We start from the raw sequence: 139960 nt of genomic DNA on the forward strand, positions 1-139960 counted from the left end.
ATCCCAGGGTCCTGGGACCGAGTCCCACTTTGCTTCGGGCTCCTTGCTGAGCGGGGAGTCTGCTTCTCCCTCTGCTTGCCACTCCTCTGGCTTGTATGTGCGTGTGTTCTCTCTCTCTCTCTCTCTGATAGATAAATAAATAAATGAAATCTTTAAAAAAAAAAGTTAACATCAAACTTTCATGTGGAAAATGTCAAGCTAAACCGTCAAACTTCATTAAGTTTCCCAGAGACCGTGAGCAAACAAAAGCGGCAGACATGCCCTGTCCAATCCCATCAACCCCTTTGTTGTCAATATCCTCGATTTCTTGGCCCCGCTGCTCTTCCAGACTGCTCGGCTAGAACACCAACCACGGAGCTGTCCACGCCCATCTTCTCCACACCTTTACCCGGAGCTAATCTGACTAAGCCCACTGGTGCCATGGTTGACTGATGGTCTCCAGCTTCAGTGTGGACCCTCAGGGCTGCCCAGGAAGCAGCTGGGTTTTTGAACAGTGTATTACCTTTGATTTCCCTTTTCACTGTCTTCAAACCTCCTGCCCTGTTAACTTCCCTTGTCATCTCAATATATGTGCTCATTGTCATGCTCATTCACAGAGAAAATGGAAGTCATCAGAAGGAATACCCCCACCTTCCTGCCGCCTCATCTGCCAGTCTTCTTCCACCCATATCCCTCCTTCCTTCTCCCCTACTCATCACAGAAGAAGAACTGATCCTTCCCCTTGTGGAAGTTCTCCCTCTACCAGCCATGGCTGCTATCCTAGAAAAAGAAACATTGAGAGGCAAGAAAGGACATTGGGAAATTTAAAACTGATGGCAGGGATGATTCAACGCACGGGTTGAAAGATAAAGTTGATAGTGCCCAGAAAGTAGAAGAAAAAGACAAGGCGGCGCCTGGGTGGCTCAGTTGGTTAAGCGACTGCCTTTGACTCAGGTCATGATCCTGGAGTCCCAGGATTGAGTTCCGCATCGGGCTGCCTGCTCGGTGGGGGGTCTGCTTCTCCCTCTGGTCCTCCCCCTTCTCATGCTCTCTCTCTCTCAAATAAATAAATAAAATCTTGGGGAAAAAAGAAGAAAAAGACAAGGAAAGAAAAAGGGGAAAGAACTTTAAAAATTAGAGGACTAGGGGCACCTGGATGGCTCAGTGGGTTAAAGCCTCTACCTTCAGCTCAGGCCATGGTCCCAGGGTCCTGGGATTGAGCCCCGCATCGGGCTCTCTGCTCAGTGGGGAGTCTGCTTCCTCCTCTCTCTCTCTGCCTGACTCTCTGCCTACTTGTAATCTGTCTGTCAAACAAATAAATAAAAATTCAAAAAAAAAATTAGAGGACTAGCTGGAGGTCCAATATACAACTAACAGAAATGCCAATAAGAGGAACAGAGAGGGGCTCCTGGGTGGCTCAGTGGGTTGAGCTTCTGTCTTCGGCTCAGGTTGTGATCTCTGGGTCCTGGGATCAAGCCCCACATGGGGCTCTCTGCTCGGCGGGGAGCCTGCTTTCCCCTCTCTTTCTGCCCGCTTGTGATCTCTCTCTCTGTGTGTCATATGAATAAATAAAACCTTTAAAAGAAAAAAGAGGAACAGAGAAATTACATATTTTTTTAAAACTTTTTTTTTTAAAGTAACGTTCACAGAGTTGAAAGGTAGTAGTGGCCAAACTAAAACGTTACACTGAATGCCCAACACAATGGATGTAAAAGGAATGACACTAAGCTACATTAGTGCAAAATATCAGAATAATGAGAACAAAGAGAAGATTTAAAAGCTTCCAGAGGGAATAAGACAGGTCTCATCCAAAGGAACATGAATCAATAACATCGAACCCAGTGGCAATGCTGGAAGCAAGGAAGTGGAGCAACATCTGCACAATTCCAAAGGAAAGTTATTTCCTCCCTAGAGTTCTGTACCTAGCCAAGTTGTCAGTTAAATCTGAAGGCATACAAAGTTTCAAACTTTTATCTCCTATAAACCTTTCCTCAGAAACCCCCTGGAGGATTGCTCCATCAAAGTGAGAGTATAACGGTCCTGGGATAGATTCTTCCTGGACTCCCTGCTTAAAGGGGAGTCTCCTTATCCCTCTCTCCTCTCTGCCATTCATGCTGGCTCGCTCACTCTCTCGCAAAATAAATACAGTCTTTTTTAAAAGACTGTTTTTATTTCTTTGACAGAGAGAGAACACAAGCAGGCAGAGCAGCAGGCAGAGGGAGAGGAAGAAGCAAGCTCCGCACTTAACAGACAGCCTGATGCGGGGCTCGATCCCAGGACTGTAGGATCATGACCTGAGCCGAAGGCAGACACTTAACTGGCTGAGCCACCCAGGTATCCCAAATGAAATCTTTTTTTAAAAATGTGAGAGTCGGGGCGCCTGGGTGGCTCAGTGGGTTAAGCCTCTGCCTTCGGCTCTGGTCATGATCCCAGGGTCCTGGGATCGAGCCCCGCGTCGGGCTCTCTGCTCAGTGGGGAGTCTGCTTCCTCCTCTCTCTCTCTGCCTGCCTCTCCGCCTACTTGTGATCTCTCTCTGTCAAATAAATAAATAAAGTCTTAAAAAAAAAAATGAGAGTAGGGTGCCTGGGTGGCTCAGTGGGTTGAGCCTCTGCCTTTGGCTCAGGTCATGATCTCAGGGTCCTGGTATCCAGCCCCGCATCAGGCTCTCTGCTCAGTGGGGAGCCTGCTTCCCCTTCTCTCTCTCTACCTACCTCTCTGCCTACTTGTGATCTCTCTCTCTCTCTCTGTCAAATACATAAATAAAATCTTTAAAAAATAAAAAATAAATAAAAATGAAAGAATAAGTCAAAAAAGAGATAGATTCCAAAAATGCAAGGGTAGTTCAAGTCTATATAATCACCAGTCTATGTAAAACACCACATAACTAGAATGAAAGGGGAAAAAAACATGATCATCTCAATTGATGCAGGAAAGGCATTAATGAAAACCCAACACCATTTCACAGTTAAAACAGAAAACTGGGGGATAGAAGGGAACTTTCTCAACATGATCAAAGGCATCTACAAAAAAACACCACAACTAATATCATACTCAATGGTAAAAGCCTTTTTTCCTAAGATTAGAACAAGACATGGAAACCCACTTTCACCACTGATTTTCCGTATTGTACTAGACGTTCTCACCAGAGCAATTAGATAAGGGAAATGAGGGGTGCCTGGTGGTCCAGTCAGTTAAAGCCTCTGCCTTCTGCTGAGGTCATGATCTCAGGGTCCTGGGATCGAGCCCCGCGTCGGGCTCTCTGCTCAGCAGGGAGCCTGCTTCCCTATCTCTCTCTACCTGCCTCTCTGCCTACTTGTGATCCCTGTCTGTCAAATAAATAAATAAAAATCTTTTTTTAAAAAGGGAAATAAATAAAGGGCACCTAAATTGGAATGGAATAAGTAAAATTATTTCTATTCATGGATGACATGATCTTATATACCAAAAAATCAACAAGCAATCCGCTAAAGCCAAAAATTTATGCAAAGGTGCAGGGTATAAGATTAACACAAAAAAATCAAGTCACTTGTGTTTCTATAACAAACAATCCAAAAAGGAAAGGAAGAAAGAAATTCCCCTTGCAACAGCATCTAAAGGAATAAAATACCTAGGAATAAATTTAAAGGAGGTGAAAGGCTTATATACTAAAAGCGACAAACCCTTGCTGAAAGAAATTGAAGAAGACCTGATTAAATGGAAAGACATCTGTGCTCATGTTTAGGAAGACTTAAGATTGTTAAAATGTCACCACTACCCGAAGTGACCAACAGGTTCAAACCCTATCAAAATGTCAATGGCCTTCATTGTAGGAACAGAAAAGCCAAACCTCATATCCATGTGGAAGAGCAAGAGGACCCTAAAAGCCAAAACAGTCTTGAAAAAGAACAAAGTAGGAGGACTCTGATTTTCTGATTTCAAAACTTGCTGCAAATATAATCAAGAGAGTGTGATACCGGCATAAGAACAGACATAGAGACCAACTGGAGAGAACTAAGAGTACAAAAATACCCCCAAACATCTACAGCCAATTGATTTTTTTAAAAAGATTATTTATTTGTTTATTTATTTATTTGACAGAGAGAGAGATCACAAGTAGACAGAGAGGCAGGCAGAGAGAGAGGAAGGGAAGCAGGCTCCCCGCCGAGCAGGGAGTCCAATGTGCGCTTCGATCCCAGGACCCTTGGATCATGACCCAAGACAAAAGCAGAGGCTTTAATCCACTGAGCCACCCAGGCACCCCTACGGCCAACTGATTTTTGAAAAGAGTGTTCGTTCATTCAATGGGGAAAGAACAGTCTCTCCATCAGAGGGTGTTGGGACAACTGGATCTCTGCACGTGAAAAACATGCAGTTAGATGCCTACCTATACCATATAAAAATGGAACTCAAATGGGCCAATGACCTAAATATAGGAGCTAAGACCATAAAATCCTTAGAACAAAACCCAGAGGTAAATCGTTATGATTTTTCAGAATTGACAGTGAGGTCTAGATGTGACACCAAAAGCACAAGCAACAAAAGAAGAAACAGTTGAAGTTCATCAAAATGAAAAACTTCTGTGCATCAAAGGACTTTGTCAAGAAAGTGAAAAGACAATCTATAGACCGGGAGGAAATACTCACAAATTGTCCATCTGTCAAGGGTTCAATATCCAGAATATATAGAGAACCCCTAACATTAAACAACAAAAAGACAAACAACCCGAATAAAAAATGAGCAGAGGTCTTGCCTAGACCTTTCTCCAAAGATGTGCAAATGCCAACAAACACATGAAGAGATGCTCCACCGCTTTGTCATTAGAGAAATGCCCATGAAAACCACCATGAGCTACCACTTCACACCCACCAGGATGGCTGTCATCACAAAATTGGAAAATAATAATTGTTGGCAAGGGTGTGGGGAAACCATTGGTTGGAGTGTACTAGGTTGGAAAACAGGCTGGCTGCTTGAGGAGGGGTTTGCCTTCTCAAAAAGCTAAACCTAGAATTATCACATTACTCAGAAATTCCACTCCTAAGTAGACACCTGAAAAATCTGAAAACAGATACTTGTTGCCAGTAATCACTTTAGCCTTACTCACAACAGCCTAGAGGTGGAAAGAACCCGAGTGTCTGTTCATAGATGAGTGGGTAGACAAAACGTAGTCTACCCGTACAACAGAATATTATTCAACCCTAAAGAAGGATTAAACAACATGGAAAAACCCTGAAGACATGATGCTACATGGAATAAGCCAGGCACAAAAGGACAAATATTCCGTGAGTCCCTTATAAGAAATATCTAGAATAGGCAGGTCCATAGAGACGGAAAGTAGATTGGAGGTTACCAGAGGCTGGGAGGAGGGGAAAGGGATGATTATTGCTTAATGGTTACAGAGTCTCTCTTCGAAGCAATGAAGTCTTGTAAATAGGTGATGGTGGTTGTACAACGTTGTGAATGTACCTAATGCTGCTGAATTGTTCACGTAAAGATGGTTGAAATGGGGGCGCCTGGGTGGCTCAGTTGGTTAAGTATCTGCCTTTGGTCATGATCTCAGGGTCCTGAGATAGAGCCTCGTGGAGCTCCTTGCTCAGCGGGAAGCCTGCTTCTGCCCCTGCCTCTGCCCTTCTTCCCTCTCTCCCGGCCCCACCGTGCTCACGCTCCTGTGCTCTCTCTCACTCTCTCGCTCTCTCAAATAAAATCTTTTTTAAAAAGATGGTTGAGGGGCGCCTGGGTGGCTCAGTGGGTTAAAGCCTCTGCTTTCGGCTCAGGCCATGATCCCAGGGTCCTGGGATCGAGCCCCACAGCGGGCTCTCTGCTCAGCGGGGAGCCTGCTTCCTCCTCTCTCTCTGCCTGCCTCTCTGCCTACTTGTGATCTCTGCCTGTCAAATAAATTTTTTAAAAAATTAATTGATTTAAAAAAAAAGATGGTTGAAATGGCAAACTTTGTTAAATAGATTTACCCACAATTTGAAATTAAGAAAAAAGAAAGAAGGAAGGAAGGAAGGGAAGGAAGAAAGAGACAGAGGATCCAAGAAACAGGACCTCCAACAAGGAGAGAGACTTGCAGGGAACTTGCAGAGGGATGAGAAGGGAGGGGCCAGGTTGACAACTGAGCAGCTGTCCAAGTGAGAAGAGAAGAATGTGAGAGGCTCCAGGAAGGATGAAATACAAAACAAACAAAGGAACCAAAACTATCTTATCATTGTATGAAGAGAATATGTCCTGCTCTGACAGAGTTTAAGAGAGAATTGTCGCGTGTGTGTGTGTTCAATGTTTCAAACCATCAAAGGAGGAAGTATTAACTTTAGGAAAAGCGGAGTGTGTATTTGGATGGGTGAGATCTGGAGTCCAACAGTAGAAAGGAACCCGCTTGATAACGCTCAAAACCAAAAGAGGAAGGAATAACAGGATGGTCATGCGATTTAGACAAATGGAAATAAATACTGAAGGAAGCAGCTTTTTTTTTTTTTTTTTAAGATTTTATTCATTTATTTGACAGGCAGAGATCACAAGTAGGCAGAGAGGCAGGCAGAGAGAGGGGGGGGGGGAAGCAGGCTTGCCGCCCAGCAGAGAGCCTAATGTGGGGCTCGACCCCAGGACCCTGGGATCACGACCCGAGCCGAAGGCAGAGGGGTCTGAGGCCTCCCAGGCGCCCCTCTCTATTTGATTTTTTAAATTCTTGTACATTGATACATTTGTAAAAAAAAAAAAAAAATTTCTGAAAGAAACCTGGGCCCATCAATGGCCTATGTGTGGACTCCATTGGCTCAAAGGTCCTGCTTCCAGCTTGTGTGGGTGTAGGGTCCTTACAGATCCTAGGCCCCTTATTCCCTCTGCCTGTGGCTGAACCTGCAGGCGTGAGAGGAGGAGGGTGTGTGCAGGTGGGGGGAAGCCCTGGGAGTGTGGGCGGGACACCCGACAAAGCACGGGAAGTGGGCTGAATGTCAAGGCGGAGGGAATATTCATGGAGGTGGGTGCACGTTGGTTGAGGTTCTGGCTCCCCTTCTCTTCCCTGAGAACATGTCTTTGGTCTTCGTGCCCACACCACAGAGTCCAGCAAGCCTCTGGGAGGAAGGGACAGGAAGGGTGGCCGGGGGTGGGGAGGCAGAGGAGGACAGGGAGGAGGTGCACCTCTGCCGGAGGGGCCTGTTTTCTGGGGCCTCGTGGAGGGGAAGGGCCAGTTTAAGCACCGCTGATAGCCATGTCATTTGGTCCCACTGTCTACAGTAATTTGGTAGATAGGTCAGAATTAACCCAGCCCTCCCCCCATAGGAGTTTATCAGACAGAAACAGGAGCGCCAGGCCACAAGCTATTAGCACCACGGGTTTCTCTAAAGCCTCGTTAGAATTCTTGTGAAATTGGTAGCAGCCTAAACGTCCAACAAAGAAACAGGAACCAGGGAACAGGGACAGGGAAATTAATCCCACATTATACAATGTGATGCAGATGATTAAAAAAAAAAGTTGACTCTGTGTTGACGGGGAAAGAAAGAGTGTGAGAGAAAATGAGCTCCTGAACCATGTGTGTGGTGTGGCCCGTTTTTTTTCTGGAAAAATCATTTGAGATACGGAGATTAGGTTGCAGACAAAGGTCTGGAAGGGTGGTCCCCGTTTAGTTCACAGCGGTTACTTCTGGAAATGAGAATGAAGATGGGGTCGAGGAGAAGCTTTCACTTTTTATTCCACATTCTTCTGTACACTGGACTTTTTCAATACAGTTTATGCAACTCCATCGGGGTGGGGGGGGTGTTTGAAAACTGGTTCTGGGAAGGCAGGGGAGGAGGAGCCCAGTGGAGCTGACACGGGAAGGCTCTGGAAAGGGCCAGGACCCAGGGCTTGGCTCCAATCTGCTCCGCGCAGTTGGGCCAGCCGTGGCCCCTCTCCAGGCAGAGGCCAAGTATTTGCTCCTGTGTGTGTTGGTGGAGGTGGGGGATAGGGCATGCCCGGCTTCTCCGGGGGCACACTAGAAAGATTAAGAAGTTGCTGAGGTCTTGGGGCGCCTGGGTGGCTCAGAGGATTAAAGCCTCTGCCTTCGGCTCAGGTCATGATTCCAGGGTCCTGGGATTGAACCCCGCATGGGGCTCTCTGCTCAACGGGGAGCCTGCTTCCCCCCCTCTCTCTACTTGTGATCTCTGTCTGTCAAATAAATAAATAAAATCTTAAAAAAAAAAAAAAAAAAGTTGCTGAGATCCTAATGAAAAGGCAGTGAGGAGGCAGCATGATAGCCAGACCCTGTGCAGCCGGCCAGTCCCAGCCCCTGCCCTGAGTTGGAACCCTCAGTCTGGGCAGCTTCAGATTGACCAGGAGCTAGCCTTCCTTCGGTGCAAGCTAGGGAGTGCTGAGCCCTGGTTCCTGAGCCCCAGGTCACTGAAGGGTGGAGCAGAGCATGGGGCGCCGCTCAGCCATGGTTCTCTTCCCGGGATGGTTCCCCAAGCGGTGCCCCAGCAGGTGAGCTCTGGGCGGCAGCCTCGGGCTTGGCAGTGTCCGGCAACAAGGCTGGCTCAGGATAAAATGAGCTTTCCATTCCCAGAGGTGTCGGGGAAGGGGTCATGTCAGAGGCTGTGGTCCCCGCTCAGGGGAGAACCGTGTGAGACCAGCCCTTTCAACGGTCAGTCCTCCAGGCACTAAGGGAAAGGGGACGTGATTCAGCTGTTGGAATCAGGGCAGACCATGCAAGGTCAGCATTTGGGCCGGACCTGGGAGGTGGGGCGGGAGGCATTTCAGAGAATGGAAACGTGACAGGGTTGAAAGGCAACTCAGAGACCCTTTCTGTGAGGGTCAGGACACACGCCATCCTCGGTAGTCAGTCCAAGGTCACACAACTCGAATGGTGCAGTAGCTCTTTAAAGTTCAGAGGGTCCCCAGGGCCAGGCCTGTCTAGAAGCTGTCTTCCATTCAGGTCCAAGGTTAATTAGTAACCAGAAGGCCCTGCAGCTAGCTCCTAGCTGGCTCGGGAGCCAAGTGAGTGGGTGACAGGTCGCTCCTGACCGGGAAGGTTGTCCAGCACCGCGGGGCTGGGTTTCAGGTCAGCGGGACCATGCAGAGAGACAGGAGGGCAGAGCTGTGCCCCGGGCTGCTCCCCAGGACCTGACGGAGACCCCGCATTTTCAGGTGAGAGGCTCAGGCGTGAGCAGGACCCCTGCCTGCCAGCCTGTCGGTCGGGCTGCCAAACGGAGAAATGGGTCGCCTGGCTGTCTTCGTTTCTGGCTGCCAATGTCCTCCCTTTCCTGCCTAGCACCCTCTTTCCTACTTCCTTTCCTGCCATTTTCCTTCGTAACTATTCCTGCCCTTCTCCCTTCCTTCCTCACCCCTTCCTAACTCCTTTCCTGCCCCTCCATCCCGTCCATCCCTCTCAACTACCTCCCTGCCTCCCTGTCCCTAATCTCCTCTCCTCCTGACGGCAGCCACACCCTCCCGCCCACCCCGCTCAATTCCTTCCTTCCTTTTCTACATTCCCAACTTCTCCCTGCAGTTCTAGGCCACGGGCTTCGAGTCAGACTGCCTGGGTTCAAATCCCAGTTAGAGCGTTAGCCAGCTTGGTGTCTTGGTCAAGCCACTTCACCTCTCTGTGCCTCAGTTTCCTCCTCCTTCAAACAGGGATCCTGGTGGTTTCTAACCCCTGGCGCTGTGGGAACAAAACAAGACCAAGCTGGCCCTTGGTGGCACTGTCATTGGTATGTCATTGGTATGCACTGGCCAGGCAGGCAAATAAATCACAGTAGTGTGAAGACAGATGTTACAGCAGCAGTGGACACAGAGGAGGGGGTAAGAGTTTAGGGGATCCGGGGGGGGCGGTGCAGGAGGAGGTCTGGCAAGGCTTCTGGGGACGGCAAATGAGGACAGAGGCGAACGGGCTGGCCAAGTAGACCAGAATGGTCAGGGCAGTGCTCCAAAGAGAGGGAACGGAGTGACCCCCACCCCCGCTGCAGCCAGCAGCCCTCGGGAGGTGTGAGCAGGTTGGTGCCATGATGGGCCAGAGGCGTATGCGTCTACGCTCCAGCAGTTAGGAGGGATCACACCGTGCAAGTTCACGGGCATCCCTGTGGGTTTGAATAGTCACGATGAGGTATTGATGCCCAGCCTTCGGCCAGAAAATCAGAAGACGATGGTGCAGGTAAGAAAGAAGCTACAGGAGCTGTGAGCTGCATCGATGTGGGAGTTCCAGTCGAGGTGATGGGAGTGTGGTGGTGGGCAATGCATGTGTCAAAATTCTCCCCAGGCCTTCCTACCAAAGAATTAAGGGAACAGCAACCTCTTGAGACATTTTACACCAAGGTACAAAGATAAAAATTAGCTTAACCCTCTGTCACCTTGGGTTGTAAGCGTCCAGCCTTTCTTGGTGCCTATGCACAAATGTATACGTGCATATGTGTCTCTATTATCTTACAAAGATGATCTCCCTGGCACACCTACCATTTTGAAATGTCCTTTTTCTGCTTGACGTTGTGTCACACATACATTCCCATTCTGATTTACAAATCTATCGTTTTCCGTTGGGCAATTTTCCATTTTATATATGTACTCTCCTTGATCTTATCAACTCATTCCTGTTTCATCACTCAAATACTGAGCACCGATCCTATACCAGATCCTTATCTAGGTGCTGGGGACTCAACCGTGAACAAGAAAAATCTTTGCCCTCGTGGAGCCGATGTTCTAGTGCAAGACAGAAAGAGTTGATGACGAGATGTCAGAGTAGAACGTGCTCAGCAGAGAAAGGGGACAGGGAGCAGGCAGGAGCGTGCTGTATAGTGACCAGCCATCCTGCTGTGCCCCGGGACTGCTCTAGCTTTAGCCCTGAGAGTCTCACATCCCTAGAAATCCTCGGTCTCAGACAAACGAGGAAAATCAGTCATGCACAACGAGAAGAGGCCTCTCTCAGTGGTGACAGTTGAGCAGAGACCTCTGTGATGTTCCTGGAAGCCAGCCATGCAGGAGTCAGGGGTGGGGGGAAGAACATTCTACGCAGAGGGGAAAGGAAGGGCCAGGGCCAGGAGGCCAGAGGGCACTCGGTGTGTTTGAGCGACAGAAAGAAAGTCAGAGAAGCTGGAGTGTAGAGAGCATGGGAATGAAAGTGGAGACGGTGACAGGAACCAGGTCACATGGAATCTCGCAGACCATGGCAGACTTTGGATTTTAATCCAAGGTGTGATGGGAAGCGACTGGAGTTTCTGAGCAGCCAGGTCACGTGGTCTGGCTTCCAGTGTAAAAGTGGTGCTCTGGGGGCGCCTGGGTGGCTCAGTGGTTTAAGCCGCTGCCTTTGGTTCAGGTCATGATCTCAGGGTCCTGGGATCGAGTCCCACATCGGGCTCTCTGCTCGGCAGGGAGCCTGCTTCCCTCTCACTCTCTCTGCCTGCCTCTCTGACTACCTGTGATCTCTGTCAAATAAATAAATAAAATCTTAAAAAAAAAAAAAAAGTGGTGCTCTGGCTTTGGGTGGAGAAACATGTAGAGGGTCAAGCTAAAAATCAGGAGACAGCAGGGAGGCAAATGACGAGTGTCAGTGGCTCAGGCAGGGACGGGGCAGATGCTCTGGTGGGTAGCAGTGCTCCCTAGGTTCTATGGGAAGGTAGAGTCTCCTGGGATTTCATGGTGGACTGGAGTTGGGGGAAGGTTCCGTGTCTCTAGACCGAATTCCAAGTTGCTGGCTTGATTCTTTGAGCAGGTAGGAGATGGAAGACAGAGGAGCAGGCCGGAGCGGAGGGGAAGGAATGGGCGTCCAGACTCTTGGACGTGTTACGAGTGAGGTGCTTCTAGGCACCCAACTAGTGAACGGCCAAGAGTGCAGTTAGATACATAAACCCAGACTTAGGGGGCACCTGGGTGGCTCAGTGGGTTAAAGCCTCTGCCTTTGGCTCAGGTCATGATCTCAGGGTCCTGGGATCGAGCCCCACATCGGGCTCTCTGCTCAGCAGGGAACCTGCTTCCCTTCCTCTCTCTCTCTGCCTGCCTCTCTGCCTGCTTGTGATCTCTGCCTATCAAATAAATAAATAAAAATCTTAAAAAAAAAAAAAAACAGACTTAGTGCAGGAGAGAGTTTGGGAGCAAGGGTAGCTAGAGGTCTGAAAACGGAACCCCAGGACAGGCCACCATTTAGTGGCAAAGGAGGAGGCAGATTCGGCAGAAATGGAGAAAGAGCAGCAGGTTGAGATGGAAAGAAAACCAGGAGCTCCGGAGGCCAAGTGGGAAGACCGGGTGTACCCAGTCCTCCACCTCCAGAGAAGCTGGGCGAGCTGGGGCCGAGGAGCCCATCACTGGCTCTGGAACGTGGGAGTCACTGGCCCAGGGTCTTGGTGGAGGGCTGGGGTTAAAGCCTCTTTGGAATGGGCTCAAGAGAGAAAAGGAGGAAGAGTGGAAACTGAGTCCAGACAACTCTTTCAAGGCGTTTAACTGAAAGGGAGGACACCGAAGTGGAACTGAACTTGGAGAGGAATGTCAGGTCAAGAGAGGGAAAGTCACAGCCAGCGGGGGCTCTGAGCAGGCCATTTCAGTTAGGATTACTTTCATGATTATTCTCCTGTTCTACACCTGGCTGCTGAATAAAGTCCCATCAGGGTCTTGTTATTCAAAAGAAATGTCCTTGTGGTGGGTATGTGTTTTGTCAACATGACATCCTGCCCATCGGTGTATTGGTTCAACATTTCGAGTTTGTTGAAAGATGGAAGGCTCTGATATTGTTCACTTGGGTTTGCTTTGCTGGGACAACCCCCCACTGGTCCCCTGCTTTTCAGAGCCCAGTGAGAACCCCCAAGGCTGCTGGGCTCAGGTCCCTCCCCGGCCAACCTTCTTAGCCCTGGCCCCGTGGGTCCCTCCACTGTGGTGAATTGCAGAGGTCCAACTAAATGTGGCATATGGTAGCCACACAGAAAGTTCCAGAAAGGCAGGGGCTTTCTGTCAGGCCCCTTGAACTCTTTCATTCCCCAGAACACCCCTCATGAGTGCCTGGGGAGAGGAGGGATCCCGTGAGTACTTAATTATTGCACCACATACCACTGACACAGCTGGAGAGCTGTAGGCCAACCTGTCCTTTCCTAGAGACAGTGGGCCAAGGTCCTGGAGCAGCCAGCAAGGAAGGGCCCAAAGGGCCAAGTGCTCAGCAGGCAAAGACCAAGGCTGGCTGGACTGGGCCAGACACCTGTGCCTGAAACACCTACAGATTCTTGGAAGGCAAAGTGCTCTCAGCTGCCTTGGATGAGGTCTCTAGAACCTTAAGGAGTCTGTCTATGCCCGGCCTCGGTAGGCCCCAGGGAGCGCGTCTTCTTACAGACAAGCCCCCTACACACACAGACACACACACACAGCCTGAGCCATATACTCTCACACATTCGAACAAGCCTCAGGCGTCAGCAGAGTGTTCCCGCAGCTGTTGCCCACCCCCCTCCCACACGCCCCCCAGGGGGAGGTGAGGTCCCTGGTCCCATCCTAAGCGCAGCTGGATCCCACGTGACATTAACAGCCCCCTTGCTGCTGTTGCTGCTGTTGCTGCGGCTGCGGGGAGTTCTGAGCTGGGTGCCGGGGCCGGGCCGGCGCCAGGCACAGACACTTCGGCCCTTGTTGGGAGAACAGAGAGAGGCTCTCTTGTCCACGGCCTGTCCTCCGGCTCCAACTGCCGGTTCTTCCAGTGGCCTCTCCTCAGGCTGCACAGGTACGTGGGGCTAGAGAGGCCTGGGCCCCGCAAAGGGGCCTATGGGATCAACCCAGGAGTGGGTGTGGCAGCATTATGGGCCCTCGGGGAGCACGGACCCCAGGGGGCTGGCTGAAGCCAGGCTACACTCCCTATCAGGCAGATCTGAAGCTCGTTCTCTCAGGATCCCACGGGCCTGGGCCTTTTGGAGCAGCCTGGGCTAGGGGATTCCCTCCTTTCTCCTGGGATGACTTTGTCAGCGCCCAAGGCCATCACAGGAGTGGTTGCTCCAGGATCCTCCCTTGTAAAGACGGGTGGTTTTTTTTACCCAGAGAGGCTAGGCTGTTGTCCAGGTCCCCCTGGTGGGTCAAGGCTGTGGTCCTGGGATGTACAGTACCTACATCCTCCATGAGCACCTGGGTTCTTAGGTGGAATCTCAGTTCTTCCCCTTGGCCTTCCAAGCAGGCATATGCCGTGAACATCCTGAGCCAGAGCCCGGACAGCCTCCTTCAGCCTGCAGCGTGGGAGCAGGAAAGACACTCCTAGCTGCAGAGACCAGCTGGTCACACTCTTCAAACAAACACTAGCCAGGCTTGGGTCATCTCTTCGTGGCTCTAGCCCAGGCCCCCAGGCCACTTGCCATTCCAGGGGCATTAAGTAGAAGTCCATGCGGCAGGGAGATAACAGTCAGCACAACACAGATCCCAGCTCAGGGATGTCCCCAGGAATTCAGGGTTGCAGTGTGCCTGTCTGGGAGCCTGGGGAGCCCAGCCTTCCAGCCCTGGCCATCCTAGCCTTCCAGGGCCGCCCTGGCTCACAGGGATCTTGCCACACTGGCTGTCCCCAATCCTTGAAAACATTAAGCCTGGGAGGGATACCCCTGGGCATTCTCCTTGGCTCCTTCTTGAGATGTTTGGTTAGAGAGGCTGGGTTCAGGGTGTATCGGTTCTTGTCCCTTGCAGGGGTCCTCAGCCTTGGGTTGGAGGTGTTCAGACTGGCAGGTGCATGGGGTTGGGGAGGGATGGAGAGTGCAGCAGTGCCTAAAGCCTTAGACAGGTGAGACTCCTTCCCCAACCACAGCTCTCTCATGCCCGGTCCCTCTTGTGTCCTCAGAGCCCACCTGATCGCTGCCATAGAATGGACTCTAGCCAGTCTGGGATGCCCAGTCCTCTGGTGAGTGAGTCTTGGTTCCCCTACACACCACCAGGGGGCTCACTTCCTCTTCCAGGGGAAATCCGGGGGATGCTCAGGCCAGCCTGGTGGGCCCACCTAGAGTAGGGGGTGGGGTGCTGTCAGGGGTCACTGTCAGCTCACGGAAGTGGGCCATTTACAGGGTAAACAGGGCACAGAGTTGGGCAAGAGCTTCAAGAAAATGGGGTGTTAGGAGAAACAGATGAGATGGTGGGTGGTTGGGTGGGTTGGGAGACCAGTGAAAAGAAGGAAGGAAGAAGCAGGCAGGCTAGTAGAGAAGGGAGCAGGGCCTAGGCCAGGGGAAAGCAAGAGGCTGAGGAACCTAACACTCAGTCCCTGCTGATCTTACTAACTTTTCTGTCGATGTCTACCAGCCCTCAAGGGCCAATGGGAACATCAACCTGGGACCTTCGGCCAACCCAAAGTGAGTTCTGGTCTTTCAAGCAACTTTCCCTTGGGCTTCCTTCATACCCGGCTCCCCTCTCTTTGGGAATCAGATCCAAGTTCTCTGGTCTACCGTCAGGACCTTCTGCCACCTGGGACCCAGCTTTATCTACCACTAATTCCCCAGGATTTGCCCATGCTGAGTCGCATGCCTGAAACGCACCCCAAACTCTGCATTGTTAGCAATTCCCCACCCTTCAGGCCCTTCTCAGGTTTGGGGGGGGGGAGCAGAGTTCTTGTCTTCTTTTCAGTTTTGTCAGTTTTCTCCCCAGCTTGTCTGTTGGTTGCTTGACTGTGGTTCCCCAGGGGTAGGGGTCTGTCCTCCAAGTCCTCTTGGCTGGGAGAACATGGCATGCTTCAGTGGCCAGGAGGCTTGACTCTTGGAAAGCTCCCTCTGTTCCCCAGCTTCCAAGTCAAAGAGAAGCCTGGATTTCCTATCAGGAGCCAGGTTTTCCAAGTCCACAAATGTGTTCTTCTCCCTCCCCTGCAGCGCCCGGCCCACCGACTTTGACTTCCTGAGAGTCATTGGCAAAGGGAGCTATGGGAAGGTGAGTGACACAGGGAGGTTGGGAGACCTGGGTCTTCCCTTCCCCGGCCTTCTCCACCCTCTGCCTGTCGCTTGCACGCACAAAGCAGGAGCTCACAACTGTAGAATCCCGGACGCAGGGCCAGAGCAAGCGGCTGATGGAGAAATCCGAAGCTCAGAGGAGTCATCCCTTGTGGGGCCTTACGTTTGTGCTTCTGCTCAGGTCCTGCTGGCCAAGCACAAGTCTGATGGGATGTTCTACGCAGTGAAGGTGCTGCAGAAAAAGTCCATCTTAAAGAAGAAAGAGGTACCAGAGCTCGTGCTCAGGCATTTGCCCTCCTGCTTCTCGACCCCAGCCTAAGATGTTTTCCCGAGATGGGTCCCAGTGCTGAAGGACCCACGGGGCTGGTGCAGCTGTGATCACAGCAGACAGAGGGCCGGGTGGTGCTGACGGTGGTGACCCTTTTCAGAGGACCCAGCCAACCAGCTCACCCATAGGGCTTTCGGGCGGACCCCATCCCAGCTCTCTGCTGTCCACTGGGAAACTCAGGGCTCCATGGCCGATGAGCCCTCTGCCTTGTCTAGCTGCCAGCCTTCCTGTATGTGCAGTGTTGGAGCCCCTCAAGCCACAGCCAACCCACAGTTCTAGCTTCTTCAGCTGACTTGAGTCTCTTTAATTCCAAGCTCTTGAGCGGTACAGAGCAGACCAGGAGAGAGGACCATCAATCAGAGGGCTGAGGCGAGGAAATTAATGTTAACAAGGACATCCTGAGGGCAGATAGCCGAGGTCTTTAGGGAGGCCTGGCAGTTGGCCTCCAAATGTGCGGTGTCCAGGCAGGAAAAACAGCATGAACAAAACCACAAGTGGGACTCCTTTTATGCGGTAATCACGTGTGCTTTCCTTATCGCCCCTGGAGAGAGGGTCAGAGATTTCTGACCCAGGAGCTGGAGCTGCACGCACAAAGCTGCGGATAAAGCTGACCATTCAGAATCCTGGCTACTGTGCAGGGAGCCTGGCTCTGAGGACACTAAGGAGCCACAGTGGGTATTTGAGCAGGGGCATGAGAAGGTCCTGGGCAGGGCAACCCCATGAATGAGTGAGGCCACGTGGGCTGTGCCAGGGCACTGGGGGCTGTGTGGGTGGTGACATGCGCCCCTAACTATGACCCCACAGCAGAGCCACATCATGGCGGAGCGCAGTGTGCTGCTGAAGAATGTACGGCACCCCTTCCTTGTGGGCCTGCGCTACTCCTTCCAGACGCCTGAGAAGCTCTACTTCGTGCTGGACTATGTCAACGGGGGAGAGGTGGGTGGACCCCTAGGGAGGATTCTTAAATGCCTGGTACGTGTACCAGATTCTGGAATGATAGCACCTCATCCTCACAACAGACCCATTTTGTAGCTGAAAAATCGAGGCTCAAGAGGTAACTCCCTTGCTCACGGCCACCCAGCCTGTCCCTGACAGAGCCAGGATTTGAATGCAAGTCTGTTTGGCTCCCAGCCCCCCATTTCTTTTTTTTAGCCCCCCATTTCTTGACTGCCCCCACACAAGGCTGCCCAGACTCACTTCAGCACACCTGGGCAAGGTCAGTGTTAGTGGAGTGCCGTGGTTAAGAATTCCGATGCCCTCTTTTTTATACCATAGGCCACTGCGGGGACGGGGCGGTGGGTAATGGGTCCCTGTGGTGAACAGAGACCCAAGGCCACCTGGTGACCCAGAAGCACAGCAGAGGGCGGCTAGGCCCCATCCTGGACTGTCTGTCTGGGCAGGTGATCCCAGACTGAACCTGTATGACCTCATGACTTTTGGCCTGATACCAAGAGGTGGGTTTTGCTCTGGATCCCTAAGTCCCCTGGTAGAGGAAAGGCCTTTCCCAGGCCAGCAAAACAGACCAAAGCAGTTGGCCCCCGGATAGACCTAGGCTGGGCTCAGTTTGACAGCTTACTGCCGGGGCAAGGAAAGATGCATCATCAAATGACCTGGGGTACCATGGCAGCTCTGCCAGTTGTGCGCTCCCTGGCCTTGGGCAAGTCACCTGACCCCTTCCAGTTGTCTCTTAGGTGAAACTGGCATCCTATTTGATACCCTAAAGGTAGTCAAGAGAATTAAATGAGGTAAGAGATGTGAAAGGGTCTGGCTTTGACCCTGGAATCTGGTAGCTGCTCAATCCATGTGAATTCATTTCTCCTGCTGACACTCTGGACACCCACGACTGTTCTGTAGTGTGGGGGCCAGCATTTTTTAAGTAGGCTCCATGCCAGCATAAAGCCCAATGTGGGGCTTGAACTCACAACTCTGAGATCAAGGCCTGAGCGGAGATCAAGAGTCGGATGCTTAACCGACGGAGCCCCCAAGGCGCCCCAAGCATGCCTCTGTCCGTCTGAGAACATTGCAGCTCTGCGAGCGGGTGACTTGCCCAGTTGCCCCCCACCCTGCTCTCTAGGAGCTGGAGCCCCCGCCCAGAGACCCTCTCTCACACACCTCCTCCCCTTCCAGCTCTTCTTCCACCTGCAGCGGGAACGCCGGTTCCTGGAGCCCCGGGCCCGGTTCTACGCCGCCGAGGTGGCCAGTGCCATTGGCTACCTGCACTCCCTCAACGTCATTTACAGGTGAGTCCCACCTGTGGCTCCGAGCCAGCTCTGGCCCTTCTGCCACAATTGCCAGGGGTCGTGTAGACCCCTAGGTCCTGGTGAACTTGGCCCTTTGTCCAAGGAGGACGGCTCAGCAGTGGGGGTAGAGTAGGAGCTTCCTTTCTGGCATCAAGTGCCCATTCTCCTTGGGCTCTCCCTCCACATCTCCGTGAGCCTCCAGGAGCAGTCTGCCTGCCAGGATCCTGGGTCTCCTGCTCTCCTCACTAAGGGAGACATCACAGTGCTCTTTTCTCTTGTTTTCTGCAGGGATCTGAAACCAGAGAACATTCTTTTGGACTGCCAGGTCGGTGTGTGTGTGTGTCTATATGTGTGTGCTTATGAACATGTGTGCAAGCATTGTGCCTTGTGCTTATGGATAGGGATGCATTCAGTTATGTGTGCTCGTGTATGTGTGTGTGTGTGTGTGTGTGTGTGTGTGTGTGTGTGTGTGTGGTTTGCGGGGGGCAAGTGGAGGCTCTTGGACTTTGTAGTTTCTCCGTGTCTTAGACTGGGTCCCCTGGAAACAGATGGAGTGTTGAGTGCAGATGGTTATTGGGGAATGCTTTTAAGAGATCCAGTTTTAAGGGGATGAGGAGGCAGGACTGGGCACAGGAGAAAGCCCACCTGCATTGTGGTTGCAAATGAGGTTGCCTTGGCTGATCTTACAGGGGTGGGGAGGGTCCAGGCTGGGGTGACTCTTCAGAACCGTTCCAAACTGAGGCAAGGAATCTGGGCTTTTGTGCCCTTGCATTGACTGGTCACTAGGTGTGGATTGCCCCTTGGGAGGAACATAACTTGGGATAAGAGGAATGTCCCAGAAGTGGGGTATGGGCGTGACAGCTCCTAAAGGGGAGAGCTGAGCAGAGTATCCACTCACTCCGAGACCTCCACCAGCCATCCAGCTGCCACACGATATGGTTGTTTTCTGAAACACCAGCTCTCTGTCAAGGGAGCTGCCACCGCCAGTCCCCTCCAGCGACGATATTCATGGAGCTGCCATGTTGTAGGGCATGGGTCTAAGTCTGTGATAAGCTGGGGGGAGGGGGCGGGCAGACAGTGGAATGATACCCCCCCACCTTGCCCCTTGTACCGCTCCTACATCCAGTCTAGGAGCTATGGGTCTCTAAGTGAAGCCTATAGCCTATGCCAGAGGCATGAGACTCCCCAGCTGCTGCCCTGGGGTAAAGCATCTGGGCTTTGGGGTTAGGCCTGACCATCCCTTTAGCTTAGACCACCTTCCAGCTTCTACTCACCCTCCTCTGCAGGGACACGTGGTGCTGACGGATTTTGGCCTCTGCAAGGAAGGGGTAGAGCCTGAGGATACCACATCCACATTCTGTGGCACCCCTGAGGTAAGCCAAACCTTGTAAGAGAGGTCAGAGGTCAGGCCATGAGCAGTTGAGCTTAGAGCCAACAGGTTCCACCGGGTTGGGGGAGGCCCAGTCCTGTCACCCAAGCCCTTGCCCTGAGCTGGCTTGTCCTCTGCCTTGATTTCCTCATCTGTCTAATGGGGGCACCAGCTCTGGGGCCTGCTGGGGAAGTTCTGCAGCAGTTCTTTCTCTTAGAAGAAGAGAAATAGCTATGCAGACTCTATACTCAAGGTAAAGTTTCCCAGCAGCCACATTTAAAAAGTACAAAGAAACAGGCAGAATTCATTTTTGTAATATATTTTAATTAACCCAGTATATACAAAACATTGTCATTTCAGCATACAATCAATATGAAGTTGTTGAGATAGGTTATTCTTGTAGCCACGGGCAACGAGTGGCTGTCATGTTGGACAGCCTGCCCTACAGGGTGAAGTCCATGTGTGGCAGGAGGGCTTGGCCTGACAAGTTAAGATCAGGGCTGGCGAATACAACATGCTGGTCTACTCCCCTCTTCCAGCTGCCAAGAGCCTGGGGGGCTAAAATCTGTGGGTCTCGGGCGCCTGGGTGGCTCAGTGGGTTGAGCCACTGCCTTCGGCTCGGGTCATGATCTCAGGGTCCTGGGATCGAGTCCCACATCGGGCTCTCTGCTCGGCAGGGAGCCTGCTTCCTCCTCTCTCTCTCTGCCTGCCTCTCTGCCTACTTGTGATCTCTCTCTGTCAAATAAATAAATAAAATTAAAAAAAAAAAAAAAAACTCTGTGGGTCTCCGCAGTAATCCATGCATGTCTGTGTGTCCTGCTGGGCTTCCCGGGAGCCTTGCAGGTGAAAACCTTTCCCTGGACTCCCAACAGGGTGTTGACCCTTGGACCTTGGACCCAACGGGGTTCCCAGTTGACCGATAATCTGGGTGGGGGCTGGGAGGCAGAGGCTGTAGGACTGGGAAGTGCCTCCTGATCTGGCATGGGACAGGACTTTTATCCGCTCTGTTGTTCTCGGTATGCTAGAAAACCTGGATCTCAGATCTCGGCTGGGCCTCCTCCATTTGGTTTTGGAGCAGCTGATGGAATTAGGTGATCTCTCTGAGCAGGAGCCATTGTCTGTGTTTGCATATATGGCAGGGTGTCCACTGGACAGAGCTGGTGTCCCCAAGCTTGACAGCCCAGCTATCTCTTCCTTGGACATTGCCAGGGGTGAGGAGCAGGGCAAAGGACATCCCGGATTGTGGAGGAGACATGGGGCTCCAACACATCACCTCTTCCATAAGTCAGCTACTGTTGTGATGCCGGGAAGCACAGACAAGAGTACCCATGGTTGCTCCCATTGTTCAAGGCCTGCACACATGTCCTGTTATGCCCAGATGAGCACATAGCCTTAAAACAGCCCCCAGGGAGGGATCCTGCAACCCCATTTTACAGAGGAGGAAATCAAGACTCTGGGAGGTTAAATGAGCCCCTCCTGGGGCTCAGGTCTGGATAACTTCCTGTCCCTCCCACATCCACACAGTCTCTCCAAATGGCTCTTGTCCGTTGCTGAGACTCAATGGCAGAGATACCAGACAAAGGGGTCACCCCACCCTTGGGTTTGGCAGAAAGCAGAGATCTGCCTCAGGTAGTCATCTTGTTGGAAGGCACAGCTCTGTGGCATGCATTCATCTGTCACTAGGAACTGAGGTGTCCCCTCCTCTTTCCTGATTCCTAAGCATCTCTCTGTTACTGAGGTTTCCAGTACAAGTATGTGCCGCATTTACTTCCACTTCAGCATTAGTCTCCCCAGTGCACTGTGAGTACTCACAGGGTTTTCTGGTTCCCAGGACACTGATAGGATGCTTTTGTGCAAATTAGATAAAGGCACCCCCTTGGGCACATTAATTAGAAAGAGTTACTCTATTAAACATTAATCAAGTTGCCAGATATAACCCTATACTAGGGTTATGGCTTGGTGAGTTAATCACTGCCAGGCTTACAACTCTGTATATCCTTTTGGCTGGTACTTTTGTATTGTGCACCACTTATACAACCGTGTAAGTCTACCTTTGCACGTTGGCAAAGGGTCAGGCACAGAGTAGGCCTTTGGCAGATGGATGATGATTGAACATACGCACGTGCATATCACAGCAGGATCAACCCCTGGTGATCTTTTCTTCTAAGTGCCCTGTTTACAAGTGGGGAGACTGAGGCCGAGTGTCTTTCAGATAAATGTATTTTCTCCTCAACAGTACTTGGCTCCAGAAGTGCTTCGTAAAGAGCCTTATGATCGGGCAGTGGACTGGTGGTGCTTGGGGGCCGTTCTCTACGAGATGCTGCAAGGCCTGGTGAGTGGGCTGTGAGCATCTGCAAGGGACATGTGGACAAGGCTCCAGGATGAGATGGGGGTGGGTCTCTCCCTTGTGTGGCCTCCTCTGGCTCCTCAAGGAACTGAATGAGCCATCTTTCTACTCCAAGCTCAAAAAGATGATGTCTGGATTATGGATGTTTCTTCAATAAGGTTAGTTAGCCCTTTACAACACACCATCTCATCTATGACTCCTTCGGCAGCAAGAAACAGCCTTGGGAGACTGCCACTGGAGGAAATGGAGTTGTTCTTATTTACCGGGAAGGAAACTGAGGCCCAGAAAGGTCGCAGTGCCGGAAGTCTGTGGAACCAGCCCCGGGCTGCCTGCTCAGAGGGACACTTGTGTAGACTTACCCTGGCAGACACTGCTCTGGTCCAGCTTCTCTAGCAGAACGTGGTGGATATGAGAGATGGGCTCTGTGGAGTCAGGAAGAAGCAGCAGAAGCAGGAGGCGGGATAAAGAGTCTCAGGAAAGAGTGGGCTCTGGGCATGGGAGCGGGGTCTGGCTCTCTTCCTGGCCATGTGGCTCAATCTCTTGAGCCTTGTCTCGTCCAACAAATCACTACCTGTCTCCAAAGACGGCTGTGCGGCTAGGCTGGAATCATGAGGGCAAAAGTGTTCACTTTGCAAAAAAAAAAAAAAAAAAAAAAAAAAAGTGTTCATTTTGCAAAGCGCAGATTTGGTGCCCAAGCTGGGTTAAGAGAGCTGGGATAGGGGATGCTCCTGGGCGGTCCCCACTCAGCCCTCCCAGTGGCTCTCTCCCCTATGCCGGAAGTGAGGTCTCTGTTTCTCTCCAGTCTGTGGTGTGAACCATTGCACAAGACGCAGTCTGGCTGAATCCTTCCATTACCTGGCTTTGAGCCAAGTCTCCCTGAGACCTTTCCCCACGTTAGCATGGATGAGCCTCCAGCTTCTCTCTCTCTCTCTCATCAGCCACCATTCTACAGCCAAGACATGTCCCAGATGTATGAGAACATTCTGCACCAGCCGCTGCAGATCCCTGGGGGCCAGACTGTGGCTGCCTGCGACCTCCTGCAAGGCCTTCTCCACAAGGACCAGAGGCAGCGGCTGGGCTCCAAATCAGACTTTGTAGGTGAACTGCCAGCAGAGCACTAGTCCCTGAGGGGGGTGTTCAGCTTCCTGCAGAAGCAGCTCAGATGCACAGTGATGGGCATCCAGCTCCCCTCCAAAACCGGGCATTGCAAACTCCTTCGTTTGGAAATTCACAGCTGCTACTACTGCTTCATTACTTCCTTTATTCTAGTTCTTGAATTCATCCAATGTTTACTGAGCACCTGCTACGTGTCAGGCATTGAGCTAGGTTGTAGGGATTCAGTGGGCTGGGTCTATGCCCTTGTTACGTTGATTGGGGAAGGCAGACAACAAACAAACATTATGATATATATGATTACAGAGTGTGACAAGCACCAGGAAATAAATGAACAGTGAGCCAAGATAGACAATAATGGGAGGGAGTGAATTTACAGTGGCATAGTGAAGTAGGTCTACTCGGAGGAGGGGACAACACCTTTTTTGCACACAGCATGTACCAAAGTCCTGTGGCATGAACAAGAAGAGTGGTCCACTTTGCTGGATTTTGAACAGGGCTCTGGCAAGACCCAATTTCAGTTTTAAGATATTCCTCTGGTTTCTATGCAGAGAGAGGACCGGACTTGGTTTTTGCCAGTGCCAGGCTGGGCATTCAGGATACAGAGATGAGTAATTCAGTCTTGATTTCTATAATGAATTCAGGATTTTTTTTTTATTAAAGTAGAACTTGAAAAATAATCTTATATTCTCTAGTCAACAAGAGATAATTTGAATTTATAAAAGAAAGACCATAGTGCTTTTCTCCCTGGAAAAGCACTCCCTGGAAGTTTGCTTTCTCTTCTAGCACAGTGGTTGTGGTACACGGACAGACTATCTGGGTTCAGATCCCTCCTCCACCTTCCTCATCCTTCCTAGTTGCAGAACCTTGGGCAAATTGCATAACTTCTCTCTGTAAGCTTCAGTTTCCCCATCTGCAATGATAACACCTAGATCACAGCTGCTATAAAGATCATGTGAATTAATATATACAAAGCCCTTAGGCCAGTGCTAAGTGTTGGTACCCGGAGCCCCACATGCCGGATACCATGAAGTGTAACAAACATTTAGGGGATTTTTCCACCCATCCCTGGCCAGCTTAAAGAAGGGGACTCTCATGAAGACTAGTCCCCTTCTTTCAAGTGGAAATTTGCATCTTAAAAATATGTATGATTTTTCAAATAAGGGATACATTCCCATAGATCAAAACTCAAAGGATATTAAGAAAAAGACCCTTTAGTTACCTAGTTCCTTAATTTATAGTCAACCAGTGTTAATCCATTTCTTGAGTCGTCAAGATCTTTTGGATCCGGCTCTTTAACACCTACACGGGGCATGGGGTGGGGAACATTTATGATGTAGGGAGCTGGAGAATAATTCCTTGTCAAACATGAATAGAGAGGGTCCTGCTGGGATAGGAGGAACTTGATGCTGACATTGGCTTAGATTAGGAAAGAAGTAGTGAACGAGGCCCAGGGCTGAGTCCTAAATTCTGGTCTCCAGGAAACTGCAGTTTTTCTTGGGGCTTTACTTCCGTTACCTTCCTTACTGAGCAGAGGTGGTCTATTTCTCTGGTTTGCATTCTAGAAGAATCAAGATGCACCGAGGCAGGTGGATGGGGTGGGAAGATCCCTGGGAACTCCAAAGGCAGGTTCTGCACTTGTTCACTGACATACCACCACCATGTTCCATGGTGCTGGCATAGAGTAGGTGCTCAGTAAATAGTTGAGGAATGAATGAATGCTATAGGGGAGGAGGGTTTGGGTTCTAGATGATGGTGAAGGGAAGAGGCCTGGCTGCAGAACAGCCCTTTGTCCCATGAAACCAGCTGGAATTACAAGTTACTTTCCCAGTAAAGGTTTTAGAGCTTAACAGCCAGCTGCCCGTAGAGTTGGAGCGCCCAGACATGAGGAGTCAGGGGGTGGGGTGGGGGAGGAGTGCCGTGGGGAGGGCTACTTGTGATCAGCACCTTCTTCCTACAGCTTGAGATAAAGAATCATGTATTCTTCAGCCCCATAAACTGGGATGACTTGTACCACAAGAGGCTGACTCCACCCTTCAACCCAAATGTGGTAAGAGGTCACTGTGTTCCATATTCTGGTTTTCTGGGGCTGGTGGGAGAGATCTGGGCCACTCTCTTTCTACAGGTGGGATAACCAGGGGCCCAGGTCCACATGGTAAGTTAGAGGCAAAACGGGGTCTAGGCCCCAGAAGTCCTGACTGCCAGAGCCACACTGTCCCCCACCCCTTCATTCTCAGCACCAATAACCTTCATTGCAGGGCCCTTTACACTGTTTAAAGCACTCTCTGGGGACTCCTGGCTGGCTCAGTCAGTGGAACACATGATTCTTGATCTCTGAGTTGTAGGTTCGAGTCTCATGTTGGGTATAGAGATTCCTTAAAAATAAAGTCTTTAAAAAAAAAATAAATGGGGCACCTGGGTGGCTCAGTTGGTGGTGCATCCGTCTTCAACTCAGGTCATGATCGTAGGGTCCTGGGATCGAGCCCCACATTGTGCTGCTTGCTCAGCGGGAAGCCTGCTTCTCCCTCTCCCTCTGCGGGCCACTCCCCTTGCTTGTGCTTTCTCTCACTCTCTCTCTATCAAATAAATAAATAAAATCCTTAAAAAAATTTTAAAAATAAGTAAATAAACCCCTTTTTGTCACATAGCACACCCAGATGGAACCAAGCCCTGTAAAATTCTTTTTTTCCCCTGATAATAAAAGTGGCATATAATCATTATAGAAAGTGTGTAGGGACGCCTGGGTGACTCAGTCAATTAAACATCTATCTTCGACTTAGGTCATGATCGCAGTTTACTGGGATGGAGTCCCACATCGGGCTCCCTGCTCAGTGGGGAGCCTGCTTTTCCCTCTCCCTCTGCCTGCTGCTTTGCCTACTTGTTCTCTCTCTCTCTCTCTCTCTGTGTCAAATAAATAAAACCTTTCTTTTTAAAAGATTTTATTTATTTATTTGACGGGGAGAGATCACAAGTAGGCAGAGAGGCAGGCAGAGAGAGAGAGGGAGAAGCAGGCTCCCTGCCGAACAGAGAGCCCAATGCGGGGCTCAATCCCAGGACCCTGAGACCATGACCTGAGCCGAAGGCAGAGGCTTAACCCACTGAGCCACCCAGGTGCCCCTCAAATAAATAAAATCTTAAAGAAAAAAAGAAAGAAAGTGTGTAAAACAGTTTAAAACAGCAAGGTGGAAAAGTTTATTATCTCACTGCCCAAGAGAAATTGCTGCTGGTATATTCCCTCCTGTCTTTTTCTATGTGTTTTTACATAGATTATACTTAATACATATAGATATCTTCTCCCCTTACCTTTCTTTTCTTGCTAGAAACCAATGTCATTATTTCCCCCAAATCATATAAAACTTTATAAGTATCATTTTATTTATTTATTCATTTTTTAAAAAAGATTTTATTCATTTATTTGACACACAGAGAGAGAAATCACAAGTAGGCAGAGAGGCAAGCAGAGAGAGAGGGGGAAGCAGGTCTCCCGATGAGCAGAGAGCCCGATGCGGGGCTCGATTCCAGGACCCTGAGATCATGACCTGAGCTGAAGGCAGAGGCTTAACCCACTGAGCCACCCAGGCGCCCTAGAAGTATAATTTTAAATGGTTACATAATCTTTCAATCCTCCATTGGTGATATAATGTATTCAACTATGCTCCAAATGGTGAACTTTAGGTTATTATCATTCTTTCTTTATCATAAAAGTACTGATGAACACTTTTAAGTGTGTATCTTTGCCCCGGGTTCCAGTTATTTCCTTAAGATGGATTCCAGGTAGGGAGTTACCAGGTCAGAGAATGTGAACCTGTTTCTTTCTTTCTTCTTTTTTTAAGTAATCTCCCCATTTTAAGTAATCATCCAATGTGGGGCTTGAACTCAAGACCCTGAGGTCAAGAGTCTCTTGCTCTCCTGACTAAGCCAGCCAGACACACCCTCTAGGCTCTTGATTCCCTAACTCTGCGACCGGGAGTAAAATCCACTTCCTGCCAGCAGGGTCTGCTGGCGAATTCTCATCTTCCTTTCTACAATGTGTGCAATTGTTACTGTTTTCAGCTTTGCAAATTTGTTAAGTAAAACATGGCATCTCATCCTGTTTTAATTTCTTTTATAGTGAAGGTGGTTAGTGTTTAATTAGCAGTGTTAATTAGTGCTGATATTAATTAGCGGTGGCAGTGTGCATGAAAGGAGCCCCATTTGAAGGAGACGTTGGAGGTTCTCTCAACTGCTTGCAAAGCGTCCCGCAGTGTCACACTGCTTGCATCCTTGTAGTTCGCACACCTCAACACTGCCAATGTTTGTTATCTACACCTCGCCTTTTGTGAATTACCTATGCACAAACGTCTCTTTGAGCATCAGAGTCCTGACAAGTAGTCAGATAGGATACTCTGAGTCCAGGTACCTGGAAAGTTTCTTTATCTGGGGGTGTGGAAAAGACCCTGATGATAATATTGAATGTACACCTTGGAGAAAGAATAATGTAAAAAATGGTAGACAGGGCGGAAATAGAATGCAGCGAGTGGACTGTAAAGTGAGACATACCAGGGGTAGATTCCTGGTTCTGTTGTCTACAGCTGGGAGACCTTGAATATATTTTGTTTTGTTTTTTAAGGTTTTATTTATTTATTTGACAGACAGAGACCACAAGTAGGCAGAGAGGCAGGCAGAGAGAGGAAGGGAAGCAGGCTCCCTGCTGAGCAGAGAGCCCGATGTGGGGCTCGATCCCAGGAATCTGGGATCATGACCTGAGCTGAAGGCAGAGGCTTTAACCCACTGAGCCACCCAGGTGCCCCTTGAATACATATCTTTAACATCAGTATCATTTGTAAAAAACAGAGAAAACATCTGTCTTATCTAGGACCACACAGCTATCAAGAGCCAGGGCCAGGATCCACACTCTGGTCTTGGAACCCTGGTCCCTGAGCTGGGACCCCTGTGCCCTGTGGCCTTTTTGAGAAGCTGGACACCATGGTCCGTTTGGTTCTACAGCCTCAGGCTTGCATACTCAAGCAGATCTGTGGACCCTTCCCCTTGCTCACCTGTTCATTTCAGAAAACCCTGGTGGACTAGTGTTCTCCAGAGGCTGTGCCTTCTTCACAAAGAGGATGGTTCATTTAGCTCATGCTGTCTAACAAGCCACCCAGGAAACTAAGTGTCTTCAAACAATTTTGTATGTCATCCCGGTTCAGTGGGTTGGTTGGGTGAGTTTTTTGGGCTGGTGCCAGGCCAGCCGGTCTCTATTGGGCTCTATCATTCCAGTAGTCTAGAACTGCCTCACCCAAATGCAGGGCAGTTGGCCAGCATCTGACTGCATTCTCTTCTGAGGCCTCTGCTACTCCAGCAGACTTGGTCTTGTTCACGTCACTTGTTCGGACTTGGACTGGACTTGTTCACATGGTGGCCTAGGGTTCCAAGGGCAGCAGGAGAGAACAACTTCCAGTGTGTGTTTTTCAAGTCTTGGCTTGCCTCCCATCTGGTAACGTCTCATTGTCGCAAACAAGTCGCATGGCTAACCTGTGTTAAAGGTATGGAGAGCTGGACTCCAGCTCCAAATAGCGAATGGAGGATGTGTGACCATTTTTACGATCTCACACCCAGGTCTTCTTCCCCGATGGCAAAAACAGCCAGTCACTCTCTACCGTATTTATTTTATCTTCTTCACAAGGTCTGTCAGCACCCCAGATTGTCTATTTATGTACATGTTCATTATCAGTCTTCCTACCCTCTGCATAATACAGGCTCCATGAAAGCAGGGGCCCATTCTGTTTTGTTCTCTCCTGTTTCCAGTGCCATGAGCAGTGCCTGGTAGGCATTCAGTAAGTGCGTGTTGACGAGACTTGTCTGAGTGTTGGTGTGGAGCAGGCAGGATGCCAGGAGGTTGGAGGCACTGATACATGGCTAGTGGGCCACGAAATAAAATTACTAACAAACACATGTGTCAATGTCAGCTAAAGGTGAGTATCCACAAGGCCCTCAGAAGGAGACCTAATAGCCCTCGCAGGTCTGTGGGTTCCTTAAACAGCTCGGACTCCCGTGTTCCCATCTCACTGTTGGTTTCTATTCACAGGCAGGACCTGCTGACTTGAAACACTTTGACCCCGAGTTCACCCAAGAAGCTGTTTCAAAGTCCATTGGCTGTACTCCTGACAATGTGGCCAGTAGTTCTGGGGCCTCCAGTGCCTTCCTGGGATTTTCCTATGCACCAGAGGATGAGGCCATCCTGGACTACTAGAAGAGAAGTGTTCCTAGACTAGTGTAACCACTGAAGACAGCTGGTATCCTTCAGGAATTATCTTCCTTACCTAATGCTGCTAGTAACAGAGACTCAGAGTAACAAGGACTTACATAAGGTTACATATATCTTTCCAGCACATAAAGGAAGAATGTTGTTAGGTGGTCCAAGGCTGGTTGGACAGGTCTTCAGATACTGAGGCTTTCTGTATTTCTGCTGTGCCGTCTTCGGCAATTGGCTTCCAATATTAGGATTGCTGTATTGCCACAAAGTGGTTGCTGGAGCTCTATAGTCACTGCTTCTGTGTCCTGAGCAAGGAGAATGGAGGCAAGGAGGGGAGAGCAAAATAGCACCTTTACGGAGCTTCCCCAGAAGCACCCACCAATGGCTTCTGCTCATTAGCCATCCACTCCTACCTGCAATGGAGGCTAGGATATGTGGTTTATTAGCTGGGCACATTACCACCCTTAAAAGCACAGGCTCTGATGCTAAGAAATGTGGGGTAGGCAACCAGCATCTCTCTACCAAAGGATCTCTAGGTGTTTGGATTTTTATCTCCACGTGTAAAATGACAGAGATGTCATTTTATATGTCACCTCTAGGCTATCCCCCAGCATGCTCTCATTTTTCTCTGTTGATGGTGTCTTTTTCTTTGTTGTGGGTGGTATTGGACATTTGTTTTTAGGTTTGCCTGCCTGACATCTGAATCCTTTCCTATGTCCAGAGAATCTCCTAGCTCGTGAGCCCCGATGAAGGGCAGTAATTACCTCTACTTACAGTGGCTGAAAATGCTAGATCACTGACTTTCCCAGCCTCCCCTGCTGTGACGGCCAGGCATGTGGCCCAGGGACGCACCTGTGCCATATTTTGACTCAAGAAAGGGACTAGAACCTTTCATGTGGTAACTGTGGTAACAGTACCCACAAAACCGAGTAGGATGGATCATATTGCCTTATTTCCGTGGCAAAGTGGTTCTTTCTTTCTTCTTCTTCTTCTTTTTTTTTTTTTGGTCCCCCACAGACCTGTGGTTCATCAGCTACTTCAGGGTGGGCTCATTGGCTTTTTGGCTTGTGGACAAGGAGAGAACTTTAACATCAGTGTGTGCTGGTGATTTTACTGCTTTCTCTTCCTTTTTTTTTTTTTTTTTTTCCCCTCAGCTTCTTGCCCCAGAAATAACAGGGGATGGTGCTGGAAAACACACCAATGACACTAACACTGACCTACTGAAAGCTGTATCAGGAAGAGTTACTGTTACCCTATGACATGTGCTGAGAACTTTCAAAGAAACGCTCTGATTTGGTTTCTATCATAACAGCACCTGTTAATTGACAAATGTGGAACATGATGGAGAGCCCCATTCCCCCAACTTCCCAAAGCGAAAAGCAAGAGTGTAATTGTCAGTAACGTGATAGTACTGTCAAAAGTACACAACCTGCTATTATGGGTTGTGAAACACATAATGCTTCCATGTGGTCTAAGATTGTAAAGTCACAAAATTTTCACCAGGATAGAGAATAAAAATGGAGAACTATGATATGGAATGGATCATGCTTCATCTATGTTTATTGAGCACTTTCTGATCTTTGCATGCGTTATCTGCAATCCTCACAATAAACCAGCATTTAGAAATTATTAACCGCACTTTACAGATAAGAAACATTCATTCTGATAGATTAAGCAACTTGCCCAAGGTCACCCAGCAGGTACAAGGCACAGCTGGGAAATGAACTTGGTGGCTGCTGATTTTTAAACCTGCTGTTCTCCTGCAGGTCTCAGCAGTGGGAGAAGTGCTCTGAGCACGCCCTCCTTTAGGTTTCTGGCAAACACTGACCGTACATCAGGCAGAACTCCAAACCTATCCAAAGCCTCAAGTGGCACAGCCTGCGCCCTCTCTAATGGGAATACATCACTTCGATCTTACTAGTTTTGCACCAAAATGCAGCATCCCCATGAAGAGAATCCTCATCCTCTTCTCCATTTTTTAACTTTGCAGTGACAGTAGTTTAAGGCAAAAGAGAGTTGTGTGATTCAAGCTCCTAAAACCGCTACTACTGTGTACCTATTTACAAACATATATGTAAACCCCAACTGCTGGTTGACCCTCTGCTCTTGGTTTGAACCAGCGAGGAAGTGGCATTGCAGTCCACACTCTCTCAAAGGCCGCCAAGGGGCGCTCCCTTGGAGCGAAGGATGGCCTGTTTGTGGTCACGGGTGCCTGGCTTTTCATATTGAAGGCGATGGCAGAGCAACCTCTATGTGGCTTTGGCTTTTTGGCAGAGCAGTTCCTTCTCCAGCCTTTGCCTTCATGAATATTACTCTACTTAGTATTAATCATATCTCTGCTCATACGGGCCGCCTTTCAGACCATCTCCGGGCCCTCACAGCTCCCGTAATAATACAGTTTATATTACCACTGTTTTGTAGCATCTGGCCAACCTCTAACTCCCAGTCCGGGGAGGCACAGAGGGCGGGGCTCACGACCATACCACGGGCCTACCGCAGGGTCCCTCAGGGATGCTGGGCTCATCAACGAAGAACGATCTCCGTGACCATTCGCACCCCTAAACCTAACCACCCTCTCCCAGGAAGCCCTTCCTGGGCTCCCAAGATCCTGAGCCCCTTCCACGCAGGGCACGGAGCCCCTAACCTGCGTTCGAAGAACCCGCACCCCGACGCAGGGTCCGAGCCGCCCCTCGGCTCCGCACCTGCGCCCCTGGGGTCTAGGCTGGGGCATTCCCCCGTCCCCACCCCATCGGAAGCCTTCACTCTTCTCCCTCAGGGTGGAGCGAAGTTTGGGTCCTAGGGTCCTACCATTTTTATCAGCCTCTAAGAATACTTGACATTGAAGGACGAAGCGAGGTGGGCTTTTCTTTGGCTTAAAGTTAATTCACGTTCCGTTTGGGTTTACCCCTCAGCCATCATAATGGTACAGTCCCCTAGTAGCCCCGCCCCCTGACCTCCTGCCCCGTGACGCTCTAGGCGAAATGGCGTCTTCCTGTTACTGTCGTCATTACGTTGCTCCGGCGCAGGTCCCCGCCCCAGTGCGCCTGCCCGGCGCGCCGCCTCGCACCGCCGTTGCTAAGAGGCCTTGGATACCTGGCCGCGGGATGCTGGGCGGTGTCAGGTGAAGATGGTGGTCACTGGACCTCAGGTAAGAAGGCCTCCGACTGGGCTGAGCTTGCCGGGCCGTTGGGGCTGCCTGGGGGCTGGCGAGGGTCGCGCCGGCCTGTTCCTGAGGCCTTTGGGCCAGTCTAGTGGAAAATCGAGATTGGTTGGGGTAAAGTAAACTGGGGCCGCGGATGTAGGCCGGGATTCCGAACCTCACACTGGGTTCAAATCCCCATCGCCTGCGACTGGGCGGATTTTTAGTCGTCTTGCTTTGTATGAAAGAGCATTGGCCTAGGAATGGTGACATCTAGTCTCAAACCTTTTTCCTAGGAATCGTGCTTCTAGGAACTTGTCCTACAGCAAAAATCATGGCAAAAGCTGATGTATGTAAATTCCAGTGTGTTTGCGATGGCAGAATCATTGAAAAGATGCCCATAAAGGTGGTGATTGAGTTCATTATGGCATAACTACGCAAGAGTGCATACAACCTACTAGCCTAACTAGTAGAGTTCCCCCCCACCTCAGGAAACTGGTAAAAACTGGATACAATATTGTGTCTACATATTGGGAAGAAAAGAGTATGCACAAATGGTTGGAACATGAAAAGATAGTGGTGCTGTAATCATAAGCCTTTTATTTTATTTTATTTTTAATTTAAGATTTTATTTATTTATTTGACAGAGACACAAGTAGGCAGAGAGGCAGGCGGGGGGTGGTGGTGGTGGTGGTGGTGAAGCAGTTTCCCTGCTGAGCAGAGAGCCCGATGCAGGACTTGATCCCACGACCCTGGGATCATGACCTGAGCCGAAGGCAGCGGCTTAACCCACTGAGCCACCCAGGCGCCCCCAAACCTTTTATTTTTTAAGATGACAAAATTTAAAGTTCAACTGGAATAAAAAAAAAATATGTGAGGCTGGGCAGGAAAAATTCTAAAAAGTAAGGGCAATAAGGAGGATAAGCTCTGCAGCACCACCAGATAGTATAAAAGTTGTAAATTAATAAAGTTGTAATTTGGGGCGCCTGGGTGGCTCAGTGGGTTAAGGCCTCTGCCTTCGGATCAGGTCATGGTCCCAGGGTCCTGGGATCGAGTCCTGCATCGGGATCTCTGCTCTGCGGGGAGCCTGCTACCTCCTCTCTCTCTGCCTGCCTCTCTGCCTAGTTGTGATTTCTCTCTGTCAAATAAATAAAATATTTTTAAAAAATTGTAATTAAAATAGTATGGACTGAGCAGGAACTTAACATGCAGATAGAATGTAATGGAATTCAGAATAGATCCAAATACAGGTACTTATAGAAATTTATTATGTAGTCAAGGTGGCCTTTCTTTCTTTCTTTTTTTTTTTTTTAAAGATTTTATTTATTTGATGCAGAGGGAGAGAGAGATCACAGCAGGCAGGCAGAGAGAGAGGGGGAAGCAGGCTCTCCGACAAGCAGAGAGCCTGATGTGGGGCTTGATCTCAGACCCTGAGATCATGACCTGAGCTGAAGGCAGAGGCTTAACCCTCTGAGCCATCCTGATGCTTCTCAAGGTGGTATTTCAAATCAGCCTCGAAAAGGTAGTTTTGGGGTACCTGGGTGGTTCAGTTGGTTAAGTGTCTGCTCCTGCTTAGGTCATGATCCTGGGATCCTAGGGTTGAGCCCCCAACCCCAGCCCCAGCAGGGTCCCTGCTCCATGGGAGCCTCTTCTCTCTCCTCTGCCTGCCACCCCCGGCATGTGCTCTCTCTCTATTTCTCTCTGTCAAATAAGTAAATAAAATCTTAAAAAAAAAAAAAAAAAAGAAGAAGAAGAAGAAAAAGTGGTTTGGTGTCAGGCAGCTTTCTAGTAATAATAAAAAAAAAATAATGAACCTCATTTTGATGACTAAAATAAATTCCAAATAGGCCAAAATTTAAATCTTAAAAACCGACACAACAGAATACTGGAAGAAAGCATTGTGTGTATTTGTAATCTTGGCACAGCAAAAACTCTTGTAAATATGTCATATAATGCAGAAGCCAGAAAGGAAAAGATTACTACTTTTTTTTTAATATTTTTTATTTTTTTATTATTTTATTTTTTATTTTTTATTATTTTTTTTTTAAAGATTTTATTTATTTATTTGACAGAGAGAAATCACAAGTAGATGGAGAGGCAGGCAGAGAGAACGAGAGGGAAGCAGGCTCTCTGCTGAGCAGAGAGCCCGATGCGGGACTCGATCCCAGGACTCTGAGATCATGACCCGAGCCGAAGGCAGCGGCTTAACCCACTGAGCCACCCAGGCGCCCCAAGATTACTACTTTTGACTCTATAAAATTTAAAACCTTCTGTATGTCCTGTAAAATTCCATTAAACCAAAACAAAAGAGCTGTTAGAGGCTAAATCTAAAGACAAGTACTTTTATGAAACTATTTAATGATCGGGTAGAAAAATATTAAACCCAAGAGAAAAATGAACAGATACATAAGCAAGATAATCAGAAGAAACACAAGTGGCCAATATGCACAGTGAAAGATGGCCACCATACTAATTTCAAAGTGCGGATCAAAACAGTGAGGTCTTTTTTTTTTTTTTTTGCTCACTTTACTACCAAAGATGAAAAGGATTAGAAATAAGATCATATACATATAAATACATTAGTATTAGTGGAAATAAAAAGTACAATTTTTGGAGGCAGTTTGGAAATAATTTACTTAGCTATTCAACAAGTAGGAATTTAGTCTAAAATATGGAAAGTGCAGGGTGCCTGGGTGGCTCAGTGGGTTGGTCCTCTGCCTTTGGCTCAGGTCTTGGTCTCAGGGTTCTGGGATTGAGCCCTGCATCAGACTCTCTGCTCAGCGGGGAGCAGGCTTCCCTCCTCTCTCTCTGCCTGCCTCTCTGCCTACTTGTGATCTTTCTCTGTCAAATAAATAAATAAATAATCTTTAAAAATATATGGAAAGTGCAGAAGAACATCGTGTTTAAGGATAATGTTTGTAGCATTGTTTTACTAGGAAAAAATTTGAAAGAATATGTTCATCTATATGTCTGGTTAAATTATGGTACATCTGTAAAGGCAATATTGTGTAGCACAGGGAGAGAGATCACAGCAGGCAGGCAGAGAGAGAGGGGGAAGCAGACTCCCTGGCGAGCAGAGAGCCCGATGCAGGGATCGATCCCAGAACCCTGAGATCATGACCTGAGCTGAAGGCAGAGCCATCCACAAGAAATGAAATCTTGCCATTTGCAATGAGGTGGTTGGAACTAGAGGGTATTAACTAGAGGGTATTAACCCTCTGAGCCACCCTGATGCCCCTCAAGGTGGTATTTCAAATCAGCCTCAAAAAGGTAGTTTTGGGGTATCTGGGTGATTCAGTTGGTTAAGTGTCTGCTCCTGCTCAGGTCATGATCCTGGGATCCTAGGGTGGTAGATCCATGCGTACTGACATGGAAAGATACAAGGTTGGGTGAAAAAAGTGTGTTGCAGAATAGTGCATATTATAGGATCCTGTATCATAAAAAAATTATAAGTTAACACATGTATAAAAAGAATCTAGAAGACTATGCCCCACGCTTAACAGTAGTTAGCAGAGAGAAATCAAGTGGGAAACATGGTTTAAGGGCATAAAGATAGGGTGATGGTAGGGTGGGGTCGTGAGAAGAGGCTGGTAGAAAGGCCAGGGCAAGAAGTGGGAGGCAACCTAGATGTCCATCAACAGATGAATGGATAAAGATGTGGTATATGTATACAATGGAATACTATGCAGCCATCACAAGAAATGAAATCTTGCCATTTGCAATGAGGTGGTTGGAACTAGAGGGTATTATGCTTAGCGAAATAAGTCAATCAGAGGAAGACAATTATCATATGATCTCCCTGATATGAGGAATTTGAGAGGCAGGGTGGAGGGTTTGAGGGGTAAGGAAGGAAAAAATGTTGCTGGGGGGTGGAGGGGTAGGGAGAAGGTGGTTGGGTTCTGGACATTGAGGAGGGTATGTGCTATGGTGAGTGCTGTGAAATGTGTAAGCCTGACGATTCACAGACCTGTACCCCTGGGGCAAATAATACCTTATATATCAATAAAAATAATTAATTTAAAAAAAGAATATCTAAAAAAAAAAAAAAAAAGAATATCTACCAGGTCTCAGTACAAAAAAAGAAAAAAAGAAACAGGAGGCAGAAGCCAGAGTTGGCCTTTACATTTCTGTGGCTGTGATTATGCATTTCACTCTCAACCTTTGAGAATCCTAGGGATTTCATAGCTAGATTCCAGCTGTATGCCCTTTCTGGATAAGCCAGAAGACTATTCCATTTAGGGTCTTTTGGAATATTGTTTATTATTTCCCTTTTTCTGATCCCTTCTTTTTTCCCATAAGGTAACCATGGAGAAAGAACTTCGGAGCACCATTCTTTTCAATGCATACAAAAAAGAAATATTTACCACCAACAATGGCTATAAATCCATGCAGAAAAGACTGCGGAGTAATTGGAAGATTCAGAGGTGACTGTGTATATTGTTTTCCCTTCTAAGTGATAATAATAGTCTGCTGGTAGTAATTGGAAAGTCTTTATTTTCTTATGTAAACAGTTGTTTAGGTAGGAGGAGTTCAATTTAAGGATCGTTCAGAAGTAACTAAATGATTTCTTTTAAAAAATGGCAATTAGCATATTAAGTTGTCTCCCAAATCACAAACCAAAAAGTTATTCTAATTATACATATACAACTTTTTGAGAGGTTAGAGTCTTTCTCCATACTTTAACTTGGATCAGTACTTCAGTTTAGGGAAAGGAAAGATGAGAATACCTTTCTTTGTGCGTGTATAAATGGTTTTTCTTTTTTTTTTTTAAAGATTTTATTTATTTATTTGACAGATCACAAGCAGGCAGGGGGGGGGGGCAGGCAGAGATAGAGGGGGAGGCAGGCTCCCTGCTGAGCAGAGAGCCCAATGCGGGGCTCGATCCCAGGACCCTGAGCCTTAGGCAGAGGCTTAACCCACTTAGCCACCCAGGCGCCCCTAAATGGTTTTTCTTAATAAGGTGAAGGTATCATACCAGCTAATGGCAGAGCTGATTAAATTAGTAGTTGGAGGACTCTTTATACTCTTGTGTGGGTTAATTTGGACATCTTGGCCTATAGGAAGTATTTGAGCAGAGACTGATCTGGGACAAGCCTATGGAAGGGATTCTTACTTTGGGAAAAAGGCTCTACCAGGTACCTCTAAGTCCCTTCATCTCTGGGCCTCTGTGGCCTCTGGTTCCATATAGTCTAGAGGCTAAAATAATTCCTAAATTGGCTTAAATTATGGACCTAACACTTTAAAAATCGTATTTCTAGCTTAAAAGATGAAATCACATCTGAAAAGCTAATTGGGGTGAAACTGTGGATTACAGCTGGACCAAGGGAAAAATTTACTGCAGCTGAGGTAAGAAATATGCAGAAAGAAGAACTATAATAAGATGGTTAGGTGCATGCGCTCTAAATTCTGGATTTAAATCCCTCTTCACCATACACTGTGTTGCCTTAAGGTAAGCACTTTCTTCCTCATCATGGAGTTGTGGTCATTAACTGAGCTAATGCATGTCAAGTGCCAGACACATAGTTGAGGCTAATGAAAAACTAGCCATATCTGTTTGCCATATTTTTGTTTTGAAAATAGGAAAATTCCATTTATTTATTTATTTACTTTTAAAGATTTTATTTATTTGACAGAGAGAGAAAGCAGAAGTAGGGAGAGCAGCAGGCAGAGGTAGAAATAAGCTCCCCGCTGAGCAGGGAGCCCAATGCAGGGGGAAAATCCTTTGATTTATTTTATTTATTTTTTAAATCTTTAGAAATTATTTATTTATTTTTAAAAATTTATTTATTTGAGAGAGAGAGAGAGAGAGAATGAGAGGGGATAGGTCAGAGGGAGAAACAGGCTCCCTGCTCAGCAGGGAGCCTGATGCGGGACTTGATCCTGGGACTCCAGGATCATGACCTGAGCTGAAGGCAGTCGTTTAATCAAGTGAGCCACCAAGGTGCCCAGGGGAAAACTCCTTTTAAAATAAAGCTGTTTTAAATTCTATTTCATAGAGTAGACAAAGAATGTTAAATTTAGAGCCCAGAACACAAGTATTGGCAAAGATGTAGAGAAATTGGAACCCATGTACACTGTTGGTGGAAAGGTAAAATATGTGTGTACAGACATGATGTAAAACAGAATGGCAGTTCCTCAAAAAATTTAAAATAGAATTATCATATGATCCAGTAGTCCCACTTCTAGATATATATCCAAAAGAATTGAAAGTAGAATCTCAAAGAGATATTTGTACATTCTTATAGCAGCAGCATTCACAATAGCCAAAAGGTAGGAGCAACCTAAGTCTACCAGCAGATGAATGGATAAACAAAGTGTGGTATATACATATAATAAATTATTATTCAGCCTTAAAAAGATAGGGAATTCTAGGGGCGCCTGGGTGGCTCAGTTGTTAAACATCTGCCTTTGGCTCAGATCATCACCCCAAGGTTCTGGGTTTGAGCCCTTCTCCATCTCCCTCTCCCCCTGCTTGTATTTCCTCTCTCATTGTCTCTCTCTCTGTCAAATTAAAAAAAAAAAAAAAAAAAAAAAAAAAAATATATATATATATATATATATATATATATATATTTAAAAAGGTAGACAATTCTGATACATGCTACAACATGAGTGAATATTGAGGATGTTATGCTAAATGAAAGAAGCCAATTATGAAAGGACCAGTGCTGTATGATTCCATTTATATGACATACCTAGAGTAGTCAAATTCATATAAAGTTAGAGTCATGGTTGCCAGGAGCTAGAGTGAGGAAGGAAATGAGAAGTTGTTTAATAGGTATTGAGCTTCAGTTTTGCAAGATGAAAAGAATTCTAGAGATGCACAATAACTGAACTGTAAGCCTAAAAATGGTTAAGATGGTAAATGTTACTTGTACTTTACCACAACTAAACAGAAACCCCAGAACACAGCAAGAGCTTTTCTCATAGAAACTTGCAGGTGCTTTGGTGCTCAGGTAGGGTTGTGGAGGGTAAGGAGGCTGAGCCAGGGTGGGACTGGTGTGGTCCTTAGACTGGGGCAGTCCAGGTCTTCTGCTCTGAGTTTGGTTGGGGCCACAGGGAGGAGGTCTACAGGGAAGCATTTCTATTGTTCTTTTTTTTGTTGACCTGACTGCATTGTGGCCATTGGCCATGGAGCGAGACTTAAGTGTTTGATCAGGTTAATTGAGAGAAGGAGCCGGAATTCCTATTAGGAACATGGACTTGGCCAGCTGCCTCCACCCTATGAGACCCTGAGGGTCTCACTCCAATAGTTTCTCCCCTGCTACTGCTCTTCTCCACCTAGCAAATACAAAGAGAGAGGTAATCCGGTCTTTGCTGAGGAACAGCCAGCCTCAGAAAAGCCAGGGCATCCATCAGAGACCTGTGCCTGTCTGATCATTTTCCAAACAGGAAACAGTCCTCAGTCAAACGTTCAGGCTCTTAGGGATAGACGGCAGTGGCTTCCAAAACATAGACTCCCTTGAGAGGCATAGTTAGCCTAATAAAATGTTCTCCCACCAGACCATCTCCTGCACTGTGCCTTCTCTTTAGCGGTGGAGTGACATGGGAAGGAAAGGCAGAAAAACTTTGAACTTCTTTCTAAGAACCAACATTCCTTTGGGGCACCTGAGTGGCTCAGTCGTTAAGCATCTGCCTTCATGATCCCAGGGCCCTGGGATCGGGCTCCGCATCGGGCTCCTTGCTCAGGGTGAGCTACTTTTCCCTCTTCCTCTGCCTGCTGCTCCCCTTTGCTGATCTCTCTCTCTCTGTCAAATAAATAAAATCTTCAAAAAAAGAAAAAAAGGTACCAGCGTTCCCTTGTGTTTTATTCTTACATCAAGCGGATTCAAATGGTTAGCAGAGGTCTTCCTCCTGGCATAGATCACTGCCTTTCTGGGCATTGCTGCTAGCCTCCTAGGACCAGTAAAGGGGTCAGTTCACCCCTCATAGACTATATGATCTGTCTTTGATGTTGTCCTCCAGAAACTTCTTTGACAGGACATCATATGTCTGATATTAGATGTGAGAATCAAGCTAGAACTTAGACTGAATTTAGTTTTTCTTTACTCCCACCTCAGCCACATGGGCTTAAGCATTTGCCCGGTGGTGATATTCACTTACCACCAATTGACCCAGACCATGTATCCCCACTTTGTCAGATCAACATCTATCTATATTAATTTTTACAGATTTTATTTATTTGTCTTATTTGAGAGAGAGGGAGAGAGAGCAAGTAGGGGGAGGGATAGAGGGAGAGAGAGAGAGAACCTCAAGCAGACTCCATGCTGAGCAGAGCCTTATGTGGGGCTCTATCCCATGGTGCTGAGATCATGATCTGAGCCAAAACCAAGAGTCAGATGCCTAATCGACTGAGCCACCCAGGTATCACTGTCTGTATTATAAGTGTACCTTTATTCTGAATCGAGAAGGCTAGATATTAGTACCCACCACCATTAAAAAAAAAAAAAGTGTCTTAACTGTAACGTAAAGACTTATGAAAGAGTATGTATACTTCAAATTGTCAGTGTTTGGGCACATGGGCACTAGAAGAATATGTATATTTCAGTTTGTTTACACTGGAGTGTCAGTAGTACACATACACTAGAGCACTTCTTTATATCTGACATTTTGAAACAAATGCTAAAAATACTATGTAGGATCCCCATGAATGGGGCAGTCTTGTGGAGAGTCCAGAATCTGTGGAGTTAGTCTCATTTGGGAACAAGCCACCTTGGCAATGTTAATCATTGAACTATGTTTTCTATATTTAGGGGGCTGAAGGAGAGAAGGAAATCTAGGGAGTGTGCAAGTGCAAGGGCTTTGCTATTGCAGAGCTGGACCGAGGTGGTGGTGTCCAAAGTGGGGTGTACGTGGTGAATCACTGAGGTGCCAGAAGGAAATTGCATTTGTCATATCTTTATTATCCTTCAGAATTTCCCTTCTTAAGAGGATGTTTTATAATTCTATAAATACATATACTTCATATACATATCAGAGTGGGTGTTCACATTTTCTTACGGGATGCTTGAGGAGAGTTGAGACACTATTGGTCTAGACCACTCACCCTACCAGGTTTTCTCAGGCTGGGTCAACAAGACCAGTCTTAGATTTTTCTTTCCTCTCCAGCTTTGGGAAAGCAAGAGAGAGATTCCCAGGAGATAAGCAGATAACATGCATTTCTCACGGGTTGATCAGTCAATGAATGACTGGAACAGAATTCCTCCCTGGGGGTGGTATGCAGTGTCTTCATCCTGATGTTGATAGCTGGCGGGGAGGGGCAGGTATGGTCCAGAGCAATCGTTTTCAGCCAGGGCTGATTTTATCTCCACTGGGTTGAGACCAGGGCTGCTGCTCAGTGACCTGTGAGCTTTGTTTCCAAATAGTCAAGGTGGAAAATGTGAATTCCGTTTGAGTATTTTGGAACTTTATGCTTAAAGGCAAGCTTGGAAATTCTATGTAGAGAGTAACTTTTATGTTATCTTATATACATTTATATTTAAGTGGCTTATATTTATTTTTCAGGTAGTTAAGGTCTTAAAGTCTTTGGACAAAAGTCTTTTGGGTATATTCATAGATTTTTTTTCTTTTGTGTAGTTTGAAGTCCTGAAGAAATACCTTGATGGTGGTGGTGATATCCTTGTGATGCTGGGAGAAGGTGGGGAATCCAGATTCGACACCAATATTAACTTTCTTCTAGAAGAATATGGAATCATGGTTAATAGTGGTAATTATGATTATTGTTATTTTAGTAGAAGCAGTTGTTTCCCATTTATTATTCATATTGTAGCCCTCTGGACCCAGAAGTACAGTGGAAAGAGCCCTGGGCTGAGGGTGCATGGTCCAGCATTTTGATCTCAGTGGCAGTCTGAGCCTTTTGGGGCTTCTTCCATGGTATTAAAATGGGAGGAATGGGAACAGAGTTCCAGGATTTCTTACACGTAAAATTTTATATGTGTTTATAATATCAAACCTATTTCTAATCTAAGATGCAACTTCCTCTCCTTTCCTCTAAAGATGCTGTGGTTAGAAATGTATATTATAAGTATTTCCATCCAAAAGAAGCTCTAGTTTCCAATGGAGTCCTGAATAGGTGAGTGTGTTGAAAGCAGAATTTTTTTTTTTTTTAAGTTTTTTTTTTATTTATTTGGCAGAGAGAGATCACAAGTAGGCAGAGAGGCAGGTGAGAGAGGGGGGGAAGCAGGTTCCCCGCTGAGCAGAGAGCCCGATGCGGAGCTCGATCTCAGGACCCTGAGATCATAACCCAAGCATCAGCCTACTGAGCCACCCTGGTGCCCCAAAAGCAGAAATATTTTAACAAATGATTCCTATCTTCTCTCTTCTCATCTCACACATTCTTTTCACTAGCCTTTCTTCCTTTGTTACTCTTTTATTTTACTATATTATAATTTAGTTTATTATATTACTTCTCATTTCTCAAATTATATTCCTCCCATCTTTTGAAACCGTATTCCACATTCACTCTTTGTCAGAATGCATTCAGCTACAAGTATAGAAAACCCTATTCTCTCAATGAGATGAAACAATAACGAGATTTTATCGACTCGTGTAATTGAAAAGCCCAGAAATACGGCAGGCTTTGGGTGTGGATTAACTGAAAATTCATGATGTTGTTAGGGCTCCAGTCCCATTGCTCTGTAGGTCTCTTGGCTCTGCTCTCCTGTGTCTATGGGCTGGACAGTTTTAGCAGTTCCCAAATTTATATCGGCATGCCACACCATCTAGGGCAAGAGAGCCTGCCTTGGTCCCAGCATTCTCAGCAAGAGTAGTCCTGAGATTTGCTGTGTTTGAGCTGGTTTGGGCCACATGCCCATCCTGAACTGGTCGCTGTGGCAGCGGGCATAGAATGTCCTGATGGTATAATTAGGTCATATTCCCTATCCTGGAGACTGGGGTGAAGTCAAGTTTTTCTGTTTCACAGGATCTTAAGGGCTAAATTAGGGCCTTTGGAGAAGCGGGAAATGAATGCATGAGAGAAGCAACGTCAGGTGCCCTCTCTGTGCGTTTTTTCCTTTATTCAAAATTATTCATTCCACACTTGAGTTTGTTATATGCCAGGTGCTCTCCTGGTTCTGGTGATACAGAGTCTAGAATATAGGACTAGAATGTCTGTCTCATCTAGAATGTAGTTTAGTATATTGATCTTTCCCTCAGGACTCAAGAAGGAAGAGCTGAACCTCATATTTAAATGTTAACTTTTTCAAGCTACAGGAAGAGGTGTAGGTGTGTAGGTGTATCTTTAATTAAGTTCTGAGAACTGTATTTTGAATAAGTCTGCAGAATCGTTGCAGTTAGTTCATACTTACTACTAATGAATGGAGTATGAAATTCCTAAATTTTTTTGTTTACTAGGTTTAATTTTTTTTTCTTCAAGGGAAATTAGCCGAGCAGCAGGGAAGGCTGTGCCTGGAATCATCGATGAAGAAAGCAGTGGAAACAATGCCCAGTGAGTGTGTTTTCTGAGGCTCCCTAAAGAGGTTGCTTTTGTCATTTTGAAGAGTTTTCATTTCTTTTTTTTTTTTTTTTTAAGATTTTATTTATTTGTCAGAGAGAGAGCGCGAGCGAAAGTGAGCACAGGCAGACAGAGTGGAAGGCAGAGTCAGAGGGAGAAGCAGGCTCCCTGCGGAGCAAGGAGCCCGATGTGGGACTCGATCCCAGGACGCTGGGACCATGACCTGAGCCGAAGGCAGCTGCTTAACCAACTGAGCCACCCAGGCGTCCCAAGAGTTTTCATTTCTGATTACAAATGTCATTCTCACCAAACAAAACAAAACAAAACAAAAACAACTCCACGCAATTTGAACAGTTCAAAAGGAAGAAAATAGAAGTCCTATACTATAAATGTATACCCTTTTCCCCAAGGATTATGACTCTTAACAATATGGTATTTAGATTTCTAGATTTTTTTTTCATATATAAACAGAGAGAGATGCACCATATCCTTTTAAATGACTAGATTAAACTGGAATTATCCTAATTTATCTAACAGTCTCCTATTGTTTAACATTGAGGTTATTTATGATATTTTGTTTTAATAGTTAAACCTAACATTTATTGAGCACTTACTTTATGACAGACATAGTGAATGTCTTTGTATGTGCAGTTTTTGTGCATTTATGCCAGCAAGGTTAGATTCTTAGCATTAGAATCTCTTGGTCAGAAGTTTTCCAATTGTTGCATTGCCAAATGTGGTACATCGCTAAATTGCCCCCCAGGTAGTTCGTAGCACTTTCTGTCCCTGTGAACATGCTCCTTTTTCCTCTCTTCCCAGCATGGAGTATTCTAGTGAAAATGATATCTCTTTATTTTAATTTGCATTTCTTTGATTATGGCTGAGTGGGATGGCCTTTAAAGCCTATTGGCTGATTGTATTTCTTCTGTGAATTTCCTGTTGACTACTTTTTGCCCATTTTCTATTGATGGTTTTCTTTTTTTATTCATTTATAAGACCTCCATGTATTATATTTTTTCTGCTTTACCTTTCAACTTTGAGATATTTCACCTCATAAGAGTTGAACCTTTTTTTTTAAAGATTTTATTTATTTATTTGACAGAGAGGTCACAGTAGGCAGAGAGAGAGTCGGGGGGTGGGGGAATCAGGTTCCCCACTGAGCAGAGAGCCCGACACGGGGCTCGATCCCAGGACCCTGAAATCATGACCTGAGCTGAAGGCAGAGGTTTAACCAACTGAGCCATCCAGGTGCCCCAGGAGTTGAACATTTATGTAGTCAAAGAATATCATAAAACTCTAGTAGTAAAAATAATGTGGTACTAATGCAGAAATAATGAGAAATAAATAAATTAGAATTAGACTGTATATGAAAAATGAGAATTATTAGTGACATTTCTAAATTATTGGGGAATAAATGGCATAATTGTGGCTAACCATTTGAAAAAACATTTCCATTTTTGTAGCACACTCCTAAAATATATTTCAGATGGATTAAAATTTTAAATATTAAAAGAAATGAAATCATAAAATTTCTAAAAGTAGGTGAATTTTTATAATCCTTAAAATAGGGAAGACCTTTCTTAGGATGAAACCAAGGGAAAGTTGTAAAAGGGAAAAACGTATGGCAACATACATCATAGAATTAACATTTTTGACATTCGAGAATCATAATCTTATTTATTTATTTTAAAAGATTTTATTTATTTATTTGAGAGACAGAAATCATAAGCAGGCAGAGAGGTAGGCAGAGAGAGAGAGAGGAGAAAGCAGGCTCCCCGAGGAACGGAGAGGCTGATGTGGGGCTCGATCCCAGGACCCTGGGACTGTGACCCAAGCTGAAGGCAGAGGCTTCAACCCACTGAGCCACCCAGGTGCCCCACTTACTTATTTTTAAGTAGGCTCCGTGCCCAGTCTCTTTTTTCAAGAAAGTTTTAAATTTTAATTCCAGTATAATTAACATACAGTGTTGCATTAATTTCAGGTGTATACAATATAGCGATTCAACATTTCCAAACATTCTTCACTGATCATGAGAAGTGTCCTCTTTAGTCCTGGCATCTCTTTCACCCCTCCCCCACCCCCATAACCTAATTCTTAAGCTTCCTGTCAGCTTATCCAGTGGTGTAGGTGAAAGAACCGTGGACTTGGCGGTAGAAGTTTCTATTTTCATGTCTTAACCTGCAGGGTGACCCAGGCAAGTTACTCTTAGCTTCTGTTTCCACGTCTGTGTAATGGAGACAAAATGAATCTCACGAAGTTACTGGGAGACTCCACTGAGACCATATTTTTCGAGGTGCTTTGTAAGCCGTGTGGTGTAGTACCTACCTGCTGTTGTGTTACTGAGTCTTCTGTAATTGTGGTGACGGGCAGCTATTTCCTGGGGCATCCTGGAAGTAGCGGTTTCTGGGCAGGCTCTGAGATGTAGAGACCTAGTCCTGTTTGTGTTTTGAAAACTCTTGACCTATTGAAGTCTGAGGTTCTCATTTAACCTATTTTTCTGTCATGTTCGTTTTCCTATCTCTCACTCAGCTGTAGCCACACTGACTTTGTTTCAGTTCCTTAAATATACTGAGCTCATTCCCACCTTAGGGCCAGGACATATCTGTTCCCTTTCCCAGGAATACACTTTCCCAGCTATTCCTGCAGCCAGTCTTGCTTGTTCACGTGTAGTTTAGAAAAATCCTGTTTTTGGGCGCCTGGGTGGCTCAGTGGGTTAAGCCGCTGCCTTCGGCTCAGGTCATGATCTCAGAGTCCTGGGATCGAGTCCCGCATCGGGCTCTCTGCTGAGCAGGGAGCCTGCTTCCCTCTCTCTCTCTCTGCCTGCCTCTCCATCTACTTGTGATTTCTCTCTGTCAAATAAATAAATAAAATCTTTAAAAAGAAAAATCCTGTTTTTGGATTTTAGGTGGATGTATAGTCTTATGCTTAAAATCCTATCAAATTGTCAGTCTGATTGCTTTCTTAGTAATAATAAAGGAGTGGAGGAAATAAAGCTGACAGTTTTCATTGTATGACTCAAGTGTCCATCTCCCTTCCTCCTTGAGACTCTTCTCCTTGGTGTGCATTCGGGGGAAGTGTGAGGCAAGGATGTACACTCACATCCATATAACTATTTCTCCCACATCCCTTTTCTTCCTCCATGACAGCTGCTCTTTTCTTTCTGTTTCTGGTGTGGGACTCACGGCCACAGTCCCCTTTCCTGGGCTGCTGCTGGGACAGGGTGCCAGGGGGAGAATAGAGAATGGGGGGCCGGTGCCACTTTTCACCCACCATATGACACGGAAGGCAGAGGGGTAGGTGAGATTGACTGAATGAGGGGGAACCTAACTCTGGAAGGAAATAATTTTAAACGTAAGCTATAAGGAATTTTCTCATGGTCTAAGAGAAAAGAAAATTCACATTAGCTTCATAGAGAGCTCTTCATGGTTTCTAACTTTACATTTTGTTATAAGATTCCTGTTTTTCTTCATTTAGAGAGCACTTCCTTCAAACAAGAACCTTTGCAGAGCTCCATCTTGCTTTCAGTTAAGCCTTAACCCCTCCTGCAGGGGTTGGCCACAGCCCTGGGTCTGCACCCTTCCCTTACCCCTTTTTAGGAGTAATTTGCCCCAGGTCAGACTGATGCATTCCAGATACTCTTAAGTGTTTGTTAGGAGGGTGGGGGAAGGAGGCCAAGGCAGGTGTGTGGAGAAGTGTCTGATGTCACGACTATTCTTAAAAGCGCTGGACTGGAAACACAGCCTTCTAATGACAGCCATTCATTCCTGGAGATGACACCAGTCAGATCTGTAAGGAAGAGGGAGCTGCTTGCTTGGAAGGCATTGTCATACAGAGTAGGCTCATTTGTACCTCCAGTTCAGCTGTAAGATAAGGGCCCCTCTTCCTCCTCCAGCATAGGGATTTCTTTAGTTCTTCCAGTTACAACCATTTACGCATGTGATTATGTTGTGAATTTGCATTCAGATTTGTAAAATGCTTTATTAAACTAGTAGCTAGAGTTATACCAATTTTTGAGTTGACAAAACAAAGCTTAGAGCAAATTTTGTGGGGTTTTTTTTTTTTTTTTTAGATTTTATTTATTTATTTGTAAGAGAGAGAGAGAGAGAGAGTGAGCACAGGCAGACAGAGTGGAAGGCAGAGTCAGAGGGAGAAGCAGGCTCCCTGCAGAGCAAGGAGCCCGATGTGGGACTCCGATGTGGGACTCGATCCCAGGACGCTGGGATCATGACCTGAGCCGAAGGCAGCTGCTTAACCAATTAGCCACCCAGGCGTCCCATTTTTTTTTTTTTTTTTTTAAGTTTTGTGTTTGTGATGAGATACCACCTCACACCTGTCTGAACGGCTAAAAATAACAACACAGGAAACAACAGATGTTGGTGACAATGCAGAGAAAGGGGAACTCTTTTACAGTGTCGGTGGGAATGCAAATTGGTGTAGCCATTCTGGAAAACAGTATGGAGGTTACTCAGAAAGTTAAAGAAAGAACTACCCTATAACCCAGCAATTGAATTACTAGGTATTTACCTAAAGGATACAGAAATGACTGATTCCAGGGTGATCACAGGGCACTGTGATGTTTACAGCAGCATTATCAACAATAGCCCAGGGCGCCTGGGTGGCTCAGTGGGTTAAAGCCTCTGCCTTCGGCTCAGGTCATGATGATCTCATGGTCCTGGGATCGAGTCCCACATCGGGCTCTCTGCTCAGCGGGAGCCTGCTTCCTCCTCTCTCTCTCTCTGCCTGCCTCTCTGCCTACTTGTGATCTCTGTCAAATAAATAAATAAAATATTAAAAAAAAAATAGCCCAACTGTGGAGAGAGCCCAATGATGAATGGATAAAGATGTGGTGTATGTACACAGTGGAATATTGCTCAGCCATCAAAAAGAATAAAATCTGGCCATTTGCGATCAATGTGAATGGAGCTAGAGTATATCATGCTAAGTGAAATGTCTGTCAGAGAGTGCCACATACTGTATGATTTCACTCACATGTAGAATTTAGGAAACAAGACAGATGAGCATATGGGAAGGGAAAAAGGGAAGCAAACCATAAGAGACTCTCTTTTTTTTTTTTTTAAGATTTTTATTTATTTATTTGACAGAGAGAGATCACAAGCAGGCGGGGAGGCAGGCAGAGAGAGAGGAAGGGAAGTAGGCTCCCTGCTGAGCAGAGAGCCCGATGCGGGGCTCAATCCCAGGACCCTGGGATCATGACCTGAGCTGAAGGCAGAGGCTTAACCCACTGAGCCACCCAGGCACCCCACCATAAGAGACTCTCAGTGATATAGAACAAACTGAGGGTTGATGGAGAGAAGCAGGTGGGGGATGGGCATTAAGGATGGCGCTCCTTATGGTGGGCACGGGCTGTTGTCTGTAAGTGATGAGTCACGGAATTCTACTCCTGAAACCGATATTACACTGTATGTTAACTAACCAGAATTTAAATAAAAAATTGAAAAAGAAAAGAAAAGGAAGAAGTAAAAGATATCCTTATCACCCGATGTAGGGAACTTAAAGTCGAGGAAGCTATAGAAATAAACCTTGCTGCCTTTTTACTGGTCTGATACCTCGGCCCAGTTTCCACTTAGAATTCCTAACTAAAGTCCTCAAATACCTGTTTTCTTTTCTTTTTTTTTTTTTTAATTTTTAAAAAACTTTTATTTATTTACTTGACACAGAGAGAGAGAGAGATCACAAGCAGGCAGAGAGACAGGCAGAGAGAGAGGGGGAAGCAGGCTCCCTGCTGAGCAAAGAGCCCGATGCCAGGCTCGATTCCAGGACCCCGAGATCATGACCTGAGATGAAGGCAGAGGCTTAACCTGCTGAGCCACCCAGGCGCCCCTGTTTTCTTTATCCTGTCAATCCCTCACACATTTATTGTCTCTGTATAAAAAGTGTTAAGAAACTGCCTGCCTTGGTCATTTCTTTGGGTCTCAATTTTGTTATTGGGCCTCTGTGTGTATGTAATAAAATGTCGGGTTTTTACTCCTGACTATCCCCCCCCCCCACAATAAAACCTTTGTGTTTGATCTTAAATTGTTCAAGAGGCACTGAAATCATCTTCAAAATTTTTTAATTCATTTTTTTAAAAAAATTTGAGTGTTTCTTTAATTTCTTTCAGGGCTCTCACTTTTGTCTACCCTTTTGGTGCCACACTGAGTGTCATGAAACCCGCAGTGGCCGTTCTGTCCACAGGCTCCGTCTGTTTCCCGCTTAACAGACCCATTCTGGCGTTCTATCACTCGAAGGTACAGCCTTTCTTAGATGTGGGTGGATATGTTATTTTTATTATTGAAATAATAAAAACTGCTACTTCCAGAGGAGTTTCATGTGTTTTCTCACCAATCTTTACACCAGCCCTGTGGGTAGTATTTCAGTTAACTCACTTCATTTATGGGGAAACAGCAGATGGTCCAGTAATCAATGGAGTCGAGACCTAAACCTTGTTCTTACCATTCTAAATCCAAAGCTATTGCACGGTAGCATGAGGCTACCTGTATAAGAACTGTCTATGACTACAGGCTCTCACTCTCAGCGGAGAGTCCGTCCAGGGAAAGGGTGAGTTAACGCACAATGCCAAAATCCACACAGTTGTGCTGTTATTTTAGTTTGTCTCAGGGCAACATATCAGAAGACTAGTTGCTCAGTTCTCATCCTGGAAACCCCACAGAATGTGGCAGTAGATGATGCCAGAGGACATAGTGCCTCTCAGCGTGACCCCACTTTTCCACTGCCCAGTGCAGGACTTGAGCTCATGACCCTGAGATTAAGACGTAAATCAAGGGGCGCCTGGGTGGCTCAGTGGGTTAAGCCGCTGCCTTCGGCTCAGGTCTTGATCTCAGGGTCCTGGGATCGAGTCCCGCATTGGGCTCTCTGCTCAGCAGGGAGCCTTCTTCCCTCTCTCTCTCTCTGCCTGCCTCTCCATCTACTTGTGATTTCTCTCTGTCAAATAAATAAATAAAATCTTTAAAAAAAAAAAAAAAAGACCTAAATCAAGAGTCGGGCACTCAACTGAGTGAGCCACCCAGGGGCCCCATCCATTTGTTGCCTTTTAATTCATGTTTTGCTGAATTCACCTTTTTGCAACTACCGAGACTTAGAATTCACCAGCTGACCTCCCAGTTTTTCTCTAATTCCTCACATCTTATTTTTCTTTGTGACATTTAGGTATTACTTTTCTCTCCCATATTTAAAAGGTCTGGCTTCATTTTATTAGGAAGTAAATAAATACCTATGCTGTTTTTGAAAGAATAGATTTGGGCAAAATTCCATAGTTATTATGGTAGTTAGTTTCTCCCAAACACCTGGAAATAGTTTTAAAATTAGAGTGAAGTATTAAATGATTCAAAATGTGGAAATAATCAGTTTATAGAAACTGTCAATTTATAGTCACCAAAGTAATGAGACAACTAGGGGCATCTGGTAGTATAATATTTCGATTACTTATTTATTTATTTAGAGAGGGAGAGGGAGAATCTCAAGCAGGCTCCATGCCCAGCATGGAGGGATATGGCCTGGGGCTCTATCTCACAATGCTGAGATCATGACCTGAACCAAAATCAAGAGTTGGAAACTTAACCGACTGAGCTACCCAGGCACCCCTATGATTTTTTATTTTTTAACTGTGCACAGAGACTTCACCTAGCTTCCTCAGTGGATTTTTATGAAACATCTATTAGGTACAGAGTTCTGCGCTAACTGTGATGATTCTTCTAGAACTCATGAGATTATCATTTGCTCATTGCCTAGCTATTTAAAAAGGTTTGCTTTTTAAAAGGGAAAGCTATTTAAAGGGTTTGCTTCCTTTTTCCCCTTCCCATATGTTCTTTTCCTAAGAAGCTTTTATTTTAGTTTTTTAAAAAAGATTTTATGTATTTATTTAGAGAGAGAACATGTGCAGGCTGGGGTAGGGGCACAGGGAGGAAAGAGACTCTCAAGTAGACTCTTTGTTGGGTGGGGGAGCCTGCTACAGGCCCATCCCAGGACCCTGAGATCGTGACCTGAACTGAAATTGAGAGTCAGATGGTCAACCATTGAACTGACTGAGCCACCCAGGCAACCCTCCTACCAAGCTTTTAGTCCTGCCTTAGAAACACAATCTTTAAGAGGTTTTTACCTGTCACTTTTAAGCTGGTGAGATAAACCAGTAATGCCCGAGAGGGGCCACTCCCATACTCCTAGAAACCCCAAGCAGGGCGAGGCTAACATGGGATTGGGATGGGGGGTGTGTTCTGCCTCCTTTCCCAGGGCCATTGCCTTCTTGAGCTTGTCAGGATCCTTTCTAGGTCTTTCATTTACAGGATAAACTCATTAAAATTGAAGGAGCAAATCAGTCCTTAAGTAGATAGACTCTTCTTTAATTGGAACAAATAGACAAAAGATGGAAAACTGAAGACAACAGTAGAATGAATCTCTGTCCAGAATAAAAAGATTGAAGGAAGATCTATAGTCTGAAATAAATGAGGCAGGGAAAAAAAAGAATAGTAAAGAAAAAGTATAGACCAAACTCTGGATAGTAGTGAGAAGGAAAGTCCTTTTCTCATCCTGTATTTACTTACATATGTGGGTTCAAATCGCAGCGGGGTTCAATCAGCACTCCTCCGTTCTTTCTTTGGAATTCCACCAGATTCACTTCCTGTTCTCAGTAAATGGTGCGCTTTCAATGGTTATTTTATAGTAATAGTGTTATTTTTCCTATAAGCCATTTGCTTTTAATGTGGCATAAGTCACATTTTGCAAATCTTGTTTGATTTATGGAATTTGTGTATTTTTATCTCTTGCCATCTCTGGCTTGAGAGTAGTTCTTTCCTAGTACCATCACCACTGGGCCTGTTTCTGTATGTGACATTGCAGGAAAAACTGAATTCATTTTGTAGTTTTACATTGTACTATTTTCCTCATTATAAAAGTAATTTATGCTCATTGTAGAAAAATTGAAAAGTACAGAGATGGAAGGGGAAAAAAAAGAATTTTCTCACTACAGAATTGACATTGTGATCATTTTCTCCCACTTTTTTTTTTTTAAATTTATCAGAGAGAGAGAGGGGGAGAGAGCGAGCACAGGCAGACAGAATGGCAGGCAGAGGCAGAGAGAAGCAGGCTCCCTGCCGAGCAAGGAGCCCAATGTGGGACTCGATCCCAGGACGCTGGGATCATGACCTGAGCCGAAGGCAGCTGCTTAACCAACTGAGCCACCCAGGCGTCCATTTTTTGCAGCTCATGCTTGTATATTTGCCACATGGACTTTAAACTAGGGTAGCTATACAATTTATGGTATACTTTTTTTTATCCTCATGTTAAAAAAAAGCACCTCATGTTATGACAGAAGCCTTCTTCCGGGTTACTGAAAAGCCTTTGTAACATAAAGCTTCACGACTGCAGGAGAGCCCCTTATTCTTACCTACTGTTTCTGTGGCTGAACGTTGGAATTTATTTCTGACTTTCTGTGATTATGACTGCAAAATTGTCCATAGAGTTTTATATGCATTCTTGCGTACATTGACAGTTTCAGCAATCTGTTAAAGAACTTATTTCATTGAAATTTGACATTATTTGTAGTCATCTTTTTCATATTTATTGATCTGATAGGCAAAAATACTTTGTTTTGACATTTTTTAACTACAAATTAAATTTTTTCTTATTGACCAGTTATTTCTTTTGTGAATTTTTTTTTTCTTTTTTGAGAGAGAGAGCGAGAGAGAGAGAGAGAGAGAGAAATGGGGGAGGGGTGGGAGGGAGAGAGAATCTTAAACAGGCTGCACGTCCACCATGGAGCCCGACATAGGACTCAGTCTCACAACCCTGAGATCATGACCTGAGCTGATATCAAGAGTTGGACACTTGACAGAATGGGAGAAAATATTTGCAAATGACATATAAGAGTTGGGACACTTAACTAACTGAGGCATCCAGGTGCCCTCTTCTGTGAATTTTTCATGCTCGTGGGTTACTTTTTTGTTTGGATCTTAAATACTGTCTTTTTTTTTTTTTTTTTTTTAAGATTTTATTTATTTATTTGACAGAGAGAGAGATTACAAGTAGGCAGAGAGGCGGGCAGAGAGGAGGGGGGGAAGCAGGATCCCCGCTGAGCAGAGAGCCCAAAGTGGGGCTCGATCCCAGGACCCGGAGATCATGACGAGAGGCTTAACCCACCGAGCCATCCAGGCACCCATTAAATACTGTCTTTTCATACTCATAAAATATCTTTAAATCTCTATAGATTGCTTTTGGATTTTTTCCTTTAGGATTATAATCTTCATTTATAAGTTAACAGGGAAAATGTTATAAATCTAATTCACATTGCTTTTGGTTAAAGTCAAGTAGAAGGATATAGAAGTGTCTAAAATGAGAAGCAGTTGGGAATATAGTTGTTGTCATAGTTGATATTTCTAGGTCATTAAAATCCTGATGTCAGTTGGCAGTGAGTATAGACAGTTGCTCACATGAATCTGATGGTAAGTTTTTGGGTACTAGGATGCATGTGGTGCATTTTGGGGTCTGAGTATCTAACACTACTTTGTCATTGACAGAACCAAGGTGGGAAGCTGGCAGTGCTTGGCTCCTGTCACATGTTCAATGACCAATATTTGGATAAAGAAGAAAACAGCAAAATCATGGTAGGTTCTTTTCTTTCACCACATTAAGGTATAATATGTATGGTTTTCATGTCATTAAAAAAAAAATACTGCTAAGGCCATCTATTCATTTAAGACCAGATCTTCAGGGACACCTGGCTGGTCCAGTCAGAAGAGCACGTGACTCTCTGGGGCGCCTGGGTGGCTCAGTAGGTTAAAGCCTCTGCCTTCGGCTCAGGTCATGATCCCAGGGTCCTGGGATCAAGCCCCGCATCGAGCCCCGAATCGAGCTCTCTGCTCAGCAGGGAGCCTGCTTCCCTTCCTCTCTCCCTTCCTCTCTCTCTGCCTGCCTCTCTGCCTACTTGTGATCTTTGTCTATCAAATAAATAAATAAATAATCTTAAAGAAAAAAAAAAAAGAGCATGTAACTCTTGATCTTGGGTCATGAGTTCAAGCCCCACAATGGGTATAGGATTACTTAAACAAAAAACTTTAAATAAGTAAAAAAATAAAACCTGCTCTTCAGAACCCATTATGTACCTCCCCTAAGAATACCAGGTTGAGTCAGGCTCAAGTCCGTGCTTTGAAAACATTCATGTGGGTGCCTGGGTGGCTCAGTGGATTAAGCCACTGCCTTCAGCTCAGGTCATGATCTCCGGGTCCTGGGATCGAGCCCCGCATCGGGCTCTCTACTCAGCAGGGAGCCTGCTTCTCCCTCCACTCTCTGCCTACTTGTGATCGCTCTCTCTGTCAAATAAATAAATAAAATCTTAAAAAAAAAAAAGAAAACATTCATAGTACATTGCGAGAGAGCGTGAGAGACAGAGGTGTAAATTTGGAAGGATGTGGTGGATGTTTTTAAGCATGCCATGTTGGGGTGGGAGCCAATCCCGGAGGAGAGGTGAGGAGTATGCTTAACCAGGGCCTCATGTAGGCAGCCCAGGAACTTGATTGGAAGGCCTCCAGGAAGCTATGGAGAGCCCTTGTAGAGTGTCCAGCAGCCTTGGGCATAGTCAGATCTGTGTTTCAGAAAGACTCTTCTGTCAGGCATGTGGAAGGTGAGAGGGAGGAGGCAACCTGGAGCCAGGTAGGAGGTTGGCGGAATCAGCCAGCCAAGAGGGGCTGACGATGACCTGAGTGAAGGTGGCGAAGGTGGGAATGAGGAGAGGGGCTGGCCGGCAGTGGTGCTGGGAGGGGTTATAATGGGACTGGTCGCGGGCTGATGATGTGGGGGAGGAGGTGAAGGCACTGCATAGTGTGAAGGAAACATGTCCTGTGAAGGATGACACCTGGTGCATGCCGGAGCTGGACACGGGTGGGATTCGATGACTCACTTGCTGGTCCCTCTGAACTTTTTCAAGAATGAAACAAATTCCTTCATCCTTTTGCACTGTTACTATATTGAGAGATTAATTAAGATCTTGTATCTGCTGAATGCACATGAAATTCTGGTGTCTCTAGACACATTCCAGGGGCATCTAGATGTAGTCTGCTGTTTAAGTTCACATTGTCATCGGCACATGTAAACAGGGATTGTTCTGGGGTCGTGAACAAGTTTTAGTACATTTTGTCCTGTTATTAAAAGTGAAAGTGCTCTAAGATAAATGCTCAGTTTTCAATAGGAAAAGTGACATTAGGATTAGGGAAACTTCGATGTTTTCGTATGATCTCACCAAGAGAAGGGGAGCTACTCTTTTTTGAAACACGGCTGTGTAGTCTCTTTCTTTTTATCATTGTTTTCTTGATTGATTTAATTCTCTAGCCCTGTCTTGATTTTCTCAAATAATTAAGGTGTCTAATTCTGTGTTTATTTTTTAAATCCAGGATGTTGTTTTCCAGTGGCTCACGACGGGAGACATCCATTTAAACCAGATTGATGCCGAGGACCCAGAGGTAGGGGCCTGTGAATCATTAAAAAACTTTGGAGGCAAAAAGATGGATCCAGCCTCTCAGCACCCCTTCCAACAGTTTCAAAGGAAAACGTATCTCTTACTTTATCTAAGACAGATGGAAAGAAGTGATGGCTTTGGGGGGTAATGAAGGCCATGTTATAAAAATAATAAATTAAGGGCGCCTGGGTGGTTCAGTGGGTTAAGCCGCTGCCTTCGGCTCAGGTCATGATCTCAGGGTCCTGGGATCGAGTCCCGCGTCGGGCTCTCTGCTCAGCAGGGAGCCTGCTTCCTCCTCTCTCTCTCTCTCTGCCTGCCTCTCTGCCTACTTGTGATCTCTCTCTGTCAAATAAATAAATAAAATCTTTAAAAAAAAAAAATAAATAAATTAAGAAAATATAGAATTGGGGCGCCTCAGTGGCTCAGTGGGTTAAAGCCTTTGCCTTCGGCTTGGGTCGTGATCCCAGGATTCTGGGATCGAGCCCCGCATCGGGCTCTCTGCTCAGCGGGGAGCCTGCTTCCCTCTCTTTCTCTCTGCCTGCCTCTCTGCCTACTTGTGATCTCTCTGTCAAATAAATAAATAAAATCTTAAAAAAAAAAAAAAAGAAAAGAAAAGAAAATATAGAATTAATTGGGATGGGTATCTCTCTCTGTGTGTATGCTCACTGGCCAGACTTTCAAAATCATTATCTGTAGAGAAACACTTCTGTCAGAAATATGAAGGGTATAAAAATAATTCTTTGTGAATAAAAGATCATCAGAATTTAAGTTTTAAACTATAATTTTGATGTCTTTAGGAACAACAAAGGCATTAGGTTCCTATTTATCAGATGATGGAGAGTGAGACCAGTGTGGGAATAGGGTCAGTAACCTGCCTTCCCAGTCCTGCTCCACTCTGGCACTGGGACCTTAAGTGGCCCGTTTCTAGCTCCTTTTCATCCAGGTTTCCTCATCTGTGAAGTGGGAATACCAATACCTGTGCTCTCTCTCTGTCTCACAGGATGATTGTGAGGCCTCAGTTAATAGATGTTTACTGACTTACTAAATAAAAAGGTGTAGGAAGCGATGCAGCTGTCAGACTCTTTACAACTCTTAGATTTATTATATGCAGGCACCATGTATCCTATATCTTCCCACAAATCATCTTATGAAATCTTTCCAACAGCCTTGGGAAGGTCATGGTCTTATTCTCATTTTAGAGATGAAGAAATGGAAATTCTCCAAAATTGCAGTAAGCCCAAACAGCGAATGGCTGCAGAGTTGCGACCCAAACCCAGCTCTCCTGATTCAGAGTCTGCTTGTTCTGTAATTGCTTCTCTCTCCCTTTCCTGCCTCCCTCCCTCTTCCTTCCTCCCTTTTTCTTTCTTTCCTCCCTTTCTTTTTCTTTCTCCTTCCCTTCCCTCTTTCCCTCCCTCCCCCCTTTCTTGCCTTTTAAAGATTTATTCATTCATTTTAGAGAGAGAGGGTGCACAGGCAGGAGGGGGCAGAGGGGGAGAGAGAGTCCCAAGCAGACTCCCTGCTGAGGGCAGAGCCCCATGAGAGTCTCACGACCACAACCCGAGCCAAAATCGAGAGACACTCAACTGACTGAGCCACCCAGGCACCCTGCTTCTCTGTTTCTTAAACTCTGAAGTGTCAGGAAAGTGATTTCCTGGCTGTGGGTGGGTAGCAGGGAGTGGGCGAGATGTTCAAAGTGGTGGCCTACTGCCTCCTACTTCCCTCAGCAGAGGATGTGGTCTCCCACGGACTGACTTGGGAAACAGGAGAGCCTCGTGTCTAAAATATTCCCTCATATGGAAACTTGAAATATATGGCTATTTTGCTTAAATTTCTCCTGAAAAGTGATGTAAGCCTCCCAAGTAAAAGAACTGGAGGACAGTCAGGAATTCACTTTTCAGATCTCACAGGACCCGACTCTTGAGAGGATGGCGACTTGGTCAGCTGCTGATTCTAGTCAGTGTTGAGGGGCCGGGGAAGCAGCACTGAGATGCCATATCTGCTCCTGGTCTGTGCGGCTGCCTTGCTCTTTCTTACTCAGTGTCTGTCATTCCTGTTTTCTAGCTGAGGAAGTGGAAGTAATTAAGTTCTTCAAGGTCCCCGCCAAAATTGATAGCTGCCTTGCCACTACTAATGTCCATTTCAGGCTGATTCTGGAGCCCGTGCCTTTTCTACCGCTTTGTGCACCGCTTGTGACACTGGACTGGTTCGGAGGGGAGTGTCAGTAGAGTGCCAGAGGAAGATGGTGTCACCGAGGCCTTTCTCTAAAGTCATGGGGTTTCGTGTATTTCCTGCACAGGAGACCTAGCGCAAATGTCCTTTGTGTTGTAAGGCTTTGGAAAGGAAAATGCTGGACCCAGTAGCTCTGCAAAGAAAGAAATTCTGAAAGTCCAAACTTCCTAGGATTTCAGATCAAATCTTTTTTTTTAAGATTTTATTTATTTGTCAGAGAGAGAGAGGGAGAGAGAGCAAGCACAGGCAGACAGAATGGCAGGCAGAGACAGAGGGAGAAGCAGGCTCCCTGCTGAGCAAGGAGCCCGATATGGGACTCGATCCCAGGACGCTGGGATCATGACCTGAGCCGAAGGCAGCTGTTTAACCAACTGAGCCACCCAGGCGTCCCTTCAGATCAAATCTTATGTTGGAATGGGTTTCAGACCCAAACAACAGTTCGGATTCAAATGATACTTAATAAAATGGTAGCTCAATAAAGAGCTGCGAGGATTTCCATGACAAGTTTTGACCTCCAGATCTGCCAGGAAATCATGAAGACCAGTGGTCTTGGGAGTCCTCTTACGTTTCTGTCTGGACATTGAAGGCCTTGATGGTTTCCTGAGGCAGAATTGTGTAGCAGGTCTCTGTGCTGAGATTAGAACCAGCCTCAGGACCTTTGGGACTGCTGGGCCCTTACCCATCTTCCTGCTCCGTGTGGGTGCATGTCCTGACACGGTCAGCGCCTCTGTTAATTGTTTTCACCTTCAATGCCCATCCTGTTAGCAGGGCGAAGCCTCTAACACAGACACATATTGCAGGGAAAAGCAGTTATGTATTTATATTCCTCTCCTGTTTTTTATCTAAAAAAATAGTTTGAAGATTAGGGGAGTTTTTTGACTTGGAATATAGAAAAAAGTGAGCCTGTGTGTCTAGGCTTATTTCTGTAATGCTCAGGTATGTCTCCTCCCATGCTGGCCCTGGAGAACACATCGTTGCAGGGGCCTCAGAAGGCAGTTACAGATAAACTTTTTATTGCCAGCATGCATTTTTTAAAAAAGATTTTATTTATTTATTTGACAGAGAGAGAGATCACAAGTAGGCAGAGAGGCAGGCAGAGAGAGAGAGAGGGAAGCAGGCTCCCCACTGAGCAGAGAGCCCGATGTGGGGCTCGATTCCAGAATCCTGGGATCATGACCTGAGCCGAAGGCAGAGGCTTTAACCCACTGAGCCACGCAGGCACCCCGCCAGCATGCATTTTTTAAAAGTTAAATACACTTTTTTTTTTTTTTTTAATTTGATAGAAAGAGATCACAAGTAGGCAGAGAGACAGGCAGAGAGAGAGGGAAGAAGCAGGGTCCCTGCCGAGCAGAGAGCCCGACGTGGGGCTCGATCCCAGGACCCTGAGATCATGACCTGAGCCGAAGGCAGGGGCTTTAACCCACTGAGCCACCCAGGCGCCCCTTAAATACACTTTTTGAGTAAGTAATGGATTCACAGTTTGGAGTTCAAAAGCATACCCAATGAACAGTTTCCCTCCTGTCTTTGCCCAACCGCTTTGTTCCTCTCCCCAGTGACAGTAGTCTTAGCGGTTTCTAATATGTTCTTCCAGAGATATTTTATGCATATGTAAGTAAATACGTGTATGCATGTATCTCCTTCTTCCTTGTTTTACACAAATGACACTATATACACTGTATTCCCCACCACCTAGTTTTTAAAATTAACAATATGTCTTAAGAGATGTTTCCTTATTTATACATAAAGAGCTTTCTTTTGATTTTTGTTTTGTTTTTTTAAGGACTGTATTTTCTCTTGTTTTTATAATAGTATATTAACTAGTCTCCTATTGGTGGATGTTTAGGTTTCCCTGGTCTTATACTGCTACCAGCACACAGCATGTGGCATCATAAGGGCTTTCAGCAGTGCTGGAAGCATGTCCTTGGCTAGATAAGAAGGACTGGGATCCAGTGTCCGAGTGCAAGGGTCATCTGTGCTGGGTTCACAGGCGGGTCACACGTATAACAGCAGAAGGAAGGCGAGTGTGTGGCCTAGATGCTGGTGGGAAGACAACAGCTCTAGTGGGAGCTCGTGGACTGTCTTTTATGATTGCTTCTGTTTTCTCACTGAAATAGAAAATAAGATCAACAACCAAAATTAAGAAAGGGAAAATTGTTTGAGATAGCTGAAGTGACCAAAGGAAGGTATTGCTTAGGACAATGGGAAGTTAATGAACTAAAGAAATACAGCTAATTGCTGACCACTCAAGATCGGTGATCACGAAATTAAAAGGAGGCCAGTCAGCATGCTTGTTTCTCCAGCTGTGTTCTGTAACACATGAGGAATTACAGAGTGGGATTTAGTCAGCATTGGGCTTTAACCAAGTGACTTTTGTTCCTCTTTCCACATGAAGTGTCTTACTTAAGGTTTAGTTGTTAGGGACCAGGAACGGTGAAATCTCTTGATAAGAGAGTAGAAATACTGCAGATTTAGAGAGATAAAATTCTAACTCCCACCGTGCTGTGTGAACCCTCTTGTGGCTTTCAGATTTCCGACTACATGATGCTGCCGGACACAGCCACCCTGTCAGAGCGGCTTCGAGTGTGTCTCCAGGAGGGCGATGAGAACCCAAGAGACTTTACTACCCTCTTCGACCTGTCCATTTACCAGCTGGATACCACCTCCCTCCCCAAGGTCATCAAGTCAGTACCTGTAGCTCTTGGAGCTGCCCTGTGCTCCATTCCTAGTGTTTGGTTTGAAAACATGAGCCTGGGGACAGAAGTTAGGGTCATGGCCTATGTGGTATGCACAGCATGTTCTCAGATCTTTGATGAGGCCAGCAAAGACAGCTGGGAAAATTGGGGTGGGGGCCGATGGAGAGGAAGCTGCCAGCAGTTGTCAGCCGCCTCTCTCAGGCATTTAGCGTGACCAACGTGTTCTGGTTTGCCTGGGACTTTTCTGGCTTCAGCATGGAGAGTCCCATGCCCCTCAGTAAACTGGGTTGGGTAGACGAGGCACCCTGCAGGCTCCCCACGCTGGTACCTCACGTCATCCTTCATTTTCCTCTGAATCAGCCGGTTTTCCAGCTGAAGAAACCAGTTTAGAGAGAGTCAGGTATTCTCCCAAGGTGAGAGCCTGAATGCATTGCAGACCTGGGCTTTCCTCTGTTTGATTGTCTGCTCATCATTGTCCATTCCTGATAACAGGGACAGGGACATGGACTGGGGCCACCATTCTTCAGCATCTTTGGCCTGATATGGGGTCTACACCTGAATAAACCAAAGGCTGAGTGTCTGACTTCCTACTGCTGCTTTTATGCTCAAGTTCCACAAATACTGACTGAGCTTCTCCTGTGCCAGGCCCTGTGTCCAAAGTTAATGGTTTTACGGAGGAGACGGACAGAGGCTGTGAGGCGAGGTTATTGTATTAATGGGCATAATGAAGAGAGAGATTTTGACTCTGACTAGGGTGAGCAGGGAAGGGTTTACGAACAAGGGGCCCTTTAGCTAGGCATTGATTATTTAGACATTTTTGGGGGGCTTTGTGTCTGCTTGTCAGAATGCTAGGAGCTCCACTGTCGGCGTGAAGAGGCTTCAGGAGCTGGCGGGGATGTTCAGAGGCAGTTAGGCAATGATGTAGCTTCTTTGGGCAAAGCCCACATACTCATAGGTGTGTGTGTATCCAAGTAAGGAAGGTTATTCCTGATAGCCCTTTGAACTGCATGTACCCTTGACTTTGAACAAGGCCAGCTGAATAGTTGAAAACTTGGTCCCCTGAAGTTCCCTGCAACAGTCTGTCCTGTGTTCTCCAGCCAGAACTTGCAGAGCCCAGCCTGAGCATTACCGAAATAAGAAGCCAAGGCAACAGCCCAAGGCTCAGGGCAGAGGCCAGATTTGTGAATGGGATGCTACTAAAGACCTCTAGAAGAGGATCATGATTGAATCTTTGTTTCCTGAAACCAGACGAAAGGATGCCTTGCAGCAATTTGTACAATTGATCAGAAAACAGGAAAAGTAGAAATGAAGAAACCGACTAGGGAGACTGCTAACAGCAGATGGGAAGTTTGAGAGGTTTGAGATGCGACTGGTGGGAGCAGTCAGTGTGGTTTCAAGAGGTGTTTGGTAAGAAAGAATCAGGAGCCACAGGCCAGGCATGGAAGGCTGTGATGGCGAGATCAGGAACAGGGGTTTCTCCCTTGGGGGTCTGGGCGCCTGGTGGTGCTGCTGATTGGTGCTCAGGATGTGGGGAGAGGAGACAGAAATGGGTTCTGCTCTGCCTCCATCTGTTGTGACTGAGAGGTTGCCCTGTGAAGAGTGTAGGCTGAGCCAACAGTATAGATGATGAACCACTAGTGTAGATGATAAAGTGATTAGAGAAGTGGGGGGAGGGGCTGGGACCTTCAGGGACAGCACTGGAGGGGGGGATTGGGCTAGACACAGGGTTTCACAGCTGCCCTGGCATTTGAGGCCGAAGAGGAGGGCCTTTAACAAGCTAGGGGAAAGCTGCTGGAGGGACAGGGGAGTATGGGAGGCAGCAGAGTCCCTGGAAGCCAAGTGAGGCAAAAGGACAGGGAAGCGGGGTGGTCTGGAGATGGACCTGCAGCTCCTTCTCTGCAGTTTGCACTTTTCTCGGAATAACAAAAGGCACCTCTGCTGCTCCACCAGCCAGTTAGAGTCCACCCAGCTTCTGCCTTTAGTGTCTGCTTCTCTTCTGATGTGGCTTAGATCAGGCCTTTGTGATCGCTTCAGTGCTGAATGCAGGACGTATTGGAGCTGTCTGTTAATTTAGTGTTAGCAGAGTCAAGTAGAGCAGATATTTTGGAGCTCGTGGAATTGTATTTATCGTTCATACCATAGCAAAGGACAGTAGTTACAGGCTGGTTTCTATTTGGTGTTCCTAAGTATTCGTAGTGCTAGTAATGTCTTTTGAACACAGTGTCTTCTTCTCCTTCTTTTTTTAAAGATTTTATTTATTTGGCAAAGAGAGACACAGTGAGAGTGGGAACACAAGCAGGGGAGAGTGGGCAAGGGGCAAGCCTCCTACCAGGACCCAGGGATCATGACTGAGCCGAGGGCAGATGCTTAACGACTGAGCCACACAGGCGCCCCAATGCAGTAAAATTTTCTGAGTAAAAATTCGATTAGTCTTTAAATATTTATATTGTCTGTGGAATGTTGCTCTGAAGTGACTTCATTTGTCCATCCGGTATTTATTGATGCCTGTGGGGGTGATGTAAAGACAGAGTGTGTGGCGAGTCTCTGCCTTCTGAGTTCCTGGGCTGATGGGTTGGGGACCAAGACCAGGGTGATAAAAACATAGTGCCAGAGGTCAGTCCAGAATGTTCTGGAAATAGCTTTCTGAATTAGGTTTTCTTGGTTTTAAGATGAATTTCTCATCAGGTATGTGCTTGCTATTGGCTAATAGGCAAAAGGAAGATTTGGGGAGGTGGTGAGCTGAGCAAGAGAAGGTCGAGGCAATGGGATTGGTTCCATTATTCACACGGGGCTTCCCTGTAGCTGGCTCCGTCAGGGGGTGGAAAGCGGAAAATCGTGGCTGGAATGGCAGAGGTCAGGGTTTGACAGCAGGATTTTTTGTGTGCCAGTGCTGGGACTTTTAGCTTAGATGCTGCCATTAACGGTGTTCTGCCTTCAGTTTAGACTGAGTCCTGGGGCCTCTGGTTGGCAGGGATTGGCCAGCTATGAGTTCTAATCTTGCCCTTGTCCCTTTTTAACCATGTGACCTTGGAAAGCTATTTCATCTTGATACATCTGCTTCCTCTTCTATAGAGGATTATACCCACTGTTCAGGGTTGTTTTGAGCAGTAAGTGAAATAAGTTAAAGTGCCTGGCACAGGATCTGGTACAATGTGTGGCATGCAGTAGGTACTCAGTGAAAGTTGTTTCTGTTCGCTCCAGAGGGATCTGCTGCATTGCCAGGAAAGCTTCTCCCCAGGCACCTGGAAATAGTGGGGGAAGTCATGGTAATAAGCTCAGCTCAATACCTTTCTGCAGTCACAGACCTCTTTCCTTTCTGAAGTCACCCATCTGTAGAAGCAGGCATAAACTTTGTCCACACCCTTTGGCATTTGCTTGTTCAGTTTAATTTTAAAAGGTCACAAATGGGGGCACCTGAGTGGCTCAGTGTGTTAAGCCTCTGCCTTCGGCTCATGTCCTGATCCTAGGGTCCCGGGATTGACCCCACACTGGGCTCTCTGCTCAGCGGGAAGCCTGCTTCCCCCACCCTCTCTCTGCTCCTTGTGATCTCTCTCTCTGTCAGATAAATAAATAAATAATTTTTTTTAAAAAGGTCACAAATATGTGTATAGTTTAAATTAGGTGAGTATATTTTAATTTGCCTCATTCCCAGAGGAGTTCAGCCAGCTTACAAAATTAGGTACAGTACAAAAAGATAAAGAACGTTTGAGAGAATGGAGGCAGAGCAGAAGCCACAGTCAAAAAGAAAGACCTTACGCAGAGGTAAGGTCCGTACTTGACTCTGAACTCCTCACTAGCACTCTACCCCTGATGTGGCCATGCTGGCTGCCCTGCAGTCCTGTGAAAACTCCTCACACCCTTACTCCTGCTCTCCTTGCTCTTGCCTCTGCCTGGGATACTTGTGAAAGTAAGTGTATGACTTCCTCCTCCCCTTCACTCAGGGCTTTTCTGACAGGCTGTACCCCATGCCTCCTCCCTAACTCTAACCCTTTCTCCTGGTTTTTCTTCTCCATACCTATTAATACTTGGCACCTTGGGTTGTGTTTATTGTGTGCCTGTCCTCATGGAGCATGTAAGTTCACAAGGGCTGCCTTGGTCTCTTGTTTTCACCGTTGCTGTTCTCCTGGGTATAAAACTGTCTGGTGCATGGTACATGTCCAGTAAATACTTGCTGAGTGAATGAGCACTCAGGGGCGCCAGGAGCACTATAGGGGCGCCTGGCTGGCTCAGTCGGAAGAGCATGCAGACTCTTGATCTCAGGGTTGTGAGTTTCAGCCCCATGCTGGGTGTCAAGAGGACGAAAAATAAATAAATTGATTAAAAAGAAAGATGTGTATGCTGTACAGATCTGTTCAGTTGCCAGAAACAGACTTTAGATTTGATTCTCATCCCTTGGTTGTAAGAACAAGGAAACGGAGTGAATTACAAGACTGACATTATCCACTGGGTAAAGATAAAAAACCCCATTTAGGTGAAGCCTGATACGAAACTTGAAAGAACTTTCCCTTTCAGTTCTCGACATAGTTAATACCATACGACATAGTAGAGAAGATTCACAAAAGGATCCTTACATTACCTATAAATAATGCATTCTGTGTGTTTTTCTACAAAAGCATTGAGCCCCCTGATTTGATGGAGAAGGGCACAGTTAGATGCGTTTTGCACAAAGTCTCATGTTGATCCCTACTTTTGTCTTCTTATTCCCACAGGGCCCATGAACAGCTAAATGTGAAACATGAACCTCTCCAGCTCATCCAGCCTCAGTTTGAGACACCCCTGCCGGCCCTTCAGCCAGCGGTGAGTAGGTGTGCTTGGGGGATCCTGCTCCAGAGCCCCGCTCTTTGCCCTTACCTTGCCAACTGGGCCATCATGTGGGTCCTTCCGCCAAGCATGTACATACGTATACCATATGTGTGTGGCAGTTCTCACAAAGTCACGTTTCTCTGGCTCTGAACATGCAGAGGCCAAACCATTAGTATTCTATAAGGCCTTCCCTTGGCTGTAGCTCCCCACTGAGAAATCAAGGGTGTGGACTTCTGTGGCTGTTAAGCGTTTCCCATCTTGTATCGTTGGAGGGCATATATGAGAGGAGGAATCCTGGGTGAAAAGGAGGAAATGCTTTGCACTGCAGTTTTCCAGGCAGCAGGTACTCAGGCTCATGGCAGAGATTCCCAGCCCCCCGGGGAGGTGGGGCATGTGTGCACAGGTTACTTTCAACATTCCTGTCCAGCAAAACTCTCCCCACCTTTATTTTTTATTTTATTTATTTTTTTAAATTTACTTGACAGACAGAGATTATAAGTAGGCAGAGAGGCAGGCAGAGAGGGAGGGGGAAAGCAGGCTCCCCGATGAGTGGAGAGCCCGACACAGGGCTCGATCCCAGGACTCTGGGATTATGACCTGAGCTGAAGGCAGAGGCTCTAACCCACCGAGCCACCCCCAGGCGCCCTCTCCCCACCTTTAAAATCGTCCTATCCCACCACATTCTGGAACGTTATGAGCCACTCGGCTTCATTTTGGTAGCTTCAAATTGGCCGTGGTGAGAGAATTTACATCGTAGAAAATGACAAAGCACAGAGCAGGCCTACGTTCTGTTGTCTTGCAAGCTGATAATGAAACATTTTTCAGCGTATCTCTGGCTCATACCTGCGAATTCTGGCTCCAGGTTTAGCACTTTCTACATGAATCTACATCTGCTTCCCCAATTTCTGTCCCTAATGATCTCATGGTTAAATGAGAAACATGTTGTACAGTCAAATGTTCAACACAAATAGCCCTAAGCTTTCATCCTTGCACTACTTAATGAGCACTAGTATGTCAATTTGATTGGTTTAGCTGTGTTTTGGTTTAGTGCTGGCTCTGTTTGGTTGTGTGCATTGGGCTAGTTGTCTCACTTGATGTGGTCTGATGGGTTAGGGCAGGAAGAGATGATGGGCATTTGGGTGGTTCATCCCAGAGAAGAGCTGAGTTGGCCTCTCGTTTCCCTTCCATCTTATCACTGCCAGGTATGGCTTTGTATATCTTGTTTCATGAAAAACCTTATTCCTTTTAGGTTTTCCCTCCTAGTTTCAGGGAATTACCACCTCCTCCGCTGGAGCTATTTGACTTAGATGAGACGTTCTCTTCCGAGAAGGCCCGCCTTGCTCAGATTACAAATAAGTGTAAGTTTGGCTGAATTTTGTTTGTTTTCTTTAATAAGTTTTACTTAATCGAAAACTTCTGAGATTTGCCATGAGAGAAAGCTAGATTTTGTTCAGGGAGAACAAAATACGAAAGGCAGCATAAAATGAGTTTCCATTTGTTTCATGTAACTGATCGTTTCTCTGGGCCAGTTAGTTCAGTAAGTTAGAGCATGGTGCAAAGCAGAAGCCAAGGTCTCAGCTTTTTTTTTTTTTTAAACATTTTATTTATTTATTTATTTGACAGAGAGAGAGATCGCAAGCAGGCAGAGAGGCAGGCAGAGAGGAGGAAGCAGGCTCCCCACTGAGCAGAGAACCTGATGTGGGGCTCGATCCCAGGACCCTGAGACCATGACCTGAGCCGAAGGCAGCGGCTTAACCCACTGAGCCACCCAGGCGCCCCCAAGGTCTCAGCTTTAATCCCTGTAGGTCCTTAGTTCTTAGGACCTGTTGAGTAACCAGAGGATGGATTCTGACCCTGGCTGTCACTTAGCAAATCTAGGTCACTGGTCATAGGAGCAGTTAAGTAAGAAACCTCAGTCAGGGCCAAAAGAAGTACAGAGACTTCGAATTGGAAGGGATCCTGGAGGGAGTTGTGTGTGCTCTCCTTGACACGTGGATGAGGACCTGAGGCTCCAGGCCACACGGCTGCATGGTGAGTGGTTCTTCTGACCCTGGGCCCACTTCTCCTCCTGAGATGCCCTGTTTCCAGCAGAGCAAATGGGCCTGCACTCAAGAGCTCAGAGGCATAAAACTGACCATCCATTTTGAGGCAGTGACCCCACTTCTGGGAATCTAATCACAGGTGATAAGGGAAGGTACACAGATGACTGCTGTTATTTATTTTTGAGATTGGGAATAAAAATTATTTAAACAATTGGACTTGGTGCTCAATAGCAGGAGAATGGTAGTGAATTGTGTCACATTCATTTGATGGGACAACATGTCCTTATAAAAAAGGTTTCCAAAGTTCAGGGAGTGACACTGATAGATCTTAAGTGAGAACCCTAAGTGAAGAAAGACAAGATAGAAACTTTCATGTTCAGTAGGATCCTGTGTCAACAACATCTCTGTGTGCCCGAAGACCAGGAAGGAGTGTGCAAAAAATGAAAATACTTCAATGTAAAGCACTTTCACTGCATCTCTCTTCCGTGTCAGGCATTGTGGTAGGTGCTGAGCAATTAAAAATTAGCAAGACATAGTGATTGGTCCAGAAGGAATAAGAGACCTGTAAAGGGTCAGATGCTTTGATTCAGCATTTCTGTTCCTAGCAGTTTATCCTATAGAAATCCTTATAGAAATGTGAAACAAAAAATATAGCTATAGAGATACTAATTGTAGCATTCAAAAAATTGGCAATAGTCTAATGGCCCATCAGTGTTCTAATGGCCCATTAGTAGGCCCACTGAAATACAGTGGAATATTCTACATAGATCTATTAAAAGATATAGAGCATAAGCTTTGACATGAGAGGTCTGTGATACCTCGTTAAATGATGAAAGTAACTTACAAATTATTATTGTTTGATCCCAGTTGTTTACACATACGTAAATATGTAGGTGCACATGGGAGTAATTACCTTAGGTGGTATTGGTGGGGATAGAGTTAGAGCAAGAGAATTTTGCAGCTGTATGGTTTGAATATTTTATTTTACTTTATTTTTTAAAGATTTTATTTATTTATTTGACAGACAGAGATCACAAGTAGGCAGAGAGAGAAGGAGGCTCCCTTACGAGCAGAGACTTGATGCGGGGCTCCATCCCTGGGCCCTGGGATTATGACCTAAGCCAAAGGCAGAGGTTTTAACCCACTGAGCCATCCAGGCACCCCTGGTTTGAATATTTTAATAAAAACTTACATTTATGTCATAACTTAAAAAAAATGCACATCAGAAGGGGAAACAAAGAAAGGAATTACACTGCAGTGTAAGAAGGGCTTTAATGGTTATTCATCCTTAGTATCAGGCTGTTGGGGATAGCTGCACAGAAAGATATGTTATGGGTGGAATTATGAGTGATTTTTTTCTTCTTTAATTTCCTTTTCTATAATGTTGCTGTAATAAATGCTGTTTAAAATACCCATATGCCTTTCTCATAATGGTCCTTGCTGCATTCAGAGAATGGTAATTTGATTTCCTACTAGTTCTTCCTGTTCTTTGTAATGTAGGAATGTTGGCTCTGGGAGTAGGAAAGCCAGAACTAGTCCAGCTTTATTCTAATTACTTTTGTCCTAATTTATAAAAGCAGCATATCAGAGATCTCTTCAGTTTGTTATTGTTTAAGTCCTGCAGTCATATTAGCTTAGGAAGAGGTGAGTGATCTCAAGAGGTATAGGAACCTGACAGGGGGATGCCTAAACCACAGTAAGTCTGTATTGGGGAAGGACAGGACATGAGGGTTCATCTAACTGCCCCAACTATGCCTAGGTACTGAAGAAGACCTGGAATTCTATGTCAGAAAGTGTGGTGACATTCTTGGAGTAACCAGTAAACTACCAAAGGACCAACAAGATGCCAAACACATCCTTGAGCACATCTTCTTCCAAGTGGTGGAGTTCAAGAAGTTGAACCAGGTAGAGCCTAGAAAGCCCACTGAAGTGGGAGCCTTTCGATTGCGGGTACCTTCCCTAAATTGGACTTCTCGTGTTTTTATGCCATTCATTCATTCTGCAAGGATTTATTAAGTATCTACTAGGTAAACAAAACAGACAAACATCCCTGCACTTAAGGAACTTCTGTTCTAGTTGGAGGAGCTAGACAGTAGACTAAACATAGTATGCTACAAGATGATGGTGTAAAAAGGTAGAGCAGGGATCAAGTGTGCTGATGTGGCAGTATTAAATAGGGAGGGTGTTTAAGGGTAGATCTCACTACAAAGGTGACATTGGAGCGAAGACCTGAAGGTGTTGAGGGATTTCACCATGCAGGTAGCTGGAAGACAAGTGTCCCAGACAGAGGGAAGACCTATGCAAAGTCCCTGAGCCTGGGCTTTGCTTGGCATGTTTGAGGAATAGCAGCGATGCCAGTGTGGTTAGAGAGACTGGAACAAAGGCTAGAGAAGCCAGCCATGAGGTTAGCACCTTATGTCAGAAATTATCTTTCTCTGGACTGAGGACAAAGTACTTCAAAGTTATGCCTGGTCTTCATTTTGTCTATCCCTTGATGAGATTTCTAAAATTAAATGTTCAACCACTGCTGGTAAATGGGCATTTATATACTACTGATGGGAGAGTAAATTTTTCCCACTTTTCTTGAGATGTGTTTTATAATATTCTTTGGAAGCCCCCAAAATTTATCTTTGACACAATAATTCTAATCCTCAGAATTTGCCATAGTAATATAATCCTGAATGTGTACAGATTTACCAACCAGCATGCTCAGTATAGCATTGTTTTAATAGAAGAAGAATCTTCATCAGTAGGGAACTGGTTAAGTTCCTAGGATACATTCATAAGATTAAAAATGTTTGGAAGAAAAAAAAAGTTTAGAATGTTTAAGGACTTGGAAGACATTCAGGATATAGTAAATGGAGTTGCAGGGGGGAAGGGCTATAAAACAGTATAAAGAAGAAAAGTCCATTATATATATATATAAAATATATATATGTATGTATGTATATGTGTATGCCATTCATCCTACATACATATGTAAATGGTTAGGATTTTAGATGCTGATTGGAAAGATTAGATCCTCTGCTGGCAGGAGCTGGCTCTGCTGATACTCATGGTAGATGTTGGGGCTGTTGTAGTGAACAAGAAAAATGTGGCCTTTGCTCTTTCTGAGCCATGAGCTGTGGGGGAGACAGGAATACTATATGGGCAGTTACAGTGCTCTGAGAATAATGCCATGAAGGGAACCCAGAAGGGAGTTGGTATAACTGCTGGAGCACTGTAATGTGGGTCGGGGCTCAGGTCAGTTCTCGAAGTACTCCTGTTGCTGGCAGGGCAGACACAGGCCCACAAGGCCAGGGTAAGAAGTCTGGTGTGGTCTTTGCATTGGTGCCTTCAACTCTATTTGCTCCCTACCCATTGTGGATGGTGGGCAGTAGTCAGAAGCCTTGTCTTGATAGTGAAAACTTGATCCTTCAGCTGGATTCAGCTTTCAAGTCAGAGATTACCTATGTGTCTCAATTAATGATTCAGAATCTTAAAGTGGGAAACACTGGAGTTCCCATTTCATACTGAAATACTAAAATTCTGTGTCTTACTCCCTCATCCAGGAACATGACATTGATACAAGTGAACCAGCATTCCAGAACAATTTCTGAGGATCATGCCTCTTGAAGCATCTTCTGCCTCCTGATTTTCTTTGTAAACTATTTTTGAATTCTTCTTCAACTCTTTATCAAAATTGTCTATATACTCTTTACCCAGTGAGTTGTAGGTCTGCATCTCCTGTGGTGCCCAGATAGGTATTTCTAACAAGATCGTTATGTAAGATACATTCCATTTTTAAAATTAAATCTGGCTGAATCTTTACTTTTATAATTTTTGAAACAGTCTTTCATTGAAGTCTTTTCTTTGGCCTATAGTTCTGAATTTGAGTCTCCTTTATCTGAGTCATAAATGTCAAGCTTATGAATATTGTTCAGCTTTTGGACTAGCTCAGAAGCATAAAAACAAATTTAACCAAGGTCTGTTTGCCCCATGTGCCTAATGAAAAAGATAAAATTGTAGATCGATACCTTCTTTACTGGATCACTCACCCCTTCAGCTCCCAGCTGAACTCAAATAGTGTCTACTCAAAGAAACTTGAGTGTCAAAACGAAGAGGAGGTATAATGAGAATGGGGAGATAAAAGTGTTGGGAACAAAAGTCTCTCTCCCCAAGACCAAGAAGGAAAATCTGTGGTACTTATGATTCACAGATCTACAGTGCGGCTTTTGCTAGATTACTTCTTGTTTATAAAGCCAAATATGAGGGGTTTAATTCAAACTCCATTCCCTAAAAGGTTCTAGAGCGCTACGTATGCCCTAATGAAATTTTTAAAATCAGGTAATACCTATGCGCGGAACTGACGGATATTGAAAAGAATTTCACCCTCTTCAGCCATTATAATTTTCCCTTTCTGCAACCAATGTTATCAATTTCTCCCGCTGACTTCAAGAGACAAGAAGAAATATTTACTTTGAAAAGAATACTGTATTTTGCTTGTATCACATTTTTACCGCTAAACCCACCACCGTTTTATCCTAGCTCAGGTCACAAGCTAATGAGGGCGAGAAAATTAACTTCGTAGAGTCGCAAACGGTTACAAGTAGCACGAAGGAAAGTTGCAGCGTCAGGAGCCTGTCCAGCGCTGCCGAACAACTCGGGGAGTCAGGGCCGGGGGGCAGCAGAGCGAGTCAACACGGCTCTGGGCTGTGGCGCCCGCTGGACGCCTCCTTCCACGGCCGCCATGATGTCGGAGGGCGCCCATCTGTCCCGCTCCCTCTCAGCCCCTGATCCTTTCTTTCACCCGTTCTCCGCACGACCCGAAACGGCAGGCGTCTGGCGAAGCCCTCCAGCAACTACACCTCCGAAAGCGCGGCGCTAGCGGGACCGCGCGCGAGGAATCCGCTCGGGGAGAAGATGAGCACCACAGCCCAGAAGCCAGCCGGTCTGCAAGCGGACCCCGAGCGCAGGCGCCCCCTGGTGACGTCAGGCCGTGCGACTCCGCGATGCTCCGCGCCGCGTCCGAAACAACGCGCGCGCCCCGGCAGTCAGAGGTCCTGGACCTTGGTGCGACCCCGTTTACGAAGGGGGCTCCTGGAAACCGGTCGCGTCACTCGCTCCGGATCACAGCGGCGGCGACAGACTGCCAGGTGGACTCCAAAGCCTGATTTTCCTTCCATTTCACAGAAGAGGGTGGTGATGCCGCCGTGTGCCGTCTGTGGCCAGGCTCTGGAGGTGGTTTCCACGTCCGCTGGCTTCGGCGTCCCTAGGCGGTTCCATCCCTAACTTTGTGCGGGAACCCCCTAACCTGCGAGTCCTCCTTCCCTGCTTGGTTCCAGGACAAGTGGCCACTTTGCAAAAGAAAGCTAAGTTTCCTGATGCCCGGGAAGCCCAGGGTAGAGGTCAGGGGTGTGGGTAGCGCATGGTGTGTGTATAAAGAAGCCCAGAGCCCTGGCACTCGTCTCAGTCTCCTCCCTCTTACGGGAACTAAAGAAATTTGGATTAGGTGGTTTCTAAGAGAGACCAAACTCTCATCCTATGCAGTTGCATAAATGAGGACAGCAGGGACTGGCGTGACCATGATAAACCCAGAGTTGATTCCCCTGTTTTGTGATCAGTGACACCATACGTCTCCTAGTGATAGAAGAGGGACCCTTAGAATCTTATAAATAGAACATATCAGTTACTCCCCCCGAATTCTTGTGTACCATGGTAATCCCTTCTCGGCAACCATTTTCACTTTTAATTGGTTCTATTATGCAATTTCTACAGTTGTATGTAAATGATATCATATAGTATTCACTCTGGCTTCTTTCAGCAAAATTATTTTGAGATTCGTATTGTTTTGTTTTTTTTTTTTAAAGATTTTATTTATTTATTTGACAGAAAGAGATCACAAGTAAACAGAGAAAAAGGCAGAGAGATAGGGAAGCAGGCTCCCTGCTGAGCAGAGAGCCTGACACGGGACTCGATCCCAGGACCCTGAGATCATGACCTGAGCCGAAGGCAGCGGCTCAACCCACTGAGCCACCCAGGCGCCCTGAGATTCGTATTGTATCAATAATTCTTTTTTATTGTTTGGTAATATCCCACAGTGTAGATATATTTATTTTATATCTATTATTTATTTATCCAGTCATCTTGATGGACATTTGGGGTGTTTCCACTTTGGGGCTATTACAAATAAAGCTATGTAAAATTCTGTGTGGACATATGCACTCATTTTTTCTTGGCTCCATATCACTGGGTGGTTTTAATTTGCATTTCCCTGATGACACGGTATTGAGCATCTTTTTATGTGCTTTTGCCCCTGGATATATTTTAAGGTAAAGTTTGGGGATCGAGCCAATATGATTTGCAGATGGATCAGGTAAGTGATGTGAGAGAAGAGTCAAAAATGACTGCAACTCTGGCCAATCCCTGAGGACCTATTAATATTTCTTCTCTCTGGTATGCACTGGCTACTCCCTTTGCCAGAAGTGCTATTACACATTGGCTATCTTGCAAATTCCTAAATCACCAAGGCCTGAAGAGCCTTCAGTGACCCTTTTGGGTGGGTACCCAGAGCCCCTGAAGTTTATCTTTACCCTAATATATCTAATTGTCTGCTTACTCATTTACCCTATTAGCTGATGAGCTTTTGGAAAGTTTTTGTCCATGCAGCTCATCTACCTATTAGGTAGAAAAGGGTTGAGGGCTTCTTCCAGGGTGATGTTTCATAGCCTCAGGGATCAAGAAGGCAGTAGCCACCACTGACCTAAGACAAGTCATGCCCGATCAAGCTCTTTGTTTAAATAGCCCGCTGGGGGCGCCTGGGTGGCTCAGTTGGTTGAGCAACTGCCTTCCGCTCAGGTCATGATCCTGGAGTCCTGGGATCAAGTCCCACATCGGGCTCCCTGCTCGGCAGGGAGTCTGCTTCTCTGGCTGACCTCTCTACTCTCATGCTCTCTCTCTCTCTCAAATAAATAAATAAAAACTTAAAAAAAAATATCCTGCTGGCTGTTGAGCTGGCCTCTGGGCCTGGGTTAGGACACCAAGGCCATTCCCTTCCTTTCTGTCACAGAAGGAGGCTCCCCACAGAGCCAGTAAGACTTCTTCCCAGTAAGACAACTTAAACCTGGGGCACTGGGTAAAGTCTAGAATAACAGGATGGGGTCTTTTTCCTTTTTAGGGTAGTCTCCTCTTAGGACAGGGACTCCTTGTCTCTGTGTGTCTTCCGACTCTCCTTTATCATCATCATCATCATCATCATAACAACAACAACAACTAAAAGTAAAATAGTACTTACTAAGGGCCAGTTATTATTCTCAGTGGTTTACACATACTGATTTATTTAATCCTACAACTACCCTACAAAGTATGTACCAGTGTATTATTAAAAGCATAAACTCTAAGGATGCCTGGGTGATTCAGTTACGTGTTTGCCTTTGGCTCAGGTCATGATCCCAGGGTCCTGGAATCAAGTCCTGCTTTGGGCTCCTTGCTCTGTGGGGAGCCTGCTTCTCCCTCTGCCTACTTTCCCTGTCTATGCTCTCTCCCTCTCTTTCGCTGACAAATAAATGAAGAATAAAATCTTAAAAGAAAAAAAAAAGGGTCTGCCTTTGGCTCAGGTCTTGATTCCAGATCCTGGGATGGAGCCCCATAATAGGCACCCCGCTCAGTGGGAAGTATGCCTTTCTCTCTCTGCCATTCTACCCCGCTCATGCTCACACTTTCTCTCTCTCAAATAAATAAAATCTTAAAAAAAAAAAAAAGTATAAATTCTAGAACTAGATAGCCCAGGCCCAGGTTTGAATCCCTGTTTTGCTATTTCGTATGGGTGAGGGGGCGGGAGGGAGCTGTGTCTTAGTTTCTCCATCTGCCAACAGAGGATCATACTAACACCACCTCCTCATGGTTTTGTAATGAGGATTAAATGAATTGAAATGATTTTTTTTAAAGGTTTTATTTATTTTTCAGAGAGAGAAAGAGTGAGCAGTAGCAGGGTAGGCAGAGGGGAGAAGCAGGCTCTGGGCTGAGCAAGGAGCCCAACTCTGGACTCAGTCCCAGGACCCTGGGATCATGACCTGAACCAAAGGCAGACGCCCACCCAGGCATCCATAAAATGATTTATAAAGCCTAAAGAATAATGGCTGCACATAACAAAAGCCAATTTTTGATAAATCTAATTTTTACATATGAGAAAACAGGCATAGAGGAGTTACGTAATTTACCTAAGATCACACAACTAGTAATGTAAATGATGAGGCTGGGAATCTTAACCCCAGAAGTCTGGCTTCAGAGTCTGCACTCTTAAATATCATGCTCTAGTAATGAAGAGGGGATGTCTGCATGAATTACTTTATGAAGGAAGTGGGTGGGGGAAGACCTGAATTAATTGATGTGGAAGCTTCTGGCACTTAAGACTTCAGTGTTCCTTCTGCTGTGGTAAATGAAGTTTACAGCAGCTGGCTAGGCTGTCCCCAGGTGGTCAGGAAGGTGGCCCCTCCTTTCAGGAAGAGGAATCTGAAACACAAGCAGGGCCTAAGAGCCTGGGGTTCAACCACATTTCCCCAGGCACTTGTCTTGCAGTTTATTTACCTCTCTCTCAGCACTCCTCCCGGGGAGGCCTGGGTGACTTCACTCTTGGGAGGTACTTAGCAAATGGCAACTTAAAATGGAAAACTAAGCCTCTAGGAGCCTAAACACATGGGTAATTCGGGGTTTGGGGACAATGCGGTGAATTGAGGCCCCTTGGCCCCAATTGCCTAAGTGCCTATAGTTCAGAGAGGAAAATGGCTAATCAAAGAGCAGATCATGGACAGAGAAGCACAGGATAGACTGGAATTTGGTGGGAGGGGCGGGAAGCGTTCTGGGCCAGATAATGGCCCACGCAAAGACAAGGAAACTAGCTAGTTTCTTTTGGCTAGGAGCGGGGTGGGTGGTGGATCTGGTAGAATCCTATCGACCTGATTATTTTAACGGGAGGGAGAGGAGAGAGGTTTTCTCTTCTGGAGAGGAAAGATCCGGTTTGCATTTTAGAAAGCTCCCTTGGGTTGCCGGGAGTTGAGCCCAGGTGCGAGAGCCGACGAATTCGAAGCTGGAGATGAAGCAGGGAGACAGTTCAAAGGCACAGCCCGGGTCCATAGGGTGAGGGGCCTGCTTAGGGTGGGGGCTGTAGGGACAGAGGAGCGTGGGGGTTTTTGCACAGTCGGTTTCCCAAGCCTTACTCCCCAATCCCTGTGTCTCACTCCCTTTCCTCAGTCTTTGCTGGGTGGGCAACTCCTGACCCGCCCCGGACCCACACTTGGCCTGGGTCCGGCCTCAGTCAAAGGACAGTGGGTTCAATTCCTCAAGTTCCCAAACGCGGCCCGCTCACCAGCAGCCCTAGTACTCCAGCGCTCTGGGCCCGAGAGGTGCCTGCCTGTCCGCAGGCCCCGCCCCCGAACCCGGCCCCACCCCCAGGCCCCGCCCCCGCGCAACCCGCAGGCCCCGCCCCGCGCACACCAGCCCGCCCGCGCGCTAGGCCCGGGCGGCGCCGTCGCGCTTGGCGGGAGATAGAAAAGTGCTTCTGTGCGCGCCGGCGGCAGCCGCAGTTCCTGCGAGCGGCGGCGGGACCCGCGGATTAACCTGACGCCTCCCGGCGCGGCCCCGAGGCCCGGAGCGGCCGGAGCAGCCTCACCCTGACCCCGGCCCGGCTCCCGCTCCGGGCTCAGCCGGCGGGCGGGCGAGCGCGGCGCGGCCCGGGCCGGGGGGAATGTCTCGGCGGACGCGCGGGTGAGCGGAGCCGGGCGGCCGAGGGCTTTCCTCCCTTCCTCCTCCACCCTGACCCCTGTCCCCCACCCCACCCCTACCCTCGCCATGGCCCCTCCGGGCGGGGCGGAGCTTCCGCGGGAATTGCTGTGTCCCGGGTCGCCCGAGGCAGGGGGCGCGCGCGAAGCCGGGGGGCTCTTGGGGGCCCCTCGCTCCGCTCCCCAGGCCTGCTGGGCCTCAGAGCCCGGGCGGGCGGGTCTCCTGGGACCCGGGCCAAGCCCTGCATGATGTCATTTTGTCTCCCGCCTAATTGCGGGGTGGGGGTAGGACGGCGGTGTCAGCTGCTAGGGCCTTTACCGGGAAGGGAGGCGACCCCTGGAGAGGGAAAGTGATTTTTCCTTCAAGTCGCAGCGAGGGGGTTAGCCAAAGCCTAGAGGACTTTTAGTTCAAACCTATTTGGTTTCCTATTTGGCGGTGGGCATTTCTTCTCAAATATTCCGGGAAGTACAGAACTCCCCAAACCCTTTCCGGCCTGAGAAGGGTGCTGGGGGTGGGGGGACTCTTTTGTGTGTCTCCCCGTCTCCCCAACCTGGGTGTCGGGCCCCAGCTTGGTTTAGTTTCAGAGACCCGTCTTCCTGTTCCACATGAGGAGTTGGAGGTAGTTAGGTTTGAAGGTGAGGGGAAGACACTATCAAGACTGCTCTGGGGCCAAGGCAGGAACTGCAGGCTCCATTTTAGTCACTCCTCCAGGGAGGGAGGGGCAGAGTGGAGCCTGGAACCTGGTCTCTGGGTTCCAGTACCCTGTCTTAACACCCGTGTGCCTGGTGGCCTGACCTCTGGGTTTTACATCAGCCTGGGAGTCCGAGGATAAAGGGGGCCTGCCTGCCCTGTTCCCTCCCTGGATGGGTGCAGCCCAGATAACCTTAACCCCCCCTTCCCTTGGTGTCCCCCTTCTCAGGAAAAGGGTATATAGACTTGAGAAGCACTCACTGCTGGGCTTTCCCCAGAGCTCCTCTACGCAAGGAAGCCTCTGATCCCTGGGCCGTGGTCAGGGCGCCTGGCCCAGGTTCTCTCTTCCTCAGGCCACTATTTCCCAGGGCAGCTCCAATTCCCAGGAGGAGTTTCCTGGTCAGGCACTTAGTGGACCCTGTCCTCATTTTTGGTGCAAGAAATATTATTCCAGGGCATGATAAGCCCCAGAAAATGACAAAGCCCCATGTCATCTGCTGCTTTGCTCCTGGAGCTCTGTGGAGGAATCCCCTGCCATGGGAGGGATGGTTTCTGTGCACCGGCACACCACAGCCCTCCACTCAGTTCTTGGCCACTCGCTGTAACTCTCCTCTGCACCAGTGCCCCACTTCCCGCTCAGCTTCTGACTCACCCAGCCTGGAGCAGAGCCCAGAAAGAACATCGAAGGGCACAGAAAGGGTGTGTTGGACCTACACGTGGTTGCCGCTACCGACTTGGGCTCTGCTTTTTCAGCTGGGATTACAGGGTGAGGGCTTGAAGGTGCAGGTCTGGAGCCTGACTTTGTCGACTTGGTAAGGGGCATAACCCTTGTCAGCCTCAGTGTCCACATCTATTAAACGTGGATAACGGGGATGCATGTGAGATAGATGGTTAGCTCTATGTCATTGACAGAAGTGTATTTTGTATACTGTGTATCTCCCAGCTGAGTTGCTTGTCCCCGCTAATGCCCTGGAGCACCAGAGAGTGTTCACAGAAACACTGTTTTATCCTTGAAGGAACATTTACTGAGCTTCTATCAGAGCTGGGTGCTGGGGAACCAAAGGTGGTTTCCGTCAGGAAGAAGTCTGGAGACAGTTTATTTTATTTTATTTTAAAGATTTTATTTATATATTTGACAGAAAGAGATCTCAAGTAGGCAGAGAGGCAGGCAGAGAGAGAGGAGGAAGCAGGCTCCCTGCTGAGCAGAGAGCCCAATGCGGGGCTCGATCCCAGGACCCTGAGATCATGACCCGATCTGAAGGCAGAGGCTTAACCCACTGAGCCACCCAGGCACCCTGGACAGTTGATTTTAAAACCAGCTTCATTCTGTATCTTGTAGAGCTTTTGCCTCCTACTTTGTGATGGTGGAGATCTCCATGAATGAGGACAGAGATAATAGGACAAGGCTGAATTCCAGTTCCTTCTGTGACCCATGTATTGCTGGGTTTAGATGCTTTCCGCCCCTTCCTTTTCTACTTTTAAAAGATTTACTTTATTAGCATTTCATATCAACCAATAGGCAGCAGCACTGCATGTTTATTCATTAATTTAAGTATCCGGTCATTCCCTGAGCAAACATTCAAGGCCTTTTGCTGGCAACCCCACATGACCTGGGGATGTGAAGGAGGAGCTGACCTCTGTCCCTGTCAAGGAGACAGGCACTTGCAGCCTCAGGGCCTTCATTCTGAGAGACAGGAGGATTTCCGAGGTGTGGGAGCTCAGGAGTGACTCTAGGAAGATGCTGAGCCCTGGAGAGGGGGAAGGAGACATGAAAGGAAGTCCTTGTCCTTTTGGAACAGGCTTGTGCTTGCCTTGCTTGTTTGGAGGTGGCTTTTCCCACTTACAGATGCCTGACTTAGGAATGTGCCTGACTGGTGACCAGAGGCATTCCACCACGCGGAGCTGGGAGTGGCCCCAGCATCTGACATTCCTGGAGGTGGAGAGTGCGATTTCCATTTTTGTAATTTTTTTTATTTTAGATTTTATTTTTATTTATTTAAAAGGCAGAGATCACAAGTAGGCAGGGAGGCAGGCAGAGAGAGAGAAAGGGGGAAGCAGGCTCCCTGCCGAGCAGAGAGCCCGATGCGGGGCTCCATCCCAGGATCCTAGGATCATGACCTGAGCCGAAGGCAGAGGCTTTAACCCACTGAGCCACCCAGGCACCCCCTATTTTTGTAATTATTAGACCTGATAGATATGAAGATTTTGGAGGAACTTCAAAAAGGGCCTGTTAGAAAATAACACCCAGAAGTTAAGGCTGCTTATACTTTGATTTTTCTCTCCATAAACCATGCCTGTATGTAGGGAAGAACTGGAAAATGGACGTAGTTACTGAGGTTACATATTTAAAGTGTTATTCTCAAATAACCAGTATTTTTTGAAATATGTGCTTGATAACTGTGTATATCATCAGATTTAATCCTTAAAATAACCATAAAATTTTAAAAGTTCTGCCTATAGAAAAGAAAATCCTAAACACATGTCTGAATATTACAAGAATATCAATATTCTTGGTGAAATCTTTTTTTTTTTAAGATTTTATTTACTTAATAAAATAAAGTATTTATTTATTTAAATAAATAAGAGAGAGAGCCAGCACCTGTGAGCACAAGCGGGGGAGTGGCAGGTAGAGAAGCAGGCTCCCCACTGAGCAAGGATCCCAATGTAGGGCTCCATCTAGGATCTTGGGATCATGACCTAAACCGACAGCAGATGTTTAATGGACAGAACAACCCAGGCGTCCCCTCTTGGTGAAATCTTTTTTCTTCAGCTTTTTTTTTTTTTTTTTTTTTTTTAGATTTTATTTATTTATCTGACAGAGAGATGACAAGCAGGCAGAGAGGCAGGCACAGAGAGAGGAGGAAGCGGACTCCCTGCTGAGCAGAGAGCCCAATGCAGGGCTCAATCCCAGGACCCTGAGATCACGACCCGAGCTGAAGGCAGTGGCTTAACCCACTGAGCCATCCAGGCGTCCCTTCTTGCAGCTTTTGAAATCATTGGGTTGTTTGTGAAAATAAAAGGGTAAAGAAAATAACAATAATCCATCACCCCAATTCATTAAAGAATTAAAAAAAGAGGAGGGTGGACATATCAAAAGTAGAAAGTAAAAGGCTGCCTCCCTCAAGCCTTTGCCTTGAGTTCACGGGCCACTGCCCACACGCTGTCCCTCCATCATGCAGCAGCGTGTGCAGACACATGGCCTTGACCCTTAGCTTGCTGTCCCTGCAGTGAGGAGCTGGATGAGCTGCACTACCAGGACACAGATTCAGATGTGCCAGAGCAGAGGGACAGCAAGTGCAAGGTCAAATGGACCCACGAGGAGGTGAGTGACACTGAGAGATGTTTGGGGGGAAGGCGGCTGATGGCAGCGTGGGGGCTGGTCGGAGAACTGAGCCTGGGATGTGTGTGTGCCTGATGTCGTGATGGGTGTGATGAGGAGGAGGAGCTGGTGAAAGAGGTGGGTGGGTCCTCTGGTTCCCCCCAGTGCGTGTTCTCATAGCGATCTCAAGGATGCTCCACACTGAGGACTCCTGAGAGAATGTGTCTCTCGGAAGCCGATGTGTTTTGCTTCATGGGCACTAACTGTGCTTTTTGCCTTTTAACTGCTGGGGTGATTAACCTAATGGGCAATCTCCTCTTTATTATTATTCTTACTATAATTTACAGAGGGAGAGAACACACACAGCCACATATTGGCAGGTGGAGGGGCAGAAGGAGAGAGAGAATCCCAGGCAGGCTCCATGCCTAGTGCGGGGCCCCACTCGGGGCTCCATCCCCCAACCCTGAGATCATGACCTAAGCTGAAATCAAGAGTCCGTTGCTTAACCAACTGAGCCACCCAGCTGCCCCTCTTCTTTATTATAATTTTAAAAAAATTGTGTCTTGAGACATCAAGCTCTGAGTTTTCTTTTTGTTTACAATCGAATGCACCTTTTTAAAGTGAACAGTTGGAAGCACCACCTTGATTATCGCAGAAGCTTTCCTTGGTGATCCCATCTTCCCTGGCTCCAGGCAATCGCTGATGTAATGCCTCTTAGTGTGGTTTGTTTTGTCTGTTCTTGAATGTCCTGTAAATGAAATCATACAGCTGTATTCTTTTCTATCTCGCTGCTTTTGCTTAACAAAACAGTTGCTTGATTCAGCAATTTGTTCGTCCTCATTGCTGAAAAGCATTCCATTATATGGACCACAGTATGTTTTGCTTGTTGATGGGCATTTGGGCGGGTTTCAGTTTTTGGCTTTTGTGGATAGGGCTGCTGGGATTCTTGCATAAATCTTTTTTGAGTATTCTGTTTTTATTTCTCTGGGGAGATACTTATGTGTAGTCAGGGGTAGGTGTATGCTTAGTTTTATCGAAATTACCAGACCTTTTTCTAAATTGTTTGTTCCATCCTAGACTCAAGCAGGAGAGAGGCAGAGGGAGAAGCAGACTCCCTGCTGAGTAGGGAGCCCAATGTAGGGCTTCATCCCAGGACCCCAGGATCATGACCTGAGCCAAAGGCAGATGCTTAACCACCTGAGCCACCCAGGTGCCCCAACACTTTTTTTTTTTTTTTTTAAGATTTTATTTTTTGAGAGAGTGAGAGCATGTTCATAAGTGGGGTGAGGGGCAGAGGGAGAAGCAAGCTCTCTGCTGAGCAGGTGGCCCCGGGGCTTGATGAGGGGTTCATTGAGGGGTTCCATTCTGGGACTTAGGATCATAACCTGAGCTGGAGGTGGACTCAACTGGCTGAGCCTCCAGGCACTCCCTGAGTTGTACAACTTTTTAAAATCATGAATGCTAAGCCCGGTTTTCTGTTCATCCCGCTGTGGGCCAGGAACTGTATTTAGCTCTTGTGGGCCTAGAAGAACAAACAGGCTGGGGTCCCCCACCCCAGAGCCACTCTCTGCTTGGGGTGGAGCGAGAATGCTGCACAGGTCTACGGACATGCTGTGGCGATCCTCGGTGTCCACGTGTGCTCACCGTTGCATCCCTGGTCCTTGTGCTGGGACTCCCATCACACAGGAGGCCCTGGGTCCTTGCTGAAATACCTTTAGGTATTTCCTTTACTGTTACTGTTGCCTGAAGAGGTTAGGGAAAATTTCCTGGATAAGGATTTGGAAATCAAGTCAGGGAAGAATGGTGGGTATATTAGATTAGGAAATACGCAAATAGAATAGAATAGAATAGGTTGTAGGTGGAGAAAAGCAAGTACAGGGACCTTGGTTTGGCTGAAGGGAAGGGTTCTTGAAGAAGAAGAATGGTTGATGTGGACAAAAAGATCAACTGGGCCAAATCCTGGAAGGCCTAGAATGTCGGGCTCAGTAGTGTAGGCTTGTTCAGCTGGCAAGGTCGATCCACTGGAGGTTTTTATTTTATTTTATTGTTTTAAAAATTTTATTTATTCATGAGAGACAGAGAGGCAGAGGCAGAGGAAGAAGCAGGCTCCCGATGGAGCTGGGGGCCCAATTTTGGGCTTAATCCCAGGATCCCCAGATCATGACCTGAGCTGAAGGCAGATGCTTAACCGACTGAGCCACCCAGGCGCCCCCCTGAAGTTTTTTAAAGCAGAGGAGTGACCTGCATGTAGCAGGGCTTCCGTGCAGCTAATCTGCTGTGTGTAGAATGGATAAGAGATTTGGTGGCAGCCCGGGACTGAGAGACTGGTGGTGCCCAGGCCGCTGTAGAGAGATTATTGGGGCAGGGATGGAACTGAGGTGGTAGAGGCCCCTGGGGCCTGGGAGGAGATGGAGACCATAGAGCACAGTATCCTTGCCGGTTGTCAGGGAGGAAGGCGGTGCTAGGTATGGACGTGGGCACATAGGAGGAGGACTGGTGTTGGCCCGGCCAGGCTGGGTGGCAGAGGAGGGCACGGTGTCCGGCGCTGGCTCAGCTACACGATTTACTGGGACTTTGCCCCAGCCAGTGCTGGACGACACTTGAGGGCCTGAATTTCTGTAATGGCCTTTTTCTTTTGTCCAGGGTTGTGTATGTGTATTAAAAAAACATACAACATACAACACTAAATGTATCATCATAGCCATTTTTAAGTGTGCAATTCAAGTTCAGTGCGGTAAGTGCATTCCCATTGTGCAGTAGATCTTTAGAACTTTCTCGTCTGGCAAAACTGAATATACCCACCGAGCTCAAATTCTTCATGCCCTTCCCCCAGCTCTTGATGACCGTCTGTCTGCTTTCTAGTTTTATTTTTTTTTTAAACTTTAAAATTTTTTTTTTTTTAAAGATTTTATTTATTTATTTGACAGAGATCACAAGTGGGCAGAAAAGCAGGCAAAGAGGAGGAAGCAGGGCTCCCCGACGCAGGGCTCAATCCCAGGACCCCAGGATCATGACCTGAGCCAAAGGCAGAGGCTTTAACCCACTGAGCCAGGTGCCCTTAGATATTTCATATGAGTGGAATCCTATAGTATTTGTCCTTTTGTGACGGGCTTATCTTACCTCTGTCCTTGAGGTTCATCCCTGCTGTAGCTTCGAACAGAATTTCCTTCTGTTTTAAAGCTGAATAAACATTCCATTTTATATTACATTCCATTATATATTATATGGATATACCACATTCTCTTTATATAGATGTATATAAAATATAAAAAAATCAATTTGATCGAGAAGTTCTTTCCATCCAGTGAACTGCAGCCATTCGTAGTACAGCTCAGTGCTTTTCATCGCAGTGGGATATAGGGATCACCTTATAGAGCACGTCCATTAACTTCTGAACAGCCCTGTACCCCTTTGCTGTCCCTCCCTCCCTCACCTCTGATCTCAGACAACCACCAACTGCCTTTTTGTCCTTATAGCTTCACTGACGTTTTCTAGAATGTCCTATGCATGGAATCATGCAGTGTGCACTCATTTATGCCCGGCTTCCTCATGATGTTGAGATTTCATGTTGTTGCGGGAGTCTGTAGTTTATTTTCAGGAGACTGTTGTAACACCTACTGTTTGCATGCCGCACGTCCCCGTCGGTCGCTGTCCTCTCTGGCCTGTGCGTCTCTCATGGCCTCCCTTCCTCCGTTCTGCCCTCTTACAGCCCCTTTCCCTGAAGCTGCCAAGGCGAAGTGCATAATATGCACGTTGGATCGTGACCACCCACTGCTCAAATGCCTCAGTGGCTTCGTGTGATGCAGAGGCCCGAGCAGTCTTGTGTGTGGTCCGGCGCCTGCTGTGACCTCCCAAGTCACCGTGCATCCCCCTCTCACTTGCTTCCTGCATTCTAGCCGCACCAGCCTTCCTCTGAGCCTGTCCCTTGGTCTCCCTGAAGAGGCAGTCACCATGTTCCTGTCGCTGGCTTCACTCTCGTTTGTGGGAGCCTTTGATTAGCTCCCTCTGGGCCATGATTCCTGCAAGACGGGGCAGCTCTGTCGCTGCCCGTTGCTGTATCCGTAGTACTTGGCACGTAGTAGGTGCTCCCTTCATGACTGCTTGCCTGGAGGCGGTGGTCCTTTAGCCCTTTCCTCCATCGTGATCGTGCTTTCCACACGTGTGCGAGCTGAGCCCTCTCTTTCTGGCATTGGCAGGATGAGCAGCTGAGGACCCTGGTAAGGCAGTTCGGACAGCAAGACTGGAAGTTCCTGGCCAGCCACTTTCCTGTGAGTGCAGCCCCTCGGTGGCCTCCTACCCCAGAGATGAAGGTTCTGGTGACCAGACTGTGCCTAGGACAGACTTTATGCCAAGGAGAAGACAGTGTTCCTTACCAAGCTGCCCCCTCCCCGCCCAAACACCAGCCTTCCTAGACCCTTCCTTCCCAAGCCAGAATTTGAGTCCCCCTGTCATAAACATCTCCACATAGCAGCCTTGGCAGGCATGGTGGTCTTCAGGCTCTGTGCCATCTGGAGCATGTGACCAGTGGCACATTTGCATTTCTTTCTGCTAGAAATGTAAGCAATCTGAAGAGCGAGACTGAAATAGAGGGGAAGTGATAACTTTGGGCAGGCTTCCTGCTGAGGTCCCCCAGAGCAGCTGAAGCCTCCTGGGGTTGCAGGTCCCCTGTATCTCCGCCCCCAGGACTGCAGGTATCTGGTAGGGAGGGGATGTGTCAGGAGTTGCTAGCGGCCTTATCTCCCAAGTCGCTTGCAGCTCAGGGACCAAGTCAGCAGACCCTTTCTACCTCACCTTCCCTTGCTTCTGTGAGATCTGAAACCTTCAGGGAAATAATGCTTTCCCAGAAGCAAGGACAGATCCCTCACATACGCCACAAACTTTTATAGGAATTTATGGCTCCCTCCTTGTACTGGGGGGCCGGAGGAAGCTTCCTACAGGGCAGCCATGTGTGTTCCAGCGTGTGGGAGTGTAGTGTGTGGTGGGTGAAGGGATCAAGGCCTGGCCCCTTGTACCCAGTGCTCAGCCAGGGCCCCAGGCTGTTGTCATAGGAGTCCTCACGGGTTGCTGTTCTCTCCCCAGAACCGCACTGACCAGCAGTGCCAATACCGGTGGCTGAGGGTCTTGAACCCAGACCTCGTCAAGGGGCCATGGACCAAAGAGGAGGATCAAAAGGTATCTGTCGGGACAGCGCCTTGCGCACAGTGGGTCTTCCTGCACCCCAGCAGATCCAGGGATGGTGAGGCTGTCCTGGGGGTGGGCAAGGGTGTCCAGCTGGTCCTCTCCAGGCCGCGGAGAGATGAGGCTTATGTGGAAGGAACTGCACTGTTCTATTAGGGGGCAAGGGAGGTGCGAGTGCCCTTGGCCTCACAGAGACCTTTTCCAAGGTCATCGAGCTGGTCAAGAAGTACGGCACGAAGCAGTGGACGCTGATCGCCAAGCACCTGAAGGGCCGGCTGGGGAAGCAGTGCCGTGAGCGCTGGCATAACCACCTCAACCCCGAGGTAAAGAAGTCCTGCTGGACGGAGGAGGAGGACCGCATCATCTGCGAGGCCCACAAGGTGCTCGGCAACCGCTGGGCCGAGATCGCCAAGATGCTGCCGGGGAGGTGAGCTGCCAGCTGGGCGCTGCGGACCGGAGGCCGTGGGCTGGGGCGGGCTGGGATGTTCTCAGGGAGTGAGGACATCCACTGGGCTCTTGGGGGATAGTCCAAGAGTCAGTCCCATTTCTTTGCAGTTGTTCACTTTTCTCAGAGATGGAGTCCTTCAGATTCTTGCCTAGGGCTGCCCGGACCTGGCTTTATAGGCAGTTCCAGACCGCGGCATGGAGAAAGAGCCTGGGGGCTTCCTACTCTGTGTACAGATTTTCCTCTGATCCCTATTGGAGCTCTGTGCACCACCCCTGCCCTCTGCCAGGGTTGCTTTGTCCTTTTTCTTAGAGAATAAACTTCTCTTATTCCTGCCTGTGTGGTCAGGGCCAGGATCTAGACATCCAAACCACTGCTCTGTTTTCTATTCCTTGCTGTGCCTGGTCCCTCTAAGAGCCTCTTGGGGGCTTTGGGGGAGCATCAGGAAGACTTGACTCCATTCTTGCCAGAATCTTCCTCCAGGGTCAACTCCCCTCTGCTAAGTTGCTTATTGTTCCCCTAAGTGCTTTCCGTCTTCTGAAAACTTAAATAAGCCTCTTTATTTGTGGCTGTTTTCTACCCTGTTCTCTTTGTCCTTAGGCATTTCTCCCTTATTCAGTTTAATTTTTACTCCTTTGTCATGACACTGTGGTCCTGGGAGGGAGAGGAGATAAAATGCCGGACGGACGGTGTCTTTCCTCTGAAGTCTGGAATGGTCTAGTTTCAAAACTCAAACCTGAGTGTGTTATCCTAACTGCTTCTCCTACTGCTTGGGTTGAAGACCTGGGTCTCTCTCCCTGTGAACCTGATGCCACCAGCCTGGCCTTGACGTACTGTCACCCTTGCTTACCCCTTGGACTTTAGCTGTCTGCCCTCCTCTCAGCCCCCAAAACATGGAGAGCTCCCTCTGAGAACCCCCTGGTGCTCTCCTCTGTTGGCCTGGGATGCACACTGCTTGTGCCCCTTGTGTAGCCAACACACTTGTCCTTCAGTCCTTGGTGGGGGTGTCTGTCTGTCTTCCAGACTGCGGTTGGTCCCCAGCGACCTCCCCATACTGCCCATACCCCTGCCCGGTCAGGACAGCCCACGGTGGGAGAGTTTCGAGATGCCGACCCACCTCTTTGACTGGCGGCTCAGTCCGGCCATGCATCATGGACATTCACAATTCAGGGGAAGAGCACGGTGCTTGGACTCCTGCAGTAGGGAGCGCCTACCACGTGCCTGCGTCTCTGTCTTGTAATCTGATGGGCCGCGCTGCTGTTCTGCCATGTGCGCCTGGGCTGCTCTCCTACCCTCTTCTCTACGGCTCTGCTGCTGCACGCTTCCGTGGTGCTGCGCTGGTCTGTGCTCTGTGCTGCTCTGCTCCCCGCGGTCCTGCAGCGGGTGCTGCTGTGGGCTTCTGTAGGCCTCTCCTGCCCTGTTCTACAATACTCGGCTGCACATGCTGCTTACTGCGTTTGCTGTGTGCTACTCTGATACTTCCGAACTGCCACCTGCTTCTCTACACGTTGTATTTTGGTGCCGCTGTACTGGGCTGTATTTGCATACCACCGTACAGTTTTCTCCTGCTCTGCTGGTTTATCTGCACCAGTGTGCTTTCTGTTCCTGCACTTCTCTCCACTTCCACACTCTAGTACTCTACTCCTGTAACATCCTCCTGCTCTCTGCTTGTACTACATTGTCTCCCCAGTTACTCTTCAGTAAGTGATGGAGTATGAAGTCATCTCCTGATTCTCCAGATAAAGTAACAGAGGCTCAGAGTGACCCATGTCAGACCCTTTGTGCCATCCAGTTCTGCCCTCTGTGGCCATTTGCCGTCTGAGAGGAAGACCAGGGCTTGCGTTCAAGGTCACCGTGAGCGTTAGGGCTAGGGCTAGGGCTTTGCTAGGGCTTTGCTTCTAGTTTCTGCAGATGCAAAGTGAGTGGAAAAGGGAACGCGAGCTTCAAAAACATTTCAGCTGTGTGAGTGTTAACCATAGGCTGAATAAAACCTCTGCTTATTTTGCTGAGGTTAGTGGAAATATGTATACATCACAGAGGGCTAGATGCATGTGTGACTTCATTTTAGAGCTAAGAGACCGTAGAGTCAGGGTGCCTGGGTGGCTCAGTCAGCTGAGTATCTGACTCTTGATCTCAGGGTCGTGAGTTCAGACCCCACACTGGGCTCCACGCTGGGCATGGAACCTATTTAAAAAAAGAGACCGTGGAGTCATTGGGTTGACCTCATTTACGGGAGCGGGAACTCCACTCAGGGAGGTCCGTGACATGGCTCGTGGCACTTCTGAGTTGAAAGGTGCCCTCTTGGCCCCCGCAGGACAGACAATGCTGTGAAGAATCACTGGAACTCCACCATCAAAAGGAAGGTGGACACAGGTGGCTTCCTGAGTGAGTCCAAAGACTGCAAGCCCCCTGTGTACTTGCTGTTGGAGCTCGAGGACAAGGACGGCTGCCAGAGTGCCCGCCCCGTGGAGGAGCAGGTGAGACGGCTTGCTGAGGCCGCTCAGCCTCAGTGCCCAGCTTTGGGTTCCGTATTTAGCCCCGCCCATCTCATTTAACACCTGTTCTTGGCTTTTCATCTTCGCCACGGCTGTTCATGACTTCCTGCCACCGGGTCTCCTGTGGGCTGCATCTCCCTCACCAGGGCCCTTCCTTGTCCCATAACTCTGCACAGACCTGACACTTGTCTGCCCGCAGGTGAAGGACGACAGAACAAGCTGACATATAAAATGGAGGGTTGGGTTGAAGAGGTCCTAAGCCTCCTCTGTCCTTAGCAACAGCTTCCTTTCTACCTGTCGCCCTTTCTAGGCTTTTCATACTTAAAGCAGGTTGGCAATTGAAGAAAATATAATTTATTTATTGAGGTCTAATTCACTTAGAGTAAAATCCATGGCATTTAGTGTACAGTTCTGAGTCGTGACAAAAAATATACTGTCCGATAACTACCAAACCACATCGAGATACAGACCTTTCCATCACCTGCCATGTTCCCTTGTCTTCCTTTTCATCAGCGCTTTTCCCTCATCCCAGGCATCCCTCGTCTGTTTTCTGTCTATAGTTTCACACAGTTTTCTAGAAAATCATACAAAGAAGTTATATGGTATTAGGTTTACAATTGTAAAAACGAAACACAGTATGCAGGTGTTAGCATTTCCCACCCCATACTCCGGAGCAAATTTTTTTTTTTTTTTTAAGATTTTATTTATTTATTTATTTGACAGAGAGAGAGATCACAAGTAAGCAGAGAGGCAGGCAGAGGACGGGGTGGGGGGGAGTAGGCTCCCTGCTCAGCCACCCAGGCGCCCCCAGAGCAAACTTTTTATTGAAATTTCAAAACTATTTTTTCTAATGATTTATTCTTTTTTTTTTTTTTTTTTTTTTAGATTTTATTTATTTATTTGATGGAGTATAAACAGAGGGTAGAGGCAGGGGGAGAGGGAGAACCAGTCACCCCACTGAGCAGGGAGTCTGACATGGGGCTCAATCTCAGGACCCTAAGATCATGCCTTGAGCCAAAGGCAGATGCTTAACTCACTGAGCCACCCAGGCACCCCAGTGATTTATTCTTTACAAATAAAGATTTGGGGTACCTGGCTGGCTCAGTCAGAAGAGCTTGTGACTCTTGATGTAAGGGTTGTGAGTTCACCCCCACATTGGGTATAGGGATTACAAAAGTAAATAAATAAACTTAAAAAGATTTGGGGGCGCCTGGATGGCTCAGTGGGTTAAGCATCTGCCTTTAGGTCTGGTCATGATCCCAGGGTCCTGGGATTGAGCCCCACATTGGGCTCTCTGCTCTGCAGGGAACCTGCTTCCTTCTCTCTCTCCCTGCCTGCCTCTCTGACTACTTGTAATCTCTGTCTATCAAATAGATAAATAAAATCTTTAAAAAAAATAAAATAAAAAGGATTTGAAGGAAATGTGTCAAAGAATGAGGATTGGACAATGCTGAGTCATGGGAGGTAACGCACTCCTCCTGTGCTGTGTTCTAGTCTCTTCTGGGATTGTGAACTAGTGACTAAGCTTTCTTCACGCTCCCCCTTCCCTATTCTTACTGGCTCACTAGGACCCGCATCCCCTCCAGGGCTGTGACTCTGCTGTGGCATTGCATCACATTCTTGCTTCTGTTTCTCAATTTTTCAACTTGAGAGAGTATCTCTTGATTCGCTGGTATGAATGCTTCTGTAGAATAACAAACAGTAGAGAAAGATCTTGAACAGAAAGTAAATTGTCTTCTTCTAGTCTGGGTTCCCCACACATCCCCTAACCAGCAGAGTCTGCTTCTCATACTTTGTTGAGTATCTAAGTAACATATTTTTAAGCCTTTTACTTCTGGTTGAAGAAGAAGCATACGTTCCACAAAGAGAAACCATGGGCATCATCAGCAGACATAGTCACTTTTTAGGATGGAGGGGAAGTGGGCAGACCTTCTTCGGTCTCTGAAAATCCTGGGCTGAAAGTTAGTGTTTTGACTTCACTTTTGCCTCTGGCACTTTTCTTCTGGAGCGCTGGCTGTGCAGGGCCAGAATGAGCCCCGGGGGTCAGTGAGGGTATTGTTTTCAGCCTCATTTCATCTCCAGCATCGTTTTCATGGTTCTCTTGTGCTGTTTATGTAATTATGGTTATATCTAATTTTAAAAATTAGGAACAAAGCCAGGGGTGCCTGCGTGGCTCAGATGGTTAAGCATCTGCCTTCAGCTCAGGTCATGATCCCAGGGTCCTGGGATTGAGCCCCATATCGGGCTCCCTGCTAGGTAGGAAGCCTGCTTCTTCCTCTCCCTCTGCTGCTTGCATTCTCTCTCTTGCTATCTCTTTCTCCGTCAAATAAATAACATCTTTTAAAAATAAATAAATAAAATTAGAAACAAAACTTCAACGACCATCCTTGTAACTCAAATCACTGTGCATGGGCTCGTTATTTCTTTAGGAATTCCTGGAGATGGATTGAGACACATTTCTTGAAAAACTTTCTTTTTTTTTTTTTTTTTTTAAGATTTTATTTATTTACTTGAGAGAGAGAGATTGAGAGAGAGCATGAGAGACAAGGAGGTCAGAAGGGGAAGCAGACTCCTCGCAGAGCTGGGAGCCCAACGTGGGACTTGATGCCGGGACTCTGGGATCATGACCTGAGCAGAAGGCAGTTGCGTAACCAACTGAGCCTTCTTGAAAAATTTCTAATACGTTTTGCTAGATTGTCTGCCAGAAAAGGTTTGCCTATTAATGTGTCTATGGGACCAGCTCCTGTTCTCCCCACTCACCAGTCAGGCTTGCAATTGTAGTTCTTGTCCCCATACTTCAAAAGCAATGCAGGATCCCTGTAAAGAGTTAGAAACTTGGGACGCCTGGGTGGCTCAGTTGGTTAAGCAGCTGTCTTCGGCTTAAGTCATGATCCCAGCGTCCTGGGATAGAGTCCCGCATCGGGCTCCTTGCTCAGCAGGGAGCCTGCTTCTCTCTCTGCCTCTGCCTGCCATTCTGTCTGCCTGTGCTCGATCTCTCCCCCTCTCTGTCTCTCTGATAAATAAATAAAATCTTTAAAAAAAAAAAAAAGAGTTAGAAACTTTACAGAACTGAGTATTACAGAAGACAGAGCCTGCTAATCTCAACTGCCAGAGAGAACCAATATATTGTTTAATGTGTTTGCCAACATTTCTAATTAAGGGCAATATGTTGAAAATGAGATTGTGATAACTTACTGCCATAGAGTTTCTTCTGAAATCTTTCCATGTCATTTTGTGCATACAGAGCTTTACACCATTCTTGAATCTGTTGTCTTGTCGTGACCTGCTGATGAACATTTGTCACCATTTCTGTTAAGACGCTGCAGAGAACATCATCCTTCCTATTCTTTGTGCATGTACTTATTAATGTGGGTTAGTTCTTATAGATGTGGCATGACTAGGTCAAATGGTACGGACACGTGAAATTTTTATAAGCATCACCAAATCGCCACTCGAGTGTTGGTACCATTTTGTCCTGTTGGCAGCATATGGCACTGCCCGTTTCCCCACACTGTTGTCGTGACTGGCTGTGACTATATTGAAAATATCTTTGCCGGGATGTTGGGTGGCTTAGTTGGTAAAGCACCTGACTCTTGGTTTCTGCTCAGGTCATGCTCTCAGAGTCGTGAGATCAAGGCCTGAATTGGTTCGGGGCTCCGCACTGGATGTGGAATCTGCTTAGGATTCTCTCTCCCTCTCATTAAAAACAAAACAAAAAAACTTTGCCAATTTTATGAGCAACAACATACTATCATTTGGGTTTGATTTCTTTTTTTTTTTTTTTTAAAGATTTTATTTATTTATTTGACAGAGAGAGATCACAAGTAGGCAGAGAGGCAGGCAGAGAGAGAGGAGGAAGCAGGCTCCCTGCCGAGCAGAGAGCCCGATGTGGGACTCGATTCCAGGACCTGAGATCATGACCTGAGCCAAAGGCAGCAGCTTAACCCACTGAGCCACCCAGGCGCCCGGGTTTGATTTCTTTTACTTGTGAGGTTTACCATTTTTCTTTACCTTATTGATTTTCCTTTACCCAAATTAATTGTTTGTTTGTTTGTTTTGGTCATTCATAAACTTTTATTTATGTATTAAGGATATTACCCCTGTATCATATGGTAACTCCTTTTTCCTAGCTTGGGAAACTCAGATCTTCCTCATCCCTTCACTTTATAAAGGTGTAGTTTATAGACAGTAAGTGCACCTTTTAGTAGATAGTTCTGTACGTTTTGACAAATATAACCCACACCTCAATCAAGCTGGAGGACATTTCCAATACCCCCTGAAGTTCCCAAGCACTCAGCCCTTGGCAGCTGCTTCTCTGTTTTCTATCTCTGTAGTTTTACCTTCAAAAGGATGTTGGTTACATCAACGGAATCACACAGTCCGTACTCTGCTGTGACTGTTCTCTTCCGCTTAGCTATTAATGCATTACAATTCACCCCTGTGGCTGCGACTGTCAGTGATTTGTTCCTCTGTACTGCTGAGTGACAGTCTGTTGGTCTGGAAGTACCATTCTTTATCTGTTTACCAGCTGAGGGTCGCCGTTTCTAGCTTGTTCCCAAAGAAAGCTGCTGTAGGCATCTGCGTTCAAGATTTTGTGTGAACATAAGTTTTCATGTCTCTTGGGTAAACATCTAGGTTTGGGATTGTTGGGTCATATGGTAAGTGTATTCCGAATTTTAAATAAAATCACCAAGCCATTTTCAACACAGCTGTTTCTGAAGTGGGATTCCCACATTCAGAACCTTCAGTAGCGTTTATGGCATTCTTCCCCTTTCTCTAATCGTTGCAGTTACAAGTTTTCAATTAAATCTGTTCTTATCTAATCCTTTACTCCCTTTGCCTGGATCACAAACCATTTCCATCCTGTTCACTTGACAGTGATAGCAGTAATAGCCATGGTGCATGCTGGGTGCTGCTGGCCTCGCTGCTGACCTCCTCAGGGTCCTCATTTTACAGGCAAGAGAGCTGATGCACACACAGGCCACACAGCTTGCTCAAGGTGGGCCAGCAAAAATGGCCAAGCTCTGGCTGAATCCAGAGCCTGCATAACTCTTCCTGATGCCGTTTGGCCCTCCTCAGGGACGTGGGATCACACTCCTTGCCCTTGAGAAGCCTTGTTGATCACATGTGCTCTTCTCAAGGCTACACTGGGATATGTAAGGTTAACATGTCAACCTTAGTTTCAGGGTTCTGCCAGGAGAGCTAGTGCCTCAAATGATTTTCATCTTTTTTTTGGTCACAAAATTAGTATACACTCATTTTCCAAACATTTATTTTGAAATGATATTAAGCATACAGAAAAGTTACAAGAATAGTACAAAGAACTCCCATAATACTCTTTACTAGATTCATTAGTTTTTTTTTTTTTTAAGGATTTAAAAAAAAATGTTTTTAGTTAACTCTGCACCCGATGTGGGATTCAGACTCAAAATCCTGAGATCAAGAGTTGCGTGCTCTACTGACTGAGCCAGCTACGCGTCTCTAGATTTGTTAGTGTTTAACATTTGCCTGATTTGCTTTATTTTTCTGTATACAGGTACCACTATTTTATCTGAGCCATTTGCTTCTCTATCCCATAACACTGAGTCTGTGTTTCCTAAGAATAAAGACCTTGGCTTACATACTCATATGTATGTTTTTGTTCAGTTCAGGGATTTTAAGTCCTGATTCAGGGCTTCGAACAAATCTACAGTCCATTCCATTTTCCTGCCCACGATACAGTCTAGAAGTAGACTTAGTTATCATATCTCTTGTCTATTTTATCTGAATAGTTCCTTAACCTTTCTTAGCCTTTCGTGATGCTGATATCTTAGAAGTATAGGCTAATGCCAGTTATTTTGCGGTCCGTCTTTCCTTCTGTCTGTCTGTCTTTCTCTTTTTACTTGTTTATGTATAAGTGACTCCATTCCTAGTGTGGAGCCCAGCGTGGGGCCTGAACTGTGAACAACCCTGAAATCAAGACGTGAGCTGAGATCAAGAGTTGGGCGCTTTACTGACTGAGCCACCCGGCCTCCCATCTGTCTCTCAATTTAGATTCATCCTAGTTTCCCTATTAGATCAGGTTGTACATTTTAATTTTATTTTCTTTAAATTAAAAAAATATTTTTTTTTAAAGATTTTTATTTATTTATTTGACAGACAGATCACAAGTAGGCAGAGAGGCAGGCAGAGAGAGAGAGGAGGAAGCAGGCTCCCCACTGAGCAGAGAGCCCGATGGGCTCGATCCCAGGCCTCTGGGATCATGACCTGAGCTGAAGGCAGAAGCTTTAACCCACTGAGCCACCCAGGTGCCCCTATTTTCTTTAAATTTTTAATGTTGAATAACCTCTGTGCCTGATGTGAGGCTCGAACTTAGGACCCCGAGATAGAGTCGCTTGCTCTAAGACTGAGCCAGCCAGCCGCCCCAGGTTGTGTGTTTTTCCCTAGAGTACTACACAGCGTCCATCTCATAATAAGAACCCTGTGCCCTTGTGTCCAACAGGGAAATGTGACCAGCTGGCCCCCCGTGCTTCCTGCCGTGAAGGAAGAGGAAAGCAGTGAGGAGGAGGCCACGGCAGCCACCGCCTTGACGGAGCAGGGAGCTGTTCCTGCACACCTGGATGGAGTGTGGACGCCGGAGCCCTTGGAGGACTTCCCGAAGCGTGAAGACCAGGACGGCTCCTCGCCAGAAATTAGCCTGCCCTATAAGTGGGTGGTGGAGGCTGCAAACCTCATCATCCCTGCCGTAGGGTCCAGCCTCTCGGAAGCCCTGGACTTGATCGAGTCGGTAATGTTGGTCATGGCACTTCACAGTGGGCATAGAGCACCTGCCAACCAGGAGTGCTTCTCTGATGGGCGGGCATCCTTCTGTTCCCACGACTGTCTCCTGGGCTGACGCAGAGTGCCCAGCTGGGATCCAGGGCTTGGGGACACAGAGGGTGGCCATGCGGTCCCTGCCCTCATGTGCCACAGTGCACATGGGGTGGGAGGGCTCCCCAGAGGAGGTGGCACTGTTTTGAGACCTCAAGGGTGATGAGGGGAGGGTGTTTGAGGTTCAGAACACCGCAGGGAAGAGCCTAGTGCTTGCCCCATTGGTTGTTGGGCGGGGTTGGGTGTGCCAAGTGGGTGGGGTTTGGTCTGCAGAGTTGGTTCTGGTAACTCCAGTAACCCTGCTGGAGGCCGCCTTAGCTGTGGATTGAACCTCGCCAAGGACAGCTCAGTGAGGGCAGCATCTCCTGCTGTGTCAGGCAGGCCTGCTGTGCAGAGCAGGTTTCATGAGGTGATCAGTGACAGACCTGGCAACTAGGGACAGCGGAGTTCAGTGGGAGGCACCCCACATTCACCTTCCCACTCAGGCTTCCCCATCCTTGCTAAGAATAACGACACTGTTTGTCGAGCATCTAAGTGCCAGGCTCTGGGTTCCGTGTATAATCCACACAGTATCCTATGAGGTATGTTCTTTGTGTTTTCTAGATGAGACTGAGGTTCGGGGGGGTTAAGTAGTGTCCCCGTGGTCACACAGAGTAAGCTCAGTCTTACTCAGCCAAGTCTTAACAGGTCTTGGCTATCTTTTTTTTTTTTTTTTTTTTAAAGATTTTATTTATTTATTTGACAGAAATCACAAGTAGATGGAGAGGCAGGCAGAGAGAGAGAGAGGGAAGCAGGCTCCCTGCTGAGCAGAGAGCCCGATGCGGGACTCGATCCCAGCACCCTGAGATCATGACCTGAGCCGAAGGCAGCGGCTCAACCCACTGAGCCACCCAGGCGCCCAGGTCTTGGCTATCTTAACCACCTCTTGTTCCAGAGTTTGGGACTGGTCCCGGCTACAGCATCTAGCTATGGTGTCCCCTCCACTCCAGGAAATTTCAGAGTGGCCCAAGAAGCAGGTCTGATTGGTTTCTCAATATGTTCAATAAATAGCTCCTGGATGCCAGGGGCAGTCCCTTGTTTGGGCCCTAAGGGGAGAGTTAGATGAATGCAGGACGCACTCTGTGCCTGGCCCCGTTGGCCTCTCATGGTGTTACCTGCCTTCATCCTCACACTGTTCTGGCTCTTCTGCTTGATGGACCCAGAGAGGGGCAGGCGGAGCTCAGGTGCTTTGAGCGGCCACTGTATGCCCAGTCGAATGCTTAATTAGTAACCAGCAGCTGACGTGTGAACGCCCACCACGGGCCAGGCTCCTTACCTGCCACCTAATAATATCCACGCTCTGTTACCGCGTTTGTGGAAACACTGCCGTCTGTTCCTCCAGACGGTGCTTGTAGGATCAGTCTGGGGCCTCCTTGAGGCTGGGGTTTGCTGTTTGAAGTGTGGGCCCAAAGTCAGTACTGCCCTGAGCTGGTGTCCACCCTTGGAGATGAACTGCCCATGCTCCTGCGAGTCCCAAGGACCAGCAGGCATCAGGGGGATCTGGGCCTACTCAGGGCCAGAGCTCCAGGGACCAAGGCAGAAGCTTCTCTCTCTAGCAGCCTTGCGGCTTGATTGTAATTTATTGGGCAAAGGAAGGAAGACCTGGGTATGACTCAGAAATGCTCCCAGAAACTCAAGTGACTTTGGGTAGATTGCACCATCTCTGGCCTGGGAAGGAAGAAGGTAACGCTTGTCTGGCAGGTTCTTGTGGCATTGGAGACGGTTTAGGTGAAGTGGCCCAGGAGGCCTCTGTGACTGACAGGTGCGTGGAGCACAGCGGAGCCCATTCTCCAGGAGTGTGGCCATGCAGATCAGGACCCGTAAACCTGGCCTCACAGCCTTGGGCCTAAGACTTCACTTCTAGGAGAAGATTTGTATCCAAGATGTTCACGAAGATGTTATTTTTAATTTTTAAAAACTAAGGGAATTGGGTGCCTGGGTGGCTCAGTGGGTTAAAGCCTCTGCCTTCAGGCTCAGGTCATGATCCTGGGGTCCTGGGATCGAGCCCCGCATTGGGCTCTCTGCTCAGCGGGGAGCCTGCTTCTCCGTCTCTCACTGCCTGCATCTCTGCCTACTTGTGACCTCTCTGTCAAATAAATAAATAAAATATTAAAAAAAAACAAAAAACTAAGGGAATAAACAATGTCCCAGCAGAAGAGGGGGATAGTTAAGTAACTAATATATTCATATGATTGAATATTTCGCAGTCATAAAATGTGTTACAAAAGTTGGAAAATTTTCATATAACTGATATTTATTAATAGTAAACATCCAACTCGTAGGTAATAGAATTAAGCACTATTATTAGTAGTATAACTTTAAATGGATAAAAAGCAGTATATAGAAATGATTTTTTTCTAAGGCTAAAAACACAGACTCCCAGCTGTCCTCGAGGGATGCGTGTAAGTGGTAAACTGAGAGCAGTGTGTGAGGACAGTAAATACTGAGTTCAGGCAGAGGGTGGGAGCTAGGGGAGCCGGACCTGGGGCGTCAGTGGTTAGGTTTTATTTCCCAGGCTCCTTGATGGGTGTCTTGAGTTTTCTTTGTGCTTTTTGTCTGTCTTAAGTATTGCTTTTTAAAAATAACAGCAAGCAGCCGTATGAGCAATGTGACCTCAGCTATGTTTGCAGATAGAGATATGGATGTAGAAGAAGCCTCAAGGAAACGCAGGAAAACGCTCGTGGTGATGACTCCTGGGCTGTGGGCTCCTGCCTGATGCTTGTATATTGTCCTTTAATGAGTGAATCTTGTATCTGCTGGGAAAGCTGGGTGATGCAGTTATTCCTGACCCCCCCTCTCTGGGTAGGACCCTGATGCTTGGTGTGACCTGAGTAAATTTGACCTGCCCGAGGAGCCGTCCGCAGAGGGTAGCAGCAGCAACAGCCCTGTGCAGCCATCCCCATCACGGCAGCAGCAAGTGCTGCCGCCCCGCCAGCCTGCTGCCCCGGTGCCCAGTGTGACCGAGTACCGCCTGGACGGCCACACCATCTCAGACCTGAGCCGGAGCAGTCGGGGTGAGCTGATCCCCATCTCCCCCAGCACTGAAGTGGGGGGCTTGGGCATCGGCACGCCGCCTTCGGTGCTCAAGCGGCAGAAGAAGAGGCGTGTCGCCCTGTCCCCTGTCACGGAGAACAGCGCCAGCCTGTCGTTCCTGGACTCCTGTAACAGCCTCACCCCCAAGAGCACACCCGTCAAGACCCTGCCCTTTTCGCCCTCCCAGGTGTGTGGACCCCACCCCGACCACTCGCTGGGTTCGGTGTACACCCCCAGTGCCCAATACAGGGCCTGGACGCCGGCACACGTCATTCAGCAAGGCTTCCCTGAGCGTCTGCTGTGTGTGAGGCCCTGTGCTAGGTGCTGGGGGCATAGAGGGGAGCAAAACTGGGCCTGGCTCTGCCTTTGAGAAGCTTATGCTCTGGTGGGAAAACCAGCTAATAAGAAAAGCTACAAATGAATGTGACACCTGCTGTCTTAGTCTTACAGAGCTGTGAGGGCATCAAGCGGGGAAGGTGTCCTCTGGAAGGCTTCCATGAGGAGGAGGGATTGCTTAGCTGGAAATAGTAGGTGGTAACTGGGCAAAGAGGAGAAGGGACTCAGTATTTGTTACAGGAGTCTCATTTTGCATATATGCTCATAGCAGACTCGCCAGCCTTGGGGTGCAACGGTGAGGGTGACCTATCCCTGCCCTTGATGAGGGTAGCGAGTGCTGGGGGCAGGCTTGCAATTCCTTGAGCAGAAGGTAGTATGGAAGGTGCTGTGGTTGATGGGAGCTTGTTGTGTCCTGGGTACTGACCTGTTTGTAATGAAAGTTCTATTAGGGGGAGCTGAGGTGGGACCCTGTCTTCCCTCCCGTCGGGGAGGCATTCAGAGCTTCCGAGAGATGTTTGAGCTGGGTTTTGTCAGCCTGAACACAGGCATGGAGATGAGGGAGACTCGGTGTGAAGTCCAGAGCCAGGGCGAGGAGGCAGGGGCTTTGGAGGGCTATAGGTGTAAACAAGTGCTGTGTAGTGCCCTGGGGGCCCGCGGGGTGGGAGTCTCTGGGAGGTGGAATGGAGGGGCGGTTGAGAGGCAGACCCTGGAGTTTCCACGTCCCTGGACCAGAAGATGGTGGGTGGAGGCTGGGGGTCTTACTACGTCTGCCCCTTTCCCTGAGGATGTGGGAGAGAGAGAGGCCCAGAGGAGGCATGTTTTAGGAAGCTACTCCCATCATCTGTGCAAGGATTGAGGCCAGGCCTGTGTCAGGGGTGATTAGTGGTATTTTTCTGCCAGAGGCCTTATATTAGTTGCTAGAGGTGCCACAGTAAAGTACCACAGACCAGGAGGCTTAAACTTCAGAAATTAATCTCATATCTCTGGAAGCTGAGATTAAGTGTGGGCAAGTTCAGTTTTTTTTTGGAGTCTCTCATGGTTGTAGATGGCTGGCTGTCTTCTCTGTGTCTTCACATGGACTCCCTTTGTGTGTGCATCTGTGTTCTGATCTCCTTTCTTTTCTAATCTCTTAACCTGCTTCTCGTAAATTCTTCTGAGGACGCCAGCTATGTTGGGGGACAGCCCATCCTTATGACTTCATTTTACCTTAATCATCTCTTTGAAGTCTCTTGTCTCCAAATACATTCATGTTCTGAGGTCCTGTGGGTCAGGGCTTCTACATAGGAATTTGGGAGGACACCACACCATTCAGCCCATAGCAGGCCCCAAATAAGCCCAGCTGATGAGAGAAGGAGGACGGTGAGCCCTGAGCTGCCCAACAAACAGCCCGGGGTGACGGGGACTCTGCCCAGGGCTGTGGACCCAAGGTCTGCTCGTGGCCCTGGGCTGCTGGGGCACCTTCAGGGCAGAGGGGGAGGGTAGTGCCACAGACTTGGCTCAGGTCTGGATTTGTGTCTTGTCTCTAGCACTCAGCACAAGAACCTTTACCTCTTTAGCCTCAGCTTTCTTATCTGTAAATTGGGATGTTGTAATGGCACCTACATCGCAGAAGATCTGTGAAAACTACATGGAATTCTTGGTGTGAATGCTTAGCCCTGGTGTGAGGAGTTGTTCTACATGTTCACGTCACCAGCACCATTGTCACTGTCCCTGTCCACAGGTTGGGTGAGGGCTAGTCTTCTGAAAAGAGTTGCTCTGAAGACTGCCAGCTTTCTTCGCCCTGACTGCACGGTTGGCAGTGCTGTGAGCGTGGGCATGGGGGATGGCCCTCCCCGGCCTCACAAAAGCCAGGGCTGGGGGCAGTGACAATTCCACAGGTCTACGTGAACCTAGCTGGTGGGTCCTGTCCATCTATCCTGGTCTTCATTTTCTAGTGCCTGGTCGGGGAGTGCTTCCAGGTCAGGAGGGAGACCCCTGTCACAGAGCAGCCATATTGGGGGGTGGTGGGGACAGGGGCTGTCTGGTGTCTCACCCCACCTCTGCAGGTTGTCACTTTGTCTTGTTTCCTCTTCCCTGGCAGTTTCTGAACTTCTGGAACAAACAGGACACACTGGAGCTGGAGAGCCCCTCATTGACGTCCACCCCGGTGTGCAGCCAGAAGGTGGTGGTCACCACGCCCCTGCACCGGGATAAGACGCCTCTGCACCAGAAACATGCGGCGTGAGTGTGCTGTGCCCACCCACCCCTGCTGGCCCAGGAGTTTGGGCTTCGCCCCCTTCCCAAGCCAGGACTGGGATTTCCTTTGCAAAAACACCTGGGACTGTTTCAAGAAGGCAGCCTCCTTCTGGCCACCACAGCCCTTTGTTTTTTTCAGGATTATCTGGAGCTTCATCTTTGCTGTTCTTCATCTTCTGTTTTAATTAGATGGTTTCTAATCTCAGAACTCGAGTCCAAGTAGCCATGAAAAAATCCCCCCATTTTGTGTTTCAAGTGCAAACCCACTGGATTTGAGCAACCTTAGCATGCAGGACGGAAGTGGCCTGGTTGTCCCTGTGTCTCTGTGGTGCTCAGTCAAGAGCAGCTCCGGCTGTGACCTTCCGAAGCTCCGTGTCTCACCTGTACAGGGCACGTGCCTGTCTGCTTTTACGGAAGTGCTTTCATGGGAGTGCACGTTCTGTGTCATCCTGAGGTCAAGACAGTGGCTTAACTGTGCTTCTGCCTGTTGCCTTTGCTGCAGGAGAGTGTTGCCTTGTTATTTCCTGAGTAACCTGTTTAATTCAGGAATCAGCTCCGAAGTGTTAGCTCTTGTAATGATACATAATTTTAGGAAAGCTTTATGAATCCCCTGATCAGAAATTGGTCTCTCAACAGTTGACCTAGAATTTAACAGATAACGTGGCATGAGGAACAGTCTCTCTTCAAGCCAGAGTTTTTCAGATCTCAGCTTTTAAGCGGATATGCTGTCACCACAAAAGGCATCGATGGTTCTTGCTCCTTTTCCTTCTCATCCCTGTTCCTCATCTGCTGCTGCTCCGGCCTTTCTGGGTTTTTTCACATGAAGAAGCATTTCCACTGGTCTCATTCTTCTATAGATCCGTGTTTTCAGCTGGTAATATGCTCCTTCTCTCTGAATGTCATCTTTAACACTAGTTTGGGCCCTGCTGGTGAATCTGGAAAGTTTGTATTTGAAAAGTCGCCTTAGTGTTTGAAAGGTAGTTTTGCTGGGTATAGAACTCATGATTGACAGGTTTGTCCTTTTTTTTAAAGATTTTATTTTGAGAGAGAGAGAGTGAGAGAGCGAGAGAGCACAAAAAAGCGGAGAAGGGCATACAGAGTGGAAGAAGCAGACTCCCTGACGAGCAGGGAGCCCAATGTGGGGTTCGATCCCAGGGTTCCTGGGATCATGACTCGAGCCAAAGGCAGACACTTAACCAACTGAGCCACCCAGTTACCCTGATGGGTTTTTTCTTCGAGCTTTAGGGATGTTGCTCACCTGTCATCTGTCCTGTACTGTTTTATTACTGGATTCGAACAAGCTGATTATGGTGTGCCATGATCGATTGTTCTTTGTTTCTTATACTTGGTATTCTCTGAGCTTTTTGGATCTTTGGGTTTTCATTAAATTTGGAAACACTTCAGCCCTTATATCTTCAAATAGTCTTTCTGGGCCTTCCACCCTGCAGCCCTCTTTACAGACTCCACAATTACATATTCCATCATGTGGAGCTGTCCCACAGCTTACTGATGTTATTACTCTTGTTTTCACTCTTCTTTCTCTCTGGTTAGGTTTGGATGGTTTCTAGTGCCCTGTCTTCAAGTGACTAATCTTTCCCTCTGCGGCATCCGGTCCCTGGTAATCCCATCTGGTGTGTGTTTTCATCTTAGGCATTGTGGTTTCTGTCTCCAGATTTTAACAGATCTTGTAAAATATCCTCCATCTCAACTTGGCTGCCGAACATATGAAATACAATGATAACAAATGTCTTACTATCCTTGTCTGCTGATTTCAGCTTCTGTATCAGTTTCAGGTCAGTTTCAATAGATGGGCTTTTCTTTTCATTGTGGGTTTTGCTTGGATATTTAGCTCCTGCTTTGCTTCTCTGTGTATGCCCGGTGACATCTGGTTGGATGCCAGACATTGTGAATTCCACTTTTGATAAGTGCTATATATTTTTGTATTCTCAGAATTTTTTTTAGAGCCTTGTTCTGGGATACAGTTGAATTACTTAGAAATAATTTGATCTTTTGGATCTTGTTTTTAAGATTTATCAGGCGGGACCACAGCAGTGGTGAGTTCAGGACCCTCCAGTGCTCTACCCTTTAGCTTGTGAGTGTTGAGAATTTGTAGTCTGGTCAGTGGGACTAAGCACTGTTTCCAGCCCTGTGTGAGCATAAAGTACTGTTCCCTCTGGTGTTTCTGCATCATTCTCCCCTGATCTCAGGTGGCCTCCTCATGTGTTTGTACCAGTTAGCGCCCCGGGGGTACTCTGGCCCATCTGCAGATGTCTGAGGTTCCCTCCTATGCAACTCTCTCTTCTCTGGTTACGCTGTGCCATGCAAACTTGAGCTGCTGTGGTCTCCCTGAGCACTTGACCTTGTCTCTTCCATTCCAGGTCATGCCAGGCTCCGCCTGCACTTCCCTCCCTGTGCTGTGCCCACGAGCCATCCTTTTCTATCTCCATCTCTTGGGTCCCTTTCCTCAGCCGCCTTTTGCCCAGGGTCTTGAAGCCTGTCCTGTCCTCCACAGTGTGTTGTTGCTTCATTGTTTGAGGCAGGAGAGGAAATCTGGCCCTGATGTCCCACTTGGGCCCAAAGTGGAGTGGAGATCTTGCTGCTTCATCTTTAAATCCAGATTCTTGTCACAAAAAAACTGTTTTGGTTTTCTTCCTTCCTCTTCCAGAAATTCTTTTGGACATAATGCAGGTCTTAGTAGGCAACAGTTATTTGGGCTTTATTCCAAATTGGACTTTCCCACTGATTTTATATCCCACCTTCCCCATTTTATCCCTCCCCCCGTAGAAGTTATGGTTTATTGAAAGGGAGGCTCATTAACAAGAAACAAAACCCACTCAGTGTGTATTTCTCATGGTGCTAGAAACCGTGAGGGGAGTTATATAGGCCTTGGGGTGAACAGAGTAACGGCAAGGAGCTTCTAACTTAGAACATCAGGGATGGCCCTTCAGAAAGGGAGAGCTCTGCAGAATCTTGAGGAAAAGGAACTCTAGGCAGATGGAACTGCAAACGCAAAGGACAGAAAGGTGCTTTTGTGTGTTATAAAGAACTAAAAGAAGGCCACTAAGTTTGGAGCCAGCTGGGTGTAGAGCATGGTTGGGAGAAGTCAGGTCACCAGACCTGTGTGTCTGTGGGGATGGGCCACATCGAGCTGTTAAGATTTTACTTGGTTCATAAAGCATAGACCTTCCTGGTTTTAAAATTTGATTCTTCTCCGGGTTAGATGGAGTGCTTTTTTGAGTTTTCTTCCCGGAGGAGACTATGAATGAGGAGGGTGTGGGGTCTCTGCCATCCAATGCCTGGGCTGTCTGTCTACATTTTTTCACCAACAGGAGCTGAACGTAGAAGTCTTGAGGGAAAACAGCTGTGACTCCAAACCGTGGGTTCTGTTTCTTAGGCATTTATGTTGTGGAGAAATCTGATACCTAACCCGCTGTTACTCCTTTGTAGCAAATCTTTTCTTTCTGGATCCTTATGGTTTTGTTTGTTGGTTGGTTTGTTTTTTAGTTAATTCCTGAAATTTGCTAAACTAGCTATAGATGTGCTGCTTCTTTATTAACTCCCACCACCCTGATTTTCAACCTTAGGATGCAAACTTTGAGCTAAGAAAATACACTTTTTTTTTTCCTCTGGTGATCTGTCCCTTTGCCTTCTACCTTTAGGTCCTCCCTACACAGTCTCGCCGGTTGCTCTCTGTCCATCTTCATCTTCCTGTTCATTGTCCTAAGCCACTCGAACTCCGCAAGAATGCTGTGGGACTGTCTTCTGATTCTCCAGTTTGCTCCTGCACTTTCCCACCTGCTGAGCCCTCCAGCTTACAGAGTTGCAGGGTTTTCTTGCTTTTGTTTTTGTTTTTAGATTTTATTTATTTATTTGACAGAGAGACAGAGATCACAAGTAGGCAGAGAGAGGAAGAGAAGCAGGCTCCCTGCTGAGCAGAGAGCCCAATGTGGGGTTTGATCCCAGGACCCTGGGGATCATGACCTGAGCCAAAGGCAGAGGCTTCAACCCACTGAGCCACCCAGGCACCCCGAGTTGCAGTTTTTTCATCTCAAGCAGTCTTTTGTCTTTCCTTCTCAAGTTGGCCTCCCTTGATGTTCTAACACGCATGTATTCTTAGTTCTTGCAGATACTGTGAATTAGAGAGGTTCTAGGGTTTTCTCATGTTTGTTGCAAAAGCTCCATGGCCCACAGAGATGTTTGGTCCTGAGACTCTGATTCCTATTCCTTTGAGCTACAGTTTGAACCATGAGATGTTTACATTTGACCAGTACTTATCTGTCATTCTTCATCTTTACTGGGGGCGGGGAGGCCTCTCTGTGTCCTTTGTGGGAGATAACAAGAATTTGGGAAGAGATTGAGTGGATCCCTGTCTAATCTCAATCCCGAGAAAGGAAATGAAGAATGGTTTGCCAAAGTTGTTCCAGCCTTTATCCCCTGTGGAATGCTGCCAGGCCAGCGGAGGAGGCCGGAGTGGGGTCCCAGTAGCTGTGTCCACCTTGGCCTTTGCTCCCAAGTTCCTGACTACCTGGGTGTTTCTCACATCCTCCGACAGCCCCATTAAGGCTTGGGAGTCAGCTGTGATGGTACTTCGAGATGATAGAGGTCATGCCGGCCTTGTGTAGCTGGAGAGCTGGTTTGCCCACAGCCAGCTTGCAGTGTGTGTGTGGGGCGGGGGATGGTGGGGGGGGTGCCCTTCTGGGCCTTCCCCAGCAGGCTTCCCCATCACAGTCAGATAGAAGCTTTTTAGTATCTCTGCTTGTGGACCAGACCCTTTCCAGGTTTCTGTCTGCTAAAGTTTTCCCTCCCTAGTTTGTGTCCCTGCTGCGGTCATTATGTGGGGACTCCGGTATGCTAAGTACATGTGTTGGCCTCACCATCTCGCATCACGTGTCTTCCCTTAAAGCTGCTGCCACATGCTCGCCCTGTGGCACATGCTGTCTGGAGAGAGCTTGGGGAAGGGACTTGGTCTTCCTGGAGTCTCGCCTTGCTCCCCTACCCTTCTCTTGCTGGGCCTGCAGTGTGGCTGTGGGCCTACCTCGTTTATGAAGACCCATCATCGATCAGCTAACGACTGAACAACATTCTCAAACATTCTGCCACCTGGCTGGGGCTCCAGGGCCCTCTTAGTCTATGTCCTGTTCTTTCCCTTTTCTGAGGCTGGCCCCTCCTCTAAGCGCCCGATGGCGACCCTCAGGTGTATAAAGATGGGAAGGGAAGTGCCATGGGTAGAGACCATATGCCTGGGGCTTCCTCCTTGCTGCAGAGGCCAGAGGTCAGGTGGAGGGTCGGTGGGAGTCCTGGGCACCCTGTGGCAGAGTGGCTGGTATCTGTCCCCTAGCCCATCGCTCTGGCTCCTCTGCCTGACAGGTTTGTAACCCCAGACCAGAAGTACTCCATGGACAACACGCCCCACACGCCAACCCCGTTCAAGAATGCCCTGGAGAAGTACGGACCACTAAAGCCCCTGGTACGTGGTGCAGCCGGGCGGGTGTGCACGTGGGCTCCCTCGGACCCGCGGAGCCATGCCGTGCACAGCTCACACAGCCCTTCCCCTCTGAGACCTCACGGGACTCTCCCGACAGCTCTGAGGAGTTGCAAACATGCCATTTTATAAGTGGGGGATCCGAGGCCGAGGCGCCAATTCAACAGACCTTTCCTGAGCACCTGCGACGTGCTGGGTGGGCACTGGCTGGTGCTGAGATGCAGTGGCATCCTGCTGAAGCTCCGTGTGGTGGGTCGGGGGGCGACATGACACGCTGGTGCCCGGAGAGCTCAGCGCTTCCGGTGCGCTGTCCGTGCCAGGGGGCAGATGGGCAGGGGCTGTAATGGAGAAGGCCTGGCTCGGAGGCAGTGGCTGAAGGCTCCGCACACTGAAGCCTTTGACCAGCAGCTGGTGCTTTCTCTCACACACGGGAAAGCCTCCTTGTTGGGGGGCCTGAGGGGCCAGTGAGGAGGCGGCTTCCAACAGTGGGCAGACTGCCCTTCTCCCCACTCCTCGCAGTGGGATGCTCATGCTCTCCCCGGTGGAAACAGAGCTGGCACCGTGGGCTTTCTGAAACAGAGGCAGGAGTTCTAGAAATGACTTGAAGGTGAGAGAAAGGTTGTCAAGAGGCATTTGGCCTGTAAACCGGGTCTGTGGTGTGTCTCTCCTCCTGCCATCGCTGCCACAGTGTGGGGTTCTCTTGGCTGTGGTCTCGCTGGCCCTGGGACAGAGCTGATGAGCTAATGGGGTTCCTGAGCCCAGTGAAGCACTAGTTAGCGCTGCTCTCTCTAGTTCAGGTGGGGATATGGGTCGCAGACACTGAGACACTGGTGTGCTTTCCAGGCAATGGTGAGAGCGCACATCTGGCCTTGGCAACTGAATTTAAAGCCTGTAGGGGCTTTTTGAGTGTCTTTGCTGGGTTGCCGTCTACTACCCCTGAGGCCAGAGAGGTCTCCTGGAACCCCATAGAGCAGGAAATGGAACAGAGGGAGGGGGTTAGCACTCGAACGTGTGCAGGTTCTGACCCCACAGCTCTGTGACCTTGGGCCTTGGGCCAGGTGCTTGCTCTCTCTGAGCCTCCCATTTCTCCTCTGTGGAATATGGCAGCTGTTGCACGGGGTTGTGTGAGGGTCGCTGTGGTGATGTGGGGATACTCCTGGCTCATGACAGCCCTCAGTGAGTTGAGGTCAGTGTCTGCTGGTCTGTCCTGCAAGGCGGGACTGAGCGTGAGGTCTGCATCCTGGCGCCAGGCCTCCTTCCTGCACTGCCTAGGACGGCCGGGGTGTGGCGGGCTCCTAGAGCCCGGCTGTGGAGCCTCACCTGGGCTGCCCCACCCCACCCTCAGCCCCAGACCCCGCACCTGGAGGAGGACTTGAAAGAGGTGCTGCGCTCAGAGGCCGGCATCGAGCTCATCATTGAGGACGAGGCGAGGCCTGAGAAGCAGAAGAGGAAGGCTGGGGTGAGTGGCCAGTGGGGCTGGAGATCCCCTTCCTGCCAGGCTGGGCAGACTGGGCCGGGGGAGGCGGAGCCATGCGGAGGGGGAGAGAGTGCAGAGGGGGTGGAGCTGCAGCCCATGCAAAACCCACCGAAGCGGGCTCCTGGTGCTCGCAACCCTCCCTTTACTTCCTCTGAGTTAGGCCCTTAAGCAGCATTGTGTTTGGACCTTCTAAAGTAGGCTCTGGGCTGGGTGCAGTGGATAAGATGGTGACACAGACCCAGACATGGTCACTTCCTCCTGGAGTTTAGGGGGCAGAGGCAGATACTAGGCAAACACAGCAGTGACCCTCCGACGCACATGGCAGTAAGGGAGTAAGTAGAAAGGGGCACAAAGAGAGGATTTAAAGGGACATCCTCAAACGACTTCAGCCATGCATCTGGGCTGTGTGAGCCAGGTGGGGGACATTTGCTTCAGGTGAGGTAGAGAGCTGGCGGGGACACAGGTCAGGGACACCTGGGTGCAGAGGACAGGGCTGGGGTTGTCCCAAGCCGGCCCAGAAGCCACACCCCTGCTACATCACATGTGTGGTTTCCTAAAAGTAGATGGATTCCGTGTCCCCCTTTTTTTGCAGATGCTTTCTTCTGGGGAGAGGTGGGAAGATGGGAATGTGCCAGACAGGTGTGTGGGGAAGGTGGGCAGTCAGTCTGGGAGGGGCCCATGGAGCAGGGGCCCCTGGGTATATGGGTTTAGAGAACTTGACCCAGGGTCCTCCCTGGCTTCTCCATGTCAGATGGTGGTTCTGAGCCTTGGTGGTACAATATGAGCATACTGCTGGGTTGGGGGTTGAGTTAGTTAGTCCCAGAGCTGACCCCTGGCCTGCTGCTGAGAGGCGCAGGTGTGGGGCTGGGTGTTCCTGTAACAGGCCTATATCCCTCAGTTTTAAGTGTCTTTGTTTCTCATCTGCAGGTGAGTATTTGAGGTGTAACTTGGATGACTCTCTTTGGGGCCTGTTTAGGGGTGTGTTTGGCGTGGTAGAGGTCTGGGAGCTGTGCATGGTCCATTTGGGGATGATGGATGGGTTTCTGGGTGGAGGTGTTTGTGTCTCAGCTCCCTGTGGTTGCCTAGGGCAGGATGGTCTGCCCTGGGCACGGAGTCTGTGATGGTGCCAAGTTCTCCTGGTCTATCTGCAACCCCCACCCCAATCCTTGACAGCTGGGGACCTGGCTTGAAGGCCCCACTGCATCAGGGTGTGGCTCTGGGACCAGGGTGTTGGGGCAAGTGTCTCCAAATTGCTGCTGGTGACTCAGGGGAGTCCCAAACGTCTGCTCTATCTTCCTCCTCCCTACCCCTAGCTGCGGCGGAGCCCCATCAAGAAGGTCCGCAAGTCCCTGGCTCTTGACATTGTGGATGAGGACGTGAAGCTGGTGATGTCCACGCTGCCCAAGGTGCTGTCCTTGGTAAGGGGTCAGAGAGAAGCCGCCCCTTTACCTGCTCCCCCTGCCCAGAACTGCAGAAGGCTCCTCTGCTGCAGGGAGAAGGGAGTCTTCCTGGAGGCCCTCTGCTTTTAGAACACTTAAGCTATGAGGGGACCCTGGCAGTAGACCTGCCTGGTGCTTCTTGGTGTCTGGGCTCTGGGTGTCAGGCTCAGCCATAAGGGGTTGATGGAAAAAGTGGGGCTTTCCAGTCGGGGCAGCTCTGCACATGTCTTTCACAGAAGGGTTTATTGCGTTGCCAGAGTTGCATTGCTAGAACATGTTTGAAAACCATGAATCTGGGTCCCCAGCACCTTCTCTCATACTCTACTTATTGGGGTGATGTGGAGAGGGTTGGTGACGTGCCTCAGTGAAGCACAGGCAGGTGGTTGGGGCACATCAGCCCTGGGAAGGATGCTGTCGGTTCCAGGCTGAGCTTGGGAAGGGTGCTGTTGTCAACACAGAGCCTGTGCTCAGAAAGCATGCCACGCTGTGGATCTCGTGCAACTGGCGGGGGGTGCCTCAGCCAGTGGGAGGCAGCCAGAGGAGTGGGGGAAAGGGGGGAGAGACAAAGGATTGCCTGATAAGATCCTGCAGATCTGGGGACTTAGGACTGCTGCAGAGAAGCACTGGGCAGGGAGCCCCAAGAGGCTGGGGACTTAGTACCGTGCAGCCAGACCTGCAACAGGCCTTGTCTTGGGCACATAAAATATTTGCCAAACAATAAAGGTGTGTGGTTAAGTAGTTTAGGACATGGGATTTGGGGTGGGGTGAGCCTGGTGGAGTTCCGACACTAGCCCATGCTCTCTGGGATCTCTTAGTTGTCCCAAGCCTCAGGTTCTTGCCTATCAGAGCACTGAGCCCCGCATACTATTAGGAGAATAAAGGTCGAGCAGAACTGGGAGGCTGGCCGGCTGTATGTACTTTGTGCAGCTCTGTGTGTGCCGGTTGATGCTGGCATCTGTGGCTGCTTGTGGAGATTTCTGGTCCCAGGAGAAGCTGGACTTGCCAGAGGCTGGGGGCGCCGACCCAGCTCCATGGAAAAGGGACTGGCATTACTGGGCATCTCTTAGGTGCCAGGCTCTGAAACAGGCACTCGACAGAGAAGTCCATGTCCACCCAAGATCCAGTAGGCCGGAGGTGCAGCTGCTGGGCTGCGACTGGTTTCCTTCTTTCCCACCACGCCTGTGGCAGAAGGGTGAGTCGGCCTCCGTTTTCATTTCAGCCGACAAATGTCCTGTCAAGCTCTTCCAGCTTCATGGTGCCGGGCATCAAAGACGACACCAGCCTCCTCAACGAGGGCTTCCTGCAGGCGAAGCCTGAGAAGCCGGTGGCAGCCCCGAAGCCCCGAAGTCACTTTCCAACACCTGCCCCTGTGAGTGCCAGCCACCAGCGTGGTGTTACCTGTGGGGACTGGGCACGGGCTGTTGCCTCTGCCTGAATGCCCTTCTCAGGCTCTGTTCGCCTGATTAGCAGGCGCTTCAGATCTCTGTCTGGATACCACTCCCTCGAGGCGGGAGCGCATGTGCTGGAAAGCACCCCCCCACGAGCCCCTCTTACATGGCGTGGTCTTACTGTAATTAATTACTGTCTCTGTATTTAGTTGCTTAGCCTGTGTCTGTCTTCAGGGTTAGGGGCTGCCCTGGCTGCTCACACCTCACTGTCTGTCGGTCTGGATTTCTTGCTGCTCTTTCCCACCAGCCTGCTTGGCTGTCATATTTCCCCATGAGGAGGCTGGTGCCACATGGGCACGGCCATGTCGCCTGGTCCAGCCTCCTTGCTCTACATCTGAGGAAGCCCAGAAACAGGAGCAACTTCTCCAGGGCCGCTGGGAAGGTGGAGGGAGCGCAAGAAGGCTTGTGGCTTCAAAAGGGAGGAGTGTCGTAGAAACGCTCCCTCTCCTCCTGGCCATGCTCACAGCGTTTGCTGGGGGAGTGCTGCCCTTGCCTGGATGGTAACTTTCTTGCCTCCTCCCAGATGACCAGCGCCTGGAAGACAGTGGCCTGCGGGGGGACCAGGGACCAGCTCTTCATGCAAGAGAAAGCCCGGCAGCTCCTGGGACGCTTGAAGCCCAGCCACACGTCTCGGACCCTCATCTTGTCCTGAGGGGCTTGGTGGTTACGAGTTCATTCTTATGTTTACAGGGGGCTGGGGGGACCGAGGTTGGTCTGTGAGTCTGAGCATCACACTCAGATGACCACCTGCAGGGAGCCTTCTGCCACCAGCCCCTCCCCAGACTGCTCAGGTGGAGGCAGAGCGGGGCCTCCCGCTGTCCTCTGAGTCCAGTGATGGGCGCGGGCGGTTCCTGGTGCTAACCGAACAAAGTCCCACCCCTGGGCCTGCCTGGTCCTCTCCCCAGAGCCGCAGGGAGTCCCATTAGCTCCTCTCAAGCCCTGGTCAGGTCTGGTCTCATCTCAGACCCCTGCTTAGAACAGGGGAGTGGCCAATGTGCTCCTTCCCTCAACCTGTTAGTACGTTTTCTTGAAAAAAATAAAATTCCCTTTTTCCATATGCTCTTGTAGACTCCACTTTTCTCCTGTCCCCTGCTTGTGGCTTCTTGGTCAGGGGTTGACACCCTGGTAACTGTCCTTGGGGCCTTAGGGATATGGAGACCTGGGCCTTCCTCCTTAGAGCACAGCCTTGTCTGTACAGTCCAGGTCTTGGTCTCTGGATGCCTTCCCCCCGCAGCCCGGGGTGCTGCAGGCAGTTTCATGTGCACCCAGTGGCCGTCTCAAAGCTCCGAGGATTCTTGGCTGTTAGCAGGGAGGGAAACGTGCATCAGGACCCTGTTTGGCCTTACTATGGCTGGTGGACCTGGCCTGCCATGAGCCCAGCCCCCAGGTGAGACCGGTAAACAAGGAGGGGCCAGCAGCCGGGCAGAACTTCTGGCCATAGTGGCCTCAGCTTGCCAAGGCCATGGCAGCAGTCGGAGCCTGCGCTGCGGTCCACCCGGATCATGGTGCCGTGGGCTGACCCGGTACTTGGCTGGAAGCTGGGGATTGAAGCAGAATGGGTGCCAGGTTTGACAAGGTCTGGCCTAGGGAGTGAGATGTTCAGCAGTAGAGTTCATGTGATTTGGCACGCAACCATTCGGGGGCTGAGGTCTCAGTCCATCACAGGATGGGTACCTGCCTGGGACCCATTTCTAGACTCTTGCTGCAGTGCCTCTGATTTCTAATGGAGACTTGGGGACAGATCCTCTTGCTGGGGACCCCCCTCTATAGAGGACTGGGAGGTAGGACACCAGGGTTCAAATCTGACACAACCCTGCCCAGCTGAAGTTGCACACTGGGTCCTGTCAGTGTGGCACAGCCCTCCCCAAGTGGCCCTTGACCCAGTCACACACAGTTGTGCCCCATTTGAGCCTGGTTGAGTGCTGGTTCCTGCTCCAGAGCCAAGGCCTGGGAATGAGACCAGGGACGAAGGCTCCACTCTCCTTCCTGGAGCTCCTGTGGCTGAGCCAGACGCTCCCGTCAGTTCATGTCTAGGACACAACTGCCACATGGCCCTGTGCCTTTGCTGATTTCCTGGCCTAGACTTCTGTCCTCTGTCCCCCACCCCCAGCCCTCTGGGGACATGCAGGGCCCAGGCTCTATCTCTGTTCCCTGCAGGGCTGTCAGCATTGACGAGTGACTCTAGTGAGGGTGGGGAACCGGGGATCTTTATCCCAAGAGTTCACAGGGAACTCAGTCTGTAGAACACCTACATTAAAGTCAGACACAGCAAGTGTCTGGGACAACCTGCCCTCCCGACCTTGCACCCTGGAGTTGATCAGAGGCTCCCAGGGGTGATTCCTAGGCAGGTGATGGGTGGTTGCACCTCAGTGAGCTCGCCTACAACCCACCAGGGGCTTTCCGCCAGTGCCTGCTCCTGGGTGCCTCTCCCACCGCAGCCCATGGCTTGTCCTGAGGCTCTTTCCTGTGCACCTGTTAACTGCAAACCCGTTAACTTGCCACCTCCAGTGAACTCTGCACTGGAGCTGTTCTCAGGGTCCCTCTGTACCTGGCATCGTTCTGGTGCTGAGGATACAAGAATTAACCCCAGGATTCTCCCAAACAACCTTATTCTCACAGGGTTTAGATTCTAGAGAGGATGGACAAGCTATAAGCCAGCACCCATGCACAACATGCCAGAAGTTAAGAGAGGCTTTTAAGAGAGAACGCAGAGGAATAATGAGTGGCCTGGGCGCCAGGCCGCCCGCTAAGAGGAAAGGGAGGCTTGAGTGAGAAGGCTGGCTGCAGCGTCTGGCCACCATGGGGACCAGGAGGTAGAATCCACAGGGGCAGGGGTACTGGTTGCCAGAACCGGCGCTGACAGCCCCTCTGCGGTTTGACTGAGCGTACGGGGGCACGGAATGCTCCAGTGGGTTCTGCAGCCCGTGGCTGGCCTCAGGAACGTGGGTCATCCGGGATGATCCAGGGCCCAGTGTTTCCTAGGCCAGGGTGACAAGGAAGACGTTGGTAGGTGCTCTGATGCCTAGCACCCGAGTTCAGGGAGGGAGTACGGGGGGACGATAGTAGGAGGGAAGGGTGGAGTTCAGCTAGGATGGCAAAGCTGAGCGTTCTGAGAAGACCCGGACGGTGGCCAACACGGCCTGGAAGCGAAGGAGAGAGGGTCCGAGGCACAGAGTCTGCAGAGAGGGCTCCCGTAACCACCACGAAAGGACAGCTACTCCTAGAAGCCACGCCCACGGGGGAAGGTCACGTGACTTATTCTGGCCAATGGGAACCTCCTCATTGCCCCGTGAGGGATTGTGGGAGAGCCTGCAGAGAGAGGCGGGAATGACCAGCTGCTTTAATGAGTCTGGTCGCGCGAGCCGGGCCATCCTGAGCCATCCAGCCTGCCCGGATCTGGCTCAGTCCAGAACAACTGCCCGCCTGAGCACAGACTCAGGAGCAATAGGAACTCGGTATTGTTTTAAGTCCCATTTCAGGGTGGGGGTGGTTTGTTGATGCAGACGTTGTCACAGGGAACCAGGGCGTGTGGATACTTGTATGGTTGGGACACCGGTGTGCGGCCCTCAGGGAGCCGGAGGCCGCCGCCGAGGGTTGGAGCCTGGGCTGGACCCGCACGCACGAGGCTGGAGGCACAGGGCATGGCCCTGAGCAGCGCTCTCCCGGGTCGTGAAGCATTCCGAATGGGACAGAGGTGCTCTCAGCTCCAGGTTGTTGCTGGGGGTGGGAGGCAGGCCAGGCTCCCCGGGGGAGGAGTGGGGTGGGTGGACGTCGTGGGAAGCGATGGGGACCTAGGTTTCGGTACAGAGCGTCTGTGTGATGTTTGAGATACTTAGTATTTATTTGCATCTTATATCTCCCCTTTAATAAAGGGAATCGTCTCCTAAGATGCTTTGAATACCTTTTTGTCTCTGTTTAAAAAATGTAAAAGCCTCGGCCTGAAATTCAAGTGATGCAGAAGTGGACGGATTAAAATGCAGACCGTCCGTCCACCCCCATTTTCCTCGGAGGTGACCACCACTCAGGGTCCAATAAAGTACTTCCCGGAGCCTCCTGAATCGCACTGGGATCCAGTTACGATGCAGACTTTGGTCCGGGAGGCTCTCAGGTGGGGCTCCACGCGCTGCCTTTCTTTCTTTCTTTTTTTTTTTTTTTAAAGATTTTATTTATTTATTTGACAGAGATCATAAGCAGGCAGAGAGGAGGAAGCAGGCTCCCTGGTGAGCAGAGAGCCCGATGTGGGGCTCGATCCCAGGACCCTGAGATCATGACCTGAGCTGAAGGCAGCGGCTTAACCCACTGAGCCACCCAGGCGCCCCCCACGTGCTGCCTTTCTAACAAGTTTTCCAGGTGATGCAGAGTCGGGGAGCTGCACTTGGAGAAGCAGGGATTAGCGGTACTAATCGTTCCATTGATCAAAATCAATGAGATGTCTGGGGCCATTGCTATCTTTTCTTCCTCAGGGTGCACAGCATCTCCCTTTCACTCACGCAAAGAACTCAGTCCTGGCAGATGCAGGGCAGTCTGTGCCATGTGGTTTCTCTGGTGAGAGCCACCTGGGTCCCCTCCACCTGCCTGCGTTTCTCAGGCAGTGGGACATCCGCTTGGGAAGGGCCTGTCTGGTTGCAGTTACACCTGTGTTGTACTGGCTTATTGTATGACTCCTGTTTGCCTATAATTTCCGAGAGAGCAGCGATGATACCTGCCATGTGCATGGCTTGTTCCCCAGCACTCATAGGTTCCTGGCACATAGTAGGTGCTCAACAAATATTTCTTGGATGAATATGAAAACCAAGAGGGATCAGTGATGCTCTGGCCATTGTTGAGCATTCACGAGCTAAGGATCTCTTGTTCCACTATTCAAGGTGGAGGTGTCCTCTTTTATCTATCTATCTCTTTATTTATTTATTTTGAGAGAGTGCGAGCAGCGGGGAGAGGGAGAAGCAGAATCCCTGATGAACAGGAGGCTCCATGTGGGGCTTCATTCCAGGACCCTGAGATCATGACCTGAGCTGAAGGCAGATGCTTAACTCATTGAGCCACGCAGATGCCCTGATCAAGATGGAGTTGTCCTCTTGCCAAGACCAAAGGAAGACTTGAATTTTTGCTGTGTGTCTGCAGGGACTGACCAAAAAGCATCCATGATCCAAGAGTTGTATGTGCATCTTGACAGACCACGGCTTCTTCCACCCAGACACAGCCCCTTCAAGAGCCAGAGACCCTTCCCAGAATCATGCCACTGCTTCCCAGATGCAGGCCTTCCTCCATCAGTACTCATCTGTGCTGGGATGCTCGGAGATTAAAGTGATTCCAAAGGCCTGATTCCCAGTCTCCGCTTCTAGCTTATACCCATATTGACAGCAGCATTATTCACAACAGACAAGAGGTGGAAGCAACCCTAGTGTCTGTTTACAGAACACTGATAATCCTAGGTCCCTACATGCCAGACTCAGTTTTGTTCTTTTTTTTTTTTTTAATTGTGATTAAATACATAACAAAGTTTACCATCTTAACCTTAAATTTTTTTTTTTAATTTTTTGTTAACATATAATGTATTATTAGCCCCAGGGGTACAGGTCTGTGCATCGCCAGGTTTGCACACTTCACAGCACTCACCATAGCCCATACCTTCCCCAGTGTCCATAACCCCAACCACCCTCTCCCTACCCTCCCTCCCTGGCAACCCTCAGTTTATTTTGTGAGATTAAGAGTCTCTTATGGTTTGTCTCCCTCCCAATCCCATCTTGTTTCATTTTTTCCTTCCATACCCCCCAAATCCCCCACATTGCCTCTCAAATTCCTCATATCAGGGCTGTCTTAACCTTTTCTAAGTGTACACTTCAGCCATGTTAACTCTATGCACATTGTCATGCAACAGATCTCTAGAATTTTTTCAGCTTCCAAAATTGAAATGTACTCATTAAACAACTCATTTCCCCCTCCCCCAGCCTCTGGCAACTGCCATTCTACCTTCTGTTTCTATGAATTGGACTACTCTAAATATCTCGTATAAAGTGGAATCCTACAGTATTGTCATTTTGTGACAGCTGATTTAACTTAGCATAATATCCTCAAGGTTCATCCCTCTTGGAGGTTGGGTCTGAATTTCCTATCTTTTTAGGGCTGAATAATATTCCACTGCACAGAAAGACCACGTTTTAGTTACACAATCATCTTTCTGTGGACGGACCCTAGGGTTGCTTCCACCTCTTGTCTTGTGAATAATGCTGTTGTCAACATGGCTATGCATGTAGCTTGAGATACTGCTTTCAGTCCCTTTGGCTGTATACTCAGAAGTGGGATGGGTGGGTCACATGGTAATGCTATATTTTTTTGGCTTTCATAATATCGTGTGTGTGTTATGTTAGTCACCATACAGTAGTACATCATTTGTTTTTGATGTAGTGCTCTAAGATTCATTGTCTGTGTGTAGCACCCAGTGCTCCAGGCAATCCGTGCCCTCCTTAATCATCACGGAGCCAACCCATTGCCCCACGTCCCTCCCCTCTGAAGCCCTGTTTGTTTTCCCGGAGTTCATAGTCTCTCATGGTTCATCTCTTCCTCTGACTTCCTCCCCTTCATTTTTCCCTGCCTTCTTCCAATGTCCTCCTTGCTACTTCTTATGTTCCACAAATAAGTGAAACCGTATGACCAGGTGGGATTTATCCCTGTGATGCAGGGTAGTTCAGCATTCGCAATCAATCAGTGTGATAGAACACATTAATAAGAAGAGAAGAACCATGTGGTCCTCTCAATTGATGCAGAAAAAGCATTTGAGAAAATACAACATCCTTTCCTGTTCAGACTCTTCGGAGTGCAGGGATAGAGGGAACATTCCTCAATTTCATAAAATCCATCTATGAACGCCCACAGTGAATATCGCTTTCAATGGGGAAAAGCTGAGAGCCTTTCCCTTAAGATCAGGAACACGACAAAGATGCCCACTCTTGCCGCTGTTGTTCAACATAGTGCTAGAAGTCCGAGCAACAGCAGTTAGACAACAAAAAGAAATAAAAGGTATTAAAATTGGCAAAGAAGAAGTCAAACTCTCTCTCTTTGCAGATGACATGATACTTTATGTGGAAAACCCAAAAGGCTCCACGCCCAAATTACTAGAACTCATATAGCAATTTTTTAATGTGGCAGGATACAAAATCAATGCACCGAAATCAGTTGTTTTCCTATACACTAACAAGGTAATCCAATTTTTAAAAAAAATTTTTAAAGAGATTTTATTTATTTATTTGACAAAGAGATCACAAGCAGACAAGAGAGGCAGGCAGAAAGAGGGAAGCAGGCTCCTGCTGAGCAGAGAGCCTAATGCGGGACTCAATCCCAGGACCCTGAGATCATGACCTGAGCTGAAGGCAGAGGCTTTAGCCCACTGAGCCACCCAGGTGCCCCGGTGATCCCATTTTTAATTTTAGTTGTTTTAATTTTGTTTCAGTCAGGTTTTTGGTATTTCCTGAAGTTGTGCTCTGGTTACTAAATCTTTTGCAGCCATGGTGTGACTCTGTCACCACCTGGTGGCCACTGGTATGTTTGCAGCAGCATGTAAAGGGAGCCATAGCAGTTTATTGGGGGTCTTGGAAAAGTCCCTGAAGCATTTTTTGGTTTTCAGGCCTTCTCTTTGGCATCATCACCAAGTAGTTGTCTGACCCTTGCTTGAACACTTCCTCTGACTGCGAGAGGTGACTTTACTACTCAGCAGCCAGCTCCATTGTTGGACAGCAGTTGGGAAGAAAACTTTATTTGAAGGGAAAAATCCCCTGTCCTTTGTAATACCAAAGTAGGAATGACTAGGGTGCATGAGAAGCTGGTCTGTGGGGAAATCAAGGTCTCAGGACAGGTGGCTGATAGGCCAGTATTACCTGGGGAGTCTTGACTGCCAGAATTAGCCACTGTCTCAGCAGATCCTAGCATGAATTGAATCTGTCCTGTTCCCACAGGTCACCAAGTTTCAGATTTAGTGAAGATAGTGATTCAACCCTCTCTAAATGGGTTTTATGTTTCCACCTTTGGCTGTGTGTGTTTTAAGGTAATTAAAGCTGAGTTTTGGTACAAATTAAGGATCAGACTTTTCACTGATGTAGACCAGTGGTCTCAGCTGGGCAGGATGAAGGTGTTTTACCTGTATGTTAACTAGGGCTTCCTGGTAGGTATCTAGGCTAAAGTACACATTGAATGCGACAGTCTGACTAGGACAGGAGCAAAGCTTTAGTCATAAATGCCCTTTAGAAAGGCACAGCTGAGAATATGTCACCTCTCTGTGGGAAAGAGTCCTTGTGCCCTGCCCAGAGCGCAGCCCACCTTGGTATCCTGTGGGTGCTCAGCAAATGTCTCATTCTGCCTTGATGTGATGTGGTAGTGAGAAAAGCCTTGGGCAGCTGGGACCAGAGAGGTGGGGGAAGTGTTATCATTTTGTGTGTCTGTGTTGATTTTTTATCTTAATTGTGTTCCCTGTGGTCAGGGAACATAGTCTGTGTGGTTTCATGTCTTCAAAATTTGTCAAAACTTGCTTTATGGTCAAGCATATGATCAATTTTATAATTCGTCATGCATCTGGAAGGATCTATAGTCTGCAGGCATTGGGGGCAGTGTCTTATTTTTGTCATATGCTAATCCTGTGGACTAAATATTCAATGGCCTGTTTTTTTAAAAGATTTTATTTATTTATTTGTCAGAGAGAGAGCACGCACGTGCGAACACAAGCAGGGGGAGTGGCAGGCAGAGGGAGAAGCAGATGGGCAGGAAGCTCGATGTGGGACTCGATCCCAGGCCCCTAGGATCATGATCTGAGCCAGAGGCAGATGCTTAACTGACTGAGCCACCCAGGCATCCCTATCCTGTTTTTTGTTTTTTTTTTTTAAGATTTTATTTATTTATTTGACAGAGAGAGATCACAGGTAGTCAGAGAGGCAGGCAGAGAGAGAGAGAGAGAGGAGGAAGAAGGCTCCCTGCCGAGCACAGAGCCCAGTGCGGGACTCGATCCCAGGACCCTGAGATCATGACCCGAGCTGAAGGCAGAAGCTTAACCCACTGAGCCACCAGGCATCCCTATCCTGGTTTTTTGTTAGCTTTTTGTAGACCTGGATTAGTCAACCTCCAAATGATGCATGGTAAGAATGTTGTCCTAAGCCACTGAACACTGGGGTGATTTGTTACTCAGCATTATTATGGTAATAACTAGCTGATACAGGGACACCTGGGTGGCTCAGTTGTTGGGTGTCTGCCTTCTGCTTGGGTCGTGATCCCGGGGTCCTGGGATCGAGCCCCACATCAGGCTCCCTGCTCAGCAGGAAATCTGCTTCTCCCTCTCTTGCTCCCCTTGCTTGTGTTCCCTCTGTCACTGTCTCTCTGTCAAATAAATAAAATCTTAAAAAAAATAATTAGTTGATACACAAGGTAGACTTGAGTTCACTTGAAAGCCCTGGATAATGGATAGTGCACCCTGGCCTCAACTGGGTGGAAGAACTTAGGAGACCTGGAGTTCCCAGAACGGGGCTGGAAATGAGTGTGATGGGAGAGTTCTGGAATCCAGAGCCATGCGACTCTGCCTGTGTGTCTTAAGTGTTCCCCAGGACACCAGGCTAGCTTTTCCAGGCTCTTTTGACTTTGGATCAGACAGACCTGGATGTGAATCCCAGCCCAGCTGCTACTGGCTATGTCCCTTCCTCTGAGCCTTGGAGTCCTCATGATAAAATGGGGAGAATCCTTAACCTGTCAGAGTTGCTGAGGGGCTGGAGTGAACACTGGCACACCTTGGGATTCAGGAACTAAGGCTCTTAAGATGTTAGGACAAAATGCTTTGTCATCCCTTTCTTATGCTCAAGAAACCGTGTATAGGAGGAGTTCACATGGAGTTCCTTGCTTCCGTGGAGTGCTCCAAGGGGAAGGTCCCAGGTAGGGCTGGGGACAGGGCATTAGCCCGTCTTGACCTGCAGGTTTGCACTTCAGTCTGTCCTGTTCTGTGTCACCGTCCGCTTTGTAGTTACCGGCTGGGGAAGCGGTGTGGTGCAGAACAGTATAGGCATTAGGTACGGGTTCAGTTTTTTTTTTAAAGATTTATTTTATTTCTTTATTTAAAGATTTTATCTATTTATTTGACAGTGGTCACGAGTAGACAGAGAGAGAGGAGGAAGCAGGCTCCCTGCTGAGCAGAGAGCCCGATGCGGGACTTGATCCCAGGACCCCGGGATCATGACCTGAGCCGAAGGCAGGGGCTTTAACCCACTGAGCCACCCAAGCACCGCCTTAAGATTGATTTTAGAGTGAGACAACGAGTGTGTGTGCAAGCAGAGGGAGGAAGGGCAGAGGGAGGAGGAGAGAAGCAGATGTCTCGCCGAGTGGGGATCCTGGCATGGGGCTTGATCTCACAACCCTGAGACCGTGACCTGAGTTGAAACCCAGGGTTGGACAGATGCTTAAAGTACTGAGACACCCAGCTTCCCTAGCATAGGTTCAGTTTTTAAAGATTTTTTGTAAAAGTTCAACGTACAGAGAGCAAAATGCATAAATCCCAAATGCAGAGCTGGTTGAATTTTCACAGAGTGAACACAGTCCTGTAACCAGCACCCACATCAAGAAATAGTACATGACCAGCACCCCAGAAATCCCCTCCTCACCTCAAACATGTAGATTTGGTTTACCTTTTTTTAATTTTAGTTTTTATTAATTTTTAAAAGATTACTTGTAAGTAATCTCTACACCCAGCATGAGCCGCAAACTTACAACCCCTAAATCAAGAGTCCCGTGCTCTACTGACCAAGTCGGCCAGGCACCTGTTTTGCCTTTTTTAAAAAAAAAGAAAAGAAACAAAAAATCATTGTGTAAATGGACTTTCATATTACATAAGATTTACCCATGTTGATTTGGGTAGTTACAGCTTTTTAACCTCATGAGTATATAGAATTCCATGATAGGATTTTTGCAGAATTTACCCATTCTCCTGAAGGACATAGGGAAAGTTTCTGGATTGGCTATTGTAAATAGAGCCGTTGTAAACAGCTTGTCCTAATCTTTTGGTGAGCTCATCTACACATTTCTGGTTTATACATATTCAGTATGGAATTTCTAGGGATGGGTTCAAATTCATTACATCACTTGGCTTTGTGAACCAAATCATGTTATGTAGCTTCTCTGAGACTCACTTTCTTGTTTGTATATTGGAAATAAAAATAGTTGCCACTTTCTGTTGTCACAGATCTTTTATTCTTTTTTTTTTTTTTTTTTTTTTTTGGTCAAAGATCTTTAAAAAATTTTTTTTAATTATCTGAGAGAGAGCAGGAGCAGGGGGTCGGGGGATAGACAGGGAGGGAGAAAGGGGCTTCTTGGAGCCTGACACAGCACTTGATCCCGGGGTCTTGGGATCATGACCCGAGCCAAAGGCAGACACTTAATGACTGAGCCACCCAGGCATCCCTGTTGTTACAGATCTTAATAAAACAATATCCACAAGGGACCTGGTCCCAGTGTAGCTCCTCTTTCTTTCCTCCTTCCTCTGTCATGCCAGAGCCCCCTCTGCCCTAGGACACAAGCTCTTCTACTAGACTCCCTCTTTGCCAGGACTCCTCAACGTGAACCTGGAAAGCTTGCCTGGTGCCCAGGGCTGGTGGGCGCTTTTCCCTGGTCGTGGGATCTCCTTTGTGATTCAGCCACTGGTGCCCAGCCCAGCACTAGCTTGCCGTGATCACCGTCACTGCTAACAAATGTTTCTGTGATGCTCTCAGTAAGTGTGTGGCTTGTAGCCGATGTTCTCTGGAGACTGGCCCAGGAGGGGCAAGGAATGAGGACTGAGGAGAGGGAACAGCTGTTGAGATCCAGTCCAGGAATTTATAACAGACATTCCTTTCTTGCCTGGTCTTTCTTCCCTGATGTCCAGGCAGGAGTTTTTCTTAAGCTCTTTTATTCCTTATTTTTCCTGAAACACCTCAGGTCACGCCATGTGGGTTAGTGGGCCACATGGAAAACTTGCCTACAGAGGGCTCTGTCAAGATAGAGTTTACCTCTATCTCTGCATAATGGCATCCTGGAGCATTGTGTTGGGAAAGATTCAGAAGGTATTATCCAGGCTTAGGAAAGTGCTGTGATTGATTAGTTATGTCTGTTATATGCATGGGAGGTGGTGGCAGTGGCACACATTTCATGTGTTTACCTTTATCTTTGGCTTGAAGTTATTGGTTGATACTGCTCAGAATAGACATGTATTTGGTTTAGAGAGGTAAATGAATGTTTTTATAATAGGTGGGCTAAGTGTGCTTTCATTTATATGACTATTGACATATTTGGACTGATTTCTACCATTTTATTTTGTGTTTCCCCCTTTTTTTCTTTTTTTTTAAATTTTTATTTTATTTATTTTATTTATTTTTTTTTAAAGATTTTATTTATTTATTTGTCAGAGAGAGAGTGAGCGAGAGCGAGCATAGGCAGACAGAGTGGAAGGCAGAGTCAGAGGGAGAAGCAGGCTCCCTGCGGAGGGCAAGGAGCCCGATGTGGGACTCGATCCCAGGACGCTGGGATCATGACCTGAGCCGAAGGCAGCTGCCTAACCAACTGAGCCACCCAGGCGTCCCACCCCCCTTTTTTTCTTAATTGAATTTATAGTTATCTGTAATCTGGTCTGTTTTCTCCTTTTGCCTGGTTTGAATTACATAAAAAATATTTCTCTGATTTTAGAGGCTATTTAAAACTTTTCAGTATACATATTTGTCACTGTTTCTGTTCTTCTGAATGATGCCCTTTCCTGGCCTATTTTCATTGAGTTTTTGTTTTATAATTTTAAATGAAAAATTGATGATTTTCTCATTGATTAACTTTGTGTACATATTTTATTTTATTTTTTAAAAAGATTTTATTTATTTATTTGACAGAGAGAGATCACAAGTAGGCAGAGAGGCAGGCAGAGAGAGGGGGGGAAGCAGGTTCCCTGCTGAGCAGAGAACCTGATGCAGGGCTCCATCCTAGGACCCTGAGACCATGACCTGAACTGAAGGCAGAGGTTTAACCCACTGAGCCACCCAGGCGCCCCTGTGTACATATTTTAAATATTCACTTACTCATCATTTCTCACACCTCATTACATTTTCTTTTCGCTAATACCACCTCCATTTCTGCTACTAGTAGGTAGCATTAGTTGACAGCTTCCTGTGTGCTAGACAGTTGTCCTGATTTTATCATGTGTTAAATCCCTTAATCCTCCACATAGTCCTGGGAGTTTGTCATCCCCACCTTGTGGATGAGGAAACAATTGCACAAAGGTTGTCTTGTGCTGGAGATTGAGCATTAGGAAGAGGTGGAGCTGGGCCTCAGTCCTGGCTATTTTGTTTAAATATTGTGTGTGTTTAATTTGTTTGTGTAAAATTTGTTTAAATCTGTGTGTTTAAATTTTTTGTTTTGAAATCATTTTAGGTTTACAGAAAACTTGCAAAGATAGTACAAAGAGTTCCCATATACTTTCCACCTGGCTTTCCCTAATGTTAACATCTTACAAAAACGTGCATTTAACAGGAGAAGTTTCTATTGGTAAAATGCCAGTAACTAAACTATGGACTTTATTTGGATTCACCAGTTTTTCCACTCATGTCTTTTTCTGTTCCAGGATCCAATCTGGGATCCCACATTGCATTTAATACATATACATGCATTTTAAAAGACCATTTATTTATTTTTAAAGATTTTATTTATTTATTTGACAGAGAGAGAGATCACAAGTAGGCAGAGAGGCAGGCAGAGAGAGAGAGAAGCAGGCTCCCTGCTGAGCAGAGAGCCTGATGCGGGACTCAGTCCCAGGACCCTGAGACCATGACCCAAACCGAAGGCAGAGGCTTAACCTACTGAGCCACCCAGGCACTCCTAAAAGACCTTTTAGTATAGAAGACTTCAGAGTTATATAAAAATGGAGACAATAGTAAAATTTATCACTCAGCTTCATCAATGATTAACTCATGACCAATTTGTTTCATTCATGCCCCAAACCGAGTTACTTTTTTCTTTTTCCTGGTCCTGGTGGTCTGTAGTTTACAAATGTGCGTCCTACAGATCACTTTATTTCACCTGCTTCCTATATGGCAGTTTTCTAGTTCATGTACTTTATTAATATGGTGTTTCTAAAGCCAACACCTAGAACTTCTTCTTCTTTTTTTTTTTTTTTTTTTGCAAGAACAAATCTTTATTTCACATTTTGTAGAAAGAATTAAAGGGCCCAGAAGTGGTAAAGTAATGATTACTTAAAAATAACTTAGTTAAAATTTCATCCTGAAAAGCTTTCAAAAGAGCTAGTCTCTTGCTGTTTAAGAAAGTGTATTTTAATTTTTTGGCCAGAATATGTATTCCTATGTAAAAGGCATTGAAGGGCTGCAGACCCCACTCTGTGGCAGATGATCAAAATTGTCTGACACAATATGAGCAAGAAGATCTAACCTATTCCAGTGTTTTCTCCTCTGAGAACCCAACTGTTACACAGACTGTTGGCTAAAGTGCGGTTGAGGTATGCCTTTGTTGAGGGTCATGAGGGAGGGAAGAGTCATGAGGGCCAACCGTCACGAACTCGCCAGCCTTCTGAGGCATCACCATTTCATCTTAATCTTTCTCAACAGTTAATACCACTACCATTTTGGGACCTTCCATTTTTAGTCTTGAGTTTCTTACATGTGAAATGACGACAGATTAATTTGGTCTGTGAATCCTCTTAGAATTCCAGATAGCATTGTGTTGGTGTGTGGTTTTCTGAGGGGAAGGTTCCAAAACAAAAGCAGGCAGGGTTTCCAATGTTCATGAGACACAGTGAGGTGTAACATAAACCATAGGATTAAACATTTTTCTTTTTTTGTCTCCTGTGGATAAAATAAATACCAGATACTCAAGAGTTTATAGTAAATTCTCTTTCTCCTAGTTCTCATCCCTGGGGAGAGATGATAAGTTGTTAGGGAAGAGACCAGCCAACTTTTTCTATAAGGGATCAGATAGGAGACATTGTAGGCTTTGTGGGCAGACACCTGTTCTAGTGTGTCCCTGAGAGAAATTTTATAGAAATACAAGCACATACGTATACACGTTCTCTCTCACAATTCTGCAAAAATTTTAGCATAATATACAGAGTATTCCAGACTTGGCTTTTCTCATTTAAACCAGGGGGTGACAAACTATGCTCCTCCTAGGCCACTTCAGGCCTGTTACCAGTTTCTATAAATGGTTCTACTGGAAGCTACGTTCATGTGTCTGCATGCTGTCTATGGCTGCTTCCATGCCACCAAAGCAGAGCTGAAGAGTTGTGACAGAGAACATTTGGCTTGTGAAGCCTAAAATATTTACTCTCTGGCCTTTTAGAGAAAAAGTTTGCTGATGTCTGAGTTAAACACTGTGTTTTAGCCCTCCCAAGCTAGTCCGGAAAGAGCCTCCTTACCCTTTCTCATGGCAGCATACTACGTCTTTGTATGGCTGGACCATCATTCATTTAATCAGACCCTCCCCTAAGGGATATTTAGACCATTTCTGACTCTTTGACCCTTACTGCTACAAATAACATGGCAGTGGGTAACCTTGTACATACCTCATTTTCCACAAGTGTGACCGTATTCACAGGATGAATTCCTAGAAGTGGCATAGTTCATGGAAGCAGAGCGCACTGGTGGTTTTTACAGCTAATGCCAAACCGCCCCCCACAGAGGTTTACCAGCTTACATTCTCGTGGTGTTATGAAAGTGCCTGTTTGCCACGTCTTTGCCAGCAGAATGTACTGCCAGCCTTTAAATCTCTACCAATTGCTACATGGAAAAAAAAAAAAAAAAAGGTAGCCCAGGTGGTTCACTTTGCATGCTTTTATTTGGGTGAGTTGCATCTTCTTTTAGGCACTTAAAAGGCGAGTGCCTCCTTTCTGCTGCTGGTGGTTTACTCTCCTGGTCTGAGGGTCTTCTGGGGGGTGGTCAGGGGCGGGGGGTGGGCTTCTCTCTCTGACTCTCTTGTATCGCTTTCACAGACAAGCTTTTGGGGAACAAAAGTCTTAAGGACAAACATGGGATGGCAATTAGTGCCGTCGACATTCCAGACATCAGAACTGGGGAGCCAGGGGGTCCCTGGAAGGGCATTTCCATTCTGCTCTGAACTTGGAAGGCTAGCTTTCAAGGGGCGCAAGCCGTCCTCCTCCTCCACTGAGCTTCTGTTGACGCAGGCCGCCTCGTGTTCCTCCAGCTTCTTGATGGGGACCACGTGGCAGGCATTGTATTTGCAGCTGGCCATCTTTTTGGCCTTCTTGGGGTTCTTCCTCCTGCACGAAGCCAGGTGGTACTGAAATCTGCTGAGTGGGACTCGGTGGTGAGGGTTGTAAGGGCAGATTTCTAAGGCTTCGGGTTCCATGAGAAATTGTTCTTGAAGCAGACGAGCTCACTTACCAGAGTCCAAATGCAATGCCCTTCGTGGAAAAATGCTTCGGTAAGGAGGATGGAGCTGTCCTCTGCTCAGAACTGGCCCTTAGAGCTCTGTCAGCCACGTTCTTAACAACTCATGCTTCCTGTGCTCTGCGACCACGAGTGGTGGGTTAGGGAAAGGACAGGAACTGTCGGGGGCAGCTGCACAGAGACCGGGTTAAAAATGGCAGGTGAGACAGAAGAACCTTATAAAGCAAGAGCCAGAAAACCACAGCTGCCCCACAGGAAGGTAAAGAAGGTACAAGCCTGCTGCCCTTGAGTCTGAGAGCTATGCTGTGTGATGTCAAGGAGCAGTCATGAAAGGTCACAATGGGCAGCTTGAGTCATCAGCAAAAGGCTCCTAGTCCTTTGCTTTCAAGGGGCAGGGTGGCTTTGGGAAAAGCGGCCATTCAAAATTGTGGCATGTCTGTTGTCATTTAACTGTTTCTAAACTTATATGTTTAATATAATTCCCTATGTATTTGGGGTTGAATCTACTATATTATTTTGTGCTTCCTAATCAATGCTTTGGTTTTATTTTTTCTCTTTTCCTCCCTGATTTTAAATAGATAATTTTTAAAAATCCCTTTCCCCCATGATTTTGTAAGTTTTATATTCTCTAATCATTTAGTGATTACAAATTAAGACATTCATAAATAACTTATCAAGGTTTAGAGTTCATAATAGTTTCATCCTTTTTCCAAATAATACAGGATTTTTTCTACATTTTCTTCCCTCTTATTATTATTTTAAGCCTAATTTTATTTATTTTTATTTTTTAAAAAGAGTTTACTTATTTATTTGAGAGAGAGCAAGTGAGAGAGAGGGAGCACAAGCTGGGGGGGAGGGGCAGAGGGAGAGGGAGAGCAGGCCCCCTATTAGGCAGGGAGCCCAATGTGGGACTTGATGTGGGGCTCTATCCCAGGACCCTGGGATCATGACTTGAACTGAAGGCAGACACTTAACCCACTGAACCGCTCAGATGCCCCATAAGCCTAATTTTTAAGAAGCTCCTAAGACTACATTGCTGTTATCATTTGACATGGTCCAAATTGGTGGACAACTGTCCTCATGTTGACTCCTCTCTGCTGCATGTGTTTTAAGACCTGCCACATGGGATCACTATGTTTTCATTAGAAATTTACTTTTTAGAACGTTTTCACGATGAGCCCTTTCAGTTTTATCTGAAAATGTGTTTATCTCATCCTCATTCTTGAAGGATGACTTAATGGTGTACACTTGTGCTTTTTCCTTTCTTTCCACTGAAGCAGAGTTCAGTTTCTTCCAGTTCCCGCTGTGGTTGAGAATTCAGAATTCCATCATCACCTAACTTCTTTTGAAGGTAATCTGTTTCTTTTCATATCTATTTTATTTTATTTTAAGATTTTGCTTATTTATTTGACAGACAGAGATCACAGGTGGGCAGAGAGAGAGGAGAAGTAGGCTCCCCGCCGAGCAGAGAGCCTGATGTGGGGCTCTATCCCAGGACTCTGGGATCATGACCCGAGCCAAAGGTAGAGGCTCTAACCCACTGAGCCACTCAGGTGCCCCAATATGTCTGTTTTAAAGAGTTTTTATTTATCTTTGGTTTTTCTGTAGTTTTACTATGATGTTGACATGCGGGTCTCTTTATTTATTCTTTCTTTGTTTTACTTTTAGCCCTCTGGAATCTGTGGATTAGTGTCTTTCATTAGTTTTGGAAAATGTTCAGTCGTTGTCTCTTCAAATATTGCTTCTACCTTATTCTCATACTTCCACTGAAATGATACATGTCACTTCCACTGACATCTCACTGTCTAAAGCAAGTCTCAGGGCCACACCTAAGGTGCAGGGTCAAAGAGGCACAGTCCTATTGTGTAGTCACAAAGAGGAGAATAGGAACTTTGTCCAGAGTCCAAAAAGGGGTACGTGGCTGGCTCAGTTGGTGGAATGTGGGACTCTTGATCTCGGGGTTGTAGGTTTAAGTCCCACATTGGGTGTACAGATTACTCAAAATCTGAAAAAAGAAGGTCCTAAGAGTGTCTTTTCTCTCCTGTCACCAGTGTTTGTTTTCCTTTTCTTTACACATACAGAACATACTCCCCCCTCCACCAAAGAGAGAAAACCCAAAGCCCTAGCTTAGACTGGGGAGATAAACAACTTGGTCAGTGCTCACTGGGGGCTTCTTGACTTCTGGCAGGAGCCTACTACTCTAGGCCTTCTAATGTCTCCAACCAACCTGTTGCTGTGAGGAATGAGGGACTCATAGAGTCATGCTCCCTCTACCCCCTATTCCCCATCCCTCCCAGGGATAAATCCTGATATACTTTGCTGGGAAAGTATCCTTGGTAAATTGTAACTTCCATACAATTTATGGGATGGAGTGCCTATTTTCTCCAAGCTGCAACCCAGTATTGGATGAGGTATGACATTGGACCTGCTAGGAGTTAACAGGTGATTTGGCATCTGCTTTTCCATAACCCCAAAGCCTGGCACAGTGTGTGTGGGTGATGCTGACAGTGCTTTTTCAGTTCTTAGTCCCATAGCCTTTTTCATGCTCATGACCAGGGCTGACCCAGGCACTGAGTAATTCAGGCATGTGTAAGTGTGCAAATGGAGATGATAAAAGCACTTCACCAGTCATTGAAATCCACATAATAAGGAACAAGGCTTTAGCTCTTATAGCTTCTTTGTGGCCAACCGCCCATTAGTGTGGCAGGCCAATATTTAGTCCATTATGGAGAGAGGGAAGGCCGGGCTTCTAATGCTTCTAATGGATGTCTTGAATGGTCCTCAAGCCTGCAGCCTTCTCCCAGCTCCTGCTCTTGAGCCTGGGACCTGACAGGTCGCTCACTATGGCAACTTAAGAGGAGTGAGGGATGCAGAAATACCTATCTTACTGGCACTTTCCAGGCCTGTATGCACTTACCTGACCAGTAAAGCAAGTGAGGTCAGAGTCTGCTCCTTCCCCTCCCACACTTAGCATCTTGAGACATGCAGCAGACAGATGGTAATGCAGGCATGGAGGAGGTCTCAGAGCGTGCAGCAACAATGTTTCTAAAAACGAACAATTGTATATCTTGGCCAGCTAAGTCAGCAGTTGTCATTAGGGAGTGGGAGAGAGCCATTAAAAGATTAGAGTCACAAACTTGTTAGAGAGATACCTGACATCAAGAATGGCTTCTCTCAGGGCTGGCATCCCTTCTGGAACATCCCTGGAGGGTGGTGATATGATGACAGGGAGCTCTCTACCCCCTACAGAGTTCTGCTATAGATTTCTTACACTGAGCCAAGTTGAACTGCTCCTCATACCCCTTAGCAGTCATTGTAACCTCTGTGTCCTCTGATCTGGCACTGTCCTCCAAGACAGGGATATCCCACATAGGCCAAACTCATGTCGTGTGTATTGGCACTGGGGTGGGCGGGCCACTCTATTTCTGGCTCCTAGTGTCTCTCTTCACGTCCAGCAGACAGGTGTGGATAGCCTGGGTAAACGCCCTGAACACTTGAGCTCAGACCCGGGCTTCCCCCACGCCACCCTCTGTGGGCTGCTCCTTGCTCAAGGCTGCCTGGGTCTCAGCCCACTGGGCTCCCGCTAGCTTCTTTGAGTTGAAGACTTGATTTTGAAAAAGTGAAGTTTTGGTTATGTCTGTTGGTATTATGTGCCACGGCTGCGCTGGATTTGTAACATGAGTTGGAACGCATCTTTTTCTGCTTTCTGGGTAGTTAAATAGCGTAGGAACATTCTTGGAAAGTTTGAAAGAACTTGTCTGCTAAACTCTGACTCACCTTTTTGGGACATCGTTCTTTGTCCATGTTCAATTTGGTTCTGTGGTTTTCTACGTCTCTTGGTAATTGTCATTTTTCTAGAAAATCATGCTGTTACGGCCAGACTTGTGTCCCCCTACCGCCTCTAAATTCATATGTGGAAGCCCTAACGTCAATGGGATGATATTCGGAGGGGCCTTTAGGGAAGTTAAGTGAAATCACAGGATGGGGCCCTCATCCAGTAGGACTGGTGTCCTTATAACAAGAGAATGAGGCCCCAGAGATATCTCTCCACAGGGGCACAGAGGAGAGGCCATGTGAGGGCACAGCGAGAAAAGGACCATTGGCAAGCCAGGAAGAGAGGTCCACCAGAAACCAATCCTGTCAGCAGTTCCAGCCTCCAGAATGGTGAGAAAATGAACTTTTGTAGTTTAAGCCACCTAGTCTTTGGTATTTTATTACATAGTCCAAGCAGACAAATACACATGTATTCCCCATTGAACATTCTAGATAAACTAGCGTACTGTGTGCAATTAGTATTCTCTTATAATTTGAAAACTCCTCTCTGGTTAAGTTTCCTTTACTTTTCTAATTTTTTTTTTTTTAAGATTTTATTTATTTATTTGACAGAGAGAAATTACAAGTACACTGAGAGGCAGGCAGAGAGAGAGAGAGAAGGAAGCAGGCTCCCTGCTGAGCAGAGAGCCCGACGCGGGACTCTATCCCAGGACCCTGAGATCATGACCTGAGCGGCTTAACCCACTGAGCCACCCAGGCGCCCTAGTTTTCTAATTTTTATCTAATTTTTTTTTTGTATTCTCTCTCTCATGCAGTTCCTGCTCCCTCCCTTTGTTGGGCTTTTACAAGTCTAGCTACCTCAGATCTTTACAAGGAGCTGAGTCTTGCATTGAGCAGTTCTACTGATTTTTATGTTGTCTAGTTCATTAACTTTTACCTTAACTTTTTTTCAAGATTTTATTTATTTATTTGACAGGGAGATCACAAGTAGGCAGAGAGGCAGGCAGAGAGAGAGAGAGAGAGAGGAAGAACGGGCTCCCTGCTGAGCAGAGAGCCCAATGTGGGGCTCGATCCCAGGACCCTGAGATCATGACCTGAGCCGAAGGCAGAGGCTTAACCAACTGAGCCACCCAGGCTTAACTTTTAATCCTCTCTCTGAGTTTATCTTGTTGCTTTTTTTCTAGTTTCTTGAGTTGGATGCTTCATTTACTTTCAGTTTTCCTTGTTTTACAACAAAAACATTTAGAGCTGCAGGCAGTGTCTGGTTACATCCCACGAGTTTTGCTATGGGGAGATCCAGTTGTCGTTACATTTGAATGGCCTTCATTGCAGTTTTGTTCCCTACCTTGGCTTATTTAGGAATAAGTTTTCAAGTGATTTAATTTCTTTCAATAATCCTTTTTGTTTAATTTCTGCTTTTGTTGCATTGTGGTCAGATAATGTGACCTAATGTGCTTATTAGGATCTCTGAGGTTTTCCTTGTGGCCTAGAATGTCATCGGTTTCAGTCACTTCCTTGCAGATGTTTGAATTAAATATCTTTTCTGTTTGTATTTATTAGATGAAGCTGGAACATGAGTCCTTCCCATCACTCAGGAACTGGCATATTGTGTCCTCGTCGTGGGGTGTCACAGTGTCGGTCAGCATGATCCAGGAAGTCCTTGGGGAAACTGCTTGCGTACCATCACTTACCTCAGTGTTACCAAGCCTCAGTTTCTCTTAGCACCTCTTATCATCTGGAGCAGCCAGTTTTCCATAGAACACATTTCAGAGAATTCTGTTTTTAAGGTTTACTCTTATTCTTGAGGGACAGTTATTTATGAAAGGTCATAGTACTCATTCCTTCCTCAGGCCCCTCCCTTCGGACCTCTGAGCTCATCATGAGTCCTGAGTTGCTTCTCTGTTCATTTTTAGAGAAAGAGACGTTGTGGCATGGGGGAATGTCTGTGTGCCTCTGTAGGATGCCGTACCAGTCTTAGTGCAGCCAGTCCTGTTGGACTGTTTGCTGTCCTTTTGCTTTGTTACCTTGGAGGCCCCATTGTCTGAAGAACCAAGTGGAGGGGTGAGGCTACATGGCAGTGACTTCACTGTTGTGCTTAACGTTTCTCAGTTTGCCTTGGTGGCCTAAGTTAGCAGGGCCCTCCTTGTGCATCTACCCACAGGAACAACCCATATCTCATGCTAATGCCAGAGCTGGGGGTATGAAGTGGGGCTGTAGCCTGCAGTGCCATGAGCTAGCCCTCCTGTGCTTCAGAGGTAACATCAGTACCAAGCATTGGTCCCCTACAGCTTCCCTGTAGCATTAGTTTCCATACTCCTTACTGCTTTGAACGTGTCCATTTCATGGAGGCTTGCTGGGGATGTGGCTCTGTCTTCACTTGGCTTCTCCCAGAAGCAGAGCCTGAGGCAAGGATTCAGATGCAAGTGGTTTCTTCAGGAAGTGCAGGTAAGCCTATAGAGAGTAGGAAAGTGAGATACACGTCTCTATGCAGGGACGAATATTTAAAAAGAGTGAGACAAACCCTGTAATGGTATATCTTCTATGCTTTCTATGCTGTCAGTGTATATATTTTTCCATAATAAGAAAAATCAAGAATTATATTTAGAAGAATATATATGGAAACCAGTAAAGATTTACAAAGGTTAAAGTGTATGTGGTTAATCTAGCTACCTCAGTTAATCTAGCTACCTCAGTGGTCATCTGGAGGCCTTTGGGGAAATAATAGGGAAAAAGGCACACAGCTCAGAATGGCCCCACCCAAGGGGTCAGGGAACTGGAGCATGTTTATACCAACTTCCAAGAGACTCATCTTGGGGGACTATTTCAGGGGGTTTGTGAGTTCCTTGGTACTTCTAATCTGCTAACGTGGGCAGTTACGGAGCCATGGACAAATGTGACTGGAGGTTAGCGAGAACTCACTGGAAGTTCCCAAGGATATAGGTGGGACATTGACGGCTTCTGCCCCAAGAGTCCTATTAGCTTACTCACAGATCTATTTCTTCTTATTTGGTACTCATGGGAAGTCCAACAAATGTTTAACAGCCAGTTCTTAACAACAACAACAGAAACTCCCTGATTTGTAGCATCTGCCAATTTCCATGGTATAAACACTCCCACTGTGGCCAATTTCAAGCTACCAATAGTTTCACAAGGAGCTGGCAAAATCCAGCTCTCCCCCAGCACACCCCCTATCAGTCCTTTGCCGCTTGGCCTGTCCTTGTATTATATCTCACTTGAAGGTTTCTAGCATGTGGTCTGGGTTTCTCCAAGGTTTATACACTAATACAGACTTTTCTGTGTTTTTCTTTTGACCATTTCAGCTGGCATCTGGCAAAAAGCAGTTGAGTGTATACCACTGTCAGTCATCTGGAAATCCTTTCACTTTTAACCTTTATGTGGCATTTCACTGCATGTGGGCTTTTCGTAAACAGCATTTATGTGAGTACGGGGAGGGAAAGCTGCTGCCCTTTGCTTGCACTGACATCTCCCCAGGAGGCGGTCCTGACTGCATCGGCTAGATTGCCGATTGAGAAATCCACTCGACTTGTCTTCTACATCCCCTATCGTGTGGCAGGCTGCAGGTTGTGTGCCATCTTCCCCTTCTTTGGCTCTCATTTTCTCATTTACCTGTTATGGTGGGCTGGGTTGTGAAAGAAAATATAGGATGCCCAGTTGAACTTGAATTTCAGATGAACAATGATACTTTATTAGTGCAAGTATAATTTACATATTGCATGGGACATATTTATGTTAAAAAAATTACTTGGTGTTTATCTGAAATTCACATTTAAATGGACAATCTTTAAAAAAAATGGACAATCTTGCATTTTAAAAAAAGATTTATTTGTTTGACAGACAGAAATCACAAGTAGACAGAGAGGCAGGCGGGGGGGGGGAGCAGGCTTCCCGCTGAGCAGGGAGCCTGATGTGGGGCTGGATCCCAGGACCTTGAGATCCTGAGATCATGACCTGAGCCAAAGGCAGAGGCCCAACCCACTGAGCCACCTAGGCGCTCCGACAATCTTGCATTGTTTTGCTTGCTGTATCTGGCGGCCTAGATGGTGGGGCAGGATTTGATGTTTCTGGGTCCTCTAGCACACTACCATGAAACACCAGGAAAATCTCATTTTTTTTTTGGTTAAAGATTTGGATTTTGGTTTTGGATTCATCCTGAGTCTTGAATTTAATCTGTGCACATTTATTGTGACACCTGTTATGTTTGGTCTTCCTTTTTTTTGAGAGAGTGTGTGTGTGAGAGGGATATGGGGAGGGCTGGAAGGAGAAGGAGAGGTGGGTTTGTTTTTTTTTTTTAAGATTTTATTTATTTGACAGAGGTCACAAGTAGGCAGAGAGACAGGCAGAGAGAGAGGGGAAGAAGCAGTCTCCCTGCCTAGCCGAGAGCCCGATGTAGGACTCGATCCCAGGACCCTGAGATCATGACCTGAGCTGAAGGCAGAGGCTTAACCCACTGAGCCACCCAGGCGCCCCAGAAGGAGAGTTTCTTAAGTAGGCTCCACAGCCAGCAGGCGTGGAGGGCTTGATCCCTGAGCCACCCAGGCGCCCCCTTTAATTTTTTCTTTAAATGTATGTATGTAAGATAAGTTAATTAAAAAGAGCAACTCCTGTGGCACCCGGGTGGCTCAGTTGGTTAAGCATCCCACTCCTGATTTTGGCTCAGGTCATGATCTCAGGGTCATAGGATCAAGCTGCACATGGGGCTCCGACTGGGTGGGCAGCCTGCTTAAGATTCTTTCTCTCTCCCTCTTCCTCTGCCCCTCCCCACCTACAGTGCCCCCTTCCTTGCTTGCTCACTCTCTCTCAAAAAAAATTATAAAGCAAAATGTAAAAGTAATGAGGTATATGAGATGTACAAAATGCTGAAGAGATGTTACCCAAAGAACTGACGTTTGGGAAACACCATGTTCCATTTATGTAGAGAAAAATTAGTCCCCGAGAGGTCTTTGAGTTTTCAAGGACTGGCCGGAGGTGCTGGACAGGCCTGGGAGGGAGACAGTGGCCCAGGGGCACACCCTGGCCAGCCTCCTCTGGGAAGCCCAGCGGCTGCAGCGCCACCACAACCGCCAGAGGGCAGCACGGCTCCAGCTTCAGCAGCAGCTTCTCCAGCAGTCTGGCGGCCTTGGGGATGGAGGCCTTGACAGTGTTCCCTCCTCCGAATCACGGGATCTTCTGGATTCACCTTAGTCTAGGGACCCTCAAATGGAGGTCTGGGACACACTCCCTTCAAAGTTACTATCAGATTTGCTATCAGATATGGGGGCCCTTCTGGACCCATTGAATTAGTACCTCTGAAGCTCCAGGTGTGTGGGATGGGGAATGTGAGGGTTCAGACAGCAAGGTTAGGAGGCCTGGAGAGTTTTGCGAGCTTCTGTTCCAGGGAAGTGGGCCAAGTCTTCCAGGGTCAGAGTTTGGGGGTGGTGTATGTGTGTGGCATGTCACAGTGGGGAGCACAAGATTATCACACAGAATAAGTAGGATGGAGGGTAGAAGGGCTTGCATTTTAGCCTCATCTCTTACCTGGGTGGGGGACAAGGTTTTGGATTTTGCTTTGTTTTGTTTTAGGGTTTTGTTTAGCATTTCTCAACCATCCATTGTTCAACATCCGTCCAATATAGTTAGTAACTAAACTCCTATTTTATGTGCTTTCCAGGTGTGGGGATACAGAGGTCGGTAGACAAGACCGACACTATCCTCCCCATTCTGGAGTTCGTGCTTTTGTGGGGGAGTCAGAAAATGGCAAATAATCCCACAAATATGAAATTACAAATTGTAATTGCTGCTTTGAGCAAAGAGGAGTTTAGGGTGTTACGTGAATAAAGAACTAACGCAGGAGGGCGCAAGGGATTCCTTCCTTAGGAAATTATGTTTGAATTGAAATCTGAGGGGTAGGTAGGAGTAACAAAGTGAAGAGTCAGGGGGAAGGGTGTCTCAGGTGGGAGGAGACTGCATGTGCAAAGGGCCTGAGGTGAGAACCACTGCCTTTGAGGAATTTCAAGAACTTGGCATGGCTGGCATGCAAGGAGAGGAGGGGAGGGTGGCTGGACGTGGGGTTTAGGCAGTAGACAGGGACCAGTACCCTCAGGTTCTCAGATTTCCCATCTTCAGAATGAGGCAGTAAAGTTTACGTTGCAAAGATGATTAAGGGTAATGATAAGTACAAAACATCGAGTCTAGTGCCCAGTACACAAATGGTGTGAGATGTGAATGAGAGTAGGGAGAGGGTAGCTGGGTGGGGGCCCAGCCTGGTTGAAGAGTAAGCCGTGGGGAAGTACCAGGCAGATGCAGGGAGCAGAGCTGTCTCAGTTAACTGCAGAGACCCAACTGAGAAGCATATTTTAACCATGGTGAAAATTACCGTTGGCATTATTCTCGTTAAAAACAAAGTGAAATTGGAGAACATACTGTTGTCTTTAACTAAGCCAAGATGACTAATTATTAGACTCCTTTTCTAAAGGTTACCATATACAGACATGAGGAGTGGGAGAGAGGAGAGTTTGGAAACTGGATTCATTCTGAAACCTTGTAGATGGGACTCGTGTGAGGTTTCTGTGTGTAATGACTGTGAACATTCAGTTTAACTCAGCTGTCACCACAGGTGTGATACAAAACAAAATGTTTTGCAGGAGCTCTAAAAGCTTCTTGGGGCAGCTCAGGACAGTGCCTGGGGGGCTCTCTGCCAAATCATAAAGGGTAAGAAAGTGAGAGCTTGTATTGGGTCTGGAGGGACCCTGAGCCCTAGCTATGGTTTTGCCACTTGGTGACCATGTGGTCTTGGCTAACTTCCTCCTTTCTTTGGGGCTTAATGTTCCCATCTGGAAAAAGAAGGCCCAGACCAGATGTTCGTTAAGGGCCTTTCCAGTTTACTGCTGTATAATATTTATTGATGGTGTGATCATGGAACTTTGCCCTGAGACCTTGCTCTGCTTACTGTTAGATCCCTAAGGCCAAGACCATCTATTATAGGCCGGGCATCTATTATATTGGCTGAAGTGGAGGATTTTTTTTTTTTTTTTTAGATTTTATTTATTTATTGGACAGAGAGAGAGATCACAAGTAGGCAGAGAGGCAGGCCGAGAGAGAAGGGGAAGGAGGCTCCCCACTGAGCAGAGAGCCTGACACAGGGCTTGATCCCAGGACCCCGAGATCACGACCTGAACCGAAGGCCTTAACCTCACAACCTTGAGATCGAGAGTCACATGCTCTACCAGCTGAGCCAGGCAGGCACCTCAAATGAAGGACTGTATGAAGGAATGAACTGAATTTTCATTTGATACGCATTTTTGCCCATGCCAGGAACCCTTGCTGAGAGTTTCCT

The 139960-nt window shown here is 47.5% G+C and overlaps 4 protein-coding genes and 2 long non-coding RNA genes across 10 annotated transcripts; 5 read left to right on the forward strand and 1 right to left on the reverse strand.

Moving 5' to 3' along the window:
* Positions 1 to 8900: 8900 nt before the first annotated feature.
* SGK2 (serum/glucocorticoid regulated kinase 2) lies at positions 8901 to 31046 on the forward strand. Of its 3 annotated transcripts, XM_082744671.1 has the most exons (14): positions 8901 to 9072; positions 9559 to 9635; positions 14699 to 14758; positions 15151 to 15200; positions 15711 to 15768; positions 15970 to 16053; positions 16921 to 17052; positions 18244 to 18356; positions 18645 to 18681; positions 19643 to 19729; positions 21962 to 22057; positions 23011 to 23166; positions 25146 to 25235; positions 29250 to 31046. In XM_082744671.1, exons 3-14 carry the CDS (start codon positions 14723 to 14725, stop codon positions 29412 to 29414), a joined length of 1104 nt encoding a protein of 367 aa, XP_082600797.1. In that variant the 5' UTR covers positions 8901 to 9072; positions 9559 to 9635; positions 14699 to 14722; the 3' UTR covers positions 29415 to 31046. The 3 variants fall into 3 exon arrangements, with proteins under 3 accessions (XP_082600797.1, XP_082600796.1, XP_082600798.1); XM_082744670.1 differs by lacking the exon at positions 9559 to 9635; XM_082744672.1 differs by lacking the exons at positions 8901 to 9072; positions 9559 to 9635 and adding an exon at positions 11956 to 13606.
* Positions 31047 to 32422: 1376 nt separating this feature from the next.
* Positions 32423 to 72054, forward strand: IFT52 (intraflagellar transport 52). Of its 2 annotated transcripts, XM_082744668.1 has the most exons (14): positions 32423 to 32565; positions 36856 to 36980; positions 37815 to 37902; positions 42133 to 42262; positions 42553 to 42628; positions 43931 to 44002; positions 50130 to 50256; positions 54538 to 54624; positions 56407 to 56475; positions 61227 to 61381; positions 66103 to 66190; positions 67446 to 67554; positions 69998 to 70143; positions 71790 to 72054. In XM_082744668.1, exons 1-14 carry the CDS (start codon positions 32545 to 32547, stop codon positions 71835 to 71837), a joined length of 1341 nt encoding a protein of 446 aa, XP_082600794.1. In that variant the 5' UTR covers positions 32423 to 32544; the 3' UTR covers positions 71838 to 72054. The 2 variants fall into 2 exon arrangements, with proteins under 2 accessions (XP_082600794.1, XP_082600795.1); XM_082744669.1 differs by lacking the exons at positions 42133 to 42262; positions 42553 to 42628 and having other exon boundaries at positions 32429 to 32565.
* A 243-nt stretch (positions 72055 to 72297) lies between these two features.
* Positions 72298 to 74433, forward strand: LOC309871535. Its single transcript, XR_014315332.1, has 2 exons — positions 72298 to 73373; positions 74110 to 74433. It is a non-coding gene; the product is annotated as an uncharacterized lncRNA (long non-coding RNA).
* Positions 74434 to 77736: 3303 nt separating this feature from the next.
* On the forward strand, positions 77737 to 113516 carry MYBL2 (MYB proto-oncogene like 2). Of its 2 annotated transcripts, none has more exons than XM_082744660.1 (14): positions 77737 to 77979; positions 81913 to 82006; positions 86200 to 86271; positions 87083 to 87175; positions 87388 to 87608; positions 89941 to 90103; positions 96603 to 96887; positions 99816 to 100229; positions 102459 to 102598; positions 107981 to 108080; positions 109441 to 109554; positions 110886 to 110978; positions 112231 to 112380; positions 112983 to 113516. In XM_082744660.1, the coding sequence occupies exons 1-14, from the start codon at positions 77960 to 77962 to the stop codon at positions 113109 to 113111; spliced, it is 2088 nt and encodes a 695-aa protein (XP_082600786.1). In that variant the 5' UTR covers positions 77737 to 77959; the 3' UTR covers positions 113112 to 113516. The 2 variants fall into 2 exon arrangements, with proteins under 2 accessions (XP_082600786.1, XP_082600785.1); XM_082744659.1 differs by having other exon boundaries at positions 77738 to 77979; positions 110886 to 110990.
* Positions 113517 to 128267: 14751 nt separating this feature from the next.
* On the reverse strand, positions 128268 to 129143 carry GTSF1L (gametocyte specific factor 1 like). The gene has a single exon (XM_082745327.1). It carries the CDS (start codon positions 128810 to 128812, stop codon positions 128348 to 128350), a length of 465 nt encoding a protein of 154 aa, XP_082601453.1. The 5' UTR covers positions 128813 to 129143; the 3' UTR covers positions 128268 to 128347.
* A 987-nt stretch (positions 129144 to 130130) lies between these two features.
* LOC309872679 lies at positions 130131 to 134375 on the forward strand. The gene is made up of 3 exons (XR_014316051.1): positions 130131 to 130204; positions 132907 to 133017; positions 134188 to 134375. It is a non-coding gene; the product is annotated as an uncharacterized lncRNA (long non-coding RNA).
* Positions 134376 to 139960: the final 5585 nt, after the last annotated feature.

The sequence above is a fragment of the Mustela nivalis genome, assembly GCF_964662115.1.
Source record: "Mustela nivalis genome assembly, chromosome: 8".
NCBI lineage: Eukaryota > Metazoa > Chordata > Mammalia > Carnivora > Mustelidae > Mustela > Mustela nivalis.

What these genes read in the sequence shown, in the direction of transcription:
- MYBL2 (XM_082744659.1), top strand. Translation starts at nt 77,960, where the DNA reads ATGTCTCGGCGGACGCGCGG. An exon ending in TCAAATGGACCCACGAGGAG is followed by an intron (nt 82,007 to 86,199) that starts GTGAGTGACACT and finishes TGGCATTGGCAG; the next exon opens with GATGAGCAGCTGAGGACCCT. An exon ending in CCCTGGACTTGATCGAGTCG is followed by an intron (nt 96,888 to 99,815) that starts GTAATGTTGGTC and finishes CTCTCTGGGTAG; the next exon opens with GACCCTGATGCTTGGTGTGA.
- IFT52 (XM_082744668.1), top strand. Translation starts at nt 32,545, where the DNA reads ATGGTGGTCACTGGACCTCAG. An exon ending in TGGAATCATGGTTAATAGTG is followed by an intron (nt 42,263 to 42,552) that starts GTAATTATGATT and finishes TTTCCTCTAAAG; the next exon opens with ATGCTGTGGTTAGAAATGTA. An exon ending in TTGATGCCGAGGACCCAGAG is followed by an intron (nt 56,476 to 61,226) that starts GTAGGGGCCTGT and finishes TGTGGCTTTCAG; the next exon opens with ATTTCCGACTACATGATGCT.
- GTSF1L (XM_082745327.1), bottom strand. Translation starts at nt 128,812, where the DNA reads ATGGAACCCGAAGCCTTAGAAATCTGCCCTTACAACCCTCACCACCGA.
- SGK2 (XM_082744671.1), top strand. Translation starts at nt 14,723, where the DNA reads ATGGACTCTAGCCAGTCTGGGATGCCCAGTCCTCTG. An exon ending in ACTATGTCAACGGGGGAGAG is followed by an intron (nt 17,053 to 18,243) that starts GTGGGTGGACCC and finishes CTCCCCTTCCAG; the next exon opens with CTCTTCTTCCACCTGCAGCG. An exon ending in ACGAGATGCTGCAAGGCCTG is followed by an intron (nt 22,058 to 23,010) that starts GTGAGTGGGCTG and finishes CTCTCTCATCAG; the next exon opens with CCACCATTCTACAGCCAAGA.